A 131,009-nucleotide genomic window follows, 5' to 3' on the forward strand; every position below is an offset into this window, starting at 1 on the left:
ATATAAATCATTCTATTATAAAGACACATGCATGTATATGTTCATTGCAGCACTATTCACAACAGCAGAGACATGGAATCAACTCAAATGCCCATCAATGATAAACTGAATAAAGAAAATGTGGCACATACACACCATGGAATGCTATGCAGAAATAAAATAAAATGGAATGAGATCATGTTCTTTGCAGGGACATGGATGGAGTTGGAAGCCATTATCCTCAGCAAACTAACGCAGGAACAGAAGACCAAACACCACATGTTCTCACTTATAAGTGGGAGCTGAATGATGAAAACACATGGACACATGGGGGATCAACACACACTGGGGCCTCTTGGAGGAGGGGCAAGTAGAGGAGGGAGAGCATCAGGAAGAATAGCTTAATACTTAGGTGATGGGATGATCTGTACAGCAAACCACCATGGCACACTTTTACCTATGTAACAACCCTGCACATCCTGCACATGTACCCCAGAACTTAATAAAAGTTAAAGAAGTAGGAAAAAATATGCCCAGTCAACAGGAAACAGTTGATGAGGTGGACGATAATTCACAGAGGGAGGAAGCAACTTTGGGGTCGTGGAAAGCATCTGTGAAAAGGTGAGACTGAAGCTTGATCATCAAGGAGAAATACCATCTACAGAGGAAAAAGAGAACAGTGTGTGGAATTCCTCTCCCATACAAGTGGGAAAGCATTTGAGAGCTTCAAGTTGTTGGGGATGGAAGAAGAAATTAATGGCGTGAGTGATGTGGAACCAGGAATGAAGGAAAATCCAGAACCTAGGTGTAGTAACCAAGCATAGAATCTGACGAAATGTAAGTGTTAATGGGCTAGGGTGAGAGGGTCGGACCAGGGGTGAGGCAGTGGGATAGTCATGGAGACAATGGAACAAGCTGGTCAGGAGGGGTAGGAGTAGTTCTAGAGCCTGGGATCTGATGGATTCTGGGCTGTAGAGACATCTGAATGCTGTGCTGCTTCAGTTTTCCACATGCATGAAAATAATTTTTATATAGATAAAATTATATATATTATATATACACACATATTTATTTTGTGCACGCGCGCGCGCGCGTGTGTGTGTGTGTGTATCAGCATTTTGGGATAAATAGAAGACGACTGCTCCGTTTGGAGATAATGAGCCCAGGGAATCCAGCTGCCCCAGGCCTCATTTGGCAACTCCAAGGGCTGAAGGGACCATTCCTGTAAACCATTTGTTAAACCTGGTTTGGCAATTTCAGCATAACACACCGAGGCCTAGTTAAGAGTGTTTGGCTATAATATTTGTTATTGCTATCATAGATGTTATTGGACTCTTGGAGTCTCTTCAGAGAAGGAAGGATGAGGGAGTGTCTCTGAGCACTGAGTTTATAGGAAAAGACAATTTGTTTTACAAGACGTAGAAACCAGAATGAGCACAGGTGCAGAAGTGGAAGAACACTAGGCGTGGCCTGAGAACAAGGAGTAGCGCAGGGCCTACCATGTGGATTAGATGAACCTAATGAGATAAGCCAGAGACACCATTTGGAGTCAGACTGCGGAGGATCTTTAGTGCTCTCCTGAGAAGTTTGAGTTTTCTCTGTAAGTAAGAACATAAACCTATCTGGTAATTCAGGGCTATTACCCACGGAGCACCCTACTTCATGAGGTGGGTGGCCCCGTTGCCACTAGGGTACCCAGGTAGAAGCTTGCTGGCCCGCAGGCAGGAGTACTGGGGATGGGGTTCGGCGGTGAGTCGGAGCTGGCAATTCATGACCTTCAAAGTCCTTTCCACTAACAAGTCTGTATAAAGGGGTTATTGAGAATTCTGAGAGTTCTGGGTTATTGACAGAACAAAAAGGGGTTATTGAGAGTTTTGGGTTATTGACAGAACAACAGGGTGGAAACTGGAGAGACTGAGCCTGGAGGAGGCTGGAGGAGAAAAATATACAGGCTAAGTGTCCATTTAGGACAGTAATACAGTTGTATAATCAGCAGGGTCCAGCCTGTGGGTCAAGGTTACCTGCACCCCTGCCCTTCTGGAGTTATTGCAGATTCTCAAGTCTACATGCACACTTGTATTTTCTCAACAAAACGTTATTAAAAAGACCTCTATTATGTGAAGGTCTGAATATATTTTATCATACTTTTAAAAGATATATTGCACTATAATTTACATATGGTAAAATTCTTTTTTAGGTGTACAGTTACACGAATTTTGACAAATATATGTAAGTCATGTAATTAACAACAGAACCGAGTTGTAATATTTCCATCCAAAAAGTTTTCTCATACCATTTTGTAGTGAATTTCCTCCTTCCTCCCAGCCTCTGGCAACCACTGATTTGTTTTCTGCCTCTATAGTTTTGCCTGTTCCACAAAGTCATACCCATTGAGTCCTGCAGTAAATAGCCTTGTCAGTATGGCTTCTTGGAGTTGGCATAATTCCTTTTAATATTCCTCCATAAGGTGGAGCTTGCAGTGAGCTGAGATCTGGCCACTGCACTCCGGCCTGGGTGACAGAGTGAGACTCCATCTCAAAAAAAAAAAAAAAAAAAAAAAAAAAAAAATTCCTCCATATTGTTGCATGTTTTTATTAACTTTTTCTTTAATTTACTAGTAGTATTCAATGGAGTAGATATACTGCAATTTGTCAGTTCGCCACTTAGCAGACATTTCAGTTGTTTCCAGCTTTTGGTGATTGTCTCATACATTTGCAAATGTGAAAAACAATGTTTATGCAAAGATGGAGAATATACCTAATAACGATAGGTAGTATTTATGAAATGGAATGAGTTGCCCAAGAACTTAGAAACGGTGATGTGAGAAATACACTAGGAAATCAGCATATCGTGAGAAAAGCAGAGCCATGCCACATCAGCTCAGTCAGGGCACTTAACCCGAGCTCCACAGATCCTTGATGTCTGTGAGCAGAATTCAGGAAACCTGTGATTACTGGATGAGAAAGAAATTATATCTTTATACAAGACTTTGATTGCAGTTTAGCATTTTCTTAAATTATGAATGTAGATAATAAGCCAGAGTAGTTATGAGCAGTAACTATGACTTTATCACCAATAGAAATCACAGATATACTCATATCACATACAGTTGATGGATACATTTTGAAATATTCTTTATGCTCATTGCTACTTTAAAATTATGACACCCAGGGCTACATTTTGTAACTAATAAGGATGCACATATATTACTGTATGACAATTTAAAAAATATTTTAATAATGGCATTTCAGCACATTTGGTTTCCTTGTCATCCTCTGTATTTAATTTTATGCACAATAAGGTGAAGAACCTGGACACAGAGACAGAATAACCTCCACCAGGCCATCAAGGCTTGACTGTAATCGAATGGAATCTACAAGCACGTGTAAAGAAAATGGCAGTCATCCCTGGAATTTGTTAGCAGTGGAAGGAAATAAAAAAGGAAGTTGTAGTGTGTTGGCTTTTTGGACTGAAGATTTATAGTCTTATGGGCAGGACTTTTGCTGGAGCAGGAAACACTGCTGCAAAGACTTCCTACACAGATATGCCAGAAAGAGAATATATTAGTCATTCTGGCCTGTGTGGCTGTAGGATTTCTTATGGAATATTACTACATTGAGATTCTTACTTATACTTTAGCATTTGTGAGCTTGGTTAGTGAGTCCATTTCTGAAATTTCTAATGAAACTGTGATTCTGAGCCTGCCCGGTGGACTTTGGGCATTGGTCAGCCTGAATGAATTGGTAAATTCATCCAGGTAGCCCTGGAGAGAGAGTTAGCTGGCCTCCACTTGGAGACATTGACCTCAGTAAGCACCTCTCCTACAATGTCAACAATAGTAATCTCGGTGGGGGTAGTGCTACTGGTTATAGAAGGAAGGAATGGATGCAACAGACAGTGTTGAGCAAAGACTAACAGCAGAGAGACAGCGTGTTGAGGAAGGTGAAAGTCAGAATGATTCTCTAGTTTAGGACCCAAGAGGATTAGAGAGGGTCTCCCCGACAGAGACCCAAGAGAGTGAATCAAAGTAACATCCAAGTAAACTAAAGATTTCATTTATGACAAGGAAAGTCATTGACTATTTAAAGGCAGAGGCTTAGGAGACAATGCAAGTTTAACTTTAATTCAATGTCCTTGCAACAAACACATGCTTTCCTCAAACAAGGTCTTTGGTGTCCTGGAAGAGACAGTCTTAGACAAATGGACCACGAGAATGGAACAATAGAGGACTGCTTAGGCTGATCTACTTCATCCCTCAGAGATGGAGAAGTATGACTGGTTTTTCCAGTTGGCAGGATCCTGAGACCTGAGTGAACAAAAGGGATTGACCTACAAGTCAGGCTCCATCGCCTTCATCCTCACAGGTGCAAACTCCTCCCTCTTCCCTGACTTCTCAGGCTTTCTGCTCTCTTGTGCTCACTTAGACTCCTCCTCAATCCTTCCACTGAGTACCAGACAACTTCAATCCCACTGTGCCCAAATTCCCCAGTATCCTCAATCAATGCCCTAGGTGCTCTCTGTACTTCGTCTTAGGTGGGATCTGGGTTCTCCCAGCAAGTGCACTTCTCTTGAGCTTTCTTCGGTGGTATCAGTTCCCTCATCTGATCAAGAGATCCTGGAGCCCTCAGCACTCCTATTTGGGATTCGCTTATTTTCCCTATCAGCCTATGTCCTGAGATCACTCATTTCTCTCACCTGGCGTCCTAGATGCCTTCTGTCCTTAATCTTCCCCACCTTCTGACTGAAGAACATCCATGGGAGGAGGAAATGTGCTAAGCTTGCTTAAGGGAAAAGCAACAGAGTTGTCTTGATCATGCCCTCAAAACGTTCATTTAATTCATGTATAACCCTTATTATAGCTTGGTAATTCGTACATTCATGTGCATACTGTATTTACTCCTTGTTGCATTTTCCACACATTTTTAAAGACTTGCATTAAACAGTCAACCTTCATTTATTTCGTAACCATTTCTTTTTTTTTTTTTTTTTTTTTTTGAGACGGAGTCTCGCTCTGTCGCCCAGGCTGGAGTGCAGTGGCCGGATCTCAGCTCACTGCAAGCTCCGCCTCCCGGGTTTACGCCATTCTCCTGCCTCAGCCTCCCGAGTAGCTGGGACTACAGGCGCCTGCCACCTCGCCCGGCTAATTTTTTGTATTTTTTTTAGTAGAGACGGGGTTTCACCGTGTTAGCCAGGATGGTCTCGATCTCCTGACCTCGTGATCCGCCCGTCTCGGCCTCCCAAAGTGCTGGGATTACAGGCTTGAGCCACCGCGCCCGGCCTCGTAACCATTTCTTAACCCTTCTTTTGCTTTCCTCTCCCATTCAGAAGGAAGTTCATTGTTTCTTCCGTGTTACCCCCGTCTTTCATTCTTCCAGACTATTGTTCCTATTTTGACCTTGATCTTAATTTGTCTTTTTCTAACATTATCTATTATCTACTCTCTATTGTCCTTTCTCCTTCTTTCTCCCTACCTTTTCTAGGTCTCTGTGCCTGAAAACTAATTCATGTCACCCCAAGGCAACACATCCTTCCCAATCTTTCTACAGCCTTTGACTAGGATTCTGCCTCTTTTATTTCTATCACTGCTGATGATTAATTTACTGTGCCACTCCTACTTTCTCATCATGAACAGCAGTGATGGCAGTCTAGTTTCCCCACCCCTTCTTCTTACAGGGCTTTTTCTACTTCAAAGGTGCTGGTATTCTTATCATCACCAATTACAAAAGCATTTTGGTCAGGCTTACACCTTGATCAGTTTCACCCAGAGCTGCTCTTCACCTCTAGGTAGGGCTGTGCGGCTCTGGTCTTTCTGTCCCAGTCTCACAATCTGAATCCCTCAACTCTCTTAGCATTGCCAATAGTGCCTCAAGTTCAACATGCCTAAATCTGAACATTGCATTTCTTCATTCCCTTCTCCCCTTACCCCATCATTCTTTCCCTAAGTGAAATCCCCATTCTCCTGGCTAGTCAAGGATAGAACCTTGAGAGTTAATGCTTGAATTCTGCCTCCCTTAACACCAGACTTCAAAAAGTAATACCAATTCTACTTCCAAAATACTTCCCCTATCTCTTACCTTCTATTTCCACAACTGCCAACTGAATTCAAACCTTCCCTGTTAATCATATGGCCTTTTGCAATTATGTCCTCGCTGATCTCCTTACTGCTAATCTATTTTCCATATAATCTTTTCTATAAGCTACTGCCAAATTAATCTTCTTAATGCATACCTCTGATTACATCACATCTCTCTACAAAAGCTTTTCCGCACTCCTCATGGCCAGCCAAATAAAGTCAAATGTCCTTAGTCTGACATTCAGAGATGGCCATGACTTGGTTTTTTGCTCTAGCCCTTCAAAAACCAGTTGAATCCTGGGCAGAGCCTGTGACAGACCAGCCCGGCACCCTTACCCTTTCCTCATCCATTCTCCCTCACATTTCTAATTGTCTGAAGGAGCCAAAGTAGTGGAGTGTTGCTCAAGGCAGTGGTTACAGAGAAAAAAGACCAGGTGAGACATAGTTATGGTAGTAGGAATAAAAAATTCTGGTGACATCAGAAATGGAAAATGAGTGAGAAGAGCCAAAAATGTCTCGAGTGTTTTATTTAGCCTGGAAGGATGTTTAGATAGTAAAGCCATTAGCTTATATGATTAAAAGTATGAAAGAAAATGAATCTGTTTTTGGACATGTTGAGATAAAAAGGTTGATATGTAGGTGTCCATGCCTAGAGGACAGCTGGAAGTGACAGCCTAGGAGATGGAGCTTGGACGAAATCAGGCTGGAGATGAAGATTTAGCATGTGAGTTCAAATACAGCATTTGGAGGTCACCATTAGACTAAATTATTTTATTTTATTTTATGGACAGGGTCTTGCTCTGTTGCCCAGGCTAGAGTGCAGTGGCATGACTATAGCTCACTGCACTCAAACTCCTGAGCTCAAGTGAGGCTCGTGCCACAACACCCAGCTAATTTATTCACTTTTGTAGAGATGAGGGTCTCAGTATGTCCCCCAGATTGGTCTTGAACTCTTGGCCTCAAGTGATCCTCCCACTTTGGCCTCCCAAAGCACTGGGATTACAGGCATAAATACCAGCCCTGACCCCAAAAGCCTTTAACAATAAGAAGTCCAAGGATAGAGCGCTGGAGTAAACCAACCTTTGGCCAGTGATAAAAGCAAGAGAAACCTCAAGTAGAGGTTTCTCCAGGCAGAAGTTAACTCTGCTATGCAGTGCTTCGTACCTCTGTTGAACATTTATGCCATTGCATCAGAGTTGTTTGTGTTCACTATTTCTCTTTCTTGGGCAATGCCTTCTTACTTTTTGCATCCCCAGTCCTAGTGCAGGGCCTAGCATGCAGGAAATGCCCAGTAAATGCTTGCTGAATGATTCAATAAATAAATGAAGTCAGCTGCAGTCACAACTGGGTCTTGCTTTCTCTCTTAGTGAACCAACACTTACACTGCCCTCTATCCTATTTCTGGCATTCCTGATTCCAGCTCAACAATCCAACTGCCATTTTCCCATGTTCTTGATTGCATGTGCCCAACTGAGCCAGACTGCTTCTGAGCCCCAGTGCTCCTTGTTCCATCCACTAATCGTGTCCTTCTTTTCCCACTTGCATTAGTTCATTTTCACCAGGCTGATAAAGACATACCTGAGACTGGGTAATTTATAAAGTAAAAGAGGTTTAATGGACTCACAGTTCCATATGGCTGGGGAGGCCTCACAATCATGGCAGAAGGCAAAAGACACACCTAACATGGTAGCAGGCAAGAGAGCATGAGAGCGAAGGGAAAGGGGAAACCTCTCATAAAGCCATCAGATCTCATGAGACTTATTCACTACCATGAGAACAGTATGGGGGAAACCAACCCCATGATTCAATTATTTCCTACTGGGTCCCTCCTACAACACGTGGGAATTAGGAGAGCTAAATTTCAAGATGAGATTTGGGTGGGGACACAGCCAAGCCATATCACCGCCCACACACCTGTGCCCGCCTTCCATTGCCACCTGTCCTTTCCCCTGGGCTTCTATATTTGTCTGAGGATTATTTCTTCATCTTTAATTTTCAGACTCAAATGTAAAGCTTCTTTAGGATGGTTTAGCAGGATGAACAGAAGCCTTTCCCCCTGACATTTAAAAGCCTCTAAAATGTGCATTCTAGAAGATAAATTCCCCCTAACTTATATAGCCTAGAACAGATTTGGAAACTGGAACAAACTTCTTCGTTCTGAGTTTTTAGATAAAACTTTTGTGTCCGTGGGGTCAGATGAGCAACTTTTCCTCCCATCTAATCACACATGCTACCTCATTGGATCTCCAAGTATGGACCCTAGGCCGAAAGTATCACCATCCCCCAGGGAACTTGTTAGAAATGTAAATTCAAGGCCCCAGTCCAGAAACACTGAATCTGAACTTCTGGGGGTGGGACCTGGCAATCTGTGTTTTAACAAGCCCTCCAGATGATTCTGATGCTAAAGTTTGAAGGCCATTGTCTTAGATGCAACCAATAACCAGGAGTGAGGTTGGGCCATGGAATCTAGAGTCTGGTGTCTTTAAAAGCTTTGCCATCTCCTAGCTGGGTAACTTTGGCCTAGTCACTTAGCCTCCTTGGACCTTAGTTTTTTTCCTCTAGGAGATAAAATTTTTGAGTCAGTTGATCTCAAATTGTAGTCATTTTATTCTATGGCTTTGTGAGTACTTCTAAAGACAGCAATGGCAAATTCCTATTTTGTTAACAGGGCAAAACTTCAGGGATGACTAGGCACATTTAAAAGGGTAAGCTGACTGGGGACCAGGTGCATAACTACCTCTGGTTTCCTCTGACTTTGCTTAGAAACAAATCCATTTGGCCTGGTGTCCAAGGAGGACATCTGGCCTCCGTTCATCAGATGCTAAAGTTGTGTGTTGAGAGAGGCAAAGCAAATGATCTGTGACATGTGGGTTCTACTGAATCAGGCTCTCTTTAGTCTGCACAGAAAGATTTGTTTGCAGACAGTACTAGCTTAGGAAGGCTGGTGCAAAAACAATGATCAACACAGGTTTCCACAGGCAGATGAGTTACCCAGATAGTGACTTGGTGCTGCTGTGTCATAGTTACTTATAAATTCACTAGAGGAGTTTGTTCATTGTGCTCTCAATTCAAAGAGTTTAAACTATAAGGTCACTCTGAAAATGAGTGCTGATTCTTCCAGAGAAGTAAACCATGTCATTAACTGCTTGTGTAGTCAATACAATTCCCTCGGAACACAATACAGCTTCTGTTCTTTTAATGCATATTCATGCCAACACTATAATTCTTCAGTTGGAATAAACGTTTGCACAAGAAAACAAAATTAATTTATCCATAGCTTTATCTGAGTCATGTATAACCTCACTTGGCCTTCTCTCCACTACTTAGTTCTGAGAACTGCTCCAAAGTCATCCTGAAGATCAAGTGTGATTGCTGCTGATAGGGGTTCACAGTTTTCCTGATAGCACAGTTGCAGTCAGCCTACTGGTTTTACAGTCTCTTACCTCCATCCCTGTGGTGCTGTGGGGCTGAAGCCAGATCCTGAAATGGGTGAGCTGTCCACCTTGCATTGTGCCTATCCCCTAGAGTCCTTCCTTCACTGCCTGCCTTTGTCTGGAGACCTCAAAGGCGACAGACACAGCGTTTGTACTTGGAGCTCCATATGGTAACTCATTGCCGAGTTTTTAAGAAGTTTACATGAGTGAGTAAGTAGAACGTGTCTGTTCATATTTGATTTTTGAAATCTCTGTCTTATCAGGGTCAGCTGAGGGAATATTGATTTAAAAACTCAGCTGGGACTTCTGTGGACAGGGGATAGTTTGAATTTTTGGTGTCAACACTTTTTTGAGCCTTCTAAACATCTCCCCACTTTCTTATACTAGAGCCATACACAGATCTGTCCACAACCACCCTGGCTGTAAGTGAAGGCTGCTAGGCAAAGAAATGATATTTCACTTGAGAGGCAAAGTAGTGTAAGAGGAATTTGTATGGGCTTTGGATTTTCAGAAAATGTTGGTCTGAGTCTTGACTTTGCCTGAGTCTGATTTGTACTAGATTATTTACTTGTGTTTTCTTACACAGCCGACAAGGCTTAGTGTTCTTGTCTGTTAAACAGTGACAAGAATAGCATCTGCCTGTTAGGGAGGATTGAATTCAATAGTGGATAAGAAGCACAACACAGTTTATGGGCCACAGTAAGTAATTCATGAATACTGGTCCCATCAGGTAGAGGTGGAAATGGGGATTGGCAGACCTGCCCTAATTTTTATTTGATCACTGTAATCTTTGACTTTGTTTGTTGTTCAGTAGAGAAAGTTGCAAGCCCATGGCTGTCTGGATCCAGGCTCCAGTCTTTTGACAGCAATCACTTTATCATGACTCATTTTAAGACCCATTTCATTTTTGCTCTGAATGCAAATACAGTGTCAACAATATAATATGTAAATCCATCAGAAGTTGGACATTTATTAACTTGATAGTTGCCTCATGGTTTATAAGCATGTAGAAATGTAAGGAGTTAGTGTGGCATGTAAATGATGCCCCCATTTATTTTAGTGGGACACACTATGCTAAATGGCTATTGCACCAAGCAGTTTGTGAAAATAAAGGCAGTGAATTGGGTCAAGGAAAGAGAGTTTTGTTGTGTCTGTTAATACCATGAAATATGAAACTTGGTCCTCACCTTTCCTAGCTATGCAAGGGTAGGGCTCTGAATAATCCTCACTGGGGAGAGAGAAGGATTGGAGCTGGGCCTTATTGTTTATTATAAACCGAAATAGAATTATTTAAGTCATATTTATGGATTGTGCATGATTTCAGTTCCCAGCAAATTGGTCAAGAGTGACAGTTGCATCAGTTGCCTTTAAACTTTTCCCTAAGCTTTGAACTTCTGCAAATTCAGAAGCTAATTTTTGGCAGACTCAATGACTGTGTGTTCATAAATGGGGAACCTGGATTCTGGGCTGCAGCTAGCAGCATGCCACCTGACTGAATGAGGAGAGGAACAGCATTCATGTATGGATCAGTAGTTCCAAAATGTTCTAATATAACATTGAAATTCTTTCAAATGTCAAAAAATCCTGGGACCTGAACTTCTAATATCTACCTATTTAAAAATAAGTTTATAATAAAATGTTAATAAAAAGTCAGTAATGGCTTAAAATAACTTTGTATTTTATTCTTTTAAATTATTATTTGAGACAGGGTCTCACTTTGTCACTCAGGCTGGAGTAGTGTCGTGTGAACACAGCTCACTGCAGCCTCGACTTCCTGGGCTCAAGCAAACCTCCCACCTGAGCCTCCCAATTAGCTGGTACCACAAGCATGCACTGCCATGCCTGGTTAATTTTTAAACAATTTTTTTGTAAAGACAATGCCTCCTGGCCAGGCATGGTGGCTCATGCCTGTAATCACGGCACGTTGGGAAGCTGAGGCGGGTAGATCGCCTGTGGTCAGGAGTTCAAGACCAGCCTGGCCAACATGGTGAAACCCTGTATCTACAAAAATACAAAAATTAGCCGGACATGATGGTGGGTGCCTGTAATCCCCACTACTTAAGAGACAGAGGTGGGAGAATCACTTGAACCCAGGAGGTGAAGTTTGCAGTGAGCCGAGATCACGCCACTGCACTCCATCCAGCCTGGGTGACAGAGTGAGACTCTGTCTCAAAAAAAAAAAAAAAAAAAAAAAGAAAGAAAGAAAAAAAAGAAAAGAAAAAGAAAATCCCTCTTCATGTTGCCTAGGCTGGTCTCAATCTCCTGAACTCAAGCAATCCTCCCGCCTTGGTCTCCCAAAGTGCTGGGATTGTATACAGGCGTGAGTTCTCATGCCTGGCTTGTATTTTATAAATCCAATGTATGTATATGCGTTTGAAAAATAGTAACCCATTTCTGGATGAATGTCGGCTCCAGACCACCTGAAATGCTTAGGCCAAGGATTGGCAGGCCCTCTGCTGTACCTTTGTGCCCTCAGACTCTGGAAGCCCAGGGGTGGGGAACGAGAGCACTGCCTTCCCTTGGTCCTGAAGGGAAGTTCTCGAGGGTTCTCCTGCCAGTGCCTACATAGATGAGAGCATGCTGGGACGTGGGGAGGGAGTTCAATCAGTGAGTGAATGCCCATCCTGAAGGGTGAAGTTCTGTCCTAGGTCCTGGCTACAAGGAAAGTGTCTAGCATAACTGTCCTGGAGCAGGTAAAGCCTCTTGTTTGGAGAGTGTGTCAGGAACCAAGGTTATATACTCGAAACCAGAGGCATGGGATAAACTGCTCTGTTGGAGCTTCTGACTGAAATTGCCCAACACACTTGGGAAATGGGGAGCTCTCAGTATTCAGTTGTGGCATTAAAGAAGACTTTGTGGAGGAGATTTCACTGGGGTCTGGAGCAAATGATAAGATTCAAAGATACAGAAACGAAGCAGGGAGAAGGAGAGGGGAGTTCGATCACTGAAATTTTCATTACCCCTTAGCCATCTAGAGACTGTTTGCACTTCCCCACTTTCCCTCCTTCCCTCTCTTTCCTTGTTTTCCCCCTTATCTCCCATATATCCATCCTGCGAGCTTGTTGTCACTTGTACCTTGCTAGTAGCTCTAGCAGAGACTGTGAGGAAGCATAGAGCAGGTAGATCTTCCACAGGCGTATATTAAGTCAGATGTGGTTTCCTCCTGCTTGGCTGGGATAGCAGGTTAAAGTAGGATCCTGGACCCTCTAGACTATCCAGGGGCTAGTGTCCATAGGCTCAATGCTCAGTTTTTAGAACCCTCGGCACAATTGTTCTGGAAACCCTCTCCTGCTAGATACTTCTTGATTTTGCCCCACAGTTATTGCACTGGGTGCTGCCTGAGCAGCTTTTATAGCCAAATCGGAGATTAAGATCCAAACCTTGACAGCAGCCAGACTGTGCCCTGACCTGGGCTCGCAGGAGGAGTCTGCACTGTGCCTGCTGCCCTCATCCAGACCTCGTCCGGCCTGGAAGGAATCTCCTCGCTTCCTCTAGGGCTGTCTGCACAGGCCCAAGGCCCAAGGCAGTCTGAGGAGGAATGGGCCTGGGAGCAGGTAGCTAGTGGGGAACAGGAAGCATGCTTGGTGCCCTGATACACCATATTCGGTTGGATTCTTGGCTGGAATTTGCCATTCAAAGTCATCAATTTTACTTCATGTGTTCCTTCAGTCTAGGGCTTGAACTTTCTGGGAAAGCAGTACAAAAAATGGTACAAATGAAGTTGGGGGATTATCTGGGGATTTCGACAATGGTTGATTCCCTTTAAGAAGGATAATCTGGAATTGAATGTATAAGGGTTGCAATTTCAAGTCTTATGCAGGCTGCAGGGGGCTGAGTGAAAACAGTGAATAAAAGAGAAATGTATACGCAGAAGGGGATGTGTCTCTTCTTAGGACTGTGGAAAATTGGTCTTCTCATCGTGGCTTCCTCTGAGCGCTAGGCTGGAGTTGCCAGATCAGCAAGGAATCTGCAGTGCGAGGCTCTCAGAAAACATCCCTCTTCTCTGAAGACAGCAGACTTGTCATTCGATGCTGTCTTGCTGGGCTATCGTTGTGACTGTGACGTTTTTGGGTGTTTGCATGTCTGTTTACCTCTGTGAATTTCTCATTCATTAGGAGAATTCATTATCCTCTGTTCTTGCAGAGAAAATCCCTTTAGGCAGCTGCTAGGAATAATTGTTAAGTTGTTCCTAGTATTGCCATGGCTACCCCTGTCCCAAGTAGAAGACAAGCTGGGGTCTCCTATAAGTAGATAAAGTAGGGTGGGGTGGAGGAAGGATCAGGAGCTGTGAGTCGGACCTCATCCAAACCCTGCTTTTACCGCCTTCTAGGTGTGTAGATGAATCTCAGGTCTCCCAGAGTTTCTGGTTGCTCCTCTGCATTGCTGAAGATTGGTAAAGATTGGGAAGAACAAGGCCTAGAAAGCACGGTTTTAACAAAGAATCGGCTCTCAGTCTATCCTTATATTTCTTCACTTGAATGGCTTCTTAGAAAACCTCTTTCCAATATGTTGCCTTCTTTCAGCCAAGTCTTGTTCTTTATCTCCTATATACCATTTATCCCCTTTATCCACGTATCTCCTCAAATCTTCCACCTGACAGCTTCCCCCAATGATAAACATCTTGCATCAGTGTGGTGCATTTGTTGTAATTGATAGCCAATATTGATGCATTACTCTCAACTGAAGTCCATGGTTTACATTAGGATCCACTTTGTGTTGAATGAGGTTTTGACAATTGTATGATAACACAAATCCACCATCACTGTGTCATACGGAAGAGTTTCACTGCCCTAAAATCCCCTTGTTTTCTACCTATTTATCCCCCTCTCTTTTCCTACCTCCCCTGCAACCCCTGGCAACCACCAGTCTTTTGACTGTCTCCATGGTTTTGCATTTTCCAGAATGTCAGATAGTTGGAATTATATAGTGTGTAGCCTTTTCAGATTGGCCTCTTTCACTTAGTAATACGCATTTAAAATTTCTTCATGTCTTTCCATGGCCTAATACCTCATTTCTTTTTATCGTTGAATCGTGTTTTGTTGTACGAATGCACTACAATTTGTTTATCCACTCACCTATTAAAGGGCAACTTGGTTGCTTCCAAGTTTTGGCATCAACTATGTCAAATTATAAATAAAGCTACTATAAATATTTATGTCCAGGTTTTTGTGTGCAGGTTTTGATTGGCAGCTAGAATGACTGACCTAGCTTTAAGAATAATCTTAGCTTCTCCATTATATGTGTTTATTTTAGTATGGGTTTGCTTCCCCTGCTACACACAGGGATCTCTCAGTTCTCTGAGCACATGCTTCTTCGTTTAAAAAGAAACAATCATTGTCATATAACTGCAGGCATGGTGGCTCATGCTTGTAATCCCAGCACTTTGGGAGGCCAAGGCAGGAGGATCGCTTAAGGCTAGGAGTTTGAAACCAGCCTGGACAGTGTAGTGAGACCTCATCTCTACCAAAAAAAAAAAAAAAAGTTAGCTGGGCATAGTGGCATGTCTCATAGTCCCAGCTACTTAGGAGGCTGAGGCAGGAGGATTGCTTGAGCTCAGGAGTGTGAGTCTGCAGTGAGCTGTGATCAAGCCACTGCACCCCACCCTGGGTGACTGAATGAGACCTCTTCTCAATTAAAAAGAAAATTTAAATGAAATTCATATAACTGGTAGAATTCTGGGATTTGGGAACCTCTCAGAGCCCAAGTCCACACAATGTCCTCTCAGTTTCCAGGCTTGATTAGACTTAAGGACTGTATCACTCTCAGAGAAATTAGCAACCATGGAGCTTTAGCCCAGAGAAAGGTCTCACATGGGGGCTTCTGGAACATGGAAGGCCATTCATAGCACTTGGCCATAGGCTAGTTCCCTAGTGACTTTCAATCTCACTGTTCCTTCTCCTAAAACTGGCTCAAGCAAGGAGAGCTTCTCACCAGCTAATGCACCCCAGAGCACTGCTCAGGTTTAGGTGAACAACTGTGAGAACTGTTAGGGAGGAGTTTTTACTGGTTGGGGACATAATCCACATGTAGACCAAGAGGGAAATGCCTGAATCTTGTTTGCCCCTCCCTATTTAGGCAATAGGGCTATGGAATCGGTTTCTGATCACTCTGCTGACCTAGCCCTGCACTTTTCTTTTACTTGAGGGCTGAGACGGTAAGATTACCATTTTCTTTTCTTTTATTTCTTTCCTCCTCCTCCTCCTTCTTCTTCTTCTTTCTTCTTTCTTCTTTCTTCTTTTTTCTTCTTCTTTTTTTTGCTAGGCTGGAATGGAGTGGCATGATCTTGGCTCACTGCAACCTCTGCCTTCCAGGTTCAAGTGATTCTCCTGCCTCAGCCTCCTGAGTAGCTGGGATTACAGGTGGCCACCACCACACTCAGCTGATTTTTATTTTATTTTATTTTTGAGATGGAGTCTCACTCTGTTGCCCATGCTGGAGTACAGTGGTGCGATCTTGGCTCACTGCAAGCTCTGCCTTCCAGGTTCATGCCATTCTCCTGCCTCAGCCTCCTGAGTAGCTGGGACTATAGGCACCTGACACCATGCCTGGCTATTTTTTTTTGTTTTTTTTTTTATTATTATACTTTAAGTTCTAGGGTACATGTGCATGACGTTTATATCATGTATAACTCCCCAATGCAATCCCTCCCTCCTCCCCCCTCCCCATCATAGGCCCCAGTGTGTGATGTTCCCCTTCCCGAGTCCAAGTGATCTCATTGTTCAGTTCCCACCTATGAGTGAGAACATGCGGTGTTTGGTTTTCTGTTCTTGTGATAGTTTGCTAAGAATGATGGTTTCCAGCTGCATCCATGTCCCTACAAAGGACGCAAACTCATCCTTTTTGATGGCTGCATAGTATTCCATGGTGTATATGTGCCACATTTTCTTAATCCAGTCTGTCACAGATGGACATTTGGGTTGATTCCAAGTCTTTGCTATTGTGAATAGTGCCGCAATAAACAAACGTGTGCATGTGTCTTTGTAGTAGAGTAATTTATAATCCTTTGGGTATATACCCAGTAGTGGGATGGCTGGGTCATATGGTACATCTAGTTCTAGATCCTTGAGGAATCGCCATACTGTTTTCCATAATGGTTGAACTAGTTTACAATCCCACCAACAGTGTAAAAGTGTTCCTATTTCTCCACATCCTCTCCAACACCTGTTGTTTCCTGACTTCTTAATGATTGCCATTCTAACTGGTGTGAGATGGTATCTCATTGTGGTTTTGATTTGCATTTCTCTGATGGCCAGTGATGATGAGCATTTTTTCATGTGTCTGTTGGCTGTATGGATGTCTTCTTTTGAGAAATGTCTGTTCATATCCTTTCCCCACTTTTTGATGGGGTTGTTTGCTTTTTTCTTGTATATTTGTTTGAGTTCTTGGTAGATTCTGGATATTAGCCCTTTGTCAGATGAGTAGGTTGCAAAAATTTTTTCCATTCTGTAGGTTGCCTGTTCACTCTGATGGTAGTTTCTTTAGCTGTGCAAAAGCTCTTTAGTTTAATTAGATCCCATGTGTCAATTTTTGCTTTTGCTGCCGTTGCTTTTGGTGTTTTAGACATGAAGTCCTTGCCCATGCCTATGTCCTGAATGGTACTACCTAGATTTTCTTCTAGGGTTTTTATGGTATTAGGTCTAACATTTAAGTCTCTAATCCATCTTGAATTAATTTTCGTATAAGGGGTAAGGAAAGGATCCAGTTTCAGCTTTCTACTTATGGCTAGCCAATTTTCCCAGCACCATTTATTAAATAGGGAATCCTTTCCCCATTTCTTGTTTCTCTCAGGTTTGTCAAAGATCAGATGGCTGTAGATGTGTGGTATTATTTCTGAGGACTCTGTTCTGTTCCATTGGTCTATATCTCTGTTGTGGTACCAGTACCATGCTGTTTTGGTTACTGTAGCCTTGTAGTATAGTTTGAAGTCAGGTAGCGTGACGCCTCCAGCTTTGTCCTTTTGACTTAGGATTGTCTTGGCAATGCGGGCTCTTTTTTGGTTCCATATGAACTTTAAAGCCGTTTTTTCCAATTCTGTGAAGAAAGTCATTGGTAGCTTGATGGGGATGGCATTGAATCTATAAATCACCTTGGGCAGTATGGCCATTTTCACGATATTGATTCTTCCTATCCATGAGCATGGTATGTTCTTCCATTTGTTTGTGTCCTCTTTGATTTCACTGAGCAGTGGTTTGTAGTTCTCCTTGAAGAGGTCCTTTACATCCCTTGTAAGCTGGATTCCTAGGTATTTGATTCTCTTTGAAGCAATTGTGAATGGAAGTTCATTCCTGATTTGGCTCTCTGCTTGTCTGTTACTGGTGTATAAGAATGCTTGTGATTTTTGCACATTAATTTTGTATCCTGAAACTTTGCTGAAGTTGCTTATCAGCTTAAGCAGATTTTTTTGTATTTTTAATAGAGATGGGGTTTCACCATTCATAGGATGGTCTCGATCTCCTGACCTTACAATCCACCTGCCTCGGCCTCCCAAAGTGCTGGGATTACAGGCGTGAGCCACCATGCCCAGCCAAATTTTTTGTATTTTTAGTAGAGTCAAGGTTTTGCCATGTTGGCCAGGCTGGTCTGGAACTCCTGACCTCAGGTGATCCACCCCCCTTGGCCTTCCAAAGTGTTGGGATTATAGTCATGAGCCACTGTGCCGGACATTCTCATTTTCTATTTGCTCCTATTTTTACACAGCCATTTCTTCTCCTCTAACTTTTAATTGCCTCAATAAAAAAGAATCTTGCAGTCCAAGCATGGTGGCTCACGCCTGTCATGCCAACACTTTGGGAGGCCGAGGTGGGCAGATCGCTTGAGGTCAGGAGTTCGAGACAAGCCTGGCCAACGTGGTGAAACCCCATTTCTACTAAAAATACAAAAAATTAGCTGGGCATGGTGGTGTATGCCTGTAATGCTAGCTACCCAGGAGGCTGAGGCAGGAGAATCACTGGAACCTGGGAGGCAGAGGTTGTAGTGAGCTGAGATGGTACCACTGCACTCTAGCCTGGGTGACAGAGTGAGACTCTGCTCAAAAGAAAAAAAAAAAGAGAGAAAGAAAGAAAGAATCTTGCTAGAAATAACTCCCCTCGATGGAGGTATTAGTAAAGAAAATTAGTGTATACATGTTGTTCCAAGCTGTTAGGTTTTTCTGTTTCTTATTTTCATTCTTTTCAATAGTTTTAGTTAATTTTAAATGAAAATAAAAATATGGTCCCGAGGTTAATTGGGATTGATTTTCTTGGTTGATTGAATTAAAATGCCTCTTTCTTGAGTTGCTAGTATCAGAAAAAAAGGAAGGAGCCAAGGTGAGCAAAGGCAAAAATAAAATGAAGCAGATGCTTTTTCCCAAGTGTATAGATTAAACAGCCCCAGTGACACACACATTCTAACAAGCTATGTGTGAAAATGCACATATATATGTGTCTACATTTATAAACCTGGATGTCTAGGTGTCCTACTCCATTTTGTGTTGCCATAAAAGAATACCTAAAACTGGATAATTTATATAGAAAAGAGGTTTATTTTGCTCATAGTTCTGTAGGCTGTAGAAGAAGCATGGTGCCAGCATCTGGTTCTGGTGAGGGCCTCAGGCTGCTTCCACTCATGGCAGAAGGTGAAGGGGAGCTGGTGTGTGCAGAGATCCCATGGCCAGAGAGGAAGCGACAGAGAAAGGGGTGGTGCCAGGCTCTTTTTAACAAACAGTTGTCGTGGGAACTAAGTGAGAACTCACTCATCCTCAAAGGAGGGCATTCATCAATTCACAAGGGATCTGCCCCCATGACCCCAACACCTCCCACTAGGCCCCACCTGCAACACTGGAGATCAAATTTCCACATGAGGTTTGGAGGGGACAAATATCCAAACTATAGCACTAGGTGCAGTTTACCACTTAGAAACACCTATGTAAAGGGACCCAACCAGATTTGGAGTAGCAGGTGGGTGTGAGGGTTGTGGGGGCAGAGGGTAGGCCAGGAGAAGAGGCAGCACTTAGAGACCTGGATATGGATTCCCAGGGCAGGGGGCAGAACAGTAAATCTTGCCAGGCCTGCCTGCAGAGGTGGCAGTGCTAGATCAGGGACTAGCTCAGGTGCAGGTAATGGGGAAATGCTGCACGGCCAGGCCCTGTTCTTCTCTAGCTAAATAAGGCAGTTAGAATAATTTGTGTGCAAGTGTATTTAATTTAATGTCAGAGTTGAAGCAAAGATTAAGGTCCCCAACCAAGAAGAACGATTAACAAAATTCAGGCACCAAGAACCTGCTTACTTTTTATTGTGAAGTATAATGATGTGCAAACTCAAGACAAATTGGATGTCCTAATAATAACTCATAAATATTACAAGTACTGACTGAGATCAGGGTTTAGCTTTGAAATTGATGGCAGTGAAATTCTCACCTGTGCCTACTGTGGAAGTTTAACTACATTCTCTATATTAATAATGACAGCATTTAGCATGTAGTGGAAGAAAAAAAATCGTTTGTCAAAGGCATGATATCCATTAACAGGTATCAGTATTGCCCCAATTCTTAGTGTAGAAGACCTCCCTATAAACAAATACATGACTAGAGCTAACATGGAGGAAGAGTCTGGGACTCTAATGAATTTGGTATTATTCCTTCTCTGGGCATTGATTTCTTCTTGGTACTATAGCTGATTTTCAAACTTTCCCCTTTTTGGTGTCTGTGCATTCAACTCTAAGGAACCACATAGGAGAAAATATTGTTTTTAATTTTATTTTATTAATTTTTGAGACAGGGTCTCACTATATTGCTCTGGCTGGTCTCGAACTCCTGGCCTCAAGTGGTCCTCTGCCTTGGCCTCTCAAAATGCTGAGATTACAGACGTGAACCACTGTGTGTTCAGCTGAAAATATATTGTGACTCTAGAAAAATTCCCATGAAGCTTTGTTATACACAATCCTGTGGACTAGCCCCACATGATCTCCATTCATCTTTTTTATGCCCATAGGAGGAGTGGGTTGGGACAGGTTTGGTGGGCATGAGGTAGACCCAGCTTGGCAGTATCAAGGCTGGGGCATGAGGTTACCTGGGGTGCGAGGATGCATGGGGCAGGAAATGGAATTCTTATTCTGAAGGAGAACAAAGGGCAAAGTTGTGTTAATACATCCAAAGCCTGACGATTAAGAGTCAGCAGAAGCCAAGGTTCAGAGCAAATCTCTGGCAAGAGAAAGTAGCAAAGCCAGGAGGTGGCAGAGTCTGGCAGGAAACACGAGAGGCGGCCTAAGGAAAGCATGGAGATTGCATATAGAGCATGTGGGTTTTTCTGTGGCCCTAAGTGGCCTTGCTTGGGTACCCTAGTTAAGTCCAGTGCGCTGTGAAAAAGCAGTGAATCCCTTGCAAAACTGGAAATGTTAAAAATGTATCAGGCATAAGTGTTGGTGTGCATCTACCCAAAAACACCTACCCAAGAGTGGCTTGCTCATCTGGCATGAGAGGAGTCCAGCGGTGGGTGCTTGCAGGTTGTCTCACAAGGTCAGTGGTGTCACAGGTCTGGGTTTTGCTTCTCTGTGATTCTCCTGACTTCTCTCACAGCTCTCAAGATGGCCACCAGAGCTGTCTTCTGCAGAAGCTTGAGGAGGGAAAAGGATGTTTCTTTTTATCAGGGAGAAAGCAACACCTTCTCACAACTTTCCCTCTGATGCTGGGAGCCAGGATTGGGACACGAGGCAGGTCCTGGCTACCTGTGATGATAGGACAGCCAATGCCTGGCATTTTGGGTTTTTATCATCCAGAAAGGAAGATGGTCCAAGGAAATGGCTATTGTAAGAGTGAATGACAGCCACAGCATTTTAATGTTCTGCAGCCTTTAAGGTCTTGTTTAGAAAATATAAGGAAATTGCAGCCACACTGCTATGTCACGTCACAGCCAACCTTTTCAATTGCTCTCCATCCTTGTTGAAAGAACAGTTATTGACTCACCAGGACTATTCTTGAAACCCTGAATGCGAGGCAGACAGGAAGCTTGGAATTTCCTCTTCCGCCACTGTTTGTGAATAACTGGAGGTGGCAGGTCCTGGTTGAGAACTCTCTGCTAAGGAAGAAGGAAGGTTTGGGGAAAATGTTGTTATCAATAGCAGAGCATGTGTAGGTCATGAATTATATTGCTCATCAGAGAATCTGTTACATGTCAGCTACTATGTGATGAATGTTCAGTGCATGAAAAATATTTTAGATAGAAAATATATTGGGTTCACTTCCAGAGTCAGCTTTTCCATGGCTTTCTCTGAATTCAACCAGTGCTGTTTGGCACTGCCACGTGTACATATGTGTAATAACTTTAAAGTGATAAATCCTGGAGCAGGATTGAAATGTACTCAGTGTGCTGGATTGTTTCATAGTCACCTCTGGCTGTTAGGAACTATGTTTTTCAGAATCCCTTCCCTCTATGGATCCTAAATACAGTTGGCCAAAAGAGACACTTGCATAAGATTTGAGAGGCAGAAGAGAAATTGTGGTCGTTTTTCTCTGGAACCCTTTGCAGGCTGATATTGTGGCTATCAGATGGGCAATGCCCTGTGGGTCCCAGCCTGTCTTTGCTCTTTTCATCTCCATGTCCAGGTCTTCTTTCTGATTGTTGGCCCAGCACCAGCCACTTGGCTGTACACCTACAGTGGCCAATACTCCCTACCCATACATTCCAGCTCTCTTACTGTCGTCCTATTTCAGCAGCCCAATGGCAGTTGGCCTTCCTTCCCTGATATGTAGCAAACTCTGATCCGGTCCCTTGGCCAGGGCTTCAGCAGGACTAGACAGTGAGTTTTCTCTGATACTCTCACTTCCCTTTCCAGATCTCTGCCTTCCCAGCTTCTCCCACAATTGTATCAGGTCTAATCCCTATCCTAAGTCTCTTCTTCCACAATATCCACATACAGTGACTCTACTTTCCTGAATATATGCTGATAGATACATGCTGTTATTCAAATCTGCATAGATTTGGCCTTCATTTATTTTCTGTGACTTCTGTTTAGAGCCCCATTTCTACCAATGCTGGAGGCTGGGGTGGGATACTATTTAAAGTTGCCAAAGCAAGAAAATTCTGTTTCTTACAGTTTCAAGCAGTCATTTATGAGTTAACTTAAGCTGTCTTGCATCTCCCTCCTGCTTTTCTAAAATGCCCCTGGGTGCAGGGAGAGACCTACCCATACTCCTGGTGGGACGGGCCTCTCCCAGCATGCTGGTCTCTGCTGTGGAATAGAGAGGCTGTCCCTGAATGTTCTGCACTATTCTTTCTTGAGATGTGTCTAATTAACATGTCCTTTGGACCAAGATGCTGAGACTTGCTGCTGAATTTCAAGGCCCCTGATATTTGCCTCTGTTGGTGAGGGGGCCATCCTCTCTGGCCTCATCTCCTGACCCTAGGCCTCCCCTGGGCCACCTGTTCTATCTGCATCTCCATGTTGCCCTCTGGGACACTCCTGGCTTCCCAAATTTCATGCCAAAGCTGTGAAGGAATCTGGGTGCCATCTCAGAACCACTTCAAGGGTGTCTGCAAGTTAGGGGGCATCTGTAAGCAGGGAGGAAAGGGTTTCTAGAAATCACCAGAAAGTGGAAGGGAAGAGGTGATGGGAATAGAGTCATACCCTGGGGCTTGAGATAGAGGTTTCTGAGGTGGAACAGTTTTAGGAGCTGACAGGCTCATGGATCTGGTCCAGGAGAGGGGAGTGAACTGGAGTATGCGGGGAAGTCCAATAATTGGAGTCATCAGACCTTGTCTGTGTGTCTAGGAGAGAGTTCAAGGAAAGCAGCGGGGAAGCACTAGGGTTTACAGAGAAAGCAGAAGGGAGCTTAGGAGAGGAGAACAATTGTGAACTCTGTAAGCCAGCCTCCTGAGTTTAAATGCTGGCTCTAAGGTCAAGAGTGGATCCTTCCTTGAGCCTCCCATTCTCCAGGTGTTAAATGGCTAAAATGATATCCCTTTTGCGGACAATTGTGAAATGTTCAGCATATAGCAGGGACCGGGTGCGTGGTAATTCCCATCATTAGCTACACTCACCACTCATCATCAGCTGCCAACTGTTAGAAAGTAGTGAAAAATGAGCATATTTCCTTGAGATGCCCCTCACTTCTCCTAGGATTTCTAAGATCCAGATGATGTGTATATTTGTTGTATTTGTTTCCACTTTTGGTCTTTTTGTTCTCTTACTAAACCAATGGTGCATCTTACAATTTTTGATACCTTGATGAAGGGGTGGCCTGCCCCTCCACACCTGTGGGCGTTTCTCGTTAGGTGGAATGAGAGACTTGAGAAAAGAAATGAGACACAGAGACAAAGTATAGAGAAAGAAAAAGTGGGCCCAGGGGACCGGCGCTCAGCATACAGAGGACCCACGCCGGCACCGGTCTCTGAGTTCCCTTAGTATTTATTGATAATTATCTTTACCATCTAAAAGATAAGGGAGTGGCAGGACAATAGGATCATCGAAGGGAGAAAATTAGCAGTAAGACATATGGATAAAGATCTCTGTGACATGGATAAGTTCAAAAGAAAATGCTGTGCCTTGAGATGCATATGCAAATATCTCCATAAACCTCTCAGCAGCATTGCTCCAGCAAGTCCCACCTTATGCCGTAAGGCAGTTTTCTCCTATCTCAGTATACAGAGCATACAATCGGGTCTCACACGGAAATGTTCCATTGCCCAGGGACGGGCAGGATTTTTAACCAGCAAGCTGCCTTCAGGCACTTGTTTAACAAAGACACATCCTGCACAGTCCAAAATCCATTAAACCTTGAGTCACCACAGCACGTCTCTTGCAAGGACAGGGCTGGGGGTAGGGTCACAGATGAACAGCATCTCAAATACAGAACAAAATGGAGTCTCTTATGTCTACTTCTTTCTATATAGACACAGTAACAGGCTGATCTCTCTTTCTTTTCCCCACACCTTGAAACCAGGAAATATAGTCCTTGTTCTCCTCCATGTAGATACAAGGATGCTGGTACAGTTTGGTGTTCTTTTTATCTCATTTTGCCACCAGATGGCAAGCCCATTCTATTATTCCTGCACCCCGCCCCTGCCTCAACCCCACCAGTGGAAATGAATGCCTTTTGTAATAAAATTATAGCTAAAAATTTGAAATGGAAAACTAAGGTAATCTCAAATGGACAGATATCAAAATGCAAAGTTGCAAAAACAAAGAATGTCAGAACTTTACACAATAACACTCTGCCGCCATCATTTCTTTAAACATCTACTTTACCCCATGAAAACATAAGCTCCTTGTAGCCAAGGGCTGTGTTATAAATCTATGTTCAGGACTTAGCAAGTCCAGTCCTGCTGCCAGGCCCAGTGGATTTAAAAATTGAACCTGGAGAAGAGAAAGGTCTTTATGAATTAATTACGCACATCAAGCAAGACTAAGAGAACTCTTAAGAAAGATTGATGCCTCCTTTACGAAGAGTACAAGGAGAGATTAGCTTGAAATAGTAGCAAGAGGGACTCCAGTGAGACTTAAGAAAGAGCTTCCTGATACAGATTCTGTGAACCCTGGGATTGGATAACCGAGAATGATAGACAGTGGTTCCCTTTCTCTTTTCACTGGTCGGGAGGTATCTCCTAATGGGAGGATTGGACTAGTCGACCTCTCAAGCTTCTTTTAATTCTCTTTATGATTGTAAATGTGTTTTCCTCACTTATTCCAAATTATTGCTGTTATTTGCTCCACTGGTGGAAAATCTATTGTACAATTAATTTTTTGTAGAGACTTCAAAGCATTTCATAGCAGATCTTCATTATCATGGGCTGGTGTAGATTTCTGTACTGAGCAAGCTGGGGACCCTCCCAGTCTAGGATCTGTTCTCTTGCAAAGATCATATGTTTTATAAACCAAATAAACAAAGAAAACTTGTTTTGCTCTGAAGGAAAAAAACAAAAAAGACAAACAAAACCAAACCAAAATGAACAGCAACTTTGACCTTTCCTTCGCCTGTAAGCCTCAGAGCTGTTGGCCGTATCTTTTTTTTTTGAGACAGAGTCTTGCTCTGTCACCCAGGCTGGAGTGGAGTGGCGTGATCTCAGCTCGCTGCAAGCTCCACCTCCCAGGTTCAAGCAATTCTCCTGCCTCAACCATCTCAGTAGCTGAGATTACAGGCATCTGCCACCTCACCTGGATAATTTTTGTATTTTCAGTAGAGACGGGATTTCACCATGTTGTCTAGGCTAATCTCGAACATCTGACCTCCTAAAGTGCTGGGATTATAGATGTGAGCCAGCACGCTAGGCCCACAGCTCATTTTGAATGAACTCTACCAAAAACCTGCTGTTTATGATTTTTACATGATAAACAGCATCGTAACAAACATCCTTATATGTATATCTTTTCATAATTTTAAGACTCTCTCCTGAGGTAAGATCCTAGAAGCCGGGCTGAAGAACTTGGTTCTCTTTCCATGGGTCGGATCATTAGAATGTACAGAGGATGCACCTGGTAGCAGATGCTCTCCATCCCTAGTTATCAGGGCTGTGTCAGGAGTAGGGGGACAGAGATATGAGGAATTTGTTTGCCTCTATGTTCCTTTTACTTCCTTGATAGTTTGTCTTGGTTTATCCTATTTCTTTTTCTAACCCTCTGGCTTTTACTTATGGCCAAATATTACTGGAGTATGTATGAGAGTAGAGGGAGACAGACAGGGCAGGCATGCAGGGAGCAGAAAAATTGAGTGAATATTCCTTTTAATCATTATCTTCATTTTTATTTCATCCCAGCTTCTCAATGTGGATCAGGTAGGTGGATTTTTCCAATTTTTAAGACTATAAATCCTAAACGAATTTCTCTAATTTTTAACACTCTAAGTCCTGTACTAGCAACAATGTGGATTTTTCTACCTTTCCTTAGAGTGCTCTAGATTATGTGGGAATTTTATTTCTCTTTGTTTGCAAGAGAAACTTCTAAAGGGCTCATTCCTTAGAAAAGCATGAATTTCCGCATGTCTCTTTAGCCATCATTTTAACTGCTCTTAAAGAAATCTGAAGAATGCTTTGCTGTGTGTCTTTTCCCTTCTGTGTCCACTTTTAACTAAATGTCTCTTTCCAGTGTCTCCATTTCTAATTCTCATGAAGGGAGTTAACTGGACTGATTATTCATCGTCATCCCATTGTGGGCAGATCTTTGAACAGTCTATCTCTTGGGCTTCTAGACAACCTGTAGATGGCCACTTTTAGGTTCAGTACCTCTCTCATCCAGTAGATGGCCACTTTTAGGTTCAGTACCTCTCTCATCCAGTAGATGGCCACTTTTAGGTTCAGTACCTCTCTCATCCAGTAGATGGCCACTTTTAGGTTCAGTACCTCTCTCATCCAGTCAGCTGTTGGCTGAGTGTGTGGTTGGGTGTGTATCATATGGAATGGAAAGATCCCCTAGAATTCCCAGCGAGGTGAAGGGCATTCAGCGGACCTTGAGTGCTCTTATTCAGGGATTTCTTTTAAATTGGCCAACTAGTCCAGGGGCAGTGCCTCACACCTGTAATCTCAGCACTTTGGGAGGCCGAGGTGGGAGGATCACTTGAGCCCAGGAGTTCAAGACCAGCCTTGGTCACATAGCAAATTCCCATCTCTACAAAAAATAAAAAAAAAAATTAGCGGGATGTAGTGGTGCCTGTGGTCCCAGCTACTCTGGAGGCGGAGGCAGGAGGATCACTTGAGTGGCAGATTGAGGCCACAGTGAGCTATGATTGCGCCACTGCACTCCAGCCTGGGCAACAGAGTGAGACCTTGTCTCAAGAAAATAAATAAATAAATAAATTGGCAAACTAGGAGAGAAAAGGCCTGGTAAATATAACCTGGCATTTTGTTAAAGAAGAAAAAAAAAAAGCTTCCAGAAAATGCCTACACATACGTTTACCCTATGACCCAGCAATTTAGGTATTTGCCCCAGAGAAATGAAAACATATGGCCACCAAGGCTTGAACATGAATGTTGATAGTAGCTTCATTTTTGATAACACAAAACTGGAGACAGTCTGGGTGTCCATCAAAATGAGAATGGAAAAGCAATTTTGACATAATTACACAATAGAATGCTACTGCATTCTATTGCAAAATAATTTCTTTTCTGCAAAAAGAAAGGTATTACTGGTACACACAACCTAGATGAATCTCAAAAAATTATGCTGAGTGATACAAGTCTATTCCAGAGTACACACTATATGACTCCATTTATATAAAGTTCTAGGAGAGGCAACACTAAAAAAATGTAAATAAAAAAGTCATTGCCTCTCGGGGATAGAGATGAGGCCTGAGCAGGAAGAGGCATTGGTATTCTCTGGGGTCATGGTCACTTTCACATCTTGAAAGGGGTTTGGTTACACGGGTGTACGCATGCTCCAAGACTTAGCAAATGTACACTTAAAATGGGTGCATTTCATGCTATGTAATTTTGCCTCAGAAGAAAAAATGTAAATAAATCTTGAACTCTAATTCAACTCTGATGTGTTCAGTGCACTGATGTATTTAAGTAACTTATGGCTATAATTTAATTTGAGATTCAAGAGAAATAAGATGGACTGATGAATGGATAGAGACATGGATAGATATGTAATAAACCAAGAACAGTAAAATGTTAATGGTGAAATATTGGCAGTAGAAATTCAAGTGTTCTCTGAAAATTCTTTCAGTTTGCTATGTGTGTGAAAAGTTTCCCAATAGAATGTTGGGAAAAATGTCTATTGATGTATGATATACCATTCAATTAACAACAAATAGTCATGCACCTGTCATATATAAAGCATTATGATATGTACTAAAGATACAAGAATGAAGAAAGACAAAGCTTTTGGCTCAGCGGTTTCACAGTTTCATAAGGAGATCAAAGCACCAAATTGTTAGGGGAACAAACATTTCAGTGATTTTCTGGAATAGTTTAATTTCAAGTACTTTACTTTTATTTATTTTATATTTAAAAGAAATGCATTTTATTATTATTTAAGTTTCTGTCTCTATTTTTATATATTTTAGGGGTACAAGTGCAGGATTTTTTAATTTTCATTTTTTTAAGGCATAGTCCCCTGTCATCCAGGCTGGAGTACAGTGGCACAGTCATGGCTCACTGCAGCCTTCAATTCCTGGGCTCTAGTGATCTTCCCATGTCAGCCTTCCAAGTAGCTGAGACCACAGGTGTACACCATAATGGCCAGCTAATTTCCTAAAATTTTTGTAAAGACGAGGTCTCACTATATTGTCCAGGCTGGTCCAGAACTCCTGGGCTCAAGCAATCCTGCTGCCTTGGCATCCCAAAGTGTCAGGATTACAGGCGTATACCACCAAGCCTGGCTGCAGATTTTTTGTATGTATAGATTGCATAACAGTTACATCTAGGCTTTTTAGTGTACCCATCACCGGAATAATGAACAATGTTCCCAAAAGGTAATTTTTCAATCCTTACTTTCTCCTACCTTCCTATCTTTTGGAATCCCCAGTGTCTATTATTCCACTCTGAATGCCCACGTGTACCCACTGTTTAGCTTCCACTTATAGGTGAGAACATATGGTATTAGACTTCCTGGTTTTGTTTGTTTGTTTGTTTGTTTGAGACAGAGTTTCACTCTTGTTGCCCAGGCTGGAGTGCAATGGTGCGATCTCAGCTCACTGCAACCTCCGCCTCCTGGGTTCAAGCGATTCTCCTGTCTCAGCCTCCCGAGTAGCTGGGGTTACAGGCATGTGCCACCACACCTGGCTAATTTTATATTTTTAGTAGAGACGGGGCTTCTCCATGTTGGTAAGGCTGGTCTCGAACGACTTTCTCTTTTTGAGTTATCTCACTTAGGTTAATGGCCTCCAGTTCCATCCATGTTGCTGCAGAAGACGTGATTTCATTCTTTTTTATGGCTGAGTAGTATCCTGTGGTATATACGTACCACAGTTTTATAATCCAGTCCTCCGTTGATGCACACTTAGGTTGATCCCATATTCAAGTACTTTACTTTTAAACATAAGGAATTCTTTAAGTAAATGACTCCATGTTATTTTGATTGACGAGTTTTGTAAGTGTTTTCTTTATCTAAACAAACTCACCAGTTAGGAAAAAAATCTTTCATCAAATGCTGCCTTCTAATCTTGTTTAGGGAAATGTTTTTGTCATGACCATATCTTGCCTGTCTGTTGTCTCTGTGACCTATTGACATAATATTTAAAATTTACTTTATAGCAAGGAAGCACGGAAAAGTCAATGAAAGTCAGAAGCAAAAAAGGTTAATATTTAAGGTTCACAGTGGTTGGAGTTATCTTCAACTTTCCCCCACCCTCTTCCTGCAGAATCTCCTCTTCCAGCTGAGGATTCTTTCTAAAACCTGGTTACAAGGTGTCTTGCTCACAATTGTCTGTGGCTTTCTATTGCATAGAGTCTGGTACCACAGCCTTAGCTGGTATTCCAAGTCCTCCACAGGGTGGCCTATATCTACCTCTTCACCCACACCTTCTGCTGCACTCACGGCCCCTAATCCCTTACCCCCTAGCCACCCTCACCTGTGTGAGGTAAGCTTCTGATCTAGGTTGTCCCTCCTCCTGTTTACTTACTCTCTGGATGAGTTCATTTTTGCATTACTATAAAGAAATACCTGAGGCTGGTTATTTATTTATTTATTTATTGAGACGGAGTCTCACTCTGTCACCCAGGCCGGAGTGCAGTGGCATGATCTCGGCTCACTACAAGCTCCGCCTCCCACGTTCAAGCGATTCCCCTGCCTCAGCCTCCAGAGTAGCTGGGATTACAGACGCCCGCCATCACGCCCGGCTAATTTTTGTAGTTTTAGTGGAGACGGGGTTTCACCATGTTGGCCAGGCTGGTCTCGAACTCCTGACCTCAGGTGATCTGCCTGCCTCAGCCTCCCAAAGTGCTGGGATTACAGGTGTGAGCCAACACACCTGGCCTGGGACTGGTAGTTTATAAAGAAAAGAGGTTTAATTGGCTCGCGGTTCTGCAGGTGAACCAGTGGTGTGGTGCTGGCATCTGCTTCTGGTGGGGGCCTCAGGAAGCTTCCAATTATTGGCGGAAGGCGAAGGGGGTGTATCACATGGTGAGACCAGGATCAAGACGGGAGAGAAGGGCTACACTCTTTTAAAAAACAACCAGATCTCGCGTGAACTACCTGAGCGAGAACTGGCTCCTCACCAAGGGGATGGCACGAATCCATTCATGAGGGATAGGTTCCCATCATTCAGTACCTCCCACTAGACTCCACTTCCATCATTGGAGGTCACATTTCAACTGAGATTCGAAGGGTACCCATATCCTAACTATATCAACTTCCAATTTTCATTGAAAGCCCACGTGTGTAAGAAGAGCTGCTAGACGTTCCCTTTCCCCTTCAACTTGGAGGAATTGGGAATGACAAGGAGAAATTAATCAAAAGAAGAATTAATCTCTCCCATCAGCCTTGGCATTTTCTTTCTATCTTTGATGTGGTGTTTTTTACAGGGTGTCTTGGTTTTCAGAATAAGCTATATGTAACTACTTCCTCCACTATATTGTGAGCCTCCGGAGGGCAAGGGCTGGGTCTTACTCGTCTTTGAATAATTTTAAAGCCACTAAACAGGGCTCTGCACATAGTGAGAATTCAACATATGCTTAGTTGAATCTAATTTTTCAGAAAAAGTCAACATCTATTCTTAAGAAAGCCCACACCAGACTGACTGTGTTAGTTGTAAATCCGTTGGCCAGCGTCATTTCCTCCAAAGTACAGTATTTTTGATAGAGCCAAAGGCTCATGACTGACCTTCAGAAAGACATTTTGTATTTCACCATGAGAGTGGTACAGGTTTTATTAGACTTCCGTAATCCAGGTCTCGTTTCTCAGGCAGCTCTGAAGCATATCACACTTTATCTGAGAGGGTCACAGTTAGTGAAGGAAGGTATTGGCCTTTGCAAGTTTGTGTTGCTCAAGAACTTATTACTTAATTGCTTAATTTTTTGTTTTTCTTCCTAGCGTTGATAGAGTGACTTTGCCTCTTTTACTGCGTGCATAGTGCCATCTGGTGGCCATGAAGCATATGACACTCATAGTTATGCCACAGCGCTTCTGCTGTTCCATCTTATTTCTGTAGTCCAGAGGCTCTCTAAGTATAGAAACACATGGATTATTACTAGGTGAGCGTACATATAGTTTACTGCTAAGCCAATTCAACCTGGTACATCTAGGTGGGCTATATCTAGAAGCATTTAAGATGCTCGTATTTTGTGCGTTTTCCAACTTCTTTCATTAAAGTACCCCAATCCAGTGTTTTTCTTTGAAAAAGAACCCATGCAACCTAGGGAAACAATAGACGTGGTCCTTGGAGAGGCTGGAATGAGAAACTCAAGATGACTTTAGAAGGGTCCAACTCAAGAGGGGTTGCAAAACCAAACTTGCTGCTAGAAGAAGCTGAAAGCAGTAGACGAGGGGCAGGGGAACATATAGGGTACGTCTTAATGTATAGCCTCGGGTAAAAAGAAAGAAGAATAAAACAGATCTTTAATACAGTGAGTAAAATCGCCAACAATCCAAGTAACCAGAATATAGGAACTGAAAGAGATTTTGAACTGTTGCAAATAGATCGTGTCCTGCACTGAAACCTCTGTAGTTTTCCTCAGAATCCCTCAAAGCCATTGAGAATCCATCGATTCAGACTTAACAATGAGAACTAACCTGGGCTTGGGATGCAGCAGATTAAATGTTGCTAGTTAAATGAATCATGCACAGGTTTAGAAAACCAGTCTGAAAATTTTGTTTGGATTTTTGCGATTGTCTTGCTTGAATGTACCAAAAACCCCTACCCTCTGAGACAGGTAAATTCCTCCCACCACAGTTCATCATTCTTCCTATGACTGGCCCTCTGTTCATTCAGTCACCAACTATTTCTTTTGTTGGTTGATACTGGAGTAAGTATGAGATGACAAATATCAAAAAGGCCCATTCCTGCCTTCATTTATCTCAATACCCACTGACAGTATGCAGGGGAACAATGGGGGATGCAAATCAATTCTTCAACAGCCTTACGACCCTAACTCAGAGATCCTATCTATAGGAACAATGGGAATGCAAATGGTCAGTACCTGGTGCTACCTGACTTTTAGCAACAATGAAGTGGGTCAAAGTGCAGCCTGATTAATGTTTAATTACAAATATATTTGTGTTCAGAACTCAGCATGCAATCCTTGTCAACACTGGGGGACAGTTTCAAGTCTGGTAATAATTGAGGAGGAGGCAACCATTATTTTTTTTTTTTATTTTTTTATTTTTTTATTATACTTTAAGTTCTAGGGTACATGTGCATGATGTTTATATCATGTATAACTCCCCAATGCAATCCCTCCCTCCTCCCCCCTCCCCATGATAGGCCCCAGTGTGTGATGTTCCCCTTCCCGAGTCCAAGTGATCTCATTGTTCAGTTCCCACCTATGAGTGAGAACATGCGGTGTTTGGTTTCTCTTCTTGTGATAGTTTGCTAAGAATGATGATTTCCAGCTGCATCCATGTCCCTACAAAGGACGCAAACTCATCCTTTTTGATGGCTGCATAGTATTCCATGGTGTATATGTGCCACATTTTCTTAATCCAGTCTGTCACAGATGGACATTTGGGTTGATTCCAAGTCTTTGCTATTGTGAATAGTGCCGCAATGAACATACGTGTGCATGTGTCTTTGTAGTAGAGTAATTTATAATCCTTTGGGTATATACCCAGTAGTGGGATGGCTGGGTCATATGGTACATCTAGTTCTAGATCCTTGAGGAATCGCCATACTGTTTTCCATAATGGTTGAACTAGTTTACAATCCCACCAACAGTGTAAAAGTGTTCCTATTTCTCCACATCCTCTCCAACACCTGTTGTTTCCTGACTTCTTAATGATTGCCATTCTAACTGGTGTGAGATGGTATCTCATTGTAGTTTTGATTTGCATTTCTCTGATGGCGAGTGATGATGAGCATTTTTTCATGTGTCTGTTGGCTGTATGGATGTCTTCTTTTGAGAAATGTCTGTTCATATCCTTTCCCCACTTTTTGATGGGGTTGTTTGTTTTTTTCTTGTATATTTGTTTGAGTTCTTTGTAGATTCTGGATATTAGCCCTTTGTCAGATGAGTAGGTTGCAAAAATTTTTTCCCATTCTGTAGGTTGCCTGTTCACTCTGATGGTAGTTTCTTTAGCTGTGCAAAAGCTCTTTAGTTTAATTAGATCCCATGTGTCAATTTTTGCTTTTGCTGCCGTTGCTTTTGGTGTTTTAGACATGAAGTCCTTGCCCATGCCTATGTCCTGAATGGTACTACCTAGATTTTCTTCTAGGGTTTTTATGGTATTAGGTCTAACATTTAAGTCTCTAATCCATCTTGAATTAATTTTCGTATAAGGGGTAAGGAAAGGATCCAGTTTCAGCTTTCTACTTATGGCTAGCCAATTTTCCCAGCACCATTTATTAAATAGGGAATCCTTTCCCCATTTCTTGTTTCTCTCAGGTTTGTCAAAGATCAGATGGCTGTAGATGTGTGGTATTATTTCTGAGGACTCTGTTCTGTTCCATTGGTCTATATCTCTGTTGTGGTACCAGTACCATGCTGTTTTGGTTACTGTAGCCTTGTAGTATAGTTTGAAGTCAGGTAGCGTGACGCCTCCAGCTTTGTCCTTTTGACTTAGGATTGTCTTGGCAATGCGGGCTCTTTTTTGGTTCCATATGAACTTTAAAGCAGTTTTTTCCAATTCTGTGAAGAAAGTCATTGGTAGCTTGATGGGGATGGCATTGAATCTATAAATCACCTTGGGCAGTATGGCCATTTTCACGATATTGATTCTTCCTATCCATGAGCATGGTATGTTCTTCCATTTGTTTGTGTCCTCTTTGATTTCACTGAGCAGTGGTTTGTAGTTCTCCTTGAAGAGGTCCTTTACATCCCTTGTAAGCTGGATTCCTAGGTATTTGATTCTCTTTGAAGCAATTGTGAATGGAAGTTGATTCCTGATTTGGCTCTCTGCTTGTCTGTTACTGGTGTATAAGAATGCTTGTGATTTTTGCACATTAATTTTGTATCCTGAGACTTTGCTGAAGTTGCTTATCAGCTTAAGGAGATTTTGGGCTGAGACGATGGGGTTTTCTAAATATACAATCATGTCATCTGCAAACAGGGACAATTTGACTTCTTCTTTTCCTAACTGGATACCCTTGATTTCTTTCTCTTGCCTGATTGCCCTAGCCAGAACTTCCAACACTATGTTGAATAGGAGTGGTGAGAGAGGGCATCCCTGTCTTGTGCCAGTTTTCAAAGGGAATTTTTCCAGTTTTTGCCCATTCAGTATGATATTAGCTGTGGGTTTGTCATAAATAGCTCTTATTATTTTGAGGTACGTTCCATCAATACCAAATTTATTGAGCGTTTTTAGCATAAAGGGCTGTTGAATTTTGTCAAAAGCCTTTTCTGCATCTATTGAGATAATTATGTGGTTCTTGTCTTTGGTTCTGTTTATATGCTGGATTACGTTTATTGATTTGCGAATGTTGAACCAGCCTTGCATCCCAGGGATGAAGCCCACTTGATCATGGTGGATAAGCTTTTTGATGTGCTGCTGAATCCGGTTTGCCAGTATTTTATTGGGGATTTTTGCATCGATGTTCATCAGGGATATTGGTCTAAAATTCTCTTTTTTTGTTGTGTCTCTGCCAGGCTTTGGTATCAGGATGATGTTGGCCTCATAAAAAGAGTTAGGGAGGATTCCCTCTTTTTCTATTGATTGAAATAGTTTCAGAAGGAATGGTACCAGCTCCTTCTTGTACCTCTGGTAGAATTCAGCTGTGAATCCATCTGGTCCTGGACTTTTTTTGGTGGGTAGGCTATTAATTGTTGCCTCAATTTCAGAGCCTGCTATTGGTCTATTTAGGGATTCAACTTCTTCCTGGTTTAGTCTTGGGAGAGTGTAAGTGTCCAGGAAATTATCCATTTCTTCTAGATTTTCTAGTTGATTTGCGTAGAGGCATTTATAGTATTCTCTGATGGTTGTTTGTATTTCTGTGGGGTCGGTGGTGATATCCCCTTTATCATTTTTTATTGCGTCTATTTGATTCTTCTCTCTTTTCTTCTTTATTAGTCTAGCTAGCGGTCTGTCAATTTTGTTTATCTTTTCAAAAAACCAACTCCTGGATTCATTGATTTTTTGGAGGGTTTTTTGTGTCTCTATCTCCTTCAGTTCTGCTCTGATCTTAGTTATTTCTTGCCTTCTGCTAGCTTTTGAATGTGTTTGCTCTTGCCTCTCTAGTTCTTTTAATTGTGATGTTAGAGTGTCAATTTTAGATCTCTCCTGCTTTCTCTTGTGGGCATTTAGTGCTATAATTTCCCTCTACACACTGCTTTAAATGTGTCCCAGAGATTCTGGTATGTTGTATCTTTGTTCTCATTGGTTTCAAAGAACATCTTTATTTCTGCTTTCATTTCGTTATGTACCCAGTAGTCATTCAGGAGCAGGTTGTTCAGTTTCCATGTAGTTGAGCGGTTTGGATTGAGTTTCTTAGTCCTGAGTTCTAGTTTGATTGCACTGTGGTCTGAGAGACAGTTTGTTATAATTTCAGTTCTTGTACATTTGCTGAGGAGTGCTTTACTTCCAATTATGTGGTCAATTTTGGAATAAGTGCGATGTGGTGCTGAGAAGAATGTATATTCTGTTGATTTGGGGTGGAGAGTTCTATAGATGTCTATTAGGTCCGCTTGGTGCAGAGATGAGTTCAATTCCTGGATATCCTTGTTAACTTTCTGTCTCGTTGTCTGTCTAATGTTGACAGTGGAGTGTTGAAGTCTCCCATTATTATTGTATGGGAGTCTAAGTCTCTTTGTAGGTCTCTAAGGACTTGCTTTATGAATCTGGGTGCTCCTGTATTGGGTGCATAGATATTTAGGAGAGTTAGCTCTTCCTGTTGAATTGATCCCTTTACCATTATGTAATGGCCTTGTTTGTCTCTTTTGATCTTTGATGGTTTAAAGTCTGTTTTATCAGAGACTAGGATTGCAACCCCTGCTTTTTTTTGTTCTCCATTTGCTTGGTAGATCTTCCTCCATCCCTTTATTTTGAGCCTATGTATGTCTCTGCATGTGAGATGGGTCTCCTGAATACAGCAGACTGATGGGTCTTGACTCTTTATCCAGTTTGCCAGTCTGTGTCTTTTAATTGGAGCATTTAGTCCATTGACATTTAAGGTTAATATTGTTATGTGTGAACTTGATCCTGTCATTATGATATTAACTGGTTATTTTGCTCGTTAGTTGATGCAGTTTCTTCCTAGCCTCGATGGTCTTTACATTTTGGCATGTTTTTGCAATGGCTGGTACCGGTTGTTCCTTTCCATGTTTAGGGCTTCCTTCAGGGTCTCTTGTAAGGCAGGCCTGGTGGTGACAAAATCTCTAAGCATTTGCTTATCTGTAAAGGATTTTATTTCTCCTTCACTGATGAAGCTTAGTTTGGCTGGATATGAAATTCTGGGTTGAAAATTCTTTTCTTTAAGAACGTTGAATATTGGCCCCCACTCTCTTCTGGCTTGTAGAGTTTCTGCCGAGAGGTCTGCTGTTATTCTGATGGGCTTCCCTTTGTGGGTAACCCGACCTTTCTCTCTGGCTGCCCTTAAGATTTTTTCCTTCATTTCAACTTTGGTGAATCTGGCAATTATGTGTCTTGGAGTTGCTCTTCTGGAGGAGTATCTTTGTGGCGTTCTCTGTATTTCCTGAATTTGAATGTTGGCCTGCCCTACTAGGTTGGGGAAGTTCTCCTGGATGATATCCTGAAGAGTGTTTTCCAACTTGGTTCCATTTTCCCCCTCACTTTCAGGCACCCCAATCAGACGTAGATTTGGTCTTTTTACATAATCCCATACTTCTTGCAGGCTTTGTTCATTTCTTTTTCTTCTTTTTTCTTTTGGTTTCTCTTCTCGCTTCATTTCATTCATTTGATCCTCAATCGCTGATACTCTTTCCTCCAGTTGATCGAGTCGGTTACCGAAGCTTGTGCATTTGTCACGTATTTCTCGTGTCATGGTTTTCATCTCTGTCATTTCGTTTATGATCTTCTCTGCATTAATTAGTCTAGCTGTCAATTCTTCCACTTTTTTTTCAAGATTTTTAGTTTCTTTGCGCTGGGTACGTAATTCCTCCTTTAGCTCTGAGAGGTTTGATGGACTGAAGCCTTCTTCTCTCATCTCGTCAAAGTCATTCTCTGACCAGCTTTGATCCGTTGCTGGCGATGGGCTGCGCTCCTTTGCAGGGGGAGATGCGCTCTTATTTTTTGAATTTCCAGCTTTTCTGCCCTGCTTCTTCCCCATCTTTGTGGTTTTATCTGTCTCTGGACTTTGATGATGGTGACGTACTGATGGGGTTTTGGTATAGGTGTCCTTCCTGTTTGATAGTTTTCCGTCTGACAGTCAGAAGGACTGTCTGTTGGTCTGTTAGAGATTGCTTGAGGTCCACTCCAGACCCTGTTTGCCTGGGTATCAGCAGCAGAGGTTGCCGAAGATAGAATAATGCTGAACAGCGAGTGTACCTGTCTGATTCTTTCTTTGGAAGTTTCCTCTCAGGGGTGACGCCACCCTGTGAGGTGTGGGGTATCAGACTGCCCCTAGTGGGGGATGTCTCCCAGCTAGGCTACTCAGGGGTCAGGGACCCACCTGAGCAGGCAGTCTGTCCGTTCTCAGATCTCAACCTCCGCGTTAGGAGATCCACGGCTCTCCCCAAAGCTGTCAGACAGAGTCGTTCGGGTCTGCAGCGGCCCCGCTCTTTCCCCTAATGGACTGCAGCTGTGCGCTGTCCGCAGCGGTAGAGTCTACAGAGACAGGCAGGCTTCCTTGAGCTGCTGTGAGCTCCACCCAGTTCGAGCTTCCCAGCGGCTTTGTTTACCTACTTAAGCCTCAGCAATGGCGGGCGCCCCTCCCCCAGCCTCGCTGCTGCCTTGCGGATAGATCGCCGCAGACGGCTGTGTTAGCAGTGAGGGAGGCTCCGTGGGCGTGGGACCCTCCCGGCCAGGTGTGGGATATATCTCCTGGTGTGCCTGTTTCCTTAAAGCGCAGTATTGGGGTGGGAGTTACCCGATTTTCCAGGTGTTGTGTGTCTCAGTTCCCCTGGCTAGGAAAAGGGATTTCCTTCCCCCTTGCGCTTCCAGGTGAGGCGATGCCTCGCCCTGCTTCAGCTCACGCTGGTCAGGCTGCAGCAGCTGACCCGCACCGATTGTCCGGCACTCCCTAGAGAGATGACCCCAGTACCTCAGTTGAAAATGCAGAAATCACCGGTCTTCTGTGTCGCTCGCGCTGGGAGTTGGAGACTGGAGCTGTTCCTATTCGGCCATCTTGCTCCGCCCCCCCGGCAACCATTATTAATAGGCCTAAAGGAACAAGGAGAGAGCATGGGTCCAGGAACTCAGAGAGGGAGTTGCTCTATAGAGAGATGTGTAACAGAGGGAGGTAGAGGGAGAGATGCCCTGACCTCATTTTTCTCTTTCTCACCAATCTCTAGGCAAGGCCATCACTGGCCAAGTCCATCTAAAAGCCAGAGGCAGCAAGCAGTGCCCATTGAAACATCCGTAAAAGGTAAGCTCCTGGGCCTCAGAGCAGGGTGAAGGGCAGAGAGTGAGTATGAAGAGGCAAATGGAAAATACCTGGCCCAGGGCATATCTGGATTTTTAACAGATACATACATTCCTCATCACATTTTTTTCAATTTGGATAGGTGGGTTTTTGTAATCTGTGGAGCAATGTGAGTCCATCCACTGATGGACTTGATACTGTATGTTTCATATCATGCCAATAATGCATTATAGCAAGTGGGGCAGGGGTACGATGGAAGGTGTGAGGGACAGAAACAATGCTGAAAGCTTTTTGATTAGCATAAGGGTAGAAAGAAAGTTGGAGATTGAATGGCATAGCAAGATCCACAGAGTGAAAGCTCAAGATTCACATGTATCATTTGTGAAACAGTAGAATATTTGAAGGTTGACTGTGATAAATTAAAGTTGCATATTGTAATTTCCAGAACCATTGTAATCACCCAGTGGGTTCTTCCTGCACAGACAAAACCAATTTACTGCAGGGCGATAGGGGAATGGGTGCCACTGATTGGCTGAGGATGCAATCATAGGGGTGTGGAAAACAGTCATAGTGCACCAAGTCTGCTACAGGATGGGGGCCACAGGAGCAGTTGAGCCAAGAGTCGTGGATATCCAGTCATCAAAAATGCAAAAGGCTGAAAAGACATCCCAAAAGGCCAATCTTATGTTCTATTATAATAATGTTATCTGCCGGAGTAATTGGGGAAGTTGCAAATTTTGTCACTTCCAGAAGAATGGATGGTAATTGTTTACATCTACACCTTAGCAGACTAGAAGCCCCTTTCATCCTCCTAACCTGGTGGGCTTTCATTAGTTTTATAAAGGTGGTTTAGTTTTGGGGAAAGGCTCTTATCATTTAAACTATAACCTAAATATCTCGCAAAGTTAGCTTAGCCCAAGCCCAGCAATGACCAAAGGCAGTTTGGAGGTTAAAGGCAAGATAGGGGTTGGTTAGATCAGACCTCTTTTGTGTTGTGATTTTCTCATTGATATAATTTTTGCAAAGGTGGTTTCACTCTGAAGTTCCCTCCAAATCTTTACACAATGATAGAAATATTCTAGATTTGTGCTGTCCAGTTGGTAGCCGCTTGCCACGTAGAGCATAGCCCTAGAGTGTAAGTACAAATCTAAATGAGAAAAAACTGAATTTTCCCTGGTGCAAAAAAGGGAAAACTTTCTCTTGCCATCTCTCATCTCTTTTCTGACAGTATTTAGTTTAAAGAACCTGTAGTTGTTAGTTCTTTCTCTATCTCCTTTGCCAGCTTTATAACCAGGGATGTCCTTCTGAAGGACCTGGGGCTGTCTCTTTGAAATGTTAACATCAAAGAAGCTAGCACCCCTATCTTCCCATCTCCATGGCTGCTCGCTCCAAATTATAGCTAGCTACCTGTCAGAGAGATCTAAGAAGTTGTTTTTTTTTTTTTTTTTTTTTTTTTGAGGCGGAGTCTCGCTCTGTCGCCCGGGCTGGAGTGCAGTGGCCGGATCTCAGCTCACTGCAAGCTCCGCCTCCCGGGTTTACGCCATTCTTCTGCCTCAGCCTCCCCAGTAGCTGGGACTACAGGCGCCCGCCATCTCACCCGGCTAGTTTTTTTGTATTTTTAGTAGAGACGGGGTTTCACCGTGTTAGCCAGGATGGTCTCGATCTCCTGACCTCGTGATCCGCCCGTCTCGGCCTCCCAAAGTGCTGGGATTACAGGCTTGAGCCACCGCGCCCGGCCAGAAGTTTTATTATTTCTTTGAATAAAGGCAATTAACAAACACAATAGCCACCTCAATTTCCAGGTGAATTTAAGATGAGCTATGTATGACAAAATGGTGCTGTCAAATCCTGTGACTTGAGGACAAGCTATAGTTTATCTTGTGAACAGTTATGTTCTAAATGGCTATATAAAAAGCAAAACCTTTTTGCCTTTGCAATTTCTTTCTTTTCTTTTTTTTTGAGATGGAGTTTCACTCTTGTTGCCAGGTTGGAGTGCAATGGGGTGATCTCGGCTCACCTCTACCTCTACCTCCCAGTTCAAACGACTCTCCTGTCTCAGCCTCCCAAGTAGTTGGGATTACAGGTACCTGCCACCATGCCCAGCTAATTTTTGTATGTTTAGTAGAGACTGGGTTTATCTGGTCAGGCTGGTCTCAAACTCCCAACCGCAGGTGATCTGCCCGCCTCAGCCTCCCAAAGTGCTGGGATTACAGGCGTGAGCCACTGCGCCCAGCCTGCAGTTTTTTTTTTTTTAGATGGAGTCTCACACTGTTGCCCAGGCTGGAGCGCAGTGGCGCGATCTTGGCTCACTGCAAGCTCTGCCTCCCAGGTTCAAGCAATTCTCCTGCCTCAGCCTCCCAAGTAGCTGGGACTACAGGTGCCCACCACCACACCCGGCTAATTTTTTGTGTTTTTAGTAGAGATGGGGTTTTATTTTGTTAGCCAGGATGGTCTCGATCTCCTGATCTAGTGATCCACCCTCCTCAGCCTCCCAAAGTGCTGGGATTACATAGACATGAGCCACCGCACCTGGCCTGCAGTTTCTTTAGGAGCTACCTATGATGTGCCTCACCTTTGGGACTTAATGCTTATTCAGTGATAAAACTGTTTTCTTTCTCCTTTACTTTGTGGAAAGGTTTCTTAGGTTGACAGGAAATTTTGTTGTTAGTTATATTTCCTCAATAAGAGCAACCAATTAAAAAGTAAACACAAACCTCTATTGTAGGTGAAAGGTCAATAGAGGCACTACAGTGGAATCCTACAACGTGCAGTACACAAAAGAAGTCAGGAAACAAGTGGAGAAAACCTAAAAAACCAACAAAAAACCCAGGTGGACAAAGAGAAAACAAATACAAAGATGGAAGCTTAAACTTATCCATATAAATAATTGCTGTAAAACCTTCTGATAAAAGTTAGAAATTGTCAAAACAGGAAAAGCCAAGACCTACCTGTATATTGTTTACAATAAACGTACTATAAAGGCACAGCCAGATATCAAGGAAAAGGATCAAAAAGATATACCATGGAAGCACTAACCATAAGAAGGCTGGTGTGGCTGTATTAATGTTAGGCAAAATAGATTTCAAGACAAAAAATGTGTTAGAAGAAAAACTTGAGACAAATTAAATTTTACAAAGTTGGCTGGGTGTGGTGGCTCATGCCTGTAATCCCAGCAGTTTGGGAGGCTGAGGGAGGTGGATCACTTGAGGCCAGGAGTTCGAGACCAGCCTGGGCAACATGGAGAAACCCCATCTCTACTAAAAAAAAAAAAAAAAAAAAAAAATTCAAAATTAGCTTGGTGTGGTGGCACACGCCTGTAATCCCAGCTACTCAGGAGGCTGAGAGAATGGCTTGAGCCTGGGAGGCAGAGGTTGCAGTGAGCCGAGATCCCACCACTGCACTCTAGCCTGGGTGACAGAGTGAGACTCCATCTCCAAAATAATAAAATAAATACATAAATACATTTTACAAACTTTAGCTGAGCAAAGAATAATTCGCAAATTGGGCAGCTCCTAAACCAGAGTAGATTCAGAGCCATGCTGGCACTGCCATGTGGTCAGAGAGGATTTATGGATAGAAAAAAGAGGTACAGAAATAGCAGGACTGGTTACAGCTCAGGGTTTGCCTTATTTGAATGCAGTTTGAACCACTGGCTGCCTGTGAGTGGCTGAAGTATTGTGGCTGTGATTGCCTGAGACAAAAGTAGGTTACAGTCTGTTTACACATCCAGTTAGGTTACAGTTCACTAAGTATGGAGAAACCTTCAGGCCAAATTTAAAATATGTAAGGAGGGCTGGGTGTGGTGGTTCACGCCTGTAATCCCAGCACTTTGGGAGGCAGGAGGAACCCCTGAGATCGGGAGTTTGAGACCAGCCTGACCAATATGGCAAAACCCTCTCTCTATTAAAGATACAAAATTAGTCGGGCGTGGTGGCGCGTGCCTGTAATCCCAGTTATTTGGGAGGCTGAGGCAGGAGAATCACTTGAACCCGGGAGGTGGAGGTTGTGGTGAGCCGAGATTGCGCCATTTCACTCCAGCCTGGGCAACAAGAACAAAATTCCATCTCAAAAAAAAAAAAAAAAAAGAATGTAAGGAGGCAGCTTTAGGCTAAAGGTAATTGAAGAGAGGCATTTCATAATGATAAAAAGATCAGTTCTTCAGGAACACAGTAATCCTAAATGTGTTTGTACCTAATAACACAGGCAAAATGTTTCAAAACACAAGAAACAAAAATAGAAAGAATTAAAGAGGGAAATAAAGCCACACTTGGGAGACTTCAACCTCTTAGTAATTAATGGAAAAAGTAGACAAAGTAATTGAGAATGATAGAGAGGATTAAAATAAAACATAATGAAACCAAGAAATCTTGGTTTGTTAAGAAAGTCAGATTTAGTGATTTGAAATGTCTCATTTTTAGGTGATGTTTAGTTAGCAACATCCTATTGTAGACATTTTGGTGTGGTGTTTGGAATATGGTCTGCAGAGATCAACCAGAAGTAGCTCCATGTGCAACTTGCAGTGGGAACTGAAGTCACAGGAATAAAACAGTCTTCATGCTTTAGGATGTCCTGATGTGCCAGTGTCATGAAATCTTCATTCATGAGACATTCCAGTTTACCGGCAGTGTAGACTAGAATATGCTACACCTCCCAAAATGCTTTGTTAGTATAAGGATTATTCTGAGCTGATTATTTTGAGAAACAGCAGATGCAGAAGAAACTCTGAAGATAGAATGTAAGTTTACCTTTTGTAAAGGGATTTACATTTTATCCCTCTCTACCAGAAACACAGGATGACTATAAGTGACAAGGACATTAACTTAAATCTGCATAACAAATCTTTTTTAAGCGTACCAGAATTTTCCTGGTCACCTTCCCATAACTTCTTTCCCCTGCCCAGAAGCCCCTAATCCCCTTTCCTTTGTTTTGGCCCAAGTTGGTATATTGTTAAATTAAACTAAATTCGGCCTGAGGCTGCCGTTGTACCTTGAGTCCCCACATGACCAACTGCAGCCTAGCTTGGTACATAAATGAACTGAAAGCCTAACTTAGAAGTGTATTTTTGTAACACATAGCTGAGTGTCAATCAATCACAGCAGCTGAGTTTCAGCCAGTCACTGGCTGCCAACTGATCAGCCCACCTCCAAATAAGGCAAAGGCTCAGCTGTAACCAATCAAGCAGCTTCCCTACCTCACTTCCATATTCTGTCTATAAATACTGCCTGCTCATTATTGTAGAACAGAGTTCTCTGAACTTTTTCTAGTTCTAGGGCAGCCCAATTTTGTGAATCATTCTTTGCTTAAATAAACTGTTAGATTTAATTTGTTTAAAGCTCTTCTTTTAATATTTTACTCTTAAGTTCTAACTACCTCTTTGAGCTGCTCTTCCCAGTTACTCCAAAGCATGCATGAGATACACATGTTAATAGACTAATGTTTTTCTCTTGTTAATCTGTGTTCTGTTACAGAGCCCCAGCTGGGGATCTAGAAGAAAAAGATTTGCTTTTCTTCTCTTACAGCAGCAACTCTGATCTTTTCCCTTCTAAACTATGACAAGCAATTAAAACAGCCTCTCAAACACTGGTAGAATGATTTCATCTCTTTGGGTTAGATATACTAGCCTTCTCCAGCCAGCCAAATCCAGGGGATTTCTCCAGTGTTACTCTGGGCAGAGAGCGACCTTCAATTCCTTAGGAACAAGGTTGCCAGAGTTGGAAAATGAAAATGCCAAGTACCCAGGTAAATTTGAATTTTAGATAACTGATAACTTTTTTTATTGCAAGCAGATCTAATTAAATAACAAAGTCCAAGAAGCACCTGCCTTTAGGGCACTCTAACAAACTGAGCTATATTCCTTGTAAAATATAATAGAGAAATAAAAATCTGTGGGGAAAGGGTCACTCTAAAGGTAGTCTTTTTATTTAAATATTTTATGATGATACAGATACAAATATAATCTCCCAAAAAACAAATGTAAAACTAATACAAATCACTTTTTCAGGAACAAAGAAAATCATTTAGAAAATGTGATTATGCTACAAGAGGCAGGTTAGGTTTCCAAGGCTGCTCAAGGAAGAAGCTTAAGACCAACTTTTGTTTGAGTGCAGGGGTGATATTTACATTTTCACATACTAGTGATATTCCTGTTGCATACTTGGCAAAATAAATCTGTTAGTAAGTCTACAATAATAATAAAAGAAACAACAATTACTAAGTAAACAATTCTAGATCATGGAAGAGTAACCTCCATTTACGCTATAGATTTAGATGTCTAAAAATATGTGCCCTGATCTGTACACAGTTAGTGGGAGCACACTATGTAAATCCTTTGCATACACCACTCAATTTTTTAAAGTCTACAAAATTTTAAAGTTTTACTTCCCTAGCAAAATATCTTCAGTCAGGAAATTAGTCTTTGAAAATTATTGTGTTGTGGGAAATATTTATATAAATTATTACTGATAATGCACATATATTTGGAAACATTATTTCTAGGAGCAATAAAACATAACCTATTTAGGAACTAACCAACCCAAATAATTTGTAAAAAAATTAACTTGTAGAAAAGGGAAGGATGTTGTGCAAAATCAAGTCAATTATTTGAGGTTTTTATAATATTGAGTACTTATGTACTCACACCCGACCAGTCAATAACTGACAAATCAAAATAAAATAATAATTTCAAAGACAGAATTACAGAAATATAGGGCTTTTTGAGATTTTTGGCAATTGTAAACAAAAATGGTTTGTACAACTCAGTGTAATTCTACGAATATTTATTTGGCACCCATGTTAGGCACTGAGGATACACAGCAGTGAAATAGGCCTAGTTGTTCTCACAACTAGATAACATAGTTGGTTAATGTAGCTGCACTAAATTGTAGCTGTTTAGAAGATAATATACCCTGAGGTTTTTTTTTAAGTATACTATTACTATAAGAAGTAAAATTATTTTATATTTATAAATTTTTTGATTATTCAACTGAATTTGGAGTGTTCAAAATTTTCATGGCGGTTGAGATAAGAGATATAATGCTTTTTTTTTTTTTTTGAGACGGAATCTCACTCTGTCACCCAGCCTGGAGTGCAATGGTGCAATCTAGGCTCACTGCAACCTCCGCCTCCCAGGTTCAAATGATTCTCCTGCCTCAGCCTCCCAAGTAGCTGGATTACAGGTGGCCACTACCACGCCCAGCTAATTTTTATATTTTTAGTACAGACGGGGTTTCACCAGGTTGGCCTGGCTGATCTCAAACTCCTGACGTCAGGTGATCCACCCGCCTCGGCCTCCCAAAGTGCTGGATGACAGGCATGAGCCACCGCCCTCGGCCAGTATAATGCTATTTTTAAGACTATATAGTATGTATGTGCACACACACATACACGAGTCATGTGCACAGAAACATACAATGTGTATTCTTATCATCAGTGGTCCAATTTAATAAATCACACACAGATTAAAAGGGTTCAAGTCTTAAGGAAAACCAAAACTGGTGCTCAGACTGTGTCTATAGCTTTAGATCAATGAGTTGTTGAAAATCTGCTAGATGCAGTAAAGTATAGAATACAGAACATCAATGTATAATGTTAATAGGGTGGGCAAAGAGACCCAATCAGTTTCCTAGGTTGCTTTACTGGACGGCTGATGAACTAGATACTCTGTTCATTTGCTAAATTCTCAGAAACCAGACTGACTCTCTATGTATCTTGTTTTATCAGGATGGTTTGCATAGCTTGCTAAAAGGCACCTAAGCAGCAGCAGCATCTCTATGTCCTCAGTAAATCATGGAGCATTTCTCAAATACACTCCTGGAAGCAGAGACAGTGTGGGCCTTTGCGTATCATATCAGTGACGGAGAAACATTTTAAGATCAATGTGTATGTGTCTGTGTGTGTCTGTAAGGCCCAGGCAAAATCAGGTACATTGGAAACATGAAATTAGTCACTGCTAATTAAACTCTGGGTCAGTTTGTGGCTGACTGATGTTTAGGAGTAAGAATGCTGTACAGTGCTATGCTTGGTGACTCTGGTGGAAGATGTGGTTATGGTAGAATTAGAGTGACCAGATTCCTCTAAACCAAAATCTGGCAGAGGGCCAAGGACTCCAGCTCCAGACACCATGGTGCTCTTAGCCTTCACAGAGTTTTCAGTGGGAATCTGGTAACTGGATTGCAGAGTGGAAGCCGGTGCTAGAACTCTTTCTGTCACTGTCACATTCTGTCCTACTGCTATATTAGGCATGGCCAGAGTAGGTTGCACACCTGAGCTGGGGGCAAGGAAGCTCTCTCTTTCCCTCACCATGACGTAAGGTGCATCCTGCAGATGCTGAGTGCCTTCCAGAGGATTCGATCCTCCCCCATGGGGCTGTATTACTCTTTCAGTGACCACAACTGTACCTTCATTAGCATAAGGCTGATCTACCAAGGTAGAAGCTGGAGCATACACCCTCTCGGTCACAATAAGGCTCTGTGGCTGTCTAGGACCCAGGATCACCGTGCTTGGTGGCATAGTGGACCCTGTGACATAGGAAGTTTCTGTTGCTATGATATTTCTAGAAGCCACTGGGTCAGGAAGAGGTGTAGCTACCTTTTGCGCCTGCCTAGAAGACACAGATCGTTCAGTGACTATTTCCTGAGTTACTTCTCTGCATTTGCTTCTTGCAAAGATTTTGGAACTGGGAAGCTACTGCCAGAGGAGTAGGTATTCTCTGAATTAACCCTAGTTTGCTCATAGGGTGAATGTGAAGCTGTGTTCATACTTGTTTCCATGGCAGGTTTTTGCCTCTGCTCAATTTCCATATTTATATCTATTTTTTGACCCAGGCAAACTTCAGCTAGTGTCTTGAATTTAAGTCCCAAATCATCTAAGAAGCGGTCATCTAGCTCTCCTTCAATAAAACTGCAACAACCAATAGAAGCATTCAGCGATTCAGTTTCTTCCTGAGAATAAACCAGAAGGCAATCCTTGGCTGTGTGATTTTCATCTTCCTCAGCGTAAGAGGCCGCTTTCTAAAATGAAAACAAAACAAACACAAAACAGACATAATTAGTAATACAAATTCATTTAAAAACAAGACTCTATATTCCTGTTCAAAATGCAGTAATGTGAATTTAATTACAAGGAACCATCAGGGAAACACTGAGAGAGATCCTACAACACAACTGCTCTGTATTCTTAAAAAAAATTAATATCAGGGAAAAAAATAGAAAGGCAGAGGGGACTGTTTCAGATTAAAGGAGACTAAAGTGTCAGGACAACTAAATGGAATGCAAGATCCTGAGAAAAAACTGCTATAAAATATATTGTGATAGCTGGCTAAATTGAAATATGGACAGTGTCAATGTTAAAGTTCTACATTTGTTAACTGAATCCATAGTAATGTAAGTCAGTGAATGTGTGTCAGTGAGAGAGGAAATGGAAAAGCAAATAGCAAATGTGGCAAAATATTAATAATTGGATTCAAAATTTCTACTATTCTTGCACGTTTTCTGATAATTTTGAAATTACTTCCAAATCAAAAGTTAGTACATACATACATAACCAAGAATGACTGGAGCAGGATTACAGTGGAGAGGGAAAACATATCAAAAGAAAACACGCTAGAATTGAGCTTAGTGTTGAGACAGGAAAGGCCAAGAAGTGGTTTTGCCTGACACCAACAACATCCCTGTTAAGCTGATACTTGGAGGTGGGTGAAGCATGGTATGAAAGACGGGAGGGTGGAAAGGAGCAGAAAGTGGGAAAGCACACTAATAATTTCACATTTAGGAGAGGGGACAGAAGTAACTTGCTTCCTCCCTCAATGGAAGCCCCTCCCCTTCCTCCTCTCTAGGGCCCTTCAGATGCCTTATATTGCAACTCTGCCCGTTCTCACGCCCATTTTCATGAGAGCACAGGGCCCTGTTCTCAAGAAAACCACCAATCCTGCTTTTTTTTTTTTTTTTAAAAGTATTCTTACTATGTCTGTAGGATCTGTAGTAAAGTTCTTTATCATATTTCTGATATCCATAATTTGTGTTTATTCTCTTAATATCCTAATTAGTCTGGTAAAATGTTGATCAATTTTATTGACCTCTTTAAATAATAAGCTTATGGTTTCAATTTTTTTCTATTGCTTTTTGCTAAATATTTCATTGATTTCTGCTCTAAAATGCATTATTACCTTATTTCTGCTTGTTCTGGGTTTAATTTGCTCTTCTAACTTCTGAGGGTGGAAGCTTAGGTCACTGACTTGAGACCCATCTTCTAAATAACCATTTTTGCCACAATTTCCCTTCAAGCATCACTTTAGTAGTTCCCCACACATTTTCCTAAATAACGTGTAATTTAATTTGCAGTCATGTGTATTTATAAATATTTCAGTATATTTTATATATCTCTTTGTTACTGATCTCTGGTTTTAGTTTTTTTGTCATGAAAGTCCATGGTATGACTGCAGTTCTTTAAAAGCTATTTACATTTATTTTATGTCCTAGAACATAGTCTATATGAAAAAGCATGTGTATTCTGCTTCTGTTGCATAGAGTGTTCTGTCAGTGTCAATTAGATCCATTTGGTTGACAGTACTACGTTTTCTATATGCTTACTGATTCTGTCTACTTGTTCTTTCATTTACTTACAGAGCAGGTTGAACCCTCCAACTATCAACTATCATTATGAATTTGTCTATTTCTCTTTGAGTTGTTTCTAAGTTTTACAAATTTCTGTTATGAGGTTCTGACATATTCAGGTCTCCTGATGAACTGACCCATTTTTCATTATGAACTATCCCTCATTATTCCTGGTCATATTCCTTCTTCTGAAGTATACTTTATGTTACACTTTTTTTTTTTTGGCAGAGTTTCACTCTGTTGCTCAGGCTGGAGTGCAGTGGTATGATCACAGCTCACTGCATCCTTGGCTTCTCAGGCTCAAGTGATCCTCCTACCTCAGCCTTCTGAGAAGCTGGGACTACAGGTGTGTGCCAGCATGCCTGGCTAATTTTTTGTATTTTTGGAGAGATAGGGTTTCACCATATTGCCTACGCTGGTCTTGAACTTCTGGGCTCAAGCGATCTGCTTGAGCCTTGGTCTCCCACGGTACTGGGATCACAGGCATGAGCCACTGTGCCTGACCTCTACAGTATACTTTTATCTTCAGTCCTGCTTCTAATTTCTTGATTCTAGCATGAGCTTCCTTACTGCATCTGATCATCTTCCTGGAACGTTTCTCATCATTTTTTGGTGAACCCTCTAAATGGACTTAATAGATTGTGTTTTTTAGGTTATATATTCTCTGCCTCTCCTATGGAGCTCATCCCTACCAAGCCTGCTCCTGCAGAAGGATGGGACTTTCCGAACCACTGGCATCTGTCTTGGTCCCATGATGGGCTTTGGTCAATGAAATGTGAGTGTAAAAAGGTGGAGGCTTTGAGAGCCACTGCCTGGTTCTGCCTTGTTCTTTTCTTTGGGTCACAAGGACGGCAGCTTCCCAGGTACAATCTGCTCTCTCAGCATGCATCTTGATATGAAGACATCATGAAGCAGAGCAGAGCTGAGCTGACTGGCAAAAACATAACTGTAAGTGAGAAATATGCCTGTGTGAGAACTAAGATCATGGGGTCACTTGTTACTGCAGCATAATTTAGCTAACACTGACTGATTCTGTGGGTCCCATTTCTCTTTCCTTATTGCCTGTAAGTATTCCCTGAAAAAAGGAAAAAAAAAACCCAAAGTCTCATTTGGATCCAAGGCAATGATTACCCTAATAATAACACAGTCACATACAAATGTTCCCTCCACGCCCCCCTCACCCCAATACATAAAACCCATCCTTACATCACTGAAATAATTTCTTAAGAATTCTTCGTTCAGTGCAACAGCAGCTGCCTGAGCTCCGGCCATGTCTCTGGAAGCCCCTGTGGCTCTTGTGGTCTTCGTAGTTTCAGTGGTCATGATAGCGCCTGTGGCCCCTGTAACCTGGGTAGCTCTACCAGAAAGCAGGCTTCTGTGTTCTTCCCACCTTCCGTCCATCTCAGACATCTCATGCTGCCCTTTGGCAAAGGAAGCAGAACTACTTCCTTTCATTGTGGCTTCCTTGGCCATACCTCCTACTCCATTTCTTCCTCCTAGACTTTCCCCTTGATCCACTGGCAGAAATGATGGCACCACCTGTGAGAGCAAACACAGCTGAGAACTGAGTCAGGAGGATGGAAGGAATCCTTCATCCTTGGTAGAAGGATCCGAGACAAGTGGGCATAGGAAGGTATAAGCTATTTCCATGGAGGCCAATTAGAAAAAGTATTTTGAGTTGAATAACTTACATGAGTCTTATGAAGATCTCCTTTCTTCTATCTTCTTGTTTTATAGCTGGATAGAGCCCAAAGAGGAAACAAAGCCCCAACAGTCACATAGGGTCTCAGCTCCTTTACTCTATGGGCACCAATGGCATTTCAACCTTCCTCTACAGTGTGATACCTTCTTCTATAGTTATAGAATTCTTAATTTTGTTTTGACCCGGATCCATGGCCACCCAAAATAAAGACTCATTTCCAAGCCTCTGATGCCACTAGATATAGCCACCTGACTAAGCTGTGGTCAATGTGAATGAAACAGAAATGGTGTACACAAGTTCTGGGAAGTGTGCTTAAAGAGGGTTCCTCACTTTTCTCCTATCTGCTGGTTAGAATGTGGGGACGGCAGCTAGGTAGCTAGAACTGGGACAGGAGGACAGTGTGGGAATGGAACTCAGCCATGGAAGAGAAACAGGGAAGAGGGAGCTGGGGACCATGCTGTGGATGAATCATGATGTTGATCTTGGAAAGCCTATTTGAGGGTTAAGCCACTGTTATTCTGAGTTCTCTGCCACCTGATGTTAAATTCTATCCTATTAGAAATGGTGCAGTGGTGGGCGGAGCAAGATGGCCGAATAGGAACAGCTCCAGTCTCCAACTCCCAGCGCGAGTGACACAGAAGACCGGTGATTTCTGCATTTTCAACTGAGGTACTGGGGTCATCTCACTAGGGAGTGCCAGACAATCGGTGCTGGTCAGCTGCTGCAGCCCGACCAGCCAGAGCTGAAGCAGGGCGAGGCATCGCCTCACCTGGGAAGCGCAAGGGGGAAGGGAATCCCTTTTCCTAGCCAGGGGAACTGAGACACACAACACCTGGAAAATCGGGTAACTCCCACCCCAATACTGTGCTTTAACCAAATGGGCACACCAGGAGATTATATCCCACACCTGGCCGGGAAGGTCCCATGGCCACAGAGCCTCCTCATTGCTAGCACAGCAGTCTGCGATCTAACCGCAAGGCAGCAGCGAGGCTGGGGGAGGGGCGCCCGCCATTGCTGAGGCTTAAGTAGGTAAACAAAGCTGCTGGGAAGCTCGAACTGGGTGGAGCTCACAGCAGCTCAAGGAAACCTGCCTGTCTCTGTAGACTCCACCTCTGGGGACAGGGCACAGCTAAAGAACTACAACAAAAAAAGCAGCAGAAACCTCTGCAGACACAAACAACTCTGTCTGACAGCTTTGAAGAGGGCAGTGGATCTCCCCACACGGAGGTTGAGATCTGAGAAGGGACAGACTGCCTGCTCAAGTGGGTCCCTGACCCCTGAGTAGCCTAACTGGGAGACATCCCCCACTAGGGGCAGTCTGACACCCCACACCTCACAGGGTGGAGTACACCCCTGAGAGGAAGCTTCCAAAGTAAGAATCAGATAGGTACACTCGCTGTTCAGCAATATTCTATCTTCTGCAACCTCTGCTGCTGATACCCAGGCAAACAGGGTCTGGAGTGGACCTCAAGCAATCTCCAACAGACCTGCAGCTGAGGGTCCTGACTGTTAGAAGGAAAACTATCAAACAGGAAGGACACCTATACCAAAACCCCATCAGTACGTCACCATCATCAAAGACCAGAGGCAGATTAAACCACAAAGATGGGGAAAAAGCAGGGCAGAAAAGCTGGAGATTGAAAAAATAAGAGCGCATCTCCTCCTGCAAAGGAGCGCAGCTCATCACCAGCAATGGATCAAAGCTGGTCAGAGAATGACTTTGACGAGATGAGAGAAGAAGGCTTCAGTCCATCAAACTTCTCAGAGCTAAAGGAGGAATTACGTACCCAGCGCAGAGAAACTAAAAATCTTGAAAAAAGAGTGGAAGAATTGACAGCTAGAATAATTAATGCAGAGAAGGTCATAAACGAAATGACAGAGATGAAAACCATGACACGAGAAATACGTGACAGATGCACAAGCTTCAGTAACCTACTCGATCAACTGGAAGAAAGAGTATCAGCGATTGAGGATCAAATGAATGAAATGAAGTGAGAAGAGAAACCAAAAGAAAAAAGAAGAAAAAGAAATGAACAAAGCCTGCAAGAAGTATGGGATTATGTAAAAAGACCAAATCTACGTCTGATTGGGGTGCCTGAAAGTGAGGGGGAAAATGGAACCAAGTTGGAAAACACTCTTCAGGATATCATCCAGGAGAACTTCCCAACCTAGTAGGGCAGGCCAACATTCAAATTCAGGAAATACAGAGAACGCCACAAAGATACTCCTCCAGAAGAGCAACTCCAAGACACGTATTGCCAGATTCACCAAAGTTGAAATGAAGGAAAAAATCTTAAGGGTAGCCAGAGAGAAAGGTCGGGTTACCCACAAAGGGAAGCCCATCAGACTAACAGCAGATCTCTCGGCAGAAACTCTCCAAGCCAGAAGAGAGTGGGGGCCAATATTCAACATTCTTAAAGAAAAGAATTTTAAACCCAGAATTTCATATCCAGCCAAACTAAGTTTCATCAGTGAAGGAGAAATAAAATCCTTTACAGATAAGCAAATGCTTAGAGATTTTGTCACCACCAGGCCTGCCTTACAAGAGACCCTGAAGGAAGCCCTAAACATGGAAAGGAACAACCGGTACCAGCCATTGCAAAAACATGCCAAAATGTAAAGACCATCGAGGCTAGGAAGAAACTGCATCAACTAACGAGCAAAATAGCCAGTTAATATCATAATGGCATTATCAAGTTCACACATAACAATATTAACCTTAAATGTTAATGGACTAAATGCTCCAATTAAAAGACACAGACTGGCAAATTGGATAAAGAGTCAAGACCCATCAGTCTGCTGTATTCAGAAGACCCATCTCACATGCAGACACATACATAGGCTCAAAATAAAGGGATGGAGGAAGATCTACCAAGCAAATGGAGAACAAAAAAAAGCAGGGGTTGCAATCCTAGTCTCTGATAAAACAGACTTTAAACCATCAAAGATCAAAAGAGACAAAGAAGGCCATTACATAATGGTAAAGGGATCAATTCAACAGGAAGAGCTAACTCTCCTAAATATATATGCACCCAATACAGGAGCACCCAGATTCATAAAGCAAGTCCTTAGAGACTTACAAAGAGACTTAGACTCCCATACAATAATAATAGGAGACTTCAACACTCCACTGTCAACATTAGACAGATCAACGAGACAGAAAGTTAACAAGGATATCCAGGAATTGAACTCATCTCTGCACCAAGCAGACCTAATAGACATCTATAGAACTCTCCACCCCAAATCAACAGAATATACATTCTTCTCAGCACCACAATGCACTTATTCCAAAATTGACCACATAATTGGAAGTAAAGCACTCCTCAGCAAATGTACAAGAACAGAAATTATAACAAACTGTCTCTCAGACCACAGTGCAATCAAACTAGAACTCAGGACTAAGAAACTCAATCCAAACCGCTCAACTACATGGAAACTGAACAACCTGCTCCTGAATGACTACTGGGTACATAACGAAATGAAGGCAGAAATAAAGATGTTCTTTGAAACCAATGAGAACAAAGATACAACATACCAGAATCTCTGGGACACATTTAAAGCAGTGTGTAGAGGGAAATTTATAGCACTAAATGCCCACAAGAGAAAGCTGGAAAGATCTAAAATTGACACTCTAACATCACAATTAAAAGAACTAGAGAGGCAAGAGCAAACACATTCAAAAGCTAGCAGAAGGCAAGAAATAACTAAGATCAGAGCAGAACTGGAGGAGATGAGCCACAAAAAACCCTCCAAAAAATCAATGAATCCAGGAGTGGGTTTTTTGAAAAGATCAACAAAATTGACAGACCGCTAGCAAGACTAATAAAGAAGAAAAGAGAGAGGAATCAAATAGACGCAATAAAAAATGATAAAGGGGATATCACCACTGACCCCAGAGAAATACAAACTACCATCAGAGAATACTATAAACACCTCTACGCAAATAAACTAGAAAATCTAGAAGAAATGGATAATTTCCTGGACACTTACACTCTTCCAAGACTAAACCAGGAAGAAGTTGAATCCCTAAATAGACCAATAGCAGGCTCTGAAATTGAGGCAATAATTAATAGCCTACCAACCAAAAAAAGTCCAGGACCAGATGGATTCACAGCTGAATTCTACCAGAGGTACAAGGAGGAGCTGGTACCATTCCTTCTGAAACTATTCCAATCAATAGAAAAAGAGGGAATCCTCCCTAACTCATTTTATGAGGCCAGCATCATCCTGATACCAAAGCCTGGCAGAGACACAACAAAAAAAGAGAATTTTAGACCAATATCCCTGATGAACATCGATGCAAAAATCCCCAATAAAATACTGGCAAACCGGATTCAGCAGCACATCAAAAAGCTTATCCATCATGATCAAGTGGGCTTCATCCCTGGGATGCAAGGCTGGTTCAACATTTGCAAATCAATAAACGTAATCCAGCATACAAACAGAACCAAAGACAAGAACCACATGATTATCTCAATACATGCAGAAAAGGCTTTTGACAAAATTCAACAGCCCTTCATGCTAAAAACGCTCAATAAATTCGGTATTGATGGAACGTACCTCAAAATAATAAGAGCTATTTATGACAAACCCACAGCCAATATCATACTGAGTGGGCAAAAACTGGAAAAATTCCCTCTGAAAACTGGCACAAGACAGGGATGCCCTCTCTCACTGCTCCTATTCAACATAGTGTTGGAAGTTCTGGCTAGGGCAATCAGGCAAGAGAAAGAAATCAAGGGTATTCAGTTAGGAAAAGAAGAAGTCAAATTGTCCCTGTTTGCAGATGACATGATTGTATACTTAGAAAACCCCATTGTCTCAGCCCAAAATCTCCTTAAGCTGATAAGCAACTTCAGCAAAGTTTCAGGATACAAAATTAATGTGCAAAAACCACAAGCATTCTTATACACCAGTAACAGTCAAACAGAGAGCCAAATCATGAATGAACTTCCATTCACAATTGCTTCAAAGAGAATAAAATACCTAGGAATCCAACTTACAAGGGATGTAAAGGACCTCTTCAAGGAGAACTACAAACCACTGCTCAGTGAAATAAAAAAGGATGCAAACAAATGGAAGAACATACCATGCTCATGGATAGGAAGAATCAATATCGTGAAAATGGCCATACTGCCCAAGGTGATTTATAGATTCAATGCCATCCCCATCAAGCTACCAATGAGTTTCTTCACAGAATTGGAAAAAACTGCTTTAAAGTTCATATGGAACCAAAAAAGAGCCCGCATTGCCAAGACAATCCTAAGTCAAAAGAACAAAGCTGGAGGCATCACGCTGCCTGACTTCAAACTATACTACAAGGCTACAGTAGCCAAAACAGCATGGTACTGGTACCAAAACAGAGATATAGACCAATGGAACAGAACAGAGTCCTCAGAAATAATACCACACATCTACAGCCATCTGATCTTTGACAAACCTGAGAGAAACAAGAAATGGGGAAAGGATTCCCTATTTAATAAATGGTGCTGGGAAAATTGGCTAGCCATAAGTAGAAAGCTGAAACTGGATCCTTTCCTTACTCCTTATACGAAAATTAATTCAAGATGGATTAGAGACTTAAATGTTAGACCTAATACCATAAAAACCCTAGAAGAAAACCTAGGTAGTACCATTCAGGACATAGGCATGGGCAAGGACTTCATGTCTAAAACACCAAAAGCAATGGCAGCAAAAGCCAAAATTGACAAATGGGATCTAATTAAACTAAAGAGCTTCTGCACAGCAAAAGAAACTACCATCAGAGTGAACAGGCAACCTACAGAATGGGAGAAAATTTTTGCAATCTACTCATCTGACAAAGGGCTAATATCCAGAATCTACAAAGAACTCAAACAAATATACAAGAAAAAAAACCCCATCAAAAAGTGGGCAAAGGATATGAACAGACATTTCTCAAAAGAAGACATTCATACAGCCAACAGACACATGAAAAAATGCTCATCATCACTCGCCATCAGAGAAATGCAAATCAAAACCACAATGAGATACCATCTCACACCAGTTAGACTGGCAATCATTAAAAAGTCAGGAAACAACAGGTGCTGGAGAGGATGTGGAGAAATAGGAACACTTTTACACTGTTGGTGGGATTGTAAACTAGTTCAACCATTGTGGAAAACAGTATGGCAATTCCTCAAGGATCTAGAACTAGATGTACCATATGACCCAGCCATCCCACTACTGGGTATATACCCAAAGGATTATAAATCATGCTGCTATAAAGACACATGCACACGTATGTTTATTGCGGCACTATTCACAATAGCAAAGACTTGGAATCAACCCAAATGTCCATCTGTGACAGACTGGATTAAGAAAATGTGGCACATATACACCATGGAATACTATGCAGCCATAAAAAAGGATGAGTTTGCGTCCTTTGTAGGGAGATGGATGCAGCTGGAAACCATCATTCTTAGCAAACTATCACAAGAACAGAAAACCAAACACCGCATGTTCTCACTCATAGGTGGGAACTGAACAATGAGATCACTTGGACTCGGGAAGGGGAACATCACACACCGGGGCCTATCATGGGGGGGGGGGAGGGATCACACTGGGAGTTATACCTGATATAAATGACGAACTGATGGGTGCTGACGAGTTGATGGGTGCAGCACATCAACATGGCACAAGTATACATATGTAACAAATCTGCATGTTATGCACATGTACCCTAGAACTTAAAGTATAATATAAAAAAAAAAAAAAAAAAAAAAAGAAATGGTGCTTGTAACAGATGGTGGTGAGAGGTCCAGGGTGAAGATGCAATAGAGAGACAAGGGATATGGCTATGAAGTAGTTGGGAAAGCAGGTTTTGCAACATTTTACAACTGTCATGGGGGTTGTGGGTTTACCTCTGCAAACCCTATGTATTGAGGGGAATAGAAATGAAGCAGTTACTGGTTGTGAAACTGCCCATTTAATGTTGGGACAAAAGACTTAGATCCCTACACACGCTTGCTCTTCCTGAACCTTGCTCTACATTCTCTACAACATGGGAAGTGTCAAAACAGAGTAAAACTATCTCAATTCTGCCCCAGCAACAAACACAAAATATGCCGTCATTGAACCCTTTGCTTAACAAAGGCACATGAGTGAAATCCATAGTGACCACTTTACTCACTCAACCCAAAATGTAAGAAACACTTCCCGAGGCCCCTTTAAAACCCAAAAAGAAGACAAGTCATATTGACACCTGATCCACTGACCTTGTCTTCAGGTGGTGCTCCTTCATTATTCCAAGGATGCAGCATCTCTATGGTGCCAGGTATGGGGGTAAAGCCTTTGCCGCCCTTTCCGCAATGGCACATCAGCAGTAAAAGTGGTACCACTGTACAGACACAAAATTGAACACAGATAAGGCTAATCTTGACATATCTCTAAATTTATATTGCTTAATTTTGGAATTTTCATGTCCCTTCCTAGAGTTGTCTTCACTTATTTACAGCCCAATTTTTCTTTTCTTCACCCTGATCCAACCTTACCAAGCTTGTTTTGGGCGAGTTACTCCAAAACCCAAAGGCAGGATGAGGGAGTCTTACAGATTCAAGACCTTGTTCATCAAAAAGAGGCTGTCTGTGGTTGCTGAGTGTGCTACCAAGACTAGGTCCCATAGTATCCAAATCATCAAAACCAGCTTAAAGATTAAATTTTTTAAAACTATGGTCCAATTAAAAAAAAAAATCACTGTTGCAAAAATATATGTATTATTAAAAACAGTAATTAGAAATAATAAAGTGAAACATATAACAATTTCAGAGCCCTCTTCTTAGATTTTATTTTACTGCTAGGAGGAAGCAAAGACCAAGGCTGACCCCTTGATCAGTGCAGCAAAGAATTAAACATATCTGCATGCCCATCTGCCACTCCCATTTGGCAGCTTCCAGTGATGAACTGGCAACTGCCTAGATTCATTTTTATGTCAAACAGTCAACAGCACATTAACTATAGCTACTATGTTGAATAAGAAGACTGAACTCAGCCAATGGCAATTCAACAATTTTAACAAATATTCATCAAGTGTCTATTATGTGCCAAGCACCCACGTTAGGCTCCAGGGAATCTGAGATGAGAAAGCAGTGCAAGGAATCCCTGATCCAAAGATCCAGTTCCAGCTCCAGCACCTACCTACAAACTTGGTAAGCTGAGACAAGTCATTTACCGTTATGTATCTGTATATGTAGCCATAGCATGGAGACGATGGTATAAAAGTACACTGCAGACTGTTGAGTGCTGTGCATTCAGTTGAACATCTACCAATGGCTCTAACACAGTAGTCCCCAACCTTTTTGGCACCAGGGACTGGTTTCATGGAAGACAGTTTTTCCACAAGGAAGTTAGGGGTGGGGGGTTGATTTTGGGATGACTCAAGTGCTTTACATTTATTGTGTACTTTATTTCTATTATTATTACACTGTAATATATAATGAAACAATTATACAACACACCATAATGTAGAATCAGTGGGAGCCCTGAGCTTATTTTCCTGCAACTAGATGGTCCCATCTGGGGGTGGTGGGAGACAGTGACAGATCATCAGGCATTACATTCTCATAAGGAGTGCACAACCTGGATCCCTTGCATGAGTAGTTCACAATAGAGTTTGAGCTCCTATAAGAATCAAATGCCAGCACTGATCTGACAGGAGGCAGAGCTCAGATGGTAACACAAGCGATGAGGAGTGGCTGTAAATACAGATGAAGCTTCACTCACTCACCACTCACCTCCTGCTGTGTGGCCTGGTTCCTAACAGGCCACAGACAGGTGCTGGTCTGTGGCCTGGGAGCTGGGGACCCCTTGTCTAACAGACCCCTCCTCTGTCACTGCACTAGCCTGGGCTGCCTTGGAGGTGGCCCTCTGTTCATGTTCAGTGGTTAAGTAGAGTGGTATTTCATGTGACCTCAGGATGCAGTCCCTAGTTCTTCTATAAAAGGAAACCCGAGGTCTTTGGAGGGTGGGTAGGGCAGGCAGGACTGGTTGAGAACATCTTACAGTCAGGAAGGAAAGGAAGTGCTCAGAGGGTCTGCCTACTTTTGGTGCTGGTGAAGAAACAAGCCAAGCGGGAATATCAGGGAGGTGGAGCTCTGACAAGTTGACTGCACAAAGCAGAATCCATTGGAATAAACTGGGTTTGTAAAAAACCTTGCACCCATAACCCAAAGTCATGCAGCACATCTTTTCTGAGCGCTTACTACATACATGCAAGGCTCTGTTCTACATACTGGGAATACAGCAGTGAAGAGAACAGACAGCATGCTGCCCTCACAGAGCTCATCAAAATGGGAATACCAGGCCGGGCGCGGTGGCTCAAGCCTGTAATCCCAGCACTTTGGGAGGCCGAGACGGGCGGATCACGAGGTCAGGAGATCGAGACCATCCTGGCTAACACGGTGAAACCCCGTCTCTACTAAAAATACAAAACTAGCTGGGCGAGGTGGCGGGCGCCTGTAGTCCCAGCTACTCGGGAGGCTGAGGCAGGAGAATGGCGTAAACCCGGGAGGCGGAGCTTGCAGTGAGCTGAGATCCGGCCACTGCACTCCAGTCCGGGAGACAGAGCGAGACTCCGCCTCAAAAAAAAAAAAAAAAAAAAAAAAAAAAAAAAAAAGAAATGGGAATACCAGCGAAGTTTTGCCAAAGAGTAGGTCCTAAGTTACTGAAATCAGAACATGATATACATTTATAAAACAAATTTCTGAAGACTCCTTCCTATATTATGCTTTGGTGATTTGCCAGTCATCAATTGTTTCCCTGTTCACTCTCAAAGTGCTCTAGTGTGGTTAAAGAATAACTGTGAAGAAATCAATGACTACCATAGTAACACAACTCCAGTAGTGCACTCTAATTCCTAAAAGCACTACCGAGTGGCTTTTACAGACTTACACAGAAGGAGCAGAAAGGCCAAAATCATGAGCGTGATAGCTGCGGGTCCCAGGCCCACGTAGGAGTCACGCTGTGCTTCCCTGCAGCCGCTGCCATGCAGACACTCACAAACCGTGAGTGTGAGCATCTGCTTTTCAGGGCAACTAAAACCCTGGTTGTCTGAAATCAGGAACTGAATTTCACTTCTCCCAAGCTTCTTCTCGCTTTGCTGCAGCAGCACACTGGTACCTATGAGGTCGGGCAGCAGAAGGAAATAAAAATGAATGATTACCAAGGATGAGGCACCATTAAATTCCAGAAATGTTCTTTCATTGATTATATTTAGCTCCAATTAGATACTTTGTTCTTCCTTCACTTACTCATTGAAGTGTGCTCATTAAAATTTGTCTATAGGCCCTGAACATGCAGTTTAAAAAGCATAAGGGTCAGACTTGGACACCTTACTTTCATGATGATTAGCTGTAACCAATGTGTGTGGGTCTAGGATAGCTAGGAACTGTTCCATATACTGGGAATACAGTGACAAGTGGTGAGTTAATATTTCTACTGAATGACCTTTATTTTACCATTTCTTTAAAAAAAACTTTAATAAGGCAATTTTTCAAACATAGTTATAGAGAGAAGAGCATAACCGCCATGGTACCCATCCTCAGCTGTAATCGTTTCCAACAATGGGCCGATCTTGTTTTCTCTAGTCCCTTCTTTTTTTTGTTCTCAACACTATATATTTTCAAAATTGAAAAAAAATTCAAACCTACAGAAAAGTTGAAAGAATATTTTAGTGAATATTAACAAACCCTTCATTAACTGTTGACATTTTGCAACAGTGCTTTTTTGCCCTCTATATATCTGCTTTTTCTTTAAGTTTCTTAACTATTTCAAGGTAAGTTACAGATAGCATGACATTCTTCAGCATGCACCTTCTAAGATCAAGGAACATTAGCACTCTTAAACTTCTTCTTCTTCTTCTTTTTTGAAATGGAGTCTCGTTCTGTTGCCCAGGCTGGAGTGCTGTGCTGCCATCTTGGCTCACTGCAACCTCCGCCTCCCAGGTTCAAGCGACTCACCTGCCTCAGCCTTCTGAGTAGCTGGGATTATAGGCGCCCACCACCATGCCCAGCTAATTTTTGTATTTATAGTAGAGATGGGGTTTCACCATGTTGGCCAGGCTGGTCTCAAACTCCTGACCTCAAGTGATCCACCGGCCTCAGCCAGCCTCCCAAAGTGTTAGGATTACAGGCGTGAGCCACCGCACCTGGCTTCAACTTATTATTGATAATATTCTTTAATATACAACTCAATGTATTTGTAAGTTAAATTTACTAGAATTTTAGAGTATAAGCATCATAGGGAGGTTTTTTTTTTTTTTTGCTCCAGACGGACTCTCGCTCTGTCACCCAGGCTAAAGTACAGTGGCGAGATCTCGGCTCACTGCAAGCTCTGCCTCCTGGGTTCACGCCATTCTCCTGCCTCAGCCTCCTGAGTAGCTGGGACTGCAGGCACCCACCACCATGCCTGGCTAATTTCTTGTGTTTTTAGTAAAGACGGGGTTTCACTGTGTTAGCCAGGATGGTCTTCATCTCCTGACCTTGTGATCTGCCCGCCTCGGCCTCCCAAAGTGCTGGGATTACAGGTGTGAGCCACCGCACCTGGCTGGGAGGTTTTGTTAATTCAGATCACTGAAATATATAAGAAAGGAAACTAAATATATTAAATCTGTAAATACAGTTTGAAATATTAATGGTTTAATTTGTTAATTGGACTAAACATTATTCAAACCCTCTTAAAATGATTTCAAACATTTGCTAGACTTAACACAATAAAGCTGTAAATTAAACAAACAAACAAACAAACAAACAAAAACCTGACCATTATCTATGAAATTTTTCTGAAACGAACCCTAATTGTTTAAAACAAAATAGTTTTCTGGATAGACTTTTCTGCATTCAAAACCCTGAAGGACATCTGAAAACTCACATCAACACATCATATGTTCCATGTATCTAGATGTCCCGGATATGGACGTATGGACATGTCCACTGACATGGGGACACGGGAGTCAGACAACCCACTGTCATGTTGTTTCTATCATGTTCTAGCTTTGAGCTTTCCTTACTTAAACCAAGGTGTCCTCAGCTTTAATCAGGGAAAAATGCTAGAAGGAAGGATTAAATATGGTAATATGTAGGATGGACTAGCAGAGTGCCTGGCACACAGCAAATGCCCAGTAAATGTTGTTTTGAATGGAATTATTGTTACTACAAGATTTTTAGAAGGCACCTACTACGACTGTGGTGCTGAGAAAGGCTTGGTACTCCTCATCTTACCAGACAAAACTACTTCAAGAGCTATTAGATTATTTTTCTTCTCTCCATAAGCATATAAAAGATACTACATGCCAGTAGGTTCAGGACCTCGTTTCATAAACTCCTTTAAAAAACTACATTGGAAATATAATTTATGAGAAGAAATATAACTTACAAATATTTTAGATATCTATCATGCTTAATATTTCGGTTTCAATGTAGTCTAGTGATTTTGCTTACTTTCTTGGTGTACTATTTTCCATTTTTCTGCCATGCCAGGTGGTTCGTCAATGACAGAGAAACTGAAAGGGCCACTGTTTGGGTGTCCATCCAGGTCCTCTGCAGTAACATTCACATACTGTGCATCATTACAGATTGTCTGCACAGGCTCTATCAGTGTGGGGCAGTTGTCGTTGATGTCTTCAACGTAGATAAGGACGGTGCCAGTGATGGTTTTTCTAGGATAATCTTAAAAATAAGAGAGAAAAATTATGTACATTCTGTTCTTATTGCTGACAACAGACTTAGTTTGAATTCCCTTGCCAATTTGGAGTGGAAAAGGTACTAACCACTTAGGACATTTTCTATCCTAGATATGTTTCAAATTTGGACCAAATAATATCTTCTAATTCACTTATCAAGTTGAAATGTGAGGTTTATCTACTGGAGAAATTACGTGCTTATTTCATCTTACTAAAAAAAATCTTTTAAACATCTATTTTTAAATTTTATCCACCCTTCCTTTTTTTTTTTTTTTTGAAGATGGCGTCTTGCTTTGTTGCCCAGGCTGGTCTCAAGTGTTCCTGCCATCTCAGTTGCCTGAGTAGCTGGGATTATAGACACAAGCAACTGTGCTGGGCTGAGATTAGGTTTTTTTTGTTTTGAGTTGGAGTCTCGCTTTGTCACCAGGCTGGAGTGCAGTGGCATGATCTCCGCTCACTGCAACCTCCACCTCCTGGGTTCAAATGATTCCCCTGCCTCAGCCTCCCTAGTAGCTGGGAATATAGGTGCACACCACCATACCCGGCTTTTGTATTTTCAGTAGAGACGGGGTTTCACCATGTTGGCTAGAATGGTCTTGATCTCTCGACCTCGTGATCCACCTGCCTCGGCCTCCCAAAGTGTTGGGATTACAGGCGTGAGCCACTGCTCCCGGCTGAGATTAGGTTTTTATACACAATCAAAACAAAGGTTTCTGATGTTGGAAAATAAAAATCTAAATACATATAACCAAGAAAAGGATCTATTTAATAACTTACCTTCTGATATGGCCACAATCTTTACAGTGTATGTGCCATTTTGAACATATCTAGATTCAAAATCAGGAAGTTTTGCAAGCTTAATTTCAGATGTGACAGAATCCAGAGAGATCCAGTTATCTCTATCTTCTAATTTTACATATCTGTCATAAAACAAACATAAAATTAATTTTGAATTCTGCATGAACTAGAAATCTCTAACATCTACAGCTCTTTCAAGCTTACTTTTCTTCTCATTAAATATGTTCTTATTACAGGCATTTGTTTTGAATGTTGTTAATTTCGTAAAACCATCCTAAAAGCCCCTCTCGTTACTGCATGTCACACGTAAATTGGACCTTCCTTATTCCTGCAACATATCCAAGACATAAAATTAAGGGTGATTCTCTTCAGTCCACTAACCACTAACCCAAGTTTTTAAGTTGCTCTGCAGTCTGTCCTATGGCATTTGATTTAGTGTCCCTTAAATTTGGGTTAAACTTTTGGGGAATAACTTAGTCATAAAATAAGGACTGGTGGAGAAGAGCAGTCTTATGTTCTGTTTTTTATTGGGGGTGTCAGCAACATTTATAAACATCATCTTTAAAAACCAGCGATCCTAGGGGTCAGGCGCGGTGGCTCATGCCTATAATCCCAGCACATTGGGAGGCTGAGGCGGGTGGATCACTTGAGGTCAGGAGTTTGAGACCAGCCTGGTCAACACGGTGAAACCCATCTCTACTAAAAACACAAAAAATGCTGGGCATGGTGGTGCGTGCCTGTAATCCCAGCTCCTCAGGAGGCTGTGGCAGGAGAATTGCTTGAACCCAGGAGGTGGAGGTTGCAGTGAGCCGAGATCACGCCACTGCACTCTAGCCTGGGTGACAGAGCAAAACTCTGTCTGAAAAAACAAAAACAAAAACGGAAGCATCTAGAAATTTTTGGACACTGTTGATTACTGGGGTAATAATTTTCTTTCAGGTAGAACTGGTTAAAAGTGGAAACAATGCTGATAAAATAATGTATGGGTTTCTTTCCTCAAAGCAAGGAGAATTAGTGTGGAAGGAGCCAATGCTGGGAGAGCAAGGCAAATGTCCATAATATGTTTTCAGAAATGCATGTAATTGGCTGAGTGTGGTGGCTCACGCATATAATCCCAGCACTTTGGGAGGCTGAGGCGGGTGGATCACCTGAGGTCAGGAGTTCAAGACCAGCCTGACCAAGAGGGTAAAACTCCATCTCTACTAAAAATACAAAAATTATCTGGGTGTGGTGGTGAGTGCCTATAATTCCAGCTATTTGGGAGGCTTTAGCAGAACTGCTTGAACCCGGGAAGCCGAGCCCGCAGTGAGCCGAGATCATGCCACTGCACTCTAGCCTGGGCAACAGAGCGAGACTCAGTCTCAAAAAAAAAAAAAATAAAATAAAGTATGTAATTAGTTCATTAATATCAATGAGTTTAACATAAAAATACCAGTACCAACCAAACATATGAGTATCCTGCTTTGCTCAATCAAATTGTTAATTTATTTTCTATTAAGTGGCTTTGAGGCACATAGGAATGAGTGGCTAATTTACAGCAATATTTATTTATAGTGTTATTTCCAATTATACACTTGAACTAAGTTTTTCTGCCTCTTAATATTGCTACCAGTAAATAATAATACATTTTGATTTTCACAATTAGTTTTGAATTTCATGTCTGAAATTTTAAAGCTTGGACATGAGTTGCTGTCTATGGTTTACCAACATTCATACTGATAATAAAGGCAGAGTCTTAGGAATAGGGATTACATTTCACAATGTGATGCTTTGTTTAATCTAAGAAATTTTCTGTTCTCTGTTGTAAAAGCTAGACATCATTCAAGTAGCATAGCTGCTTACGTGTTATAGCAAGTATCTGTAAACAACTGATACACATGAATAATCAATAAAACATAAATTATGACAAAGAGTCTGGAGTGCAGTGGTGTGATGGCAACTCACTGGAACTTTGAACTCCAAGACTTAAGCAATCCCCCTGCCTAAGCCTCCCCAGTAGTGGGGACTACAAACATGTGCCACCACGCCTGGCTAATTAAAAAAAAATTTTTTTTTGTGGAGAGACAAGGTCTTGCTGTGTTGCCCAGGCTGGTCTTGAACTCCTGGCCTCAAGTGATCCTCCTGCCTCAGATTCTTGAGTGTGAGATGCCAGGCATGAACCCACCGCGCCCAGCTCCTTATCAATGTTTCAAAATAACAACCACTGATCAGTTAGGTGAACATGTGGAAAATAATTTAACTTGGCTGTGCCAAGTTAAATGGAGGCTGTGCCTCCATTCCTTATCTGTAAAATAATAGGTTTGAGCTGGTCTTTAAGATCTTTTCTTTCTAAAATTCTGTCACTGTGTTCTAAAGAATACAATCAAACACTAAGAAATAAAAGAGGCAGGGTTCATTATTCTTCCAGGCAGAACACACATCTTTTGATGTATTCACGGCCCCTAAAAAAAAAAAAACAAAACACAGCAGCCAAAAGTAAATAATTTGGTGGGAAACAGAAGCGTCAATAAGTGGCCACATATTATTGGCTTCAGTAAGTGGCCAGCTATTATTGGCTTCAGTAAGTGGCCACATATTATTGGCATATAATTAGTTTGAACATACAAGTTTCTATGTAGACAGCAGTGAGAAATGATCATATAGAAAATTCATCCTCAATTTTGGGAATTCAGTTAGGGTATATTGTCTTGTGAGGTATAGAGCTGAGAAAATTAAAACTAGACCAACTAGACCACATAAGAGAAGCAGAGTGGGCCAAAGAATGTCACTAAGGCACTACAGAAAACATGGTGGAAGCTGTTTGTTAACGTTATTTTGGAAAAAACGTTATTTAAGGAATTCCATGAAAAGGAGATTCACTAAAAGGAAAAAGGTTGTTGAGGAGCTTCTTCCACATTTTCATTCTTGCTACACTTGGCGATGCACTTAAATACAATGTTTTATGAAGCACTGGTACACAGGGACTGCTATGATTTTAATGTTTGTAACCCTTGGAAATTCTTATGTTGGAGCCTAATACCCAATATGATCATATTAAGAGGTGGGGCTTTTGGTAAGTGATTAAGTTATGAGGGCACCACCGTCATGAATGGAATTAGTGCTCTTAAAAAAGAGGCTCCAATGAGTTTCCCTGCTCCTTTGGCCACGTGAGGATGCAGCAAGATGGTGCCATCTTGGAAGCACACAGCGAGATTCACCAGATACCAAATCTGTTGGCTGGTGCCTTGATGGACTTCCTAGCCTTCAGAACTGTGAGTAACAAATCTGTTGTTTATAAATTACTCGGTTTAATGTATTTTTGTTACAGCAGCTCAAACGGAGTAAGACAGGGACACAGGTGCATAAGGACACTCAAGCAACCAGGGAGCTCTGGCACTGAGCAGGAAGTCACTAAAGTTGTGTCTGGGACAGCAGGTGGGGATTCTTTAAATTCAACTGCAATACAGTAACTATTAAGCTCCATAAATAACAGCTCTGTAGAGAATGGTCTTTCTATGGCATGGCACTGAGATCTAAGATGTAAATTTACTTTGAAAATTTGAAAGCGTCACACAATAAGGTGCCACTACAGAGTGGACACAAGCCAGTCTCTTCCAACACAGTGAGCATCTTGCAGGTTCTCAATAAATGTACTGAGTAAAGGTCACCATGATCAAGACAAACATATACAGTGTAGAAGGCTCATTAATCTCTGAAACAAATAGGTTTAAACGAAGATTCATTCCCAAGATTTATGGGTTAAGTAAAGCTGGTTTCCCCATATTAAAATACATTACGTAACTTGTGTAAAGTGAATCTTGTGGATGTTATCTGGTATGTTCTTACCCTCCATTAATAATCTTTTAGGAAAAAAGACAGGTTTTAAAAAGTTTTCTCCTGAACTTTTCCTTTTTGCTTTTTAGCCGTCTCTAGCCAGGACTGTTTCAGAGGTGAGTAAACCAGCTTCCTCCTCACACACAGGTGGTTGAGGAAGGTGGATTCTGATGAAAATTCCCCCTCATCTCTCAGTTATAGACACATCTTTGGAAAATTTAACTTGTAGACCTTTGGGGAACTATAATGCTGGATTTGAAGGAATGAAGTGTTCAGATTTCATTATGATTTTTGAAAACAGGCACTGAAAATAATTTAAAATAAAGAAATACACATGTCACTCTCTCTTACCTTGCACGGGCTAGTAGTCCAGTGTCCTCATCAAAAGCTTGAAATTTTCCAATTATTTGGCCTTTGCTTGATCTGTCCATGCTCTCACTAACGTAAGTTGAGATGACACTGCTTTTAAAATGAATGCCTTCTTTCACATTTTTCACTTTAACCTTGATGGGAATGGGTGTAGGCTTGTATTTACTCCTAATTGACTTGTGAAAAGCTGCTTTATTAGTGACAATAACACTGAAGTCAAGATTCTTCATTTCTTCATAATCTACTTCCTAAAAGGGAAAACGGAAGGGAATTCTTTTCAAAGAGAAAACAGAAGACACACACACATATACATATACACATGTAGTTTTAATGTTAGATATAATAATTTAACGCATGGGAAATATAGCAGCACTGAATATTCCAACTCTGACACTGACACCAAGCAAATAAAAATTCTCTGTCAATCTGGATAGTCATAAATGTTAAGGATGTTAGGAAACATTATCAATTTATTTTTCTAAATGTTGAAATTATTGTAAATATATATATATTTTGTTCAGGCACGGTGGCTCATGCCTGCGATCCCCGCACTTTGGGAAGCCAAGGCAGGTAAATCACTTGAGCCCAGAAGTTTGAGATCAGCCTGGGCAACATAGGGAGTTCCCATCTGTACAAAAAGTACAAAAATTAGCTGGGCATGATAGCTCGTGCCTGTGGTCCTAGCTACTCAGGAGGCGCAGGAGGGAGGATTGCTTGAGCCCAGGGGGTTGAGGCTGCAGTGAGCCATAATCATGTCACTGCATTTCTGCCTGGGCAATACAGCGAGACCCTGTCTCAAAACATACACACACATTCATCTGTATATATGTGTGTGTGTGTATATATATTTAACAATCTGAAGTGATTTTTTTTCTAATGTAAAAAAATAGCGGGCATTCAGTATAAATCAGTATTCCTTAAAATGTGTTCCATGGGTTTATTTCAGTGAAAATAAGCAGTGATAGCTCTGTGAGCTCTGTCCCTTTAATATAGCTATGTATTGCACATTAGCATATTAAAATACTTGAACTCCTGGAGTAAAGAAGAAACCTCGAGTTTTCAAATTTGTTTAAACAGAGAACGCCACTCTCCTCTTTTTTAGCATAATATATATTAATATCTGGTTTGCTGTTAATTTCATAAAAGATTAACCTTTCTTCAAATAGTTCTTTGTAATAGCACAATTTCCATTTGAAATAATCAGTTCATTACTGTATACATATTTTATGGTTCAACTTTTCAATGTTTCTTTTTATAAACATTTCCATAGTATTCTAATACTTAGATATAGACATTCTATAATTAGGCATTTGGGCTATCACAATTTCTAAATATAATTAATACTGCTGTCAACATTTTTTTACACATTATTTTTCCTCTGTTGACCTATATCTTATTACTAAAAGAACTACCTAGTTAAAGTTTGCTTAGGTCCTGTTGCTTTTTATTTCTAGTGTCTCTGACCATTTAGATGCACTGAACATTTTTGCGGTATAAAATTAATTATGCGGTATAAAATTAATTTGCGGTATAAAATTAATTCATGTTTACATGAATTACAGCAAAGCAAAGTTTTTCACTTGTTTTTTGGAGGATTCATTGTGAATTTCCTTCCTTTGGAGCTACCATTACTTATTTTCACCAAAATAAGTCAGTCAGTGTTCCTCTCTGCTGGGCTCTGGATGAATCACAACTTCTGTCCCCTTTAAAAATATGGATCACTGTGATTTTGAGACAAGGACACAGGAGAAAAAGACTAGAGAAAATATATCCTTTGTGATTGTCATATCCTTGTGAAAGCTTGTTAGTTTATTTAAGTCACTCTTGCACTTGACATGCTTGTTTCATGGCATGATATATGCTGGATGAGAAATAAAATCTTCCATCCAGATGTCATTAGTATCCAAAGGCCAAGACAATGAAAAAAAAAAAAAAGCTAGGTACTGGGGCCATAAGTGTTTCATAATGTTTTTCATAAATAGCCATAATGCTCCAAAGCAAATGGAAAATTTTCAGTATCAAGAGTACTGTGTGAAGGAAGAGACCTCTATTTTTTGTAATTCTGTAAACTTATTTTATCATTTCCATTTTTGCTATTTTTTAATAACATTAAAGATTGTAAGTTTGTTAATTTGTTAACAAAGCTGTGAATTTTTCTCATGTGACTATTTACTATCTCTATTTCCATACTGCAAAATATCTGCTCATCTCCTTTATCCTTTTTGGACAGCTTCATTCAGGTATAACTTATATACAATAAAATTCACCCGTTTTAAGTGTACAGCATGATGAGTTCTGGATTTGCAGTCATCACTATGGTCCAGGTTTAGAACACCCCATTACCCCCAAAAGTTCCTTTATGTGTGTTTGTAGTCGGTCCCCACTCACGCTCCCCACTCCAAGCAATCCCAATCTGCTTTCTATCCCCATTGTTTCACCTTTTCTAGAAATTTCAAGTAAATGGAATCATATATGTAGTATTTTGTGTCTGGATCCTTATACACAGCATAATCAGCATTTTTTTTTTTTGAGATGGAGTCTTACTCTGTCTCTTAGACTGGGATGCTGTGACGTGATGCTGGCTCACAGCAATCTGCGCCTCCCGGGTTCAAGTGATTCTCCTGCTTCAGCCTCCTAAGCATCTGGAATTACAGGTGTGCACTACCACATCTGGCTAATTTTTTGTGTTTTGAGTAGAGACAGGGTTTCACCGTGTTGCCCAGGCTGGTCTCAAACTCCTGAGGTCAGGTGATTCCCCAACCTTGGCCTCCCAAAGTGCTGGAATTACAGGCGGCAGCCACCACGCCTGGTCCATAGCATAATGTTTTTGAGGTTCATCCGTGTTGTAGCTTGTATCAGTACTTCATTCCTTTTTATTGCTCATGAGTATTCCATTATATGAATACACCACATTCCGTTTATCTACTCACCAGCTGATGGACATTTGGACCTGCTATTAGTTTTTTTATTATTATGAATAATGCTGCCATGAACATTTGCATACATGTCTTTGTATAGACATGTTTTTATTTTTCTTGGGTGGAAACCTAAGAATCAAATCACTGGGTCATATAACTACTCTTGTGTAACTTTTAAAAGAAACTGTCAAACTGCCTATATCATTTTACAATTCCACCAGCAATCCAGTTTCTCTATATTTTTGCCAATAATTGGTGTTGTCAGTCTTTTTGACTGCTATTGTGTGAATGCTTGTGTCCCCTTAAAACTCATGTGCTGAAATCCTGACTCTCAAAGTGATGATATTAAGAGTGGGGCTTTTCGGAGACCCTGAGATCAATGCTCTTTTAAAAGATGCGTAGTGGAGCTTGTTGGATGTTCCGCTATGTGACCATACAACAAGAAGGCACTATGTATGAGCCAGAAAGCAGGACCTGCCCAGACACTGCATCTGCTTTGATCTTGGGCTTTCCAGCCTCCAGTACTGTGAGAAATAAATTTCTGTTGTTAATAAGCTACCCAGATAATGGCATTTTGTTGTAGTAGCCCAAATGGACTAAGGCATTCATTTCTGCCATTCTAGAAGGTAAAGTGATATCTCTTATAGTTTTAATTTGATTTTCCTTGATGACTAATGGTGTTGGCACCTTTTCATGTGGGTATTTGCTACTTGCGTATCTTTTTTGTCTAAATTCCTTTCAATGGAATCTGATTGCTGCCCGTATAATTTGGAAGCAATTCATTATATAATTGAGACAGTGACTTTGTAATTATCTCACTCGGTTGTTTTCATTTTAATACTCATTTTATTATTATTTTTTATCTACACCCTTCTTGATAGAAACAACCATATCCCGTTGTTGTGCTATCGTAGTACACTAAAAATACAGTCAAGCATTGTTTAATGATTTGAGAAATGCATTGTCTGGCAATTTTGTCTAAGTGCAAACATCATAGAGTGAACTCACACATACCTAGATGGTAAAGCCTACTATACACCTACACTACATGGTATAGTCTATTGCTCCTATGCTACAAACCTGTATAGCATGTTACTGTACTGAATATTGCAGGCAATTATAATACAATAGTAAGTATTTGTATACTTAAACATGCTTAAACATAGAAAAGGTATAGTAAAAATATGGTAGTAAAGATTTGAAAAATGGTACAGCTGTATAGAACACTCACCATAAGTGGTGCTTGCAAGACTGGAAGTTACTCTGAGTGACTGAATGGATACGAAGGCCTAAGACATTACCATACACTACTGTAGACTGTAAATACTGTACCTAGGCTACACTAAATTAAAAAAATACTTTCTTTCTCCAATAATAAATTAGCCTTAGCTTACCATAACTTCTCTATAAACCTTTTAATATTTTCTTAACTTTTTGACTCTTTTGTAATGAGTCTTAGCTTAAGACACAAACACACTGTGCAGCTATACAAAATGATTTTCTTCCTTTACATCCTTACTCCGTATTTTTCAGCTCCATTATAATTTTACGGGGCCATCATCATATATGTAATCTGTCACTGACTGAAACGTTCGTATGTGGCACATGACAATTCTATGCTAGCACCTGTCATTCATCAATATCTGTTTCTCCTTGTGTGTGCAACTGGCTTTTCTATCTCAGGTATCTGGCATGGTCATACCTATAATTGATGGCTAAAATTATATTTCTACACAAGCAGATAAACTGATTTTGCCTCGAATGACATGATCCATTTCTTCAATAATCATGAGTTCTTCCCTTTAAACATGAGGTAATGTTATTCAATTTTCCTTTGCTTTTAAAAAGGTAGCTTAAACGCACATAGCAGCTGTCAATAAGTAGTGCTCAATTATCATGAAACCTCAAATTAATGCTTCTCTATTCTGTTATACATTTAGATCACCATTATTCCTCTTTCCACTGTCAGAGTTTTACCCAGTCTGTTATATATTAAGTTTTCATAAGAATTTCAAAACTTTTGGAATCAATTTTTGCCTATGTGTAACTTAATGAAATAGTATTTTGGAACTGTAGCTTTGCATTTTATTTTACAATCTGGTAAGGCAATTCTAATATAAGCTACTTAAAATACACTGATATTATTCCTTACCTATTTTGTTACATACAAATCCATCCTGTTTTTTATATATATATATTTCTTGAGACGGAGTCTCACTCTATCGCCCAGGCTTGAGGGCAATGGTGTGACCTCGGCTCACTGCAACCTCCACCTCCCAGATTCAAGTGATTCTCCTGCCTCAGCCTCCTGAGAAGCTATGATTACAGGCACGCACTACCATGCTTGGCAAATTTTTGTATTTCTGGTATTAGAGATGGGGTTTCACTACGTTCGAGGCCAGGCTGGTCTCGAACTCCTGACCTCGTGATCCACCATCCTCAGCCTCCCAAAGTGCTGGGATGGGATTACAGGTGTGAGCCACCACACCCAGCCCATCCTGTAATTCGACATAAATGCTTAATATCCCTCTTTAGTTCAATTTTCCCTTCATTGACTCAATTAAGCACAAGAACTTAGTATACTATATTTCCAAATGTGAGCCTCATACTAATAATAGAATCACAGGTGGATTTTTGTTAAAAAGTCAAGTTCCTGAAACCTGCCCAATGAAACTTTTTGTTGATGAGACCAGGAACCTGCATTTTTGGCATGGTTTTATGAGGTGATTCTTAGGCACACTTAACTATCAAGTTATCACAGCTTCTATTTTTAGATGTTATTAGTGAGGTCTAGGTTTACTGGTTTTGTTTCAGGTTTTTTTTTTATTTTTTTGAGACAAGGTCTCACTCTGTTGCCCAGGCTGGAGTGCAGCGGTGTGAGCACAGCTCACTGCAGCCTCCACCTCCTGGGTTCAAGCTATCCTCCCACCTAAACCTCCTTAGTAGCTGGGACTACAGGCATGTGCTGCTTTGCCCAGCTAATTTTTGTATTTTTTTTGGTAGAAGCGGGGATTTGCCGTGTTGCCCAGGCTGGTCTTGAACTCCTGGGTTCAAGCGATCTGCCTGTCTTGGATTCTCAAAGTGTGGGGCCTGGCTTTACTCTTAAGTAGATAAAATCAGAGGCAGTAATCGAGGGGATACTCATAGAGGCAAGAGGTTGTGATGTGAGAATGTGATCGCCAGGTATGAGCTGCAGGCAAGCCTGGAAATGAGCTAAGCAGTAATGATGCTGGTTCCATGCTGTCTAGCTAGGATTAGAGTCCCCTGATATGAATTTGAACCGTAGTGTGACCACTTCCTAACCATAGAACTTGGGCAAATAGGGATGGCTCCTTTCTCAAACAACTGCAGTGCTAGTTAATTGAGTATGTAAAGCACTTCTAAGTGTTCAGGGCTTAGATACATTAGATTCCTTTCCAGCACCAACTTGGCCCATGCCAGTTTTGAATACTTAGTACTTACCTTAATAAGGGTCACAATTCCTTCATTAGTTTGAGCATCTGTTTCTATGTGGAAATAACCCCCTTCATTTCCTGATGCAAATGTAAAATTTGCTAGCCAATTATCAGAACCTATTTCGTCTGCATCGAATACTTTTATGCGTGTAACTTCTACATTGACTTGATTTTCTTCAACCATCCCTTCAAGCTGCAAAACATGAACACATGATTTTTATTTCAACGAAATACAAATATAAGTGATATATTTTTAGTTAGGACTAAAATATAAATAAATAGGTACAGTTATTATAAGAATAATAGTTACCACTTTATTTTCTACTACAGGTATATTGTCATTGACATCCAAAATACGAATCTGAACTTGAGCTTGTTTTACAGGTTTATCAGTAACTTCTCCATTGCCATCTCTTGCTTCTACCGTCAAAGTGTAGCTGCTGTGTTCCTGCAGAGCAATGAAAAATGTCCAGCTGGGTGAAAAGAGTCACTCTTAAATCTGGCTTTCTGGTTGTAGTCCAGTTTATCATGTACCACAGTATATTTTATTTACAAATCAGTTTTATGATCTGCTATTATTTGTGTGAAGATACTATTTACTTGCAGTCAGAGCTTTTGCAGAAGAACAGCAAAGCCTCGGGAGTTGTAGATAGTCAAATTCTTCAATATGTCATTGGTGATACTATCAGGAGAAGTCTGCACAAAGGAGCCACTGTTGAAAATGTAGCTTATTCTCTGCTGAAAGTGAGATGGAACTGTAGGAATTGGTTCTTTCTGTCCCGCACTTCATTCTCAGTGAGGAAAACCTGGTCTTAAATAAACTTGGCTAGTGAAGGCAAAACTGGGTGAACTTTGTCCAGAATTCCGAAGAGATCTGATTCTTATAGTATGTGTCCTAGAGAACGGCTTCTCAGATGTCACTTCTTCTCTTCCATGAGGTCTCCTTACTATGGTTCTGTTCAGTGTGGCTGGAATTTAGGAGGGCAGGTAGTGCCAGGGCTTGGGGTCCTGCATAGGGCAGAAGCACTCAGTGCACAGCAGGACACCAGGACCCTGGAGCCAGCTGCCTGGGTTCCAATTCTGGCATCGTCATTTACTGACTGTGTTGGACATGCACTTAATCCCTTTGACCTCTGGGTTCTTTATGTGTAAGATGAGGATAATAAGTGAATCTGCCTCACAGGGTTTCTATGTGGATTAAATGGGTTAATCCATAAAAAGGCTTAGAACGGTACCTGGCAGAAGGTAAATGCCCAGTAAGTTAACAGCCATTATTATTGGTTAAACTTTCTGTCCTTTAGAAACAGCAGCTTGTTAAAAATCACACTACTAATGCAAAGTAACACTTTTCCATTCTAATTTTCTGTGAAAAGGTATAGAGTAGAATTTTAGATGAATCATATTCTTTAATTTTACAAACATCCCCTTAAGCCTATTGGGTGCAATCCTTCCAATTTGGGCAGAATGAAATCATTTTTCTAAGAAATACTGAACATAGTGCATTTGGATGATGATTTATATCTGATGACAAAGAGTGTATCTTTAGGATCAATGACATTTTATTCTTGTACCCTGTTAAAACCTTTATGTATACAGCATTTAAAAAATCTTCTATCTCCCCTTTTTATTTAAAAATTTTCCTTTGTGTTAAACAAAGTGAAATGTTTGAGAGAAACGCCTTTCTAGTAAACCTACTCAAATTGTCCTTCAATTTGGGATTTAGAGTAATTTTCTCCTTTACAGATACTTTATTCTCTAACTAGGATTCCTGTTTTCATCCCTTTCCTCGCCGTCTCCTATGTACTAGCAGTGTAGGAGCCTCCTAATGTTTCATTAGAGAACTGCAAACTGAGAAATGTTTCAGGAATCTCTAGTAAACAGAACCCTGATAGGAAAGGCCCTAGAAGGGTACTGTCTTTATGAAATTTTAAATCTTCTAGTAGTCATATTTTAAAAAGAAACATGTGATAACAATTTTAAACAAGTATATTTTATATAATCCATGATATCTAAAATATTATTTTAACATGCAATGATCACAAAAAACATTAACGTCATATTCTGCATTTTTCATATTAAGTTTTTCAAATCTGGTGCATATATTACACATTCAACATGCATACAGCACATTACAATTTGGGCCAGTCACATTTTAAGTGCTCAATAGTCACATGGCCCATATTGGACAGCCCATCCCTAAAAGAGAGTAATTCCAAGAGTTATCCTATGGATAAGGAATACGGAACAAAATAAGAAAATTAGAAAAGAAAAAGGAGAAACTGGAAAGGATAGAGAGTTTAAAGATGGGCAACATAACATATTAATTTACCTCTCTGTCCAAGGTAATACTGGTTGTATAAATCTCTCCTGTATCTTTATTTAGGTAGAACACTGGAGGATAAGCAGGCTCCAGAGATACGATCCTATAGGAAATTTTAGAATTCAGGGTATTGGGCTCATCTGCATCTGTTGCATTGATTTTCATCACAAGTGTATCTGGCATTAGAAATAAAGATGTCTAAGATGAAACTCAACTTTAAGCACACTTACCTGTTATTTTATTTATAATTTTAGCTTGTTCCAAAAAAGATTTCAGGTGCTTATCAAAATCACATGCAGTTGACCACAATATAACATTTAACTGGATGAGGACGTAAGCGTGAATGGAATACAACAGGAAAAACAAGATGAAGGCAAGGCTGAGGGTGGAGTCCTGAAAAACTGCTATATAAGGTGATAGATTTGTTTATAATAGTATTAGTAGCCAATACAAAGAAAGTAACATGAACAGGTACATGATCCTGATATTTATTAAGATACAAACAAATCAGGAGAAGCGTAACTATTCTTTATATCATGGTCCAAAAGAAATCTCTCGGCCGGGCACGGTGGCTCAAGCCTGTAATCCCAGCACTTTGGGAGGCCGAGACGGGCGGATCACGAGGTCAGGAGATCGAGACCATCCTGGCTAACACGGTGAAACCCCGTCTCTACTAAAAAATACAAAAAATTAGCCGGGTGTGGTGGCGGGCGCCTGTGGTTCCAGCTACTTGGGAGGCTGAGGCAGGAGAATGGCGTGAACGCGGGAGGCGGAGCTTGCAGTGAGCTGAGATCTGGCCACTGCACTCCAGCCTGGGCGACAGAGCGAGACTCTGTCTCAAAAAAAAAAAAAAAAGAAATCTTTCATTCAAATCCTCATGAAGAGCACTGTGTTGAACAACGTTGTGAATAAACTTTACAGTAAAAATAATACAAGTTATAGGTCAGCAAACTATAGCCAAAGCTGTAGGGCCAAAGCTAACCAGCCACCTGTTTTTGTAAATAAAGTTTTATTGGAACACAGCTAGGCTCATTTGTTTACATATTGTCTATGGTGCTTTCCTGTAGAGAGCAGAGTTGAGTAGTTGCTACAGAGACCTTATCTGTCACATTAATCTACCCTATCTGTTCTGAGGCTAAAAGCAATGGCATGTAAAGTCCTTTAAACCTATAAGGAAAGCAGTTCTGAACCTAGAGTGAAAAATTTCTTATTTGTTCTGTAGGTAATACTCAACTTTCACGAATATATGAAATTTAGTGTTTATTTACAGCAGAGATAAAATAATCTTAGCATTTATTTAAAAAAAAAAAAAAAGACTCTTACGTGCTGCACTCAACTCTTCAACAGACCCAACAAAGACATCCTGTGTGAACACTGGTTCATTGTCATTGATATCAAGAACCTTAATGCGTAGCTCTAAGGGTTTCTCTACATTGTTTCCTCTTTCATCCAAAGCGTAACCTGTTAGCTGAAATCATGACATAAATAATAAATAAGATTAGATTTAAGCTAAGAAAACTAAATTACCATACTATGAAAAAAAAAAGATACTTATTATGAAAGAAAAACTACAAACTAATAAATGTAAAATTATTCTTCTTACCAGAAAAAATGGTGTTTCTTCTCGATCAAGAATGCTGGTAATATTCAGTTCTCCAGTGTCTTTATTAAAGACAAATATACCAAAAGGTGGCTCTGTAATCCCTTTTCCAGTATATTTGTAAGTAACTTTGAGTCCTCTTTCTTCTGTAAGATCAGAATGTATCTAACATAAAAATAACAGGAATGTTTCAGGTTGAACTCTCTGTAATTTACTAGATTTGATCTTAGCCAAAAAAGCCTGAGAAGAGATCCTCTGTAATTTATAGGTAAATATTTTTATGGACAATTTCCTTCTGAATTTCTTTGGTAATACAGGCCAGAGATGACGAGACTTGGACTAGGGGAATGGCAGTGGAGTTGAAGAGAAGCAACAGATTTGGAATATATTTTTGGAATAGAACTGATAGTGTGTGGTACATTTTTGGCTTGAAAAACGGGAGAGAATTACAGCGTCAATTACCAAAATGGGTAGAACTTACGAAGAAAAGCTTTGGGGGGAGAAAAATGAAGGATTTATGTTTGTGCATGCAACACTATCACATAATTTATCAAAAACACTCGACCCCCTGAGAGTGAAAACACAGATATTAATTATTAAGCCAGGACAACAGGCATGAACCATGACTGTCTCAGGCAAATGAAGATAGTCACCCTACCTAGTAATAGACACCAGTTCATCTTGAAAATGACATTTTATGACATCTTCTTTTGAGCACTGAACACTCTGTGTTACCAGTGCCAAATCCCTTTACTCTTAGTTAAATCAAAACTCAAAGTTATCTATATTTTTGCCAATGATGCTGCATCTTCCGGAATAGGAAAAAGAATCTTAAAATTGATACTTTATGCTAAAAAGTAAGCTCTGCTAATTTTCAGATATCTCTTGAATATTTAAAAATTCCGTAAGCACATTCTAAATTTTCCTTAAATCTTAAAGTAGACATAAAAGTCCTGTCACACCACATTTTAGTCATATGCATATATTTCATGTTCCTCTTTAGGAGATACCTTGGCAATTGGATTCTTTTTGGAAAGATCCTCTCCCTCCCGAAGAGCCACGGGAGCGGTGATCCAGGCGCGCTTTTGCCGCACTAAATGAGGATGTTTAGGAAGCAGCTTATTTTCATTTCTTGTGCTTAAGACCTACAACAATACAATATTGCCAAAATTTATTATGTGTCATAAATATAGAACATGAGTATGGTGTCCTATAACATATTAAACTTTTAAATGGTGCAAATTTTAAGGTATGCTTCGTATTTCCTATGAGGCTTCATTGTCTAAAAGGGAATATATATATTCCAGCAAACCGCACAGGGCCTAAAGAGATTATCTCCAAGCTGGTAAAGTGGTAGGGTTTTTTCTGGTTTATTTTTTGAGACAGGGTCTCACTTTGTCACCCAGGCTGGAGTGCAGTGGCATGATCCTGGCTCACTGTAGCCTTGACTTCCCCGGCTCAAGCCATCTTCCTGCCTCAGCCTCCCAAGAAGCTGAGATTACAGGCATGCACCACCACATCTGTCTAATTTTTGTATTTTTAGTAGAGACGGGATTTCACCACGTTGCCTAGGCTGGTCTCGAACTCCTAGACTCAAGCCTTAAGCGATCCACCCGCCTCCGTCTCCCAAAGTGCTGGGATTACAAGTGCGAGCCACTGTGCCCAGCCAGTAGAATTTTGTTTTTAACTGTAAGAAATGATTTCCCAGAGTGAGAGTAAAGAATCATTTAGTAGCCTTACAAATTGGCAAAGTAAAAAATAACAGATCATGTCAAAAACGTTTTTTCTTACTAACTGAAAATGAAGTTTCATTTTTCTGTGGTGGCTTGTGGTTTAAAACTAAATTACTAAATGTTTTTTAAGACTAAATCTTAGTAATCTATTGATATAAATTTGACTAAAACTAGGGAAACTGTCAGTTAATGAATTTATTGTTTTCAGGATTGGGTAAAGAATTAAATTTCCCATTTCATTTTCAGAACCTTAGGGAGAAAACCATTCTATAAATTTCCAGTTGGGTTTTATAGGTGCATATATATTTTATCCAAGGAAAATTTCAATACAGCTGACCTGGGATCTTAAGATCAGAAATAATCCTTATACTAGGTTTGGTTTATCATTTTACTCATTTTGTTGCTCTATGTAATAGGTATTTTACTTTGAAATATTTACACGGGTAATCACTAGGTCCTGGATATTTTTTTACTTGCACAAAATTTTCTATGACAAAAAATTGAAATTACTTTTTCACTTATACTTCATGAAGTATTCATTGTTAACAGCTTAATATCTTTTATGATTTTTCATAACTATACAGTTGCATATATAAACACAGATGTATAAAGGTCTTTTTGCTATAAAAATGGATTTATACTATATATCTTATTTTACCCCAATTTTCATTCAGCACCTCGTCATGGACATTCTTCCATGTACCATAAATGGTTTTAACATTCACCTATTGGTGGATACTTACATTGTCAAAAACTGCTGCACTGAACACCCCTGGATAAGCTCCTCTGCACTTGTTTGAATGGGAATCGCTGGGTCTAATACAATGTGTGTCTTTAATCTAGTAAAGTCCAGACAACCTGTTTGCCACGGAATTAAGCCTCCTGAGTCAAAAGGCAGAAATAAACCCTTTATTTCCTCACCTGTAAGTGAAGTCCACTTCCAACATTAAAGCAGATCTGTAAAATAAAATTATTAGATATTTAGCCAATTTACTGCTAAATTCAGTGTGAAAACATTGTTCATCAATAACCTACCACATTAAATATCATAGACATAAAAAAAGTTTAACCACTACTACTATCCTTTGTCAAGAGGAAACAAATTTAATTTTTCCCTTTGCCTTCCCTAATGGCCAGTGCCAGAGGAGAAATCTATATCCTCCTGGATCCATACTGACTCCTCCAGAAAACAGTATCTTAAAAAACAAACAAAATAACCTGCCTTGTGAAATCTTAGTCATTCTCCCATCCTTTTCTCCCCACCCTATGGTTTTTATCTTGTGTTCTCCAGGACCTGCTTACCTTTCCTCAGGGCCACCAGTATGTAATGTACCCCACACCCAGCTAACTCCCACCATCCCTATGTTTGTGTGCATTACACACAAACACACACACACACAACCACACACATGGACAGCCCATGTTCTGACTTTTCAGTTCCTCAGTATCCTCAGTCCCACCAACTCTTTTCTTTGGTTCTTCATAGGCACTGTCACACCCGGGACTTCATCATAACATAGTACTGTTCTAAATACAGTTATGCTTACTCTTAAATTTGCCCAATAAACTCCCATCTTGCTTTCTGAATATTTTGCACTCTAAAAACATAATTTTAAAAACTGATGCATTAAGATGTGTATAGTTTTGGAATATATGTGATAATTTTTTTTTTTTTTTTTTTTTTTGAGACGGAGTCTCGCTCTGTCACCCAGGCTGGAGTGCAGTGGCCGGATCTCAGCTCACTGCAAGCTCCGCCTCCCGGGTTCACGCCATTCTCCTGCCTCAGCCTCCCGAGTAGCTGGGCCTACAGGCGCCCGCCACCTCGCCCGGCTAGTTTTTTTGTATTTTTTAGTAGAGACGGGGTTTCACCGTGTTAGCCAGGATGGTCTCGATCTCCTGACCTCGTGATCCGCCCGTCTCGGCCTCCCAAAGTGCTGGGATTACAGGCTTGAGCCACCGCGCCCGGCCTATATGTGATAATTTAATACATTCATATAATTTGTAAAGCTAGTGTACTTGGGATGTCAATTACCTTAAATACTTACTTGTCTTTTCATTATGCTAGAAACATTCGAATAATTCTCTTCTAGCTGCTTTGAAATGTATAATAGGTTATTGTAAACTACAGTCACCCTGCTGATCTATCGAACTAGTGCTCTTATTTCTAATTAGTGGTCTTCTTTCTTCTATCACACCATCTATTTGTACCCATTAATCAATTTCTTTTCTTCTCCCACCTCCCCACTACCTTTCCCAGTTTCTGGATTCTATCATTCTATTCTCTATGCCCATGAGATCAAAACTTTTAGCTCCCACATATGAGTGAGAACATGTTGTATTTATCTTTCTGTGCCTGGCTTATTCAGTTAACATAAAGACCTCCAGTTCCAGCCATGTTGTTGTGCTGCAAATGGCAGGATTTCCTCATAGTTCATTAATCTCCTGGCTGGCTTCATTCTTCTCTTGGCTGAATCTGAACCAGCACTTTCTAATATGGTAGCTACTTGTGGCTATTTGGATTTTAACTGAAATTATTTGAAATGAATAATCCATTTGCTCAACAGCCACATGTGCTAAGGGCTACCCATTTGGACAGGGCAGACAGAAAACATTTCCATCACTGCACACAGTTCTACCAGACCAGTGCTAGCAGACTGCTGCCTGCCACTCTGAAGATGTTGTCAGTGATCACCAGGGAGCATTCATTTTCATGACTCTGCTATTCCTGCCTCACTTTTCCTCTCAAATCTAGAAACCTATTTAGTACTGACCACGCACTGGTAATATTGCTAGAGGAGGCCACAGTGGCTGAATAAATCTCTTACACATTCATGCTCTCAAATAGCTGTTGTTTCAGTGGGGTGACGGTTCCTTTCTAGTGTGACCATATGTCTGCATTTGCCCAAAGAGTCTAGGTTGACACCTGCTGTGAGGCATTCCATCTGTTAGCAACCCTTTCATCCTCAAAAGTGTGCTCACACTATAAATTGTATCGTCACCTTGTCATTGCCTTACCCTGATTGCATTTCTAAAATAGGTATTCCAAACTTTAGGAAATGACTCTAGTCACACCTCTGTACCTATTCACTCTTATGAGATGACCCCATATATTATTTGACTGACACTCTCTTCAGTCATCCTCTCTTTCCTTTCTTTCCCCAGGGAAGAGGTGTCCTGACTCCTTTCCAAGGGAAACCACCATTTGTGTATTTTATTTGCAACTCTTATTTGTTCTGTCACATTTATCTTCAAGAACCTTAATCCTTCCACTAACCTTTTATCATCCTTCTCCATTGGCTAATCAACACATTTAGTTCCTTCTGATTGGCAAATCAAATATATTTAGGTTTTCCTTCTCTTAAAAAAGAAAAGCAGATCCCTCTCTTGTTTCTGTTAACAATCTGTTGCTCTATATCCCTCTCTTACTTATAATTCCAAACTGAAATTATTGTCTATATGTATTGCCCCCGCTACTCCACCTTCCATTTATGCATTAATTCACTCGACTCTGTCTTTGGTGTAGATTGTCTCTGTTGTTTGCCTTTTCCCATCTGCACGGTCACGTGGATCCATGAAGCCCTACTTGGTACATCATGGGAAACAAGGCATTCCCTAAAATTTCAAAGTCTCTTTCACATCCTTTGCATTCATTTGAAAGCTTCCTGTAGGGTCCATTCCACATGTGAATCCTTCAGCCTCTTTCTTTCCTTTCCATTGTCAGTTCATGTTCTTGGCTCTCCATTCCAAAAAGAAACTCAGGGAGAGCAGATGTTCAGCTTCTAGTGTGGGCTTCTCTGGGGCAGATGAACAATCATGGCTAATTCTCTATTTTATGATCAGATCTATGATCTCTTCTTCATTCTCTCTACTATTAATTTGCCCAGCTAGCAGTGGCCAGAGATGTCTCTAACCAAAGGGGTGCTCCCCAAATGTATATATTTTCAAAGGTGGCATGGTATGAAAAGCAAGGGAAAGCAATGCTGAGATAGATCACTTCTCTCTGCGTGTTCCCTGGGTGGGAATTTTCGAAGGGAAAGATCAGTGCCTGGATCAGAGAGGTCCCAGTGTCTACATCATCAGGGAACAGTCTTAAAATTAGTATATTTCGGCCGGGTATAGTGGCTCACGCCTGTAATCCCAGCACTTAGGGAGGCCAAGGCAGGCGGATCATGGGGTCAGGAGATCGAGACCATCCTGGCTAACGCAGTGAAACCCCGTCTCTACTAAAAATACAAAAAAAAAAAAAAAATTAGCTGGCCGCGGTGGTGGGCGCCTGTAGTCCCAGCTACTTGGGAGGCTGAGGCAGAAGAATGGCATGAACCTGGGAGGTGGAGCTTGCAGTGAGCCGATATTGCGCCACTGCACGCCAACCAGGGAGATAGAGTGAGACTCTGTCTCAAACAAACAAGCAAATGAAAATTTAATATATTTCCTGCCCATCCTTCTAACCATCAGACTCTTCTCTTTGATACAGGCCATATTAAGGAGTTGGCTGCACTGAATATTTGCTACTTTTATTCTTCCCTACAATCTTACTGGCCCTAGCAAGAGGGTATAATTTACATGGTATTTTAAGTAAATATTATTATTCTGACTGTCTGGATGGAGGGAGAGGGAAACAAAGAACAAAGGTGACTAAGATGGCGTACTTCTGTGTTCTTCATCACCAACTTTTCCCGCACGCGCGAAAATGTAGCTGGCGCCCGGGAAGGTGCAGATCAACGGGGCATGCGCCACGTGACATCAATCCCAAGAAACCGAGATTTACCTGGCCGCACCTACGGAACGCCCCCCGACACACCCATGTCCCGCCTATTGCCCTCCCACTCCCAGAAAAGCGGCTCCCAGCAGGCGCGCGGGGAGAACTTCCTCGGCCCCTCCTCCTACGCGGACCCAGGAACCTTGCCTGAGAACGCCGGAGTGACTTCCTCAGCCTCTGCCACCAGAGACCGGTGAACTTTGCCCTTTCTTCCTTCACATTGGCTAGCTAATAAAGTTTCCTTTTTTACCTTGCCTACTTGCCTTTTCTCTGGCACCTGTTTTGGTTGTCACATTAAAACAAATCAGTTGGTGACGAACCCGAGAGGAGACCCCTCCTCAGGGCCCCTCAAGGTCCGAGGAGCCTCCTCCTTCCACGCTGCAGACAGACCAGGACCTAGACATCGCTTTCCACACCTCCAGGTCTCCTGGGGTGAGTACCTTTTGCCTCCCTCTCATATTCCTTGGCCAGAAGTCCTGCGCAGGCCCAACGTTTTTCTTTTGGTCACCAGGTGACCCACAGGAGAGTTCCCAAAGGTAGAGACGTCTGCCCAAAGGAACTCCATTCCAGTCCATGTGAGACACGTCCAGGACGGAGACGTCCGCCTGGAGGTAATCTCCATTCCGGCTCCAGGAGCCTCCCACCGGTCTCTAGTGGCTCCAAAGGATGCTTTGTAGCCAGGTAGAGTTCGGTCTCCGTTTCCGCCTATAGGCGAGAGGAAGGCAATGGGAAACCCCCAATCCAAAATACCTAGAGACTCTCCTTTAGGGTGTCTTCTAAAAAACCTCAAAACTTTACAATTAGAGCAAGATCTTAAACGAAAGCGACTGATTTTCCTCTCCACTGTGGCGTGGCCACAATATAAATTAGACAACCAGTCTCAATGGCCGCCTGAAGGCACCCTAGACCGTAACATTTTAATCGACCTCAGTAATTTCTGCCAGTGCTTAAGCAAGTAGTCTAAAATAAATTATATATAAAAGTTTTAAGACTTGTGTTCTCGACCAGACTTGTGTAGCCAATGTTTCTTGGCCCAAGTCAAGTTGGCTAAGGCGTAGACCTAGCAAAGTCAGAAAAGAAAAAGTCATCTTTCCTGTCTGAGTCGCCTGTGTCAGCTTCCCCTCCCTTCCACTCCCGCCGTATACTCCACCTCCCCCTCCCGCTTTGGCCCCCCCTTCCCTTTCGGCTCCACCTTCCCCTCCCGCTTCCGCTGTAGTTCCGACCTCCTCCTCAGTCCCTCCCACCATTGTTGAGGCTGCACCTCCCTCCAACCCCTTGGCGCTTACGCCTGGTCACCTTAGTTCGCCTATATCTGCCCATACCTGCTCTAAAGATTGCCTAACTACCCCCGCTTCTACTCCCACCCTATCCAACAACCCTCCTGCAGTCTTAGCACCCTTGCGTGAGGTGGCCGGAACAGAGGGTGTGGTTAGAGTTCATGTTCCCTTCTCACTAGCAGATCTTTCAAAAATTGAAAAATGTTTAGGAGATTTTTCTGCCAATCCTGCAATTTACACCAAAGAATTTAAGTACCTTTGCCAGGACTACAATTTAACCTGGCATGATCTCCATGTTATTCTTGCCTCTACTCTAAACCCTGAGGAGCAAGAGCGCATCCTAGTGGCCGCCAGGCAGCATGCCAACCAACTACACTTAACAGACCCCGCCTTCCCAGTAGGGGAACAAGCAGTCCCCTCTATAGACCCAGACTGGGACTATCAAGTAGGCCAGCCAGGCCACCGAAGATGAGATATGATGACTCAATGTCTTCTGGCTGGTATGCAGGCGGCCTCAAATAAGGTAGTAAATTTTAATAAACTAAAAGAAATTATTCAAGGTCCAGATGAGAATCCGGCCACATTTTTAAACAGGCTAACTGAGGCTTTAACTCAATACACTCGGTTGGACCCATCTTCCCCAGCCGGGGCCACTATTCTAGCATAATATTTTATTTCACAATCGGCCTCAGATATTCGGAAAAAACTCCAAAAGGCAGAGGATGGACCCCAAACTCCTATTCAAGACCTAGTCAAGTCGGCCTTCAAGGTCTATAATTCAAGGGAGGAAACGGCTGGGGCCCAACGACAGGCCCGCCTAAAACAGAAGGTACAGCTCCAGACCCAAGCCTTAGTTGCTGCTCTGCAGCCTAGCCTTAACCCAAAACCGGAGAGCAAAACCCCCAGAAACTCAAAGACAACAAAAGGGGCTTGCTATAAATGCGATGACCCAGGGCATTGGGCTGGTAAGTGTCCCCAGAGTCCCCAGCCGCCTAGGCCAACGTGGCTGTGCTACAAGTGTGGAGTAGCTGGATACTGGGCTACAAAGTGTCCTAACCCTCGTCTGCCAACAACTCCTTGTCCAGCGTGCCAAGAAGAAGGGCACTGGAAGTCAGACTGCCCCACCCTGAAAACAGGCATGGCACCTCAACGTGATGTCCCTTCTCAGGACCCTGGGAACTCCTTCCAGCTCTTACATCTGGATGACGACTGAAGGTGCCGGGACTCGGGGACCCCCATCACCCTCGCCGAGCCGCGGGTAACTATCCTGGTAGCGGGTAAGACAATTAATTTTTTAATCGGCAGTGGGGCTACCTACTCTGTTTTGCCGTCTTTCGAAGGGCCTAGCCTTCCCTCCAATATTTCTGTTGTAGGAGTCAATGGCTCCCCGTCCAGCCCTTGGAAAACCCCACCTCTTAATTGCTGCCTGGCCAACAACTATTTTGCACACTCATTCCTCATCATCCCCTCATGCCCCACTCCTCACTAGGCTGAGATGTCTTAAGTCAACTGAAAGCCTATATCTCCTTTTCTACTAGTGCCCCCCACCCCACCCGCCATCTGCTTCTAGTATTGACTAACTCAAATGACTCCAACAATCCTACTAACCCTTTCCCTGATTTCCCCATTCCTATAGACCCCCAAGTGTGGGACACCTCCACTCCTGTCGTGGCAGACCATCATCCACCAATACTTATAAAACTTAGGAACCCATCTCAGTTTCCAACCCGCCCACAGTTCTCTCTCTCTCCACAACACTTACGAGGACTAAAACCAATCATTACTAGGTTACTCAGCCAACACATCCTCATCCCCACTCATTCTCCCTGCAACACCCCAATCCTACCTGTAAAGAAGGCAGATGGAACTTTCTGGTTAGTGCAAGATCTTCGTCTTATCAACGAGGCTGTTTGCCCCACTCATCCAGTAGTCCCCAATCCTTATACCCTTCTTTCTCTCATCCCACCTAACACAACACACTTTACTGTGGTGGGGCTAAAAGATGCATTTTTCTCTATTCCCTTACATCCAGATTGTCAGTTTCTCTTTGCTTTTACATGGGAAGACCCAGACACCCATACCTCCACCCAACTGACATGGACAGTGCTTCCCCAACGGTTCCGAGACAGCCCCCATTTCTTTGGGCAGGCCCTAGCAAAAGACTTAGCCCCCTGTCCTCTAACCAATAGTAAAATTCTCCAATATGTAGATGACCTTTTACTCTGTAGTCCCACGAGACAGGACTCTCTTTTAGACACTGCAATCCTCCTTAATCATCTAGGATCCAAAGGTTACCGAGTATCCAAACACAAAGCTCAACTCTCACAACAATGTGTCATATATTTAGGTATTGAAATCACTCCTACGATGTGCTCACTTACCACAGACCGTTTAACTCTAATACAAAAATCTTTCTCCTCAAAACGCTAAGGAAATCCAATCCTTCCTAGGCCTAGTAGGGTTTTTCAGACACTGGCTTCCTAATTTCGGAATCTTAGCTAAACCTCTATACGCAGCTGTCAAGGAGACTCCCCAAGGACCTTTGTCTAACCCAAAGTTAATCTATAAACATTTCACTCACCTAAAAAAACTGCCTTCTCTCACAACTCTCTCACTCCCAGACTTCCAATGTCCCTTTCAGCTTTTCACGGATGAAAGACAAAAAGTTGCTGTTGGCCTTTTAGCCCAACCTATAGGCACCACCTACCGCCCCGTGGCATATCTATCTAAACAAACAGATCCCACCGTACAAGGATGGCAGCCCTGCCTTTGGGCCCTAGCAGCAGCAGCCTGCCTAACCCAAGAAGCAAAGAAACTCATTAGCGGTTGTAACATAACAGTCTTCTCTACTCACCACCTTCAAGATCTTATTGCCCACAAAAGTATTAGCCATCTAACCCTGTCCAGACTCCAACTCTTTCACCTCTTGTTCATAGAAGACTCCACCATTGCCCTAGGAGTCTGTTCCTCTCTGAATCCAGCAACCTTACTTCCTGACCCTCTCAAACAACCTCATACTGAACACTCCTGTCCAGAACTTTTAGAGGCCCAACCACCTAGTCACTTACATTTACATGACCAGCCCTTAGAAGGCTCACAGTTAACCCTATTTGTAGATGGCAGTTCTTTTATAAATTCTCAAGGGTACAGACAGGCAGGATACGCGGTAGTTACATCTTCTACTGTCCTAGAAGCTAAGCCTTTACCGCAAGGAACAACATCACAGCAGGCAGAACTCATCGCACTAACTAGGGCTCTCCTCCTATCCAAAGGAAAAACAGTGGACATATACACAGACTCTAAATATGCCTTCTTAATTGCACACACCCATTCTGTCATCTGGAAAGAGAGAGGGTTCCTAACCACCAGTGGCACCCCATAGTCAACAAGAAACAAATACTCGAACTGCTAGATGCTTTATCAGTGCCTTCCAGAGCAGCCATCATACACTGTAAAGGTCATCAGACTCCATCTAACCCGGTGGCGGCTGGCAATGATTTTGCCAACACCACTGCCAAATCGGCAGCCGGATTCTCCACTCCCACACTTCCTTCTGTTTGTTTTCTTTCTCCTCAATATACCCCTAATTATACCCAAGAGGAAAAGACTACACTATTACAAGATTCAACAGCCAAACTAGCTGCAGACAATTGGATTTACCTCAATAATAAATTAGTTATTCCTAAAACACAACTCCACCATTCTAAAAGACATACATAATTCCCTACACATAGGACCCAAAGCTCTATATAACCTCCTAAGCCCCCTCATCCACTGCCCCACACTCGTGAAACACCTAATTATGATCAATCAACAGTGCTCCAACATGCCTCAAGTCAAACCCTCAAGGTGCATTGCGCAACCCCCATCCATCAACTCAGAGGACACCAACCAGGCAAAGATTGGCAGATTGACTTTACCCACATGCCAAAACTTAAAAAATTCAAGTATCTCTTAACCCTCATTGATACCTTCTCAGGATGGATAGAAGCCTATCCTACTACAGGAGAAACTGCCAATATAGTTGCTTCCACACTTACTGAACACATTATTCCTAGGTTTGGCCTCCCACTCACTCTCCAGTCTGACAACGGCCCAGTGTTCATCTCCAAAGTAGTCCAGCAAGTGGCGACCCTCCTACACATTACCTGCAAACTCCACATCCCTTATAGACCTCAGTCCTCCGGTAAAGTAGAGAAGGCCAACGGGCTCATCAAGCAACAACTCACCAAACTCTCACTCGAGACTCGACAATCGTGGGTAACTCTCCTTCCCCTGGCCCTAACCCGGCTGCGAGCCGCCCCACAGAGTCCAACAGGCCTCAGTCCGTTTGAACTGGTCTACGGCCAGCCCCTCACCCTCCAGCAGTTACCCACCCTTTCCTCCCCAGTGGCAAATTATCTTCCATACCTCACCCTCTTGAGACAACTCCTAAGACAACATGCAGACCTAGCACACCCCCCTCCAACAGATACCTATAGCCCACATCTCTCAGCCCGGGAGACCAAGTATACTTAAAAGATATCCAAGCCAAAGATCTTCAAGCCAGGTGGAAAGGCCCATATACTGTCCTCCTATCCACATACAAAGCAGCCAAACTTCTAGGACACACGCATTGGGTCCACATATCACAACTAAAGAAAGCCCCCACAGAAGACAATCAGTGGACATCTACTAGACTTGCCCCTACCCGCCTCAAACTCACCAAACTCCCTCAACCACCACATGTTCCCTGACCTCTTACGCTTATCCCGATTTCTCACCATACTCTATATAAACATAACAGAATTCCAGTATATTACCCCAGATCCCTACTTGCCCCTAGATCATAGCCCATCACAGTGGTTTTCCCGCTTACTCACCTTTATAGAATACCTCCAGTGGCAAGGTGTACTCTGTGATGACACTCAAGATGAAGCCCTACTTTATACTTACATTACTAATCTTCTCATACACTTCAACGTCCATTACTAACCCCACTTTTGTATGGAGATTCTCTATAGTTGAGACATGGAAAACCAATAACAAACAACATTCACAGCTACAAGGCACTGCAGACTGCCCCCCCACAAGGCTGTCAGTCCCTCCTCACCATAAATTTCACCCTCGCTTCTCACAAAAATAGATGGCCTAACCCGTTTCTCTGCTTTCTATATGACCAAACAGAATATAACTGTAAAAACTACTGGCAAAAACTAAACCTAGGATGCCCCTATTAATATTGTAAAATCCACTATGCATATGACGGAGATCACTTCTTCACCCAAAATGTACAGTCTGTACCCTATCAATATCAACTAAATATCCAAGACCCGTGGGACCCCCGATGGGCAGACGGGGTAAAAGGAGGACTCTACGCTAGATGGTCAGCTTCATATCCGACTGCCACCCTCTTAATCAAAAGGACACTAGTCCAACAAGAAAACTCCCTCCCTAAAAATATAAAACACCTACAAAATTTAACCTTAGCCATACAATCACAAGAACAGGCCCTACAAGATCAACTACACTCCTCCACAGAAGACCAACTACACTCCTCCATACAAGATCAACTACACTCCTCCATACAAGATCAACTACACTCCTCCAACAAAGACCCCTTCTCATGGTTAAAGCTAGTCCGTCAAGGGTTAAACTTAACACAGGCAGCTAACATAACACATCTCCCCCACTGTTTCCTCTGTGCAGCCCTTAAAGAAGCCCCCTTAGTGGCAGTCCCTTTACCTACTGCTTTCAAGGCTACAGCTGGCTCTACAAGCACCTCCCAGAAACCGTTCTTACTCCAAGTCCCACTATACCAAAACCCAGAAAATCCAATCCTTCCTTTCTGCTACTCTGCCCCAAACTCCTCCTGGTGTAATTACACCCAACCGCCCAAGAAAACCCAGACAGCCCAGTTGGAGGTTATTTCTGGTGTAATAAAACCCTCTTCAAGGTCCTTAACCATGCATCCATCAACCAATCCCTCTGCGTCCCAGTATCCGTAGTACCTAGCTTAACTCTATATAGCAAAGCAGAAGTGGCTGAACTCACCCTACAATTTAACTCTTCTCCTAATAATCTCCAAAAATGGGCCATCTTCCTTCCCTTAGTCATCGGAATTTCCCTAGCCTCCTCCTTAGTGGCATCAGGACTTGGAACTGGGGCTCTTGTCTACTCTGTACAATCTACCTGATCTCTAATCGCCAAAATTCAAGAAGCTATAGAGGCGTCGGCTGAAAGTCTAGCCTCCTTACAACGTCAAATCACTTCAGTAGCCCAAGTGGCAGCACAAAACAGGAGAGCACTAGATCTTCTTACAGCTGAAAAAGGAGGAACATGTCTTTTCTTAGGAGAAGAATGTTGCTATTACATAAACGAATCAGGTCTAGTTGACACTAATATCCAAACCCTAAACCGGATTAAAACAGAACTAAAGAACTACAACACTCCCTTAACACCAGGTCCACCTATATGGTTATTACCGGTAGTGCAACAGATGCTCCCATTTCTCATCCCTATACTAATTCTCTGTCTTATCCTATGTTTGGACCCCCTTTTAATCAAATTTCTCCGAGCCAAAGTTCAAGAGATCATCCGTGTCGCCTTCAACCAGATGCTCCTACATCCCTACGTCCAGGTGCCAACCATAGACCCTCATGACAACACCCCCTGACAGCAGGAAGCAGCCGGACAGGCAACTGACGCCCCCAATCATCATAATCAATAAAAGGTTGGACTGTCTGGACGGAGGGAGAGGGAAACAAAGAACAAAGGTGACTAAGATGGCCTACTTCTGTGTTCTTCATCACCAACTTTTCCCGCGCGCAAAAATGTACCCAGCGCCCGGGAAGGTGCAGATCAACCCGGCATGCGCCACGTGACGTCAATCCCAAGAGACCGAGATTTACCTGGCTGCACCTACGGAACGCCCCCGGACACGCCTGTGTCCTGCCTATTGCCCTCCCACTCCCAGAAAAGCCGCTCCCGGCAGGCGCGCGGGGCGAACTTCCTTGGCCCCTCCTCCTACGCGGACCCAGGAACCTTGCCAGAGAACGACAGAGCGACTTCCTCGGCCTCCGCCGCCGGAGACCGGTGAACTTCGCCCTTTCTTCCTTCACATTGGCTAGCTAATAAAGTTTCCTTTTTTACCTTGCCGACTTGCCTTTTCTCTGGCACCTGCTTTGGTGGTCGCATTAAAACAAATCACTGACCAAGTGTCATCTGTTTTACTAGGATATAAGAAAATGGAAGTAATTTATAGTCCTCTAGTCAAAGGTAAATTCATCATATGAGCCTCTTCACTGATTTTTATTGGAATTTACTTTCTAGATGTGATTTGCTCAGAAATGCAGAAAATCGCATGGTTACCAACAGTGCTTCTTAAACTTTAATGTGTATTTTGTTCACTGGGGACCTTGTTAAAATGAAGATTCCAATTCAGTAGGTCTAGAGGTCAGCCTTACACTTTACATTTCTAAGAAAATCTCAGATGATAGCAATGTTGTGGGTTCTTGGACCAAATTTTGAGGAGCAAGATTATAGAATGTGACATGAAATATCATTTGTTTGTTTAGGTACAAAAACAGTCAATGAAGTCTGCCTTATTCATTATTGTTTCAGTAGTCAGCACAAGAATTGTTGTCACTCTTGACTGCTGGTATCTGGAAGGCAGAAATTCATAAAATATATTTCATTATGTATGTATTTTTAACATTAAAATCATTTTAAATTGCAAACGTGTAAAAGCAGAGTGAACAGTACAATGAACACCCATGTAGCTAACATCCAGTTTCAACAATTACCTAGTACACATTTCTTTTAAAATATGTTTTTACTTAGGAATTTTAGATTTACACAAATGTTGCAAAGATAGTAACAGCAGTTCCTTTCTCCGCTTTCCTCATATGTTAACATCTTAAATAGCTACTGTATATTTGTCAAAATTAAGAGATTAACATTGGTGCATTTAGTTAATGCACTGTTAACTAAATTCCATACTTTATTCTGATTTTACCATTTCCCCCACTACTGTTATTTTGCTGTTCCAAGATCCAATCTACCATTCCACACTGCATTTGGTGATCACATCTCCTTTATATCCTCTAGTTTTTTGATAGTTTCCCAGTCTTTGCTTCTCATGACCTTGATGGTTTTGAGGAATAATGGCCGAGTATCCTGCATAATGTCCTCCAATTTGGGTTTACCGGTTGTTTTTCTCATGATTAGACCAGTATTAGGCGTTTTTGGAAAGAACGTAACAGAGCTTAAGTGCCCTTTTTGTCACACCATACTAGCTGGTATGCAATATCCACATGACACCACGGGCTAAGGTACTGATTGCAGTTCTCTGCTGTAAAGTTACTATTTTTCCCTGTCCCTATTCCATTCTTTGGGAGTGAGTCATTAAGACTAACCCATCCTTAGGGCAGAGGGAAGCGGGGAAGATATTCTGCCAGATAAGACGCTTTAGTCTGAATTTCCTTATCTGTAACAGGAGAGTAATACATACTGTGGCAGACATTTTCAATTGTCTAGCTTATTGGCATTTTCTCTCATCTTCAGTGTTCATAAGACTCTATTTTGTACTCTCAGGTAGACCCTGCCTAGCTCATGGAGCTGAATGACTGGTATGACAAAGCAGGGTATGTATGCCTGTTTACTTTGATAGTGGCTGGTTTAGGCATAAATGTATAAGAGAATTTTGGCTAATGAGGTATCAGGAGACCCTACAAAAGATTCTCCTCACTGATTAAAAGAAAAGCGCATGCATAACCTCCCTATTTAAGTGCCTCTGGAGACTGCTGAGTGAGGAAGTGACATTTGGAATAGCTACAGCCATGCTGTGACCATGAGGGGAGAGCTAACGAAATGCTAGAGAAGCCAAACTGAAACCATAAAGGCTTTGAGTTACAGAATCATTCAAATCTGGACCAACTCTCTCTCTAGACCTTTTCTTATGAGATATTCAATATTCTTTTCTTTAACCTAGTTTTAGTTGGGTTTTGTTACTTGCATCTGATAGCCACCTAACTAGGACACATCCGTTTTGCAGGGCTGATGTGCAAATTAAAGAAATACATGAAATGTAACTATTACAGTGACTGGCATTCAATAAATAGAATTTATGAGACATTTCCTCAATTCTAAGTCTTGCATGGTCCTCATCTTAAAATTTCTGCAAGTTTGAATTAATTCATACCCTCAATTTCCTGAGCTTGTAGGATATGGTAAGTAACACAATATTCTTTTTTTTTTTTTTTGACTTTCGTCTTGATAATTTTTTTTTTTTTATTATACTTTAAGTTCTAGGGTACATGTGCATAACGTTTATATCATGTATAACTCCCCAATGCAATCCCTCCCTCCTCCCCCCTCCCCATGATAGGCCCCAGTGTGTGATGTTCCCCTTCCCGAGTCCAAGTGATCTCATTGTTCAGTTCCCACCTATGAGTGAGAACATGCGGTGTTTGGTTTTCTGTTCTTGTGATAGTTTGCTAAGAATGATGGTTTCCAGCTGCATCCATGTCCCTACAAAGGACGCAAACTCATCCTTTTTGATGGCTGCATAGTATTCCATGGTGTATATGGTAACACAATATTCTTACCCTGTGGGTTGCTTACATACTGGGGAGACAGACAAAGACAGACCAGGTTTTGGTAAGAGCTATAAAACAATTAAAACAGGGCCAGGATAGTACAGAATGGTTTGGAAGTGTGGAAAAACTCTCAGAAGGGGCTGCATCTGCACAGAGACCTGAATGGTATGAGGAGGCCAGTCAGGCAGAGCCCGGCAAAAGGAACGCCCAGACCATGCGGTGATGAATCACTGACGATGATGTCACAGGGATAATAGGCCAGTACCCAGTCAGGGAGAGGACTTCGGGTTTTATCCTGAGTGTGAGAGGAAGCCACTGGAAGCTTTTATGTTTGGAAATGATACAAATCAGTTTATGTTTGAAAAAGCTAACTGGTGCTACTGTACGGAGAACAGACCATAAAGGGGTAAGAGTAGGAGCGGTGCAATAGATAACACTAGCTTAAACCCTGGGGGTTGCAGTAAAGATGAAAGAAAGTAGATACCTCTAGTGTTTATTTTGAAGGCAGAGGCAACAGAGACCTGTGAATGGAATGAATGAGGGCGAATAGTCCAGATGACCCTTAGAATTTTGATCCGGAACACCTGGGTGAGTGAAGGCACCATTTCCAGAGATGAGACAGAATGGGGAGAGGGATGGGGTAAGCTGAAGGTGGGGCAGGAGGGGGGGGTGGTGTTGAGGGAGGGGTGAAATGGGAGGTAAGAGCTGTTTTTATGTGTTCTGTGTGAATGGCCTTTTGGATACAGGAGTTAGTAGCTCAGAAAAGAAGTTATGCCTGGAGATAAACATTTGGGAGTCATCAGTCGGTTTTAGTTACGGAACTGGGATGCATATTAGAGGTCTTGTACATCTTTAATGTAATGTTTCTTTTCTTCTCTCAAAAGGCTGGTATTAAATTGCTGAGCATCTAGGGTGTCAGTGTAACACAGGCAAGGCTAATCTGCTGTGAATCTGGACAGTGGCTATCAGGGGGCTCATAGGGACTGAAGGGAGCACAAGGGGCCTTCTGGGATGCTGGCAATCTGTTTCTTCATCTGGTTACTGGTGACACGGTGTTTTCAGTTTGTGAAGATTCAGTGCACTCGTGATATGTGCACTTTTCTGTATGGATGTTACACTAAAACATAAAAAATTGATGTGCATCCTAAAGTCAAGGTTGTCTTGGAATCTAGGTAATAGGGTTCTGCTATCTGCATTTTGATAGCACCTATTGCAGTAGCATGTTTTTAATAAGGTGTGATGGACTGAAATATTTGCTTCATTCACTGTATAAAAAAGAAAAGAGAACTGCACTAACATTTTGTCAATTGTGGAACTGTTTGTTTATTTGACTAAGCAAACAGTTAAGATCTCAGCCACTGCTTTCTAAATAATTTGGATCTGATTCCTGTATCTCACAGAACACATTCTTAATTTAGACCAATCGTTCTCCACTAGGGACGGTTTTGCCCTGCCCCGCTCCTCCTGCCACTGGGGATATTTGATAATTCTGGAGACATTTCTGGTTGTCAAACCAGGTTTAGGCTTGAGGTCGGGGAGATAAATGCCAGTGGCATCTAGTGGCTAGAAACCAGAGATGCTGTCAAACATCCTACAATGCACACGATAGCCCTTACAACTAAGTGTTATCTGACTCCAACTGGCAAAGTGCTGAGGTTAAGAAACCATGGCTGTGTTTCTCTGATTGGAAGCTACTGTAGTACCTAGGGTCAGGACAGTCATACAAGTTGCAGAGGACTGTGGAGATTCTGTACATCTCCAGTGGGCAGTATACTGCAAATAACATGAATGGAATAAGCAGAAACTTTCTGCCTTAGTCCTCCATTCCCACTCCCTGGCACTTTAAAAAAAAAACCTGTCCACTCTGTAAGTTTAAGTCACTTCCTGTGGGGATGCTGTAAAGGGGTTTCAAGCATCGGAAGGGTGGCTGGACAAGATGGCCGATATGGTTTCCTCCAAACACTAAATGTGTGACTTTTTTTCTCACTAGGAACTTGGTGACAGAAAAATGTCACCTGCAACATGCCTTTAAGACTGACGAGGAAAAGTAAGCTGCTAGTTCCTGTATCCAAAGCAGTGTTTTCAGATGAACCAAAAAATTCTGCAAAAGCTTTTCTAATTTGCTAACTGTAAAAAAGTTACTTTATTTTAACTAGTTTTGCTGCTTTGAAAAACATGTAAAACATTTCCTACCATTGGATCCTGCACATCTTATAAAAACTGGACTTCCTGGTATCTGGCAAAAGATTTTTTTTTTTTGCAGAGGCATGAGGGAATACCAAACAGCATCAATCAATGTAGTCGTTGTTTTCAAGGTCAGCACTTTTACAAAAGACTTTCTGTTCTGAAGTCACCTTGATGAGTTTAAACACGAAGAATCCAGGGGGACTCATGAGTCACGGGATGGCAGCTCCTCCTGGCTGACAGGTTCTCTATCAGAACTCTTTCCTTTAAAGTAGAGAATCTTGAAGTGTTCAGTGGTTTTACGGTGAGGTAATCCCTTAAACTTTAATAACTCAGACTAAGAGATATCTTATTAAAAATGGATGTAGAGAAATACAAATTAGTTTAAAACATTATTTCAACTTTGAGTCCCTATAATGGCTTCTAATGTCCATTCAGTGAGAAATTACTAGAAGGTAAGCAGTGTGCTCAACAGACTATCTTTAGAACTCAAACACAGAGGACGTGACACTTGCCAGTGGTTCTTTAAATTCATGCCCATCTCAGGCCCATCATCTAACATCTGTGTTATTTTCTTTCCTTATGTTACTCAACCTTCCAACCAGGCAGAATGTTTTATAACTCTTTTGTTTCTCCCTTTTATTGTACAGGAGGTCAAATCAAAAACTGCCCAGAAGATCCCTGGTTTATCCCCAATTCATTCTTAAAGAGTTTTCAACTTTGGCTGAAATAATCTGAAAGAAATAAAATGAGATAAAATAAAGGGAGTGGATGCCACTTGTTTATTTCCTCCGGTCACACATCCTGATTTTTCTATTTGTATTGGCAGAGCTGGTGGTCTGGTCTGCAGTAGTCTCTGTAGCCACAAAGAAGGCTCTGTAGTCTATAGTCATAGAAATGTACACATTCAGAAGAGTTCCAGTGACCCAGTGCAGTCACGGTGGACCAATGATTTTGGTGATCTGCTCTGATAAATCTGACGTGGGTCAGGTTTATGTTAGAATTCACCTACTGCACTTTTTTCTTCTTAATCTTATTTTGGGGATGGGAGGAAGAAAAGGCAGTTTTTATAAAATTTATTTTAAGGCTAACCAGCACAACTTATTTAGAAAATTCCAACTTAAAAGTCCAACTTACAGATGATCTAGACATTTCTATATTCCTATAGCAGTCTCACTCAACAGCTGATTTAAATACGTAATTGTATTTTTCACAATTGCTAATTTTTAAAAAAAGAGCAATATTTTGAACTTTCAATTTTTGAACTCTGAATTTGAACGTTAGATAATAATAAATATTTTAAATCTGACAGTAATAAAGTATATGACTTAATCAAAATCTTTCACCTGTTCTTGGGATGTTTGGGCTAATCTGAATGTAACAAATATGATTTTAGGTGAGTCATATTGAAGTTAGTTACAAAGAGGAAGACAGTTTCTTTGAAAACTTTTTATTAACTCATAGAATTTTAAAACATGCATTTAGCAATGCTTTGCTACACTTGACTTGTTCATGCATGCTGTGAATTCTTATTTCGGGTAAAGTTTGGTATATTCATGGACAGTTCCTATTTTTTCCCTTGGCATAGGGCTTTTTAATATTTAATCTTCTTTTCTACTCCATTTATTTTTATTTTCTAATTGGGATGTGAACAGTGGTTTACAAGCTTGAGTAGCATTAGAATCACCTTGATAAAACACAGATTACTGAGTCCCGCCTTAGAGTGTCTGACTCAGTAGGTCTGGATGGGGTCCAAGAATTTGTATCTAACAAGTTTCCTGGGGATGCTGATGCTGCTTGGTCCCAAAGGTGGGACCACCCTTTCGGAAACCACTGTGTAAAATCACATGGCAGCATAGGAAAGGGAAGAGGAGAGCCTGGATAATTCATAAACTGGATAATGAGCCCCTAGTTACGGAGAGACGTGTGAAAAGATGTGTTCTAAATCAGGCAATTCAGGCTGGGCTCAGTGGCTCATGCCTGTAAGCTCGCACCTGTAAGTTCACACCTGTAATCCCAGCACTTTGGGAGGCAGAGGTGGGTGGATCACTTGTGGTCAGGAGTTCAAGACCAACCTGGCCAACACAGTGAAACCCCATCTGTACTGAAAATACAAAAATTAGCCAGGGGTGGTGGTGCATGCCTGTAATCTCAGCTACTCGGGAGGCTGAGGCACAAGAATCACTTGAACCCAGGAGGCAGAGGTTGCAGTGAGCCGAGATGGCGCCACTGCACTCCAGCCAGAGTGACAGAGTGAAACTCTGTCTCAAGAATAAATAAAATAAAATAAAATAAATCGGGCAGTTCAGTAACTGTGAATTCTCCTCATCACAAAAAGATTTTTCATTTTACAAGTATTCATCAACTACAATTGAATTGCTTTAGGTAGTGTTTTCCCTGGTTTATACCTCTTCTTCTAGTTCAACTTTTACTGGTCCTAAGCATTTGTCAATTAAAAAATACTTTACCATTTTATGGTGTTGGGAAAACTGGCTAGCCACATGCAGAAAACTGAAACTGGACCCCTTCCTTATACCTTGTACAAAAATTAACTCAAGATGGATTAAAGACTTAAATGTAAGACCTAAGACCATAAAAACCCTAGAAGAAAACCTAGGCAATACCACTCAGGACATAGGCATGGGCAAGGACTTCATGACTACAACACCAAAAGCAATGGCAACAAAAGCCAAAATTGACAAACAGGATCTAACTAAACTAAAGAGCTTCTGGGCAGCAAAAGAAACTATCATTAGCATGAACAGGCAACCTACAGAATGGGAGAAAATTTTTGCAATCTATCCATCTGACAAAGGGCTAATATCCAGAATCTACAAGGAACTTAAACAAATTTATCAGAAAATAACACTCAACCCTATCAAAAAGTGGGCGAAGGCTATGAACAGACACTTCTCAAAAGAAGACATTTATGCAGCCAACAAACATGAAAAAAAGCTCACCATCACTGGTCATTAGAGAAATGCAAATCAAAACCACAATGAGATACCATCTCATGCCAGTTAGAATAGCAATCATTAAAAAGTTAGGAAACAACAGATGCTGGAGAGGATGTTAAGAAATAGGAAGGCTTTTACACTGTTGGTGGGAGTGTAAATTAGTTCAACCACTGTGGAAGACAGTGTGGTGATTCATCAAGGATCTAGAACCAGAAATACCATTTGACTCAGCCATCCCATTACTGGGTATATACCCAAAAGATTATAAATTATTCTACTATAAAGACACATGCACATGTATGTTTACTGTGGCACTATTCACAATAGCAAAAACTTGGAACCAACCCAAATGCCCATCAGTGATAGACTGGATAAAGAAAATGTGGCACATATACACCATGGAATACTATGCAGCCATAAAAAAGGATGAGCTCATGTCCTTTGCAGGGACATGGATGAAGCTGGAAACCATCATTCTCAGCAAACTATCACAAGAACAGAAAGCCAAACACCGCATGTTCTCACTCATAAGTGGGAGCTGAACAATGAGAACACATGGACACAGGGAGGGGAACATTACACACTGGGGCCTGTTGGGGCTGGGGGGGGAGGGGAGAGATAGTATTAGGAGAAATACCTAATACAGATGATGGGTTGATGGGTGCAGCAAACCACCATGGCATGTGTAAACTTATGTAACAAACCTGCACGTTCTGCACATGTACCCCAGAACTTAAAGTATAATTTAAAAAAAAAGAAAAACAATACTTTTTCTTTTCATTGAAGTCATTGTTGGGTTGCTGAAACAAGCAAACCTAACTAAAATACAATTTCAATTCAAAATAGCATTTATTAAATGACTAGAAATGTAAAAAAAAAATACTGTTTCACTGGTAGGTGTTTTCTGTAATGGCCACAAATGCTTTTGGAATTAGGCAAAATATAAATAAACCTGTACAACAGACTTCACAAAATTTGATAAACAAAAAGTGTAGGCTATTTCCACTTTTTTGCCGCAGTATATTCCTGACACTACACTGAAAAGTAAAATGAAGACAATGATTTCTTTTCACCGAGAAGTTTAAGAAAACCAAGAGCTTCAGACTGTCTTTTTTAACCATTAGATGGCACTGGCCTGTCAGCAAGGCAAACTGCAGGAACTACCAGAAATTAACCCACAGGAGACTCCAAGGTCCAAAGTGGGAAGCAAGCATTTCATTAGTCTCAAATAAGTGGATCAGCAAAGTTGAAGAGAGTGAAAATCAAGGGCTTTAGAAAGTTGTATGTACAGTTTAGCAGGACTATCTCTCTGAAATGAGGTAAATCTTAATTTACATTTCTTCTCTTTTTCCTCTCTAGAATGATTCTAATTTGCAGTGAAATTAATTACCTAGTTCCAGAAGTTCAGACCTTATTGATGACTCACTGTAGCAAACTGCTGTAAGGGGAATTCTCAATGATGTCTCTGGATTGACAGGCATTTGGTGCCAGGTGAACCTGGGTTTGATTCAATTTCACCCATTATTAACTTTCACTAAATCCAGTGACTGGCACACAGCAGATATTCAAAAAATGTCAAGTTCTTGTCCTTACACTCCTTTCTCCACTGTAAGCTCCAGGATTGCAGAGGGCAGTTCACATGCCCTTAGAAGACTATTGGTCATATAGTGGATGCCCAATTTGTGACTGCTAAATGCATAAAAGTTAAACAAAAATGTACGACTTGGCCGGGTGCAGTGGCTCACGCCTGTAATCTCAGCACTTCGGGAGGCCAAGGCAGGCCAGATCACGAGGTCACGAGATGGAGACCATTCTGGCCAACATGGTGAAACTTTGTCTTTACTAAAAATACAAAAATTAGATGGGCGTGGTGGTGTGCACCTGTAGTCCCAGTTACTCGGGAGGCTAAGTCAGGAGGATCGCTTGAACCTGGGAGGTGGAGGTTGCAGTTAGCTGAGACTGCACCACTGCACTCCAGCCTGGTAAAAGAGAGAGACTCTGCCTCAAAAAAAAAAAAAAAAAAAAAAAAAAAATTACTACTCAACCCACCTGGGCATTAAATAATTCTCTTAAACACATGAAATTCATATCATTATTCCAGCTTTTCTAAACATAGAAAGATACTTTAACTGAGGTTTTTAAAGAATACATCTGTGCCCAAGGCAGTTAGCTAGTTTATAGATAAAAGATACAAATATCTTGCTCTGAAGAAGCTTACAGTTTAATAGGAGGCTCAAACTACTATGAGGTAGGAAACCTTAATTGTATAACTGACGGCCATAAAAATAGTTCTGGGGAACTCAGAAAAGGCAAGATTACTTCCTTGTGGGGAATTCAGGAGAGGTTTAGCAAGGCGATAGCAATGGTCTTGGCCTTGGAAATGGAAGATAATCTGTTTCTGTGCATATAGGAGGAAGGAAAACGCACAGATGAGAGACTGCATGTGCCAGAACATGGAGATATTTGGACAAAAAATGAGAAGTAGTGTAGTTTGGCACCTAGATCTATACAATGGTGGCAAGTAGAAAATAAGGACAAAGGCCGGGCGCGGTGGCTCACGCCTGTAATCCCAGCACTTTGGGAGGCCGAAGCGGGCGGATCACGAGGTCAGGAGACTGAGACCATCCTGGCTAACAGGGTGAAACCCCGTCTCTATTAATAATACAAAAAAATTAGCCGGGCATGGTGGCAGGCGCGTGTAGTCCCAGCTACTTGGGAGGCTGAGGCAGGAGAATGGTGTGAACCCGGGAGGCGGAGCTTGCAGTGAGCCAAGATCATGCCACTTCTCTCCAGCCTGGGCGACAGAGCAAGACTCCATCTCAAAAAAAAAAAAAAAGAAAAAGAAAAGAAGGACAAAGGGTTGAGCTGAGGTTCTTCACTGATCTTATAAGGAGTGGAGAGTCATTGCCAGCTTCTCATTAGGGAGACTATGTCGCTAGTGATTCTGAAAGATTTTCTGGCAGTACCGTGCAAGATAAAAGGCAGGAGACAGTTCAGAGATTAAAGTACTAAGTCAGGGAGATGGAATGAGGAACAGCATCAGGGGAATGGCAATGAGATAGACAGGTAGAAGTAGGAGACTTTATGGGGACAAAAATCCTTGGCAATGCCCTGTGTGGGGATAACAGGGAAGGAATCAGAGGGTGTCAAGGTTTTCAGTCTGAGTAGCTAGAAAGATGCAATTCCCAGAGCACAGACTGTAGACATGTTAAGCTTAGGTCCTCGGGAAAGTATTTGAGTAGGGAGGAGAGATGCTAGGTAACACAGAGCAGGGCAGTGTGGCTCAATGACGGGCATGGACTGCCTGGCCGCTGGGGACGTTCTCAACATCCACACACACACTGTCCTAACGGCAGCATCCTCTTGGTCACTGCCATTCTCTCCCACCCCTACTTGATGTCTCCTAGTGATATATGTACTGTGTACCCCTGCACCTGCCCCATTGGGCTTAGCCAGAAAAAAAAGGGGTGAGAAGCACTGCAGGTTCCTGTAAGTGAAAGGAACCCCAGAATACTGAGGAAGCAAAGGAAGGTGATATCTGAACAAGAAATGATATGATTAATGATGTTAAAAGGAGATGATGACTGAGCTAGTACCCTTGCCCAGTTTCTCAATAAGCACTTTTGGGGTCTAAGGAGACTGGATCATTAAAATGAGGCAGTGGGTATCAAACATTTAGTTTAATGTTTTTGTTTGCATTGTAGGGGGCTTGAAAGAGTGGTTAGATGGAGGTGTTTTAGAACAAGGGAAATCTAAACGGTCTCATCTCCTCTCATCTCCATCCAAAACACTCCCCAGTCAGCCAGTTGGCAACTTCTTGACTGATGAAAATAATGCACAGTCAGGCGTGATTTCGAGGTGAGACCTGGAACAGGGCTTGGCACAGAGTAGGTGCTCAATATTTGTTGAGTGGATGAATGTGTCAAGGTGTAATCAACCCAAGAGATATTTGCCTTTCAAAAGAGGGTCCAGACAAGTAAAATAAATCCCTACTTAGAACCTCTTACTATTTGCCTATCACTGTTTCTCAATGTGGGTGCTATAAGCATTTTGGATAGAAAAATTCTTCACATGTGCCCAATTCTGGAAGGTTCTACAGAATGTAGGAGTCTTAGTGTCCCTGGGCTTCGGGAACTAAATACCAGGGGCATCCTCAGGCACTGTGACAACCAAAATGCCTTCCCACCCCTTTGGCTCCCAAACCAATCTCCCTATGGCAGCCAGGCTGCTTCTCCCTCCCAGGTACCCCATGATCTCTGGGCTTTTCTGCCTGGCTTTGATCTCAGCTTACCAAGTCCTCAATGCCTCTTGCCTCTCTTTTTAACCAGGCAAAATTACACTTAATCACTCAAATCCTATAAAATCCTATCTCTTCTTTCTTGACCCTTTCCTGACCATCTCAACCAAAGCCCATCTTTTCATTTATTTAGTGATGTGAATACCTCCCTAAAAACACTTCCTTGGCAATTAGCTTTTTTGGGCTTCTGTTGGCTTGAAGGCCTATCTTCCTATACATTCTTCTGTCTCACTTTCTATGTTCAAGCAACAATGAACGTTTAGGTTCCTCTGCAGAACCACGAACTGTTGTTTTCAGGCCTTTGTAGATGCTCTTCTCTCTACCTAGAATCTATTTCTCTTCTTATCATCTCATTAATTTATAATTATTCTCAGATACTAGCTGGGATACCCAGTGCTGAGACAGTTGCTCCTTCTGTAGGCTCCATGGTATTATGTTTCTCTATTATTACTCTTCTTACTCTATTGTTACCCATTTGGAAGTTAACCATTTACTCGCTGCACCATTCATTAGACTGTAAGCACCATGTGGGCAGAACATGTCTGTCTTTTTCATAGTTCCCCAGTGTTTAGCACATTGCCTAGCATCAAGCAGGGATTCACTAAATAGGGGTCATGTGTGTTTAGTTTCTTTTCTTATGGACATTTCTCATCTCACTATAGACCGTGGTATGAATTCTGTTGTTCCAGCTCCTTCACTCTAATCACCAAGCTTTGCATATGATAAAAACTTAATAAAAAACAAAACTGAGAAGATAGTTTTTCATCATATACAGACTATACATTTAAAAGCTGTTATCAAAGCTACTGAAATCTGTGACAGTGAAAGGGGAAAAAAGCTGTAATTAAAAATTGCTCAAATAGATCTAAAAGTCCTTTATGCTTTCAACTAAAGTTCCTTCCTTCCTTTCTTCCCTCCTTCCTTCCTTCTTTTTTTTTTTTGACAGAGTCCCCCTCTGTCACCCAGGCTGGAGTGCAGTGGCACAATCTCGGCTCACTGCAACCTTTGCCTCCCAGGTTCAAGTGATTCTCGTGCCTCAGCCTCCTGAGTAACTGGGACTACAGGCATGCGTCATCACACCCGCTAATTTTTTGTATTTTTAGTCGAGGCGGGGTTTCACCATGCTGGCCAGGCTGGTCTCAAACTCTCTGACTTCAGGTGATCCGCCCACCTTGGCCTCCCAAAGTGCTGGGATTACAGGTGTGAGCCACCATGCCCAGCCTAAAGTTTCTAATTTTAATTACAATTTGGCAGTTTTCAAAAATACCAATCTGTATTCAATGTGTAATTTTTCCCATATAAATTTTTCTATGTCATAAACTATTTTGCAAAATATAGACCAGTAATTCTCATGCTTACAACTGTCTGACAATTAGATCAATTGGGAAGTTTCTATAAATACATATTTATATTGTAGTGAGCCTGCCCCAGGGCTCACTACACCCACATACCACAGAATATTAGCCTTGGAAATTTTAATCTAGCTTATCGGGGATTTCTAATAATCAGAGAGAATGTAGACCAATGAATGCTCATGTCTTTTTGTAAAGTACTTGCCTTAAGTTATAATTAAAGAAAATTTTTGTTAAGAGCTGCCACTTTCCCATTACCTACTAACTTTTAGAAACAAAAACCACTAAGAAATCCATGTTTCTAAAATCCTTGGATATGATAATTGATTATTCTTATGGCTTCAATATTCACCATCTAATTTATACTTAAATGTATTATTTGTGTTATTCAGTTGTATATTAGAACACTAAGCATAACTCTGATATTATTGATAATTTATAGATAGTTGAATCTACTTGTTATGGATCAAATTATGACCTCTAAAAGATAACATATTGAAGTACTAACCACCAATACCTCAGAATGTGACCTTATTTGGAAATAGGGTCTCTGCAGATTTAACCAAGTTGAGGTCATTATTTTGGGGTATAATCCAGTACAACCGATGTTCTTATAAAATGGGGAAATCTGGAGAAGGACACAGACATGCACAGAGGGAAGACGATATAAAGAGACAAAAGAGAGAATGCCATGTGCAGATGGAGGATTGGAGTAATGAATGCACCTACAAGAGGAGGAATGACAAAGATTGCCAACAAACCAGCACACACTTGGAAGAGGAAAGGAAGGAAACTGGTTTCAGAGGGAGCATGGCCCTGCCCACACCTTGATTTTGGATTTCTAGCCTCTGGAACTGTGAGATCATACGTTTTTGTCATTTTAAGCCACCCAGTTTTTAGCACTTTGTTACAGCAGTCCTAGCAAACTAACACCCTACTAAATATGGCTGCTCACAGTGTGATCTGCTGCCATTGAATCCTTAAAATGTAGTTTGACTTCAAAGCACAAGCTTCATTCATCGAACCCAAACTTGAAGCAACCATCAGGAAATCTCTCACCCACGAGCCCTCCTTGGCAATTTGGCGAGGCCTCTGAACCCCTTCTCAGATTAATGATTTCAAATTTATAAAATAAAATACAGGGGATTATCAATGAACCCAATTATATTGAAATAGTTATCAGCATTTTAAAAATACCAATTTGTGATGCAGCAATATCATGTATTTTGTTATTAACGTATCAAGTAAAAGATCTAGTAGAAAGTCTATTAGTGATGTTGAGAATAAACAATATTTTGAGATCACCATAAGAAGATAGAAAGGTATTTGTGAATTCTATTGTGATAGTCACAGCTACTGCTCACACTACTATGGCAGTGTCTTCCCCACACTCATCATTTAAAGAAATACTAAATTTCAGTCAGAAGGTAGTTAAAATATATATGTAATTAATTCCTTGCCATCTCTAGGAACCCCTTGAATTCTATCTGTGAACCATTTGGGAGTCAACGGATTGCAGACAAAGAACGCTTGAAGAGGAAACATTCTCTAATGTTACTCAGAAAATTATTTCTTTTTCCCATTTTGATACAGCTGGCCTAAATGTGTGATAACTATGTGGGTGACACAGCTACCTTCTGGTGTGTCTCCCTGTATGCTGAGGAAAGCAAAAGGCCACGTGTCATAGACTCCACTGCAGGCTTCACTCTGAATGGGGTTTGGGTTCAATCAGTATTTACATGCGATTTGAAAGAAGGAAGTCAAACAGAGCTCTGTGCCTGCAGTTTTTCCTGGCAAGCAGATGTGGATATAAAGAGCTGGGTTCTTTGTAGTCATCTTACTATGGCTCTAGTTATTAGATTCGTGAACACCAAGAGGCAAGGTACAAGCATCCATGTTGTTATGCATCCTAGCAGATGTGGCATGCATGGGTCTGCAGGTGGTAGCGAAAGTAGCACCCTGATCACAGCAGTTTCCAGACTGTGGGAGTGGCAGTGCAGTTCCTGGTCACAGGAGAGGCAGCAGCTCCCTAAGCAGTGTGGCACTGCTGTGTGGCTTTGAAGTCATTACTGACAGCTCAAATGGGAGTCTTCTCAATCCTTCCTACACTTAGGTAGTCAGTTTAGTGCCCCGAAATAAATCTATTCTTACTTTAAATAGAGTAAATTCCGTTATCTGCAACTGAACTCTGACCTAACAGACTACAATTTATATTCCTTCCAGTAAAGGACCTGTTTCCTTGGCAACTACTTCTGTCAGATGAGTTGTTTTCCTTTTTTTTTTTTTTTTTTTAACCAAAAAACTACAACTGCAAACACACTGAGGGTAAAATGCTGCATTGCCCACTATTCTCTGGACAAAAATAAACATATTCAAATTTATACTGCAGAAAGTTTTATAGAAAATACATAGAACAGTCCAAGAATTTGGCTCCTGTTCCATTGGCTATAGTCACTTTCTAAAGATGTTTATTACTGCCCAATAAGGTAAAAGTATCAAATTGCTAAAGTGAAAGATATGCCTAGTTTGTTAACCTGCTACTCTGTGAGTGTACAAATTGGCCCGATTGCTATATTATTTGAAGATTAAAGGTCTTTTGTTTTCATATACGGAAAGAATATGTAACTCTCAAAGTGAGCTAGGTGTCATACTAGCTTGGAAATTCTTCTTAACCCAGGAAACATCAAGGTGAGAGGATTAGTTGTTTTGGCATCCCGGAGGCTAAAAACGAAGCCCCAAATCATGTTTTAGAAAAGTTTTGTCAACCGAATGAACTTTCATTGAAAGTTACCTCAAACACCTGGTAAAACGAAATGGATAAATAGAACATGAAAATGAACTGTGTGCTAGGCCTGGACGTCCTAATTATCATGCTGTTCCACCTGAAAGTTCATGGAAATCTCTAGACTGGATTTAGTCACGCCTTTTTCCGTTTTGAGACACACACACACACGATTTTCTTCCATATCACACCAAAACTCTAGGATAGACGGGCTCATGTTTTGAACTTTGAATACAGTGAATGTATTTGCGTTTTTAATTATTACATAAGAAAACAGTATGATTTTGCATCTGATCTCTGTAAACACATATTTGTGAACTGTCTGGAAGGTGAACTCACACCTATATTTGCAGAATAACTGTCCACTTTATTAAAACCCATTTAGTAAACCCCTATCAGCGAGATACATACGCGCAACCACTTAAACAAACAGAAAACTAACAGTTTAAAATCCAATTTGAGCATAAGAACTCTAGATCCAGGGACTGAACGTCGTCTCCGGGTGGTGAGGGGTGGGGCGTGGGGGAGGGGGCGCTACACTTCCATTTTCTGTAACTTTTTAAATGAATAAGTCTTCCAACTATTACATAGGTTTATTATCTTAAATACTGGAAAACTTTTGAAACACCGACTCCATGAACTTTAAGTTAAAACTATATCTGGGTGATCCACTTGTAAGTTAAGCTTTGTAAATTACACCTTTTTAAAAAAACAAACTACTTTTAGCCAACTTTTTGCACTCTAAGAATACAAGTATGTTCCTGGTTTCCCCAGTGCACTGGCTTGTGTCGGCGGCTAGAGGAGCTGGGGAATCCTAGGGAAATTCAAGGAACGTGGAAGAGGCGCGAGGTTGTTCCCTACTGCCCCCAGGTTTCTCATCCCGGAGACTCTAAACAAAGCCCCCGACCCCCAGGGCTCACTACACCCGCACACCACAGAAAAGGGCGCTGGCGACCGGGTGACGCGAGAAGGAAAACACAACTTCGACAGGTCACAACCTACTCTCCTGGCTCCAGCCAAGAGGTTTTTCCGAAGCCCCAGGTCGGATCTCGCCGCAGCCTGCCCGGCCCTTTCCCACCTCGGGCAGCAGGAGGGAGCGCCGGGCTGGCGGCCGGGCGGGTAACGCGCACAAGGGCGGCGGGCAAGTCTGGGCGCGAGCTCTAGACCTTGCCCACCGACGCCCTCCCCCGCGGTGGCTCCCCTGCCCCGCTCGCGGCACTTACCAGGAGAAGCAGCAGGGCGTACGCGCGTCCCGGGCTCCGCGCCATCGCACCCTCGCCTCCGCCTCCCGCCGTTGCACCGCTCCGCGCCGCCGCCTGCCCCGAGCGCGCACTCGGCTCCTCCCTGGCCCCGGCCCCCACCAGCCCCGCCAGCCCGGCCACCCTCTCCCTCCCCGCCCCGAGGCAGTCTTCCCCGTGGCTGCCGCGCGGCCCAGCCCAGCCCAATCCTAAGGCGCGGCTCCAGGTGTGGCCGCTGCGAGAAAATGGAGCCCGGGGCCGGCCCGGGCCGCTCTTACAGAGGTGGGGAGTTCCGCAGAGGAGGGAGGCGCGGGGTGGACTCCCGCCCCCTCGCACTCGCACCTGGGACCGTGACGTCCTTGGGTTGGGGCCTGTGGGTGGCTGGCCCCGCCCCGCCGTTCTTTCCTTCCCGACCCCCTCCTCTCTGGAGAATGGCGGGAGGAGAGAGCCTCCTGGAGGGGCTCGACCTTGGTAGCGCGCGTATTGCAGGGCCCCGGCCCAAGGACAAAAGCTCCACAGAGCAGAGTCCTGCGGAACTAACCTGCCCAGTGGCTGCGGGGCCAGGACGCCCAGCACCGCCCAAAGGTCCCGCGCTTTGCGACTGTGCTTTGGGCCCGGAGCGCAGGTGGCACTGGTGACATGGGGACCCGCGTTCTCTGGGAAGCTGCGACCGCGGTGCGTTCGGCCCCCTCTCAGGGAGCGGAGGTTGTGGAGCAGAATTTCAGATGGCTGTCTCCGCAAAGGCTGCTCTTCCCTACAGCCCTTCACTGCTTCCAGCAGGTTTGCAGCTTATCTGGCTCAGGGAGAAACAATCACCAGAGGTCAAAAAGGCCAATTCTTGGCCTGGGAGAAAACTCTGGGTTTTACGGGAAATATATACTCTTTGATATGATTTACAAATTCTATTACACCACTAGCTAGATCAGTGGCCTGCTCAGTTTCCATATCTGTCAAATGGGATTAATACCGACCAACGCACAGGGATGTTTTGAGAACGAAATTGGAAAACCTTATGTAAAGCATTCTGCAGTGCCCAGAACTTAAGCGTTCAATAAATAATTGTTAAAATTAGAACAGTATGATTGCGAGGTAAGATGTTACATTGAAATCTTCTTGAAAAGCAGAAACTTAGTATGGGCATCCAAACACTAGAATCAGCTCCGGATTAGGAAACTTCTAAGAAATGTAACGATTGGAAGTAGCTGACGAGCCTATTGTTCTGTGCGGGCAAGGGAGAAGAAAAGACACACACACACAATACCTTTAAGGGTAAACAACCTTTATCCCAATTACATGGCAATGCGGATATAACAAGCGAATCATATACTAAGCAAATTGCAATGGGAAGGGGAGAAGGGAAACGATATATTTATATTTACACTCACCAGACTGTGGAGCATTTGCCACAGTCTGGCAAATTTCCCGGTTGCTACCAGACTGGGAAGCAACAGCCTGGGCTCCAGAGTCGGATACTGCACTCACCAGACTACAGAGGATTCTCATGAAGTTTCTGCATGCTCTGGGACCCTAGCTCTTTTTGTTACCAGTTGTTTGGCATGAGACCCAGTGACAAGGGCCCTTCCCGACTGGGCTCAAGGAACACAAAAAGATCAACTTGTTTTTGCGATTGTCTGTTGTTTATCAACAACTAACAAATAGGAATAGATTAAATAGAGATTTCTTTGAAACAGAGCTGGATGAATTCCTCAAGGGGCTCACACCACCTGTTCCGGGACTGGGCGACTATTGTTCCTGTCCATGTTCAGTTGAGTTCAAATTTAATATTTAACTTTTCCTCCACGTTCAGCTTCAATTTGATCATCAATTGCAGGAAAATACCCCTACAGATACATGGGGAAGGCATAGTTGATCTAGATTACAGATACAGGGTAAACACAGGAGAATTAAAAGCAAAATTAATAACCACACCCACCATGGCTTTGCAAGGAGAGTAATCTTGTGAGAATTGTCAGGGATATACCCCTAACATCCAGTATGCAGTAAGGCGCAAACCCCTCCTTGGGTTGCAGTAAGCGTATCTAATGCCATTCCATTTGCAACACAACAGTCCGCAGCTGAGCAGATTCATCTGATAACAACATACGTCCAGTGCTACTATCATTAAGAGCTTTTCTTAGACGTAAGCTTAATATTTTAATTTGTTGCTGAAGCAGGATTACATCGGCCGCAGGGGAGAATACTGTGATAGGGTACCACCCCTAGGGAGTCAGGTGCACTCGTAACCAGGGATGTTTGTGAGCATCTAGATTACTGGGGAGGGCACTATTATCCCGGATGGTGAATGGAATGAATGGCCATCCCCAAATGCATCTTCCCCATCCAATGTGAGGGCAGGTATTGCCACCTATAGGATCCGCATACCCAGAGGGCCCCCCCAGGGGACAGCAATGGAGTTACTGTAATCATAATGTACTCATGTGTTATGAAAGTAGGAAAGAGATTGTGTTTCACTGGGGATAATGTTGATTTGGAGCATGTGTTGACAGTGTCTGGCCGTAGAAACCCCAGAGCACCAAGCCTTGGTTTGGTCAAAGAAAGTCCAGGTTGGATTGCAAGTGGTGTTGTTGTGGTCCCATTTGTAGCGACATAGTCATTCAGAAATGTTAGCAAGGAGGAATCTCCAAGGTAGCCCATTCCCAGCAGCAACTCAACGCATAGCCAACATAGACTGCGGTTGGTTTCTTCTGCAGCGGTGGCTACCCAGTTGATGAATTTAATCTTGGCCTCAGACACAAAGACACAGGTGCTGACCATTAGTAGATAGGTTATTCCCTGTGATAACAAAAACGGAGGGGAATATGATGTTGTTTCTCATCTTTAGGAAATTGTACTCTTCTTCATTTTCTGCTCCTATAGCTACAAGGTCACCAGTCTTAAGGGTGGGACCTGATGGATACTGTACCCAAATTTTGGCTCCAGGATTTTGGCTCCAGGATCTGAATTCCCCAGTTCTGTATGTAGCCTCTGTTGGGGCAGAGATTTCCTCGGGGGTAATTGTTGACAAGGTTCCACTAACAATTGAGCAACCAGCATCTGAGGTTTTATAGCAAAAGAATCTGGAGTGGTATTGTATAAAATGACCTTTAACTCTCCCTGGTAATCACTATCAATTATACCATACATTATAAAGCCTCTCATTGCAAGTCTTGAACATGTTGTAATCCATTCATCCGCATTCAAGTTTGCAATTATGGTGGAAATTTTGGCCTGTTGATCTGCCTGCTGATGAAATAGTCTTTCAAGAGAAAACAGAGACGCATGAGCATCAACATGGAAAACAGTGATAATGGTAGTGTGTGCCAGGATTCAGATGTCTTCCCCGTATTGTTTACCCCAAACCTCTTTGTTCCCAATTAACCATTTGTTTTGTTACCATTGGGGCATCCAGGTAGGAAGAACATTTGCTACTGACCAAGAGTTGGTATTCAAGTGACAAATCCCTCTGGCCTCCTCCTGAATAGCTCAGAGGACCACTACTAGTTCAGCCAACTGGCTGCTCCCACACCTTCCTTTATCAGAAATTCTTATGCTTTTTAACAGGAGTTATGAGCCATCGCCTTCTAGCATCGGGTCCCATCAATGTATTTGGTAGATCCATCAGTAAACCAAGCATGTTTCTGATCCTCTGGGCTTAGTTCTTTAAAGGATTTGCCCCATTGGATGGGGGAGGTTTCCTTCTCTATCTGTAGGACTTGCTTGGTGGTTTCCTGAGCTGGCAAGTTTTGTATATCCTCATGTAAAAGTGATACCCTCGTTGGTTTTGGCTTAGCCTGATCTTGTATGTACCATTTCCATTTGATGATGCTACTTTCTTGGGCGTGCCCCATCCGGTGAGCTTTGGGAGAACTCATGACCCAAGTCATAATAAGAATTTCAGGCCTCATAAAGACATCATGGTTGAAGCAGAGGTGCGCCATTCCAGCAAAGCCCAATAGCAAGCTAACAATTGCTTCTAGAAAGGTGTATAAACTTTGCCATCCTCTGGCAGTTTTCAGGTCCAAAACCCCACAGGTACTGTCTTCCCATCTTGTTTCTGCTAAGGCTATGATTAGCATGTTGATCTAGGACAGTTACTTGCAGTTCTGCTGGCCCATCCCATATGGGCCATAGATCCAGGACCAGTTGCACTGCTTGTTTAGCTTGTTCAAAAGCCATGCTCTCTTCCTCTCCCCAGTGAAAGTCATAGCCTTTTCTAGTGACTGCATGCAGAGGTTGTAAAATGTTACCCAAGTGGGGAATATAATGTCTCCAGAATCCAAGCAAGGCAATAAATTTCTGGGCCTCCTTTTTAGTGGCAGGAGTTGCAAATTCTAGTATTTTAGCTTAGCCTTTGGTAAAATGGACTATTTCCCTGCATTCCATAGGATGCCAAGAAATTTTATAATGTGTGCAGGTCCTTGAATTTTACTAGGGTTAATTTCCCATTCTTGAGACAGGAGCTGGGTTTTACCTGCTCCAATCCCCAGCTCACTAGTTTTTCAGTTTTACCCTGACTGGGCCACTTGAACAACTGCTTTTTTTAGCAATAGTCTGATAGCTTTGAGCCTGATTAGTCAAGACATAGGCCTGGCATTGGACCAGGGTGAGTCTGGAAGTCAGATTAGTGTTTTCCTTTTCCAGCTTATATTTCTCTTGTAGCAACCAGTCTCTATCTTGATACATTAACTTATAAGCAGTAAGCAAGCACCATTCATGCCAGGAAATTCCCTCAGTTTCTTCTTTACCAACTGGGATTCCCTGCAGCACCTCATGCACAGCCAATGGCTCAAAATGCACTAATTTAGATTCCCAAATTTCACACAGTCCAGGTCCGTTGGATCACTCAGTGACCAAGGAGGAGAAGTCGGTGAGTTCCCATCCCGGGATATGGGGACCTCCCAGCCTGATCCTTGTGGTGGAAAAATGGCATGCTTTTGCTTTCGGATCCTGTTCGTGACCACAAAAATGTTTTGTATGGGAGACCTGTGAGGGGAGAAGGCATGCACAATACTTTTAACAGTAAACAACCTTTATCCCAATGCAGATATAATAAACAAATGATACAATAAGCCAATGATATAAAAAGCAAATTGATATAAGCAAATTGCAATGGGAAGGAGAGAAGGGAAAAGATAAATATATATGTATATGTATATATGTGTGTGTATATATATATTTACATTACCTCGACTATGGAGGATTCATCACCAGACTGGGAAGCAACAGCCTGGTCTCCAGAGTCAGCCACTCATCCGTACACTGACAAGGAGATGTCTCATGAAGCTTCGGTGCAGTCTGGAACTGTAACCAGTCATTTGGCATGAGGCCCAGTCACAAGGGCCCTTCACGACTGGGCTCAAGTAACACAAAAGGTCAACTTGTTTTTGTGATTGTCTGTTGTTTTTCAATAACTAATGTATAGGTATAGATTGAAATAGAGATTTCTTCAAAACAGTGCTGGATGAATTCCTCAAGGGGCTCACACCACCTATTCCAGGACTTGATGACCATTGTTTGTGTCCATGTTCAACTGAGTTCAAATGTAATATTTAACTTTTTTCCCATACCTATATAAACATAAAGGGTTATTTGGAGACTAGAAAGAGAGGTTGGGCATTAAATTTGGCTCAAATAGTAGAGTTCCTTCTGTGGTCCAAAGTGCCCCCTCTCCCTCTGGCAGCATCTCCCACCCTTCTCTCCCAAGTGCCAATCTTCAAGATCTAGTAAGGTCACCACTTCCTCTTTACACTCTTTCTTCCCAGGCCCCCAAGGACCACTGCCTATTTGAGCTGAGAGAAGCACATTGTCCGTATGTTTGGGGCTTAGCTGCTGAGTAGATTTTCTCATGCAGTTACTTAAGTGACAGTGGCTGAATTAGTTGAGGACTTAGCTCATCACTCTGCTCAGAAGTGCCCCAAACTGTGCTGTGTACTGTGGGATACTCTCAGTAAGCTTTTTTACATAATTGAATCTGGAGAAAATATGTCTCAATTTCCACTGCTTTCTCTTGAGCTAGATGGGGGTATTAGCACACCTTGGTGACACTTCTCATTTGCCATTATGCTGGGAGCACTCCTGATTTAAGAAGTGAGGCTTTACCAAATCACTTGCAGAAATAATTGTAGGAAACTATATGTCAGTCCTGCTTTACATTTGTGCCCTTGCAATTGAGTCCTATAGAGAAGTATTTATGCTTCGTTATTAAGACTTCGGTTTCTATTCAGCAATGAAGATAATTGTAGCTTCCAGAATGAGAAATAGCCAATGCAAACTTTATTTCTGGTGTATTTTCAACCTCCCCTGAAGGCTGTCAAAGTTAGTTTCAAGGTAGTATTCCTTCTGTAAGACATTTTCCCCAGAACTTTGAGAGAAGGTGCCAATATGTCATCCAATGCCATAAATGTCATTCCTGAATTAGTTCTACTCTAAAAAATTTAAAACTTGGCCGGGCGCGGTGGCTCAAGCCTGTAATCCCAGCACTTTGGGAGGCCGAGACGGGTGGATCACGAGGTCAGGAGATCGAGACCATCCTGGCTAACATGGCGAAACCCCGTCTCTACTAAAAAAATACAAAAAACTAGCCGGGCGAGGTGGCGGGCGCCTGTAGCCCCAGCTACTCGGGAGGCTGAGGCAGGAGAATGGCGTAAACCCGGGAGGTGGAGCTTGCAGTGAGCTGAGATCGGCCACTGCACTCCAGCCTGGGCGATAGAGCGAGACTCCGTCTCAAAAAAAAAAAAAAAAAAAAAAAAAATCTAAAACTTATGACTCAGGGAGCTGAAGGGACTTCTTGAGAATCAGATGTTTCACAGCTATCTTACTGGCTCCTAACTTCTTTATGCTGGGGTTAGAATAAATCTCTTTTGTACATCTCTGTGCACAAAAATAAATGTAACCGTTACCAACAAAGGACTAAGGATTTGTTTACAATAAATTGAAGTGTTAATAGGATGTGAAAATTTTAACTTTCATGTTTTCCTCCCCTAAGTTAGTTGAACATTACGGTAAATGTACTTTTCTTAAGACATTTAGAATGGATTGGTTCAAAACATATTTTATGCAAATAATAATTACCTTTAACATCTAGATATATTAAAAATATCTACCTGAATTTATGTTTTCCAGAATACTTTGCTTCACACACATACACAGATGATAATAATCTTCAAGTGATTAGCTCATTAAAATCACCTCTTTAATATGATCTAAAACAAAAAATACTTTAAAGGGTTTCAGAAAGATCAATGAAAATTAATATATCTCTTTTCTACTAACACTTGCTCCTTATTCCCAACACATCCTAGCATTAAATATTACTTTAAAAATGGACAGTTCTTCGCTAAAGGTCTGATAAGTGGCTGACCACTTAATTCCAGTGAAAATTTCATGAGTATATGTATTAGATTTAATGTTTCAGAGGTGAGAGCTAATCTAGTTGCTATCCTTTTAAAATGCCTTATAAACAAATCATAGAGTTGTGTAGCTGTTATAAAAAAAGGTTATCATGGTCAGGAGGATTACTCATAGAATGTTGATTACTAAAGGGCGTATGGGCACAGGACAAAATATGAAATACTCCCAGGTAATCTGAGAAGGGAAATACATGGAGGAATCTGTTTTTTGGTTTAGTTCTACTAGTTTATTCAATATCTACCTTGTCCCTGGTCAACAAACATTTAATTTTCATTTTGTTGGGAATGCAAAATTAAATGTTTTCCTGTATCTAAAGAAACAAGAATACGTGCTTATAAAATAATATAACTATAATTACTTACAAAATAAAATAATATAACCGCTGGGTAGAACTACACATGCAGTATAATATGAACAATGAAGAAGTTTCCCACCTCACACTTTGGACTATGGGATTAGAAAAGGCTTCTTAGAGGAAGTTTGGTGAAGTGATTCTTAAAGGATAAGTAATTGTGAACCAGGTGTTGAACCTGCCTGGGCAGAGGAACTCAAAGCATAGACGCTGTTGATGAAGAGTCAGGGCTTTCGCTTTAGCTGTGAAGAAAGCTTTCTTTTCATCATGATGACACAAAAAGGGAAATCAGAAGTAAAAACTTCTCTTTTGGTAAAAACATGTTGAATTTGAGACATTAGAACAAAATCCAATTAGAAAAGCCTAGCAAGTCATTTGAAATGAGAAAGGACAACTGCATTCCAAATAGATTTGGGTAGCAGAAATAGTCACCTTATTTTGTTCCCATCTCACTGGCTGTTCTTTCTCAATCCATTTCTTACCCTTTGCTACTTGTAAAATGTGTGTGTCTTCTGAGTTCTGTACTTTGCTTCTTTTCTTCTTACTTAGTAGCAGGTATGATTCTGTGGTCACTTCCATTGTGTAAACTTAGCTTTCTTTCTCAAGCTCGAATCATGGGACATCACTACTTGGATATTTCATGGGAACCTCACACTTTCATGATAATTTTGTAGGGATATCAAACAGCATATTGACAAAAAAGCTTTCCCTCTGATATGGTTTGGCTGTGTCCCCCACCTAAATGTCATCTCGAATTTTAGCTCCCATAATTCCCATGGTTTGTGGGAGGGACCTGGTGGGAGATGATTGAATCATGGGGGCGGTTTCCCCCATACTGTTCTCATGGTAGTGAATAAGTCTCACAAGATCTGATGGTTTTATAATGGGTTTCCTCTTTCGCTTGACTGTCATTCTCTCTTGTCTCCCTTCACGTAAGACATGTCTTTGCTTCTCTTTTGCCACGATTGTGAGGCCTCCCCAGCTACGTAGAACTGTGAGCTTACTAAACCTCTTTCCTTTATAAATTACCCAGTCTCAGATATGTCTTTATTAGCAGCATGAGAACAGATTAATACATCCTCTCTTTACTATCTCTCCATTGCAAGCTTGCTACTTCCTCATATGCCCCACTCAGTCAATGGCAGCCTTGTGAACTTGGCCACTCACGCTAGGACCTGAGTGGCATCCTCTATTCCATTTTCCATACTCTCCGTGTCTAGTTACTTACCTCTCCTTCAGTACTCTGTGACTCTATCCCAGATGACTCACACAACCTGCATAGCAGCAATCACATTGTAGTTTATGGTTATTTCATCCACGTCTACTACTCCACCCATTTCTTTTTCTCAAAGCTGTTCCTTCTCTGAGAGCAGAGGCCATATGATATTCACAGTGGGCCCAACCCTCAGCATCCAGCACATATCAGATGATCAATTAAGATTTGTTGAAGTAAGACCACACAGAAAGGGATTAATTTTAACTGAAAAAGGAATATTATGAGGAAAAGTATTTGGAATATCCACTGTGGGTGAATTAGCAGAGGTTCTGGTAAGAAAATGTTGGTCTGTGATATGTGTGTGTACATGCATTTGCACACACAGGCACACATGTTAGTTTGTGTACATGTGTTTTCCATAACACTGCAGCCCGGGACAGAATAAAGGATGGCAGCTGATAGGTGTAAGTCAGGGTTGTAGAGTGGCCTGACTGACAGTTAAGAGGTGTAAGTATCCAGGAAAGATCAACTATTATTTTGATGTTTTTCTAGGTCCAGATTGACAACATTTTATGGAAATATCTATGTAAAACATCTATAAACAGAACTGAACTAGGCACTGAGGACAATATCACACATACAAAGATGATTAAGCAAGATCTATAACAAAAGGCTGAAAGTACTGGGAATATTTAACTTAGTAAAGAATAAAGTGGTCAGGTGCGGTGGCTCAAGCCTGTAATCCCAGCACTTTGGGAGACCTAGGTGGGTGAACCACCTGAGATCAGCAGTTCAAGACCAGCCCAACCAACATGGTGAAACCCCATCTCTGCTAAATATAAAAAATTAGCTGAGCGTGATGGCACATGCTTGTAATCCCAGCTACTTGGGAGGCTGAGGCAGGAGAATTGCTTGAACCTGGGAGGTGAAGGTTGCAGTGAGCCGAGATTGTACCTGTGCACTCCAGCCTGAGCAACAAGAGTGAAACTCCATCTCAAAAAAAAAAAAAAAAAAAGAATAAAGCGACAGTATCAGAAAAAGAATGTTAAAGTCCTAAAAATCATTTCTGTAAGGAATATATTCCTATTGCTTCTTTAAGAGGAAATATGTTTAAGTTTCAGAGGAAAAGGTTTAGGTTAGAAACTGTAACTTTCCATTCCATAAAAAAAACTTTATGGAAAGAAACGAAAAAAGGTCTAAGTATCCAGGATACTCCTGGAATTGAGTGTGGACAGGAGGAAGACAGACAGGGTAAATGAAACTGGAGGCGCTCAGGGGCCAGCTGAGAATAGACAGTTCGTTACATTGGCCATGGAGAAGTGGGAGAGGATCGTCCTTCCCCTCAATCCTGGAGAAAGACCCATGGTCCTATACCATGTAAGACAAGGCATGGATGACAGCACCAACATTTGGAGTCAGGACCTTGAAATTCTTATGGACTCTCCAGTTAGATGGACCAAGAGCTGCTTCTGCCTTAGGTGGCAAGAACTTGGCCAACTTGGGGGTGGAGGAGGCCTCTAATAAGAGAGTGGGAAAAGTTCTGTTGACTTTCCCAGTTAGAACTCATAGGATAATAAAGCCCAGCAGACTAGAAGCCCTATTTTCTAGCACAGAGAAGCCAGCACATCCTTAATGAACAGTCCTCACTTTCTGGGGGAGCAAAAATAGGCAGCCCTGAGATCACAGTCACAGACGTCAACATCCCGAAAGAGTGAGAGTCCCAGTGCCGTGAGTCACAGTGTCTCACTGAGCTTTCCCCACGTGTTCCTCCTGGTGAGTCAGTATACATGGACTGACTGCTTTGGATGCAAAGTCTCTGAGCCAAGCTGTTTTAAGGAAATTGTTAACATCGTTCATGAGGTAGAGGAGAATTAGGGAAAGGCAATGATAGTTGCAGAATAGGATTTGGTGCAGTAGAGGAAACAAAATGGTCTATTCTTGGGAATCAGTAGGGTGTTGAACACATTTCATGCAATCTTTTTTGAATGAAGTCACACTAGTTTAAAAATGTGATCAGAATATAATAATGCTGGATTGAGGCAATTATGAAACAGGCAACTGCCTGGGAAACCCCAGCAAGGCCTGGAGGCCCCAACATAAGGCCTCTCCCATTCACTGAGTAATGTCGGCATTCCTTCAGCAGAAGGCTTCCTTGGAGTGCATATTACTGGGAGGGCAGCATGCCGATCCATTGTCAATTACTTACATCTTAATCTAATGCCACAGGTTCACCAGGCACGCCTCACCTCGGAGGCTTGCATTTGCGGTTCCTTTTCCCTGGAAGGTTCTGCTCCAGAAATATACAAGGTCTTTTCCATCACTCTTCACTTTTCTCCGCTCAAATGTGACCTTCTCAGTAAGGACATTCCCTGACCAATGATTTTTAAAATTGTAATTACCCCCGTCCCCCACCCGCCCACCCGCCCGTGCCAGAGCTCCCCATCCTCTTTTTCTCTTCTAAAAGACTGTGTTTTAACTTATTTCTTATCTGTTGCCGTTCCCTAGGATGTAAACTTTGTAAGTGCTGGGATTTTTCCCTGTGAACTGCCATGTATCCTGCAAATAAAACAGTGCCTGGCCCAATGTAGGCCTTTAGTAAATCCCAGCCGAATGTGTAAATAAATGAATAAGTGAAGAAAATTTCAAGGTTATTTTGGAAGAGAGAGAGAGAGAGAGTAAAATGAGGGTAAAGGGGAAAAGGAGAAGAGAACGTTGGATTCATGGAAAGACATGAGTGACTGTCACCAAACCGGGACGGGGGTGTGATGGGAGGCCTGGCTCACTGTGGACAAAATTGCTCTCCCTCACAATTTCATCAAGGGTGGGCATTGCTAAGACTGCTGGGACAGGGTGAAGTGGAGGAGTTCAGAGGCCAGTGGAGAACACTGCTGTGTTCTTCGTCTGCTTTAAGGCTCCCTTCCTTGCAGGGGGAACCAAGGAAGAAAGCATTAACAACACGAAAAATCCTCCTTCTCCCTGGAAATGAACAAAGTGTGCATTCACTAAAGGAGTGCAACACTGGGGAAAGTTGATTTTATCTACTCATGACAATTCTATTATTTTGGTTTCACCCTAGGTTTTGTTTATGGAAGTTCTTGGAAAGATAAGGGAAATAGCAAAGAAAGAGAGCAGGGGAGTCCTCGGTTGCTAACAACAGTCCTGGACTGGAATCCATCACCAGCATGACAGGGCTTGCAGGGTTTTAGGGCAGGCACAGCAGTACTTACTGAGTGTCAGACAGAAACCACCACACTGACCCGTTGTGACTAATGAGCTTAGGGAGATACACAGAAATAAATAAATAAATAAAAATCCTCAGAAGACAGAAAAAACAAAAAAAACTGGTTTTTGGCAATTATTTCATTCATTCATAGATAGACAATGACATTCTTATGTGCAAGGAAAAAGTGACATAGAAGCAATGCAGTAGCTTTGGAGAGTGAACCCGGAAGTAAAATAGTGGGTTTAAAAATCTTTCCAAATGATCTAGAATGATAATTGTAAGTACTTTGGTTGGGAGATACAGAATTTCAAAAGTACATGATTTTCATTCTAAAGAAAAAACAAGGATTTAAAGTAATTAAATTATTTATTTTAATTTACTTTACAAATTAGTCTTTTTGTTGGTGGCTTGAAAATTTCAGTCAGCGTACTCATTTGTTAATAGTAACAATCTGAAATTTGTGAATGATTTACTTTGTTAAAATGATTGGAGCACATTTAAGGCTATTCAATAATAAACTTACCCACTTGTGTTCTGCTGTTCTTCTCAGGTTGAGGAAGAACATGGGTTCCATCAGGGAAGGAGATGGGAACCTTAGCCTTGATCACAGGGCTTCTCCATCTGCGGGTGTGAGCTTGTGAATGTCATCTACTTTGGAGGACATACTTCATGAACTGTGCTGACTACAATTACGATATTGTTATTTTTGAATCCCAGGTTAGATATTGTGAATGGCAAATTATTTCTATCTAGTAACTTTACTTCTGTAGCAAAAGTAATTGAAAACTCCATAACATGATAAATAATAATTTAATTAACTTAGTTATCTGTACACAGCCAGGGAACTGGAGAGTCGAAGTAGTCTTTCAGATATTATAATAGAAGAGAACCAACACATTGTCTCTGGATGTCTAGAATTTCAGGAAAAAATTTTTTTTTTTTTTGAGACAGAGTCTTGCTCTCTCACCCAGGCTGGAGTACAGTGGGGCAATCTCAGCTCACTGCAACCTCTGCCTCCCGGGTTCAAGTGGTTCTCCTGCCTCAGCCTCCTGAGTAGCTGGGATTACAGGTACATGACACCACGCTTGGCTAAGTTTTGTATTTTTAGTAGAGATGGGGTTTCACCATGTTGGTCAGGCTGGTCTCGAACTCCTGACCTCGTGATCCACCCGCCTTGGCCTCCCAAAGGGCTGAGATTACAGGCGTGAGCCACCGCACCTGGCTGAAAATATTTGTTTTTAAACCCATTTTGTTCAAATTATATAGCCTTTTTTTTTTTTTTTTTTTTTTAGTAGACCTAGATTGAGTTGTATCACCTCTTCTAATTCTCACTCCAAGTGGAGGTTTTATGAGACAGAGATATGTTTAAAGATTAAACTGATTAAGCAAAAAAAGTTTGATCCAAAAAGGCAATGGGAAAAAAATTGCTCTGAATAGTTTAGATGTAATGCTCACAATGACCCTTTTCAACTTGTCTGAGGACAATTGTGGTTAAAATTTTGAAAAATGATTGTGTTCACTGTGAACATTACTGTGTATCTTGAAAGCTGACTCCTAAGGGCTGGGCGCGGTGGCTCAAGCCTGTAATCCCAGCACTTTGGGAGGCCGAGACGGGCGGATCACGAGGTCAGGAGATCAAGACCATCCTGGCTAACACGGTGAAACCCTGTCTCTACTAAAAAATACAAAAAAACTAGCCGGGCGAGGTGGCGGGCGCCTGTAGTCCCAGCTACTCCGGAGGCTGAGGCAGGAGAATAGCGTGAACCCGGGAGGCGGAGCTTGCAGTGAGCTGAGATCCGGCCACTGCACTCGAGCCTGGGCGACAGAGCAAGACTCCGTCTCAAAAAAAAAAAAAAAAAAAAAAAAAAAAAAGAAAGCTGACTCCTTACTTAGCTAGGCACTCTTCTGCACATTTACTGTAATGTCTTCCTCCTCCCAATGGCCGTCTCTTCAGCTGGAACAATATGTGAATGACATTATACCTTTGGAGAGAGTTACACCCATTTTATGCAAAATCAGCTACAATAAAGTTAAGTCAGTCAACAAAGACTGCTTATGATTAATTCTCTTATGGGTATGAGAGAGGAAGAAAGTGTATCATTGTACTTCTTTCTTAACTGTGGGATTAGAACATTAAAGTAAGTAGTAAAGTTGATGACAACAGGTTAAGCAGAACAGTATTACAGAAAAGATTCAGAGCTGGATAATGTGAAATCCATGTAAGACCTCATGTGAAGAATTGCTGTATGGTTCATAAAATTGCCACAGCAAGTTTTCATTGTTTGACACTGTGGGAGAATCAGTCTACTCTATACCCCAGAATTTTCAATATTTGAAATCTTGAGTCTACAGAGTATGCTCAATGGGTCAGAATGTGAGGCCTGAGTCCCAGGTGCGCAGAAGTGGTCTACATAGACAGATGTGAAATGTGCAATTGGAGGGATGTTGGACAGTGTGAATTGTCCAGTTGCTTTACCTCCTAACCTATTGCTCAATGATAATGAAAATTCACTTTGTTTATGCAGTCAACAAATATTCTAAACATTAAAGACACACACTTCAGAGAGAAGTAACAAAGTGCTTTTTGTGATTTATACCTTACTGTGAATTAATTTCTCAAACATTAAAAAACTTATCAACTAGTTATGGCCAGTTTTTAGAGGAAGCAGGTAGCAGTGAATATGAAGACATTAGGCATGTCATGTGCTAGAAATAAAGAATAAACATGCAAAGGTAAAGACAGATTTCACTTCCTTCCATTTTATGATGGGTCAGCTGGCATTTGCTCATTTTTTGATAATATTTTAAAATAATATTTATTATGAAAAATAAGCTCATTTTTCACTTGCCCGGCAGTGATAATGATTCATAAATAATATAGAAACTGAACATAAAATGTGGTCTTTTTTCATGCAGTTTGTCACTATTCTAGTAACAGTAAAATATATATCCAATGGAAGTGGGGTCGATTAGCGTCATTCTTTTCATGCTAGTTTTCAAATAACTTTTTTTTCCCCAGAGCCATCTGGCTGTCCCATCTAGCTGGTAGAAATGACATAGTAAGTATTCTTTGGGGAAGAAAGAAGCCATCCATCCTGCCCATGACCCTATTGCAACACGATAGAAACAATCTACATGACCCTGTCACATTCTATATCCCCCTGAACACGGGAATTCAAGTCTTCATTTAGAAACCTAAACTCACTTTTCCAAGGAAGCTGAACTGAAAAATGGCAATCATCTGGTGATTCTGATCAGTTTGGGTATACAAGATAACAATTTGTTATGAACTGGCACATCTCCATTGGACTGTGTATTCATCGAAATTTCCAGTGCTAAGACTAGGACAATCCTTGTGGCTAAGGCAAAAAATTAATAAAAAAGACATATAGTGGTGGCAGTAGCAGAAAGAGAATCAGCCTAGCCAATTCTTAACTCTGAAATTGATCCCTGAGTTACTTCTCAGCCTCAATTAAAGCATCCATACAAAAGGAGGGCTTTGGATCATACAATAGGGATAGGGATATTTCGAGATTCTGTGGTTTCAGTAGTTTGTACATCAGAACTCTTAACTTTGAGATGATTGAGTTCATCTTGAAGATGTAAAATACAATAAAAAAATGAAAACAAATCTTTTTGAGCATTTACTATGTTCAAAGTGCATTCTTGTAATTTTACAGAAACTGTGTGAAATAGAAGCTATTATTATCTTCTTAGTAATAGTCCAGAGATGTTCAGAGAGATTAAGAAACTTGCCCCAAACCATAACGTTAGTAAGTTGGGAAACGGGGATTTGAACTCAAGTATGTAGTATGTCTCCAAAGCCTGAAGTCTTAACCATTAACTTAAATGCACAAAAACAAAAAAAACAAAATGGAAACCTTTTCAAGTTTAATTTTTGTTAATCATTAAAATATAGTTATTTTGATTGACTAATAGACGGAATAAGATTTTTAAAAATTCTCTTAGCTCCTTTGGTAGTAGTTTCATTTTTTTTTTCAAAATAAACTTTAATAGGTTTTCTTAGGTTGACAATTCATTGTGTATATTCACGAACATCTCCTGACTTGTTCCTTCAGTAGAGATACCCTTTTCTAGCCAGCATTGGCAAAAGCAGCAATAGCATGCATTGGCTTGTTTGAGAGGCCCTGGGTGAGCCTTTGTTGCATAAAGGAGGAGGTCTGTTATTGTCTTGGTAGCATATGCCTTCATTATAGGTTTGCCTCTTTGAAAGAATATCCAAGACCAGCACGAAAGAGAACATTTCCAGGATCCAAGAGAGTATATGTAGAAACAGTGGCAAGTTAGAAAATCAACTTAGATATCAGATAGTTAGCAGCCACAAAATATGTTCTGAGGAAAAATTCATAGCAATTTCTAACAGCTGAGAAAAAGAGGGAAGATGCAGGAAGGTAGATATCGTCAGAACTTACTAGACTAAGGATTTATTGCATATTTTTTACTAATTAAATGTTGGGGATGTCAGACCTGGTTGAAAATAATTGAAAGTCTGGTTAAATAAGGCTTTTTCACCATAGCTTACCTAAAGAAACTTAGGTGCAAAATCTAGGTAATTATTATTATTTTCTAAAATAATAAAGCTAGATGGGAGAATTCTTAAATGCAGAAACTTTGTGTCTGCAATGTACACTAAGCATTAGTGTCTGGTCCATATATTTGATAATGGAAAGACCCTGCTTTAGCTATGCCAAGCCATGAGGTTACCTGAGGCAAGAATGTGGGTGTGTATGTTTCATCTGAGTTATGACCATATAAATCTTATTATCAGTAGAAGTCAGTTGGACATGAGAAGACACGACTGAAGTTAATCTCATATTTTGTGTTTAAATACTCATTTTTCACTTAGTAACAATGTCTCCTTGCAGGATTGAAAATCACGTCATTATGTCATTTGAATAAATATAGGATTACCTGATTCTTTACTACTTTATAATCAAGAAAGTTCCTTGCAATCCTTCTTTTGATTATGAAAGAACATAAATACTTCTTCTGCCTTCTGGGAAAATGAGGACATACACATTGTTTCAATATCAGTGTTGCTTATATTGTCATCATTTGATTCTCTGTGTTGTCACATAAAATTCACTGTTTGCTAACTTAGTAATGATGAATTCTGCAAACAGAAAACATCAGAGATGTTCTGAGGCATAAAATTGAAAATATAGTAGTACCATGTTCTTCAGGAAAATCAAAGTAGAAATGAAACTGACTTCAAGAAGTAAAAAATTTGTAGTTGTTAAAACGTGTTCTTTTCCACAAATCATGGAAACACTGAGCTGGAAGGACCTGTTTAAGGTAATCATTTCATATCTGGATACATTTCATACAACTTCTTCTAAATAGTGTTTTATCAAAGTAATTTTTAGGGAGTTTACTGAGAAAGAGATTCCAGGTAGTTTTTTTCAGTACTTATAACATCAGTTATAATTGTATAAAATTGCATTTTAATTTTGTATTAAAATACAAAAATTGTAATTTAAATTCAGCTAAATACTTGTTTCTGCAATTTAGGCTTCTGGCTCATTCTTATTAGTTATTGGTTGTGGAAGAGACCTGGTCACTGACCCCTGAAAGAAAAACCTCCGCATGTACTTCAAAATAGCAAATCATGTATTACCATTCTCTCTCTCTCTCTCTCTCTCTCTCCCCCTCCCACACACACATATGCCTACATTATACTACTTCTTTAATCTTTAAAATTACATCTAGATTTCTAATCCTTTTTATAATTTTCATTTTCTTTGTATTCTTTTAAATTTTGAATGTTCTACTCAAGTCTTAGACTGGAAGTGAATAGATTATTCTGAGAGTAATAGTTATTATTTCCGGACAACTATTGATAAACTTTCACATTTGTGCCACTTATTGTGCAACCTTGAGAAGGTTACTTTGCTTCTCTGAGTCTCTGTTTCCATGCCTGTAATCTAAGGATTACTCTAGAATTGAATTAGAGTATGTAGCTCTCTTGACCACTTGGTAACCTTCACTAATGTCTCTTTTTCTTCTTGCTCAGATAACCGTATCCATTTGTACTTGTTCTTCAGACATTATCCTCTTGAGTTTTAATTATATCTCTATTGTGTCTGAATTTTTTTGTTTTGTATTTGTAAAAATGAATCAAACTGTGGAAGAAAAAGAAAGTAAAGACACCAATCAGACAACAGCCTGATGTCTTTGGCCACGGAGGTAATCTCAGCACACTCTGGACAGCAAAGCAAGAGGAGTCTCAGCGTTCATCATGGAAAACGTCTGTGGTTTCTGGCTTCTGGAATTTAAATGATTATTTATCTTCTTGTCTTATCAATTATCCCCTTTACATAAAACCATCTAAGACTATGTTATTGAACGCTGTTAAACCGTATAATCTCTAATTCAGTATTCCTCTTTGTAGACCCAGAAGAAGATACGAGACAACATGGAAATGCAAGAACAAGGAGGATTCTTAACTTTTAATTGTTTCTAAATTGTTAGTTGCATTGAAACTAGTCAGTCGAACGTGCTCCACTCACACTGTTACCTCATGTATGAAGGTCCTCAAGTTAAATTAACCGATTTTGTCACTTTTGTTCCTTGAACTTTCTGTGAATAGAAGAAGCTGGTAATATTTTTGGATTTTATCTACATGACTTTCATTTTCCTGGAATTGATTTGAAACATTTGAGTTAAGCGAACTACCATTCTTTACTCAATATTTGCTTTAATCCATCTTTTTTCTCCCCATACTGCATGTCCAAACCTCATTATCCATATTTAAGGAGGAAGGTCAGCCAGAAGAAAGTTCTGAAGCATTGGAGGGACTTATTCTGTGGCATCTTTTAAAAGGAGGCGTAAGGACTTTAGCATTTACGGAAAAACAGTTCCACTTCTGGGGCTGATGGCTTTCACCAGTGACATGGTACATGTTTTTCATCAGGCTAGATTGTAAACATTACCTTCTCTTTACTCCAACTTTTCTCTCCCAGTCATCTTAGAATGTCACAACTTTTGAATGTCACAACAATGATCTCTTAGTTCCTGAGAGACAATTGCAACTTGCAAAATAAACAGTAAATGACTTAAAGCATCCAGTTAGTAAAGTCCCTCTGCCCTGACCTCATCCAGCATTTCTCCTGCGCTATGTCCACCTGAAGTCATCCTGAATCTCAAGATACTTCCTTCCTGCCTGGAAGATGCAGAAAAGGAATCAGCTAGAAAAAATAGCTAAAATACTGATAAAAATACATATGTGAGTCATTTTACATCAGGGGTCCCCAACCCCTCCCCCACCCCCAACAGTACCTGTCTGTGGCCTGTTAGGAACCAGTCCGTAGCAGGATGTGAGTTGCGGGCAAGT

The 131,009-nt window shown here is 41.6% G+C and overlaps 1 protein-coding gene and 2 long non-coding RNA genes across 3 annotated transcripts; 2 read left to right on the plus strand and 1 right to left on the minus strand.

The window, feature by feature from the left end:
• Positions 1-30,628: 30,628 nt before the first annotated feature.
• On the plus strand, positions 30,629-51,548 carry LOC117064019. The gene is made up of 6 exons (XR_004429224.1): positions 30,629-31,582; positions 38,948-39,021; positions 43,437-43,753; positions 47,841-48,011; positions 50,281-50,576; positions 51,366-51,548. It is a non-coding gene; the product is annotated as an uncharacterized LOC117064019 (long non-coding RNA).
• On the minus strand, positions 44,916-112,093 carry DSG2 (desmoglein 2). The gene is given in 16 exon segments (XM_033178059.1): positions 44,916-47,657; positions 47,660-48,026; positions 50,835-51,167; positions 58,566-58,687; positions 61,237-61,464; positions 63,783-64,010; positions 64,802-64,944; positions 68,987-69,252; positions 75,385-75,570; positions 75,688-75,825; positions 77,707-77,873; positions 79,021-79,165; positions 79,301-79,462; positions 80,308-80,442; positions 81,952-81,987; positions 111,440-112,093. Coding segments are annotated over 16 exon segments (3,354 nt in total). The 5' UTR covers positions 111,485-112,093; the 3' UTR covers positions 44,916-47,004.
• On the plus strand, positions 96,918-99,592 carry LOC117064018. Its single transcript, XR_004429223.1, has 3 exons — positions 96,918-97,050; positions 98,635-98,959; positions 99,479-99,592. It is a non-coding gene; the product is annotated as an uncharacterized LOC117064018 (long non-coding RNA).
• Positions 112,094-131,009: the final 18,916 nt, after the last annotated feature.

Source organism: Trachypithecus francoisi, unplaced genomic scaffold (assembly GCF_009764315.1).
Source record: "Trachypithecus francoisi isolate TF-2019V2 unplaced genomic scaffold, Tfra_2.0 Lachesis_group19, whole genome shotgun sequence".
In the NCBI taxonomy this organism is placed as follows: domain Eukaryota; kingdom Metazoa; phylum Chordata; class Mammalia; order Primates; family Cercopithecidae; genus Trachypithecus; species Trachypithecus francoisi.